Source organism: Petaurus breviceps, unplaced genomic scaffold, assembly GCF_028583685.1.
Source record: "Petaurus breviceps papuanus isolate PSGF00001 unplaced genomic scaffold, PetGlider_PUasm1.0 181, whole genome shotgun sequence".
Classification (NCBI taxonomy): Eukaryota; Metazoa; Chordata; class Mammalia; order Diprotodontia; family Petauridae; genus Petaurus; species Petaurus breviceps.
The window spans coordinates 6,884,844-7,029,022 of NW_027185784.1; the positions used below are offsets into that span (position 1 = coordinate 6,884,844).

At 36.1% G+C, this 144,179-nt stretch overlaps 1 protein-coding gene and 1 pseudogene across 4 annotated transcripts; one reads left to right on the top strand and one right to left on the bottom strand.

The window, feature by feature from the left end:
• Positions 1 to 5,091: 5,091 nt before the first annotated feature.
• On the bottom strand, positions 5,092 to 104,480 carry POT1 (protection of telomeres 1). 4 transcript variants are annotated; one of them, XM_069087132.1, is made up of 21 exons: positions 104,386 to 104,480; positions 102,360 to 102,533; positions 95,932 to 96,004; positions 92,429 to 92,520; positions 81,454 to 81,561; positions 79,037 to 79,084; positions 77,080 to 77,194; positions 58,721 to 58,851; positions 47,381 to 47,671; positions 43,753 to 43,908; positions 32,628 to 32,797; positions 28,720 to 28,805; positions 25,556 to 25,612; positions 23,760 to 23,916; positions 21,297 to 21,502; positions 18,324 to 18,459; positions 10,871 to 10,959; positions 10,342 to 10,395; positions 9,337 to 9,428; positions 7,578 to 7,683; positions 5,092 to 5,301 (listed from the first exon to the last, which is right to left on the bottom strand). In XM_069087132.1, exons 2-21 carry the CDS (start codon positions 102,480 to 102,482, stop codon positions 5,189 to 5,191), a joined length of 2,403 nt encoding a protein of 800 aa, XP_068943233.1. In that variant the 5' UTR covers positions 102,483 to 102,533; positions 104,386 to 104,480; the 3' UTR covers positions 5,092 to 5,188. The 4 variants fall into 4 exon arrangements, with proteins under 4 accessions (XP_068943233.1, XP_068943234.1, XP_068943235.1 ...); XM_069087133.1 differs by having other exon boundaries at positions 104,298 to 104,391; XM_069087134.1 differs by lacking the exon at positions 104,386 to 104,480 and adding an exon at positions 104,339 to 104,362.
• Positions 97,699 to 98,497, top strand: LOC138160354 (elongation factor 1-beta pseudogene; annotated as a pseudogene).
• Positions 104,481 to 144,179: the final 39,699 nt, after the last annotated feature.

Sequence of the window (144,179 nt, forward strand, 5' to 3'; positions counted from 1 at the left end):
AGGTGATGGGGGCCTGAATGAGTGGTGGCAGTGGCAGAGAAAAGGGAGTATATTTGAAAGATGTTACAAAGGTGAAATAGACAGGCCTTGGTACCACATTGGATATGGGGGTGTGGTAGTGATTGACAGTGAGGAATCCAGGATGACTTCTAGGTTGCGAGCCTCAGGGCCTGGAAAGATGGTGTTGCTTTCTATAGTAATAGGGAAAGTAGGAGTGGGGGAGAATTTAGGGGGAAGATAATGAGTTGTTTCGAACAAACTGAATTTAAGATGCCTATCGAACATCCAGTTTAAGATGTCTGAAAGACAGTAGGAGATGTGAGATTGGAGGCCAATACAGAATGGGGAAGGAAAGACAGATTCTCAGCCTAGAGGTTGTAGTGAAATCCATGGGAGCTGACAAGATCACCAAGCAAAGTAGTGTGGAGGAAGAAGAGACGAGGGCACAAGAAAGAACCCTGTGGGACACCTACAGTCACGCAGAAATGTGGCATGGTATGATGAATTCTGCATGGCTGATCTCAGAGTTATAAAGACCTGAGTTCAAACATTTCTCTTAATTAGTTCAAATAAACAAAACTTGACAAACTACACCCCAGGGCACTGAAAAAACTAATTGATTTGACTGCTGAGTTATCAGTGATCTCTGAAAGAATATAATCAGAAAGCACTACAGGATTAAGAAAGGGTAAACATCCTGAATTTAAAAAATGGAAAGGGAGTATCTTTCCAAAAATGGAATTGATTCCAGGTTGACTGTGCTGGATCTGACACTCTACTGGCACTGCCTTCATGAGTCCTGAGTCACCTCCATGCCATGAGGAGGCAGTGCAAAAAAAAACGTATCTCTATTTGAAAACAGTACTTGATTATCTGTAGTCATTTTATGGCTTGCTATTGATCAATGAAGTGTGCTAGGCATCTCTCTGCTTGGAAGGAAGTAACAGTTTTAGCTTTTTCTGATGTTTGCACTAGTTGAGTTCACCTGTTTTGATCTGGGGTCCTGTTACTGCCAAGCACCCTCTCCAATGCCTTGAGAGAAAAAGAAAAAACATTACAAAAAGAAATCATTTTCCACATCTCAAAAGTCTGCTATATTTTTTACTTGTGTAAATGAATGCAACTTTCGACATACCCTTATTTATAATTCAGTCATATAGAATTCTTTTTCAAAGATATCTTTGGAAGAACGAAAATGGATATTGAATCAGAGGATTTGTGTTTGAATCTCAGCTCCTGCCATTTAGTATTTGTCAAACCTTATCTTCAGTAAGACATAAACTCCCTGGGCCTCAATTTCTCAAAATGAGGCAGAGTAGATGAACTCTAAGATCCTTTCTGGCTCTAAATTTGTGATCCTCCAACTTATGATTTTAATATTTATCCAAAAGGGGGGACTTAGACCTCAGATGTATAGTTATATAGATTTTCATCTTTCTGTATTTCCTTGCTTAAAATGTCACTGACAACTTTATCTGACAGGTATTTTCTCTCAAAAGGGGTCACTTTTATTCAGTCCTCTACTACATGTTACTTAGCCTCTCTGAAACGATTTCCTCAGCTACAAAATGTGGTTAATAAAACCATCTACTTTTGCAATGCTATAAGGGCTGAATAAACTATAACATGTTAAATGTTTTGTAAACCATGTTAGCTGCTATTACGTAGATGCAGAAGGCAAAGTAGATTGTATTAAAGTCATGGTTGTACTTTTAAATAGTGGGTTCTCTAATGGGGGTTTATGGGGCACTCAGGAGGACTAGCACCTAGTGTGAGAGTTTGCTGGACCCTTTTCAGGGCTGCTTATTCACCTTTGGTGTCCCACTTGTTTCACCAATTCTTACTTGTGGTGCCAAGAAGCTACAGTATGCACAGTGGCCACACCAAACCATCTCAGTCGATAGGCTAAACCAGATAGATCAAGGGTAACTAACAGGCCTCAAATCCATTGGTGAGTTAGTTAGGGGGATGTCTACTCAAAGCATGTGAAGACTGAAATAGGCGCCGTGGAGTGCTTAGAGCTTGGTCAGACAAAGACACCAAGGTCATCCACTGCATCCTGGACCATTGTCTTGATTTTTTTTTCTTGCCATTGGACTTCAGTGACTCAGAAAGAGTGAGGCTGATAACTGTATAATTCTGCCTCAATTAAGTTCAATTAATGAGCAAGTCAAGATATCATCTTGTGATGTCATCGGTCCTCTTTGAAAATGAAGGACAAACAACAACCAAGTCCAAGGTACCATTCTTACTGAAAGCATGCCTAGCCTTAAGTTCTAGACTTAATCACCCTTCTTTCCAAACCCTCAGATCTAATCTGTTGTGTCACAGGCAACAGGTTAATTTAACTTAAATCATGACATGAGACTGTGGCTACTAGCCAAGACTCACCACAGCACATAAAAAGTGAGTATCAGATAAGATAATGAAGCAACTCAAGTGTGATGTCAGGGTGGAGTCTGCAAAGGTAGAGTCAGTTATTACCAATCTTTTTGCTGACAGGGTGTTTTTACCAGCTCGTTTTATCCAAGGCAGGAAAATCAATTACTTAGCATTCATATGCTGCCCACCCTGAAACTTCTTAAGCTCCAAGACTACTTCTTTATCTTTTTCTTGCTCTGATTCTCTTGTATCAGCTTAGGCATAAAATCACTAATGAAAACTGCACATGAATTTTGACTTTATTAGCAGTACACTTTACTATGTGAGTCACTAAAATAAAATGTGTATTTATTGCTCTTCACTTATATTCAATATTAATAGGTTTCCCTGGTTCTGGTAAATATTAGCAAGATGTCAACCATAATCACATTTTAGTCTTTAGTTCTAAGAAACATACATGGATGTACATTTGAATATGTGATGAAAAATACTTAGAAATAGAAGGTAAAATTTTATACAATTTTCCATCTTGGTATATTGACAATGTGATATCCACAGAGACTGCTATGAATATGCAGGTGTATTTCCAGGTTTAAATTGCAAGATATAACAGACTCTTTTCTGCAAAGACAAAAGCAAGATATTTATTCATATACCAGAAAGCCAAACCCACCATGGTAATAAAGAAGTTGGTACACATTACCAATGCAGGGAACACTGTCATCCCTAAAACTTCCCTCTATCAGGCCTCCCCATAAACAAGCTCCCTTAGGTAAAATACCCTTTTCTCACCCACCTAGTGGCTCTACCTCTCTCTGCCTCCTCTCTCTCTCTCCTACTTCCTGGTCCACCCATTCACCAAGCTCCTTCTACCACAGGCTCCAGGCAACTTAGGCTCAAAGCAGGTCACATAGGCCTATTAATGGGCAAGAAAGATCTTCCTATTCCATTATCAGATATGCCTAATGGTTGATTTGTCTGGAAACTGTTACTGAATTAATCACAAAATAAAACTACATAAAAGAGAAAAGAAGATATTAATTAGTTTCAAACTAAATCAATTTACTCTATTAAATAAAAAAAAAACTATGAAATCAACATATCCTCTTAAAATACCATAAGCAAAAAAAAAGCTCAAGGAATAAAATTCTGATCTAAAGTGAGAATTTGCCTTAAAACCAGCAACCATCAGTGCAGAGAAAAATGTAGAATCTTTCATAAAATGTAACTCTGAAAATTATGTTTGGGAATAGTTCATTTAAAGTAGCATGTTTTTTAAGCAGAAATTCTTTTATTTAGCTATTCCTCTACAAAGAAATCATCACTTACTGTTTACTCTGTACTGAGCTTACAACCTACCATTCAAAGGAACTTGAGTTAATCAAATTTTCTATTCTCACAGCTGTGTTAAAATCATTGACAATGTTGATACACAAATTAAAGCAAGAAATGAAGCACAACTTGGTGCAGCTTTATGAGAGAAGATCAATGACAGATAAATGGAAAGAGTGCAATCACCAAAGTAATTTTTTTTTAGCCCATGCTTCAAATAGCTTATCTGAGTATGACAAAGATAAAATGAAAATGCACTCCTTCCATTTTCTTACTCAGCATCTTTTAAAATTTGTCTTAGGAAGCTTCTATATCCTCAATTTTGACAGGTGGGTTTGCATTTTCAAGGAATAAACCCATTTTTAACAGTCAGACTCACAGGGAAAGTATTATACATAAATTGTTACTATAACTAATAGAAAACATGTAAAAACCATAGCAGTTAATGTGAAAATGTGGGATATCTTGTAAAAAAAAATTAATTAAAATTTCCTTATATTTTTGACTCAGGGACTCCAATGATAGTTGGATGAAAGAAATTATACATATATTTTTATACACCATAATATTAATATCTCATATACACCAAAATATTTATGATAGCACTTTTTCTAGCAGTGTGGCAGCACAGGTATTGCTGGACTTAGGAGTCAAAAAGTCTTGGGTTTGAATTCTGCCTCAGACACTTACTAGCTAGGTGACCCTAGGAAAGTCATTTAAACTCTATGAAATGAGGGAATGAAGGGGTTTGATTCACTGATCTTTAAAGCCCCCCTGCTCATTTTCTTATGATCCTATCATTGGGGAATGCCTGAACAAACTATGGTATGTGAATATAAAGGAATATTGCTGTGTTGAACTATAAATATGAAGAATAAAGAGAAGCATGGGAAGATTTGTATGATTAATGCAAAGTAAGTAGAGCCAGGAAAACAATATGCATCCTACAACAATGAAAATGAAAAAAAAAAACAACAACCCAACTTCAACACAACCTGAACAAATAATGACTGTGTAATTATAATGATCAAACTCTCATAAAGGAGAAAATGTGCCTAGCTCCCCTCTGTAGAGGCAAGAGACCATGGATGTGAAACCCTGCAGATACTGTCAAACTTAACTGATATATATATGGGAGTTTTACTGACCTGTTTTTTTTTTCTTTTTTCTTTTCAATTTTCTATTCTTTGTCATGAGGTCTGGATGAGTGTGATATACATTTCTGAAATATTTCTGAATCCAGGGGATCAGAGGATGCATTTATGCATCTTAGAGAAGGGTTGGCTCTCTGGAAAGGGGATGAGAAAGCAGTATGTTTGGAAATGATGTTAATGTAAAGACAAAAAATGTCAATAAAAACCTCAGAAAATCACTAAATATTTTAGAATATTTTATTATAATAATTACATGAAGTTAGTTATATCTCAGAGGCATATTACATTATTATAATTTATATTACATATATACTTAAATATTAGATTAAATCTTCTGCAACCATAGTATCAAAAATCCGATAGCAAATTTCCTGCTCCACTTTATTTCTGACATTATAAGATTTCACAAAACATTCCAACCAGGGGTATTCGCCTAGGAAAAAAAAAAAGTTTACCATTAAAACTAAGAACAAAAAAATCAAAATACAAAGCCAAATATAGTAAAAAACTGAAAAAACTAACATATAAAATCAGCTGGTCAAATAAGTTTTAAACTTTTTTAAAATTAGTTTTATTTATTCAAAATAATTTACTCAAAACAGTTGCTCAATACATGTAATGGTTTTGAAGACATCAAGTAATGTACTCATTTTTCTTTTTTATAAAAGAAAGATAGTTCTGCTAGAAGACTAAAACATTGCCACTAGGGAGCCAGTAGCCATTATCCAGATCTAATTGCCAGAAATTAACTTCTTATATCTTCAACTAGTATATTCTATCACTTTTATCATTACTTTTAGAATATAAGTTCTTCAAGGGTGGAGTCTTTCCACTTTTGTACTTGTATATCCAACATCTAGCACATAGTAGGCCACTTGTTGAATGATTCCTAATCAATAATATTGTATTGCTGTTCTCATAGCTCCATTATAGCCATCACCATTTTGACTGCCAATGGATACCTCTACTTCAGGCCAATCTAAACAAGTCTCCCTTCAGGTGGATCTAACACATGAATGAAGTCAGTATAGTAGTGCATGGTGGTATATCTAAGCCAGAGACATAAAAAACCATCCAGATAATTCCCATAAATAATAATGAAATTTTCAGATGCCAATAGCTGGTGAAAATTATTTTCAAGTTCTCGTTGTCAGTAAACTTTTCTCAAAAGTTGTGGGTTACTATTACTTTATTAACACTGTCACTCTCACCACTACATTTGACTTACTTTAAGAGACTGATAGACTGTGATAGAATATTGGACTTGGAGTCTAAAAGGGCTAGGTTCATATCCCTGCCTCAAACACTTGTTAGCTATGTGACTCTGGGAAGGCACTTTATCTCTGGGGGCTCAATTTCCTCAACTGTAAAATGAAGAGGTTGGACTTGATAACCTCAAAGCATTTTTGCAGCTCTAATTCTATGATCCCCAAAAATAAACATACATAATTTACAAGAAAGTCTTTAAGTATTCTTGGGAACCATGACTGGCACAGTGTGTGTTGATTACTGAACAACTGGCATATACAGCCCAAATTTATGTTTCACTGAAGATAAACTGAGCTGCATTCCTCCATGAAGTACTATTACTATTACATTTGCATATCACTTTGAAGTTCGCAAAGTACTTTATATACATTACAGGTTTCAAAATGCAATTCAGGTAACTTGTGTTTCCTATGAAATATATCTTCCATGATTTCAAAAAATTTATAAACTAACTACCAACTTTTGATCCACAGGTAGCTGCAAAAGCATGTTGAAGACATGTGATAACTGATAATAATTTTGTGTCAATGCCATTTGTGGATGATCATAAGCTTAGAGCTGGAAGAAACCTTAAAGGACATAAAAGTCAATTGCTTTGCTTCACAGATGAAGAAATCGAGGCCCAGAGAGGTTAAGAGATTTGCCCATGGTCACCCAGCTAGTGAATATCTGACGTAGGATTTGAACCCAGGTATTCCTGGCTCTAAGTCCACCATTCCATGAAAAATCGTACTATGATCCTTTAATAAAAAGCTTAAGGATTATTTTTAAAATTATAATAAAAAATTTATAAAGAATATCTTTCTCCCCCCATAAGACAGATTCATTCCATGATAGAACATAAGCTCTGAGAACTGGGTCTTTATATCTCTAGGGCCTAACATAGTACTTGAAACACAGGAGCCAGTAATTAATGTTTGCTATTTGATTGATATAAATAACACAGCTGTACTTTTTATTTTAGATCTTTCTGATAGAAGGGTTCACAGGAAAGAAAACTGACACAGCACTTGAGTCTTGCTCAAGTGTCAGTTCCTTCAGTTTTCTCCACTTGGGAGAAAGTCTTTCTTTCACTCCTTGGGGGGAAATGTTCTGAGGAGAGGGGTGGGCTCATATTCTGTCTCTGCTTCCCTAGAGGTTAGGATGGTGCCTGCACACAAGAGATGCTTGGTAAATGTTTGCTTGGTCGAACTTGGAAGTCCAAGATATTAGTTTCAGAGGTCAATGTTAACTCAGACTGAATTTAGAGTCTGGGACAGGCGTATTTGGGAGAGGAACTATTAAAACCCATCAAAATAATAATTGATTATACATTATAACACACCTTTATAAAATAAAGATGCAACTTTACAAAAAAGCAAGGAAAAATGACATGAGTTAACATTTTGTTCATTTTATTTTGAAAAGATAAGGTGAAATTCTGAAAATACGATTGCCTACCAATTTTTTTTCCTGGCGGACAAAGCATGTACATGATCATTTCCATATTTTTCTGAAGGTCATCACTGTTTAGAATCTCTGATGCAGGGATTTGAAAAAAATTTTCCTTAAGAGAGATGAGAAAGGTTTATACCAGAACATTAGGGAACAGTCATTTTATATTCACCTTCTGTAGTTAATGTAGACATTTTAACATTTCTAAATTGCCTGAAGCACTCTAGGGTTTATCATTTAAAAAATAATCTATACATTTAAAATTAATGACTGGACAAAATTCAAGCTCTGACTTACTACTTTAAAATATTACTATTAAACTTGTAACAATCTGAAACAGGACAACTGAATTTCTTTACAAATTCTGGGATTCAGAAACATTCATCTCAATTGAAAAACTTTAATATCTTCAAGTATTCTTTTTATAAGAAATATTCAACAATTATTAGAATTGTGTCATAAGCTATACTATTATATTATTGCGGTTACTGTTGCAGTATTAGAAAAAGGGAGCTCTTCCCTTTATTCTCCCTCCAGAATTCTCTCCTGGCACTCCTAAACTCTAGTCACTAGTAAAGTAGCATTTTTGCTCTCTAATTATTTTTCATCTGAACCTAAAACTTCATTGTAGAGGGCGGACATGAAACTCCTTCAACCAACGCAGGTGAGCTCCTGTTCTGCAATTTATAGAATTAAAAAAATTGTCTGGGTCATTAAAAGTTTAAGTAACTTGCCCAGGGTAACAAAGCCAGTAAGTGAAAAAGATGAATCTTGCACTCAAAGGCTCCATGCAGTCTCAGACACCAAACCAAAAAGACTCCTTACAACCAAAGTAAGTGAAATGCCAGCTACAGTGAATATGCAGTAGATTACAACCATTCTGCAGCTAGGTACTTGACTTATAGTTAGGGTGAATAGTTCCTATAGGAATACTTAAATCCTATGTAGTAGTTAAGAGAAGTGATGGTCATCCCTCATATCTTCCACACTCTTTCTCTTTCTGTAACATTTTCACTAATAGCTGACATTCACAAATTTTCATTAACCAATGCTTTCAAGCTTATTAATTTTATATAAGAATGAGAAAAACAGGTTTTTCCAGATCACATGAGGAACAAGATGGCAGATTAGACATGTCCTCTAATCCCCACCTCTCAAACCTCTCCAAGACAGAAATTATATGCCAAGGGTAAAGCAACTTCAACAGTGTTTATGGTTCAGTTTTTCTGGAATTCAATTAAAAAAAAAACCAAAAACAAACCAGACACTTTTTTTTTTTTTAAAGCAATCAGGGTTAAGTAACTTGCTCAAGGTTACATGGCCAGTTATTTCCGGGTGCGGTGCTAAGTATCTGAGCCTGGATTTGATCCCCAGGTCATCCCAACACTGGAGCCAGTGCTCTTACTCACTGAGCCACCTCGCCGCCCCAAACCAGACACTCTTAATGACCCAGTCATGTGGGTAACTGTGTAGCACTCCACCAAGCCTGAAGGAAGAAGTATAGCACCCAGCTGGTGCCAATTCTGATCATCCAAAAGTCATTTAGGGCAGAGACTTAGATGGTTAACCATGAAATGCCCAGTGTGGGAAGAAACTGAGATGCTTTGAGATTTAGTCCCTCTAAGAAAACCACAATCTGAGAGTAGAGTCAGGAAGTGAATTATAAGGAACATAAGGGGTGGGGGGAGAGAAGAGTGGGGAAAACACAGTCAATCTAAGTAAATATATTCTGATTAACTAAGAATTCACAAGGTCTGTTACTTACACAGTCCATTAGGTATACTTTCAGGGTTCCTGTTCCATCATCAAGAGTAAATGTCATAACAAATACATATTGGAGTGGTACAATGCCCAGTGCTAGTGAGGGGAAAAAATGATTAAGTTTTATGTATTCATTATTTACTGTTACAATCAAGGCTAATTTGTATATTGATATAAAAAAGTGAGTATACTTATCCTTACCTCATTAACGCTATTTTAAAGTTAGCACTTGCTTTTCAAGTAGTTTTAACTTGGAATAATCGCTATAAAACAGAATAGTGATGCCTGACACCCTGTGTAAGCAACTTGGCTAGCTTTCAGTGTAAACAGCTACATCATTTTCATTTAAAGTCCTCCTTCAATGCTTTTTTTCCTGACTTGGGGGTGACTTAGGTAACCTGGTTAGATCCTAGGTTACCTAAAGCAGCAGCAAAAGAACACAAGTTAGAAGGACTTCAAGTATGGGCTTTGCAATACAGTAACAGTATTTGTTACCTAGACCACTAAAGTTATGGTCAGAAAGACCCATCATTGTAGGGCTGGTCATCAGGATTAAATGTTTTTGGCCCCAGAAACTCGCAATTATGAAAATATGAATTCTTAAAGCACCTAAGTATTAATATTATTGTAAATTAACTTGGACATCAATTGTTAATTAAAAGGTACTAAGATGTTTTTATTTGTGAAATCTATCAAATTATCTTTGCCCTTTGCTGCATACCATGAGGAGTACAAACCTAAAATGTTCTACAAACTGTCCTGTGATGATTCTATAAAACCTGTAAATTTTCTTTGTTATCATATAGGCAAATGGGGTCATCAATGATTTGTTTAAAAGTCTAAGAATGGTAGATGGGTAAAAAAAGTCAAAAGCTAGGATGTTGGCATTTGGCAAGGTTAGAAAAAAAAATGACAGAACTTGTACTGATAAGGGTACCATAAATTATCATTAATACTTTATGTTCTTAGAAATAGGAGATTTATTCAGTAGAAGATACTTATTACTCACAACGAATGTTTATAGAATTAATGAACCTTGCATTTTTGGGGACTGCAGAAAAGCCTAAAAAAAAAATCAAATTTAAAGTAAATGAAAAATGGAGAGGAAAATTAGCATACTTAACAAATATTTATTTATTTCCCCTATGTACTGACAATGAGCAGGGGATTTTGCTAGGTTCTAGGAAGATTAATGTGAATTAGTGAAAAAATCCGTACCAAGGCTGCAGAAGACACAAAGTTGGCAGGGATGTTTCAAACAACTGTCTAAGAGGAAATTCAACGTCCCACACTTAGGTTTCCAAAAAATAAATTGACTAAAAATGTTTGAAAAATTTGTTTTCAATTGCTTTATGTATTCCAACTACAATCTTGATTACCCTACTGATTAACACTATGAAGAAAGAGTTCACCGAGCAAAGAGAACCTACACTCACCTTCCCCCAAATTACAAATAGTGAAGTCCTAACTAATCAAGTATTCTTAGTATTGCTGTACTTTGAAAGTTACAATTACAAGCTAAGAAAACACTACCTAACCTTGGGCAATGCAAACAGGTGTCCACGAGGCTTCTTTAACAAGAGAATTCAGATTCTGCATGGACTTCAATTTAGAACACTGCTTGCACCTGATATGGAAAATAAAATTCTGATTAGTATATATTCAAAATTTCAATATTGTTCACTCGCTATGAGCAATGTATTATGATAGGTACCAGGGGAGATACAAGATTATTACATAATCTACCCTCACAGACTTTGTAATTTGCAACAGGGATATGACAAATAACCGTATCTGGATTGAAACTCTATCCTGAGCTCCAGTCGTATATCATTAAATGCCTGCAGAATATCTATAGCTGGATATCCCACTGACACCCAAAATTCGACATGAACAAAACTGAATTCATTGTTTCTCTTCTTAAATCTATCCCTCCTCCAAACTTCTCTATTTCTGTTGAAGCTCTTTCCAGGCTATCAGTTTTACTATTAATAACTATATAGATTATGCTGTGACATTGGCTGTGAAGATGTATCTCTTTAATACTCTTTCACCCATACCACTTGTAGGACTGTAGAAAAGAACCAGAAACTCAGAGGATGCCTATCAATTTGTAAATGGTTGAACAAACTGGTGCTGTTTATCCTTCATTTTGAAGAGGACCAATGACATCACAGTTTCAGGCCTTGACTTGCACATGAATTGTACTTAAATGAGGCAGAACTGCACAAAGTCATCAGCCTCTCTCTTCTGGAGTCACGAAGGTTTAGTGGCAAGACAAAAGTCAAGACAACTGGCAAAGGCCCAGCATCCAGTGGATGACCAAGCACTAAGTGCTCCACAGCACCTGCTTCAGTCACTTTCACGGCCGCTGGAACAAATCATTCTCATCTGCCCATACAACTGAAGGAAGTCTTCATAGATGCAGGGAAGACATCCTCCAAATCCTCTCAAATCAACATGAGTTATACTCAACCCAGTTCATAGTCTGTCTGCTGACATGGTCTTAGTGTGGTGTGGCCAATATAAATGCTACTGCTTCTTGGAGCCACAGGTGAGAGTTGGTCGAATCAAATGGACACCAAAGATAGATAGATAAGCAGCCCTGAAAAAGGCTCAGCAAGCCATCCATCTCAGATTATGATACAATAAAAATTGTATGTAATAAAGGGCCAAGGAAGGACAGACTAAAAACTAATTGGAAACTAAATAATTTAATCCTAAAGAATGAATGGGTTAAACAAGACATTATAGAAACAATCAGTAACTTCATTCAAGAGAATGACAATAATGAGACTTGTGGGATGCAGCAAAGCAGTGCCTCTGAATGCATACATGAATAAAATAGAGAAAATGGAGGTCAATAAACTGGGCATGCAACTGAAAAAGCCAGAAAAAGAACAAATTGAAAATACCCAATTAGGGTGCAGAATCAAGATGGAGGAGTAGAAGTATGACCTCTGAGCGGCTCCAGCTTCCACCTTCCCCAATCAATGTAAAAAGGGGACTCTGAATAAACTTTGGAGCTGCAGAAGACACAAAATGACACACAGAAGCTAACCTCCCTCTGAGGACAGCCCGGCAGGCCGGCAGGAATAGTCCAGCGCAGCACTCTGGGAGCAGAGCCTGGGCCCACATGAGCCAGAAGTTTTAGCCCCAGGGCAGGCCTGAACAGCCACCGGCCGGAGGGACTCCAGATCAGCAGAATTATCAACACATAGATGCGAAGGACAAAGTGAGAGGTCAGTGCAGTCTGGACTTTGGGACCCAGTAAGTGGCAGTGTGTTGGATTTTGACCCCGGGGTGAGAAGCCGCTGAGATACCAGCACAGCCAGCCAGTGCCACATGGAAGCTTCAGCTCCTGGCTTGCAGAGCGTAGGGGGACCAAGCGACCAGTCTGAGGGGTAATTGCTCTTGCTTTAACCTGCTTGGATCTGGATTGCAGTCTAGGGTAGAGGTGCTGGGGCATGTGTCCAGCTTGCCAGAGCCTGTGGAGGCCTCAGAGAGGGCATCCATCTAATACCTCCAGCAGCTGAGAAAACCCCAGCTCCCTTGTCTGGTGACAGAGTCCTACTGTGGCAAAAAGCCCAGGGGTCAAGTGACTGAGGGGCGACATGATCAGGCAAAGGAAAAAAAAAAGACAGAAGATTCCAACATTAGACTCCTATTTTGGGGACAAAAAGGAGCAAAGAATGGAACAGGAGGAAGACAGTGAAGTCAGAACTCCTGCACCAAAAGCTTCAAAGGAAAATAGGAGCTGGTTACAGGCCATGGAGGACCTTAAGAAGTAGATAAGAGAAGTGGAGGAAAAACTGGGAAGAGAAAAGAGAACAATGCAAGAAAATTATGAAATGAGAGTCAACAGCCTGACTGAGGAAAATAACACCTTAAAAAACAGACTAACTCAAATGGCAAAAGAGACTCAAAACGGCAATGAGGAGAAGAATGCCTTTAAAAGCCGAATTTGCCAGATGGAAAAAGTATCTCAAAAGCTCAATGAGGAGAATCATTGCTTCAGAATTAGATTGGAGCAAATGACTTTATGAGAAATCAAGATGCTGTTAAACAGATCCAAACAAATGAAAGAATAGAAGGCAATGTGAAATATCTCATGGAAAAAACCACTTACCTGGAAAATAGATCCAGGAAAGATAATTTTAAAATTATTGAACTACATGAAAGCCATGATAAAAGTAAGAACCTAGAAATCATCCTCCAGGAAGTTCTCAAAGAAAACTGCCCCGATGTTTTAGAACCAGAGGGCAAAATAGAGGTTGAAAGAATCCACCGATCACCTCCTGAAAAAGATCCCAAAAAAGAAAACTCCTAGGAATATTATAGCCAGGTTCCAGAATTCCCTGATTAAGGGGAGAATATTACAAGCAGCAGGAAGAAACAATTTGAATATTGTGGAAACACAATCAGGATAACCCAGGATCTGGCACCTTCTACACTGAGGGATCAAAGGGCCTGGAATGTGATATTCCGGAGGTCAAAGGATCTGGGATTAAAACCAAGAATCACCTACCCAGCAAAACTGAGTATCATGTTCAGGGGAAAATATGGTCATTCAGTGGAATAGAGGACTTTCAAGCATTCTTGATGAAAAAACCAGAGTTGAATAGAAAATGTGACATTCAGATACAAGAAGCAAAAGAAGCATGAGAAGGTAAACAGGGAAAAGAAATCATAAGGAACTTATCAAAGTTGAACTGTTAACATTCCTACATGGAAAAACAATAATTGTAACTGATGAAACTTTTCTCAGTAGTTGAAGGGAATAGAAATATATATGTGTCTATATATGATGGTATATGGGCATATGAATACATATGTGAGTGTGTGTATATATGTTTACAGGTATACGTAGATAGAGGGCACAGGACCAATTTAACAGGAAGGGATGATACTTAAAAGGTGAAATTAAGAGGTGAGAGAGGAATATAATGAGAGGAGATGGGGAGAGAAAGAATGGGGTAAACTATCTCATATAGAAGAAGCAAGGGAAAATGGTTACAATGGAGGGGAAGAATAGGAAGGCAAAAGGGAATGGGTCAAACTTATTCCCATTGAATTTGGCTTGAGAGGGAATGACATACACACTAAATAGGGTATCTCACCCTCCAGGAGAGTAGTGGGGAAGGGAATGAGAGGGGGGATGATGAAAGGGAGGGCAAGTTCGGGGAGAGGGAGGTCAGAAGCATCCACTTTTGAAAAGGGACAGGATCAAGTAGAGAATAGAAAATATGGCAGGTGGTATAGGAGGGAGGGAAATATAGTCAGTCTTTTACAATATATCTACTATGATATTGTTTTGAATTAGCTACACATGTACAACCTATACTGAACTGCTTATCTTCCCAGTAAGGGTGGGTGACAAGGGAGGAAGGGTATGAATCCGGAAATCAAAGTTTTAAAATCAAATGTTTAAAAACATATATGTACTATTATTAATACTATTTTACATGTAATTGGGAAATAAGATATACAGGCACTGGGGCATAGAGATCCACCATGCCCTACTGGAAAAGTCAAAAGGGGTATGGGAGAAAATATGGGAGAGGGCAGATTGGAGGAGGGGATATCCTGTGGAACTGCTATTTTGGGGCAGTGGGTAGGGGAAAAACGGGGAGAAAATTTGTAACTCAAACTCTGGCGGAAATGAATGATGTAAATAAGAAGTTAATAAAGCATTTGAAAAATGGGAAAAAAAAAAGAAAATACCAAATTAAATAGTAAATTAGAAATACTGAAAACCAAAGGAGAGATTAATAAAATTGAAATTAAGAAAACTATTGAATCAATACATAAAACTAAGAGTTGGTCTTATGGAAAAAAAATTGATAGACCTTTAGACAAATGATAAAAATAAAAGAAGAAAACCAAATTACGAGTACCAACAATGAAAAGAGTGAATCTACCTCCAATGAAGAGGAAATTAAAACAATAATTAGGAATTATTTTGCCCAATTGTATGCACATAAATTTGACTATCTTAGTGAAATGGATGAATATTTACAAAAATATAAATTGCCCAAATTACCTGAAGAGGAAGTAAATTATTTAAATAATACCATCTCAGAAAAAGAAATTGAACAAGCCATCAATGAACTCCCTAGGAAAAAATCTCCTGGGCCAGATGGATTTGCTAGCGAACTCTATCAGACATTTAAAGAACAATTGATTCCAATACTTTACAAACTATTTGGGAAAACTGGAGGACAAGTCCCACCAAATTCTTTTTATGACACAAATATGGTACTGATACCTAAAATCAGGAAGAGACAAAATGGAGAAAGAATATTATAGACTAACTTCCCTCATGAATATAGATACAAAATTTTTAAATAAAATATTAGCGAAAAGAGTACAGCAACTTTTCCCGAGAAAGACACTTTGGTCAGGTAAGATTTATTCCAGGAATGCAAGGATGGCTCAATATTAGGAAAACCATTAGTATAATTGATCATGTAAACAACAAAACTAGTAGAAACCATATGATTATCTCAATAGATGCAGAAAAGGCTTTTGACAAAATACAACACCCATTCCTATTAAAAACAATAGAAAGAATAAGAATAAATGGAGTATTCCTTAAAATAATAAGCAGCATCTATATAAAACCATCAACAAGTATTATATGTAATGGGTATAAGCTAGAAGTATTTCCAATAAGATCAGGGGTGAAACAAGGATATCCACTATCACCCCTCTTATTCAATTTGGTACTAAAAATGTTAGCAGTAGCAGTAAGAGAAGAAAAAGAAATTGAAGGAATCAAATTAGGCCAAGAACAGACTAAGCTATCACTCTTTGCAGATGATATGATGATATACTTAAGAGAATCAAGTAAAAAACTACTTGAGATAAATAAATTTGGCAAAGTTGCAGGATATAAAATAAACCCACATACATCCTCAGCATTCCTATATATTTCTAATGAAAGCCAACAGCAAGAGACAGAAAGAAAAATCCCATTTAAAGTTACTGTAGACATTATAAAATATTTGGGAATCTACCTGCCATAACCCAGAATCTATATGGACACAATTATAAAACACTTTTCACACAAATGAAGTCAGATCTAAATAACTGGGAAAAACATAAGTTGCTCATGGCTAGGTCGAGCTAATATAATAAAAACAGTAATTTTACCTAAATTAATATACATATTTAGTGCCATACCAATCAATGTACCAAAAAATTACTTTATAGAGCTAGAAAAAATAGTAACAAAATTCATTTGGAAGAACAAAAGGTCCAGAATATGAAGGGAATTAATGAAATAAATGCTATGGAAGGTGGTCTAGTCATACCAGATGTTAATCTGTATTATAAAGCAGCAGTCATCAAAACTACTTGTTACTGGCTGAGCAATAGAGAAGTGGATCAATGGAATAGATTGGGTACACAAGACAGCAGTGAATGACTGTAGTAATCTACTGTTTGAAAAACCCAAGTTTTGGGGATAAGAACCCACTATTTGACAAAAACTGTTGGGAAAACTGGAACACAGTATGGCAGAAATTGGGCATAGACCAATATCTAACACTGTACACCAAAATAAAGTCAAAATGTGTGCATGATCTATGTATAAAGGCTGATACTGCAAGCAATCTGGGAGAGCAAGGAATAATTTACCTGTCAGATCCATGAAGAGGGGAAGATTTTATGATGAAACAGAGTTAGAGAGCACTATAAAATGCAAAATGGATAATTTTGATTACATCTAAATTGAAAAGTTTCTGTACAAATAAAGCCAATGTAAGCAAGATTAAGAGGGAAGAGGAAAATTGGGAAAGAATTTTTACAACCAGTGTGTCTGATAAAGGCCTTATTTCTAAAATATACAGAGAACTGAGTCAAATCTATAAGAATACAAGTCATTCCCCAATTGATAAATGGTCAAAGGATATGAACTGGTAGTCTTCAGAGAAGAAATTAAAGATATCTATAAGCATTTGAAAAAATGCTCTAAATCACTACTGATTAGCGAAATGCAAATCAAAACAATTCTGAGGTACCACATCTCACCAGTGAGATTGGCTAAGATGACAAAATAGGAAAATGATAAATGCTGGAGAGGATGTGGAAAAATTGGAATACTAATGCATTGTTGGTGGAGTTGTGAATTTATTCAACTATTCTGGAGAGCAATTGGGAACTATGCCCAAAGGGCTATAAATAAGTGCGTACCCTTTGAGCCAGCAATACCACTTCTAGAGTTGTATCCCAAAGACATCATAGAAGTGGGAAAAGAATCTGTATGTACAAAAAAATAGGAGCTCTTTTTGTGGTGGCAAATAATTGGAAATCAAGGGGATGCCCATCAGATGAGGAATGGCTAAACAAGCTGTGGTATATGAATGTAATGGAATACTATTTTGCTATAAGAAATGAGGAGCAGACAGACTTTTAATAACCTGGAGAGACTTAAATAAACTGATGCTGAGTGAGGAGAGCAGAACCAGGAGGACTTTGTACACAATTACAGACACATTGTATGTGTAACAGCTAACTTTGATAGACTGGGCTCCTCTAGGCTATGCAAGATTATAAGACTACTCCAAAAGACTCATGACGGAAAGGGATATCCACATCCAGAGAAAGAACTAGAGTCAGAATGTGGATTGAAGCAAACCACTTGCTCTCTCTCTTTTTTTGGTTTTATTTCTTCTTTCTCATTGTTCACTCCATTTGTTATAATCCTTCTTTACAACTTGACTAAAGTTTAATGTGAAGGTATTTGTAGATCCTATATTTGATTGCATGCTGTCATGGGGGGTAGGGGGGAGGAGAGAAAGGGGGAGAACATTTGAAACTCAAGGGACTAAGAAATTAAATTTTGTAAACTAAAAGTAAATAAATAAATTTAATTTAAAAAAAGGATAGGACCTTATTTTATGTGATAATAGAGACATGAGTTACTAAATGAAAAATGGTATTTATATGGCTTCTAATTACACACAATTTTAGAGTTTGTAAACATACCCATAGTGCCATGTTTTCCCTTGTATGAGGAATGGAACTGACAGATCGTGGATAATGAGGTCTTCTTGGCTGGATTTCACAGGAATAACACCTTTAAACTTTTTTGAGAGTTGATAAATTTCACTCAGTATTCCTCCTATTAAAAGGAAAAGTGATTTCTTAAGATAGTATTATAGCAGTATCTTGTTTTGTTTACCATGTAAGTTTTTCCCAGTTCTTTTCATCATTTTAGAATTAGTACCTATAATTAAATGTAAGACAGGAAAGATATTGAAATATATTAACTTAATACATGAATTAAGGTTAAAGAGCAAACAGGGCAATCAGGGAAGAAACACTAAGCCTTTCAGAATAATTTATTTTAGCAATCATATAAAACTTCAAATGAGTCATATGCATATGAAGTTTTATCATATTATGAACAATTCTAAAATTAATATAATTTGTCATAACAATAATCATTTTTATTAAATGACTAAATTACATGTTCTCTAAAAGCACCAGCCCCAGCGTCGGGAGACCCGGGATTGGTTCTGGCCTCAGATACTTGGCATCCACACAAAATAACTGGCCATGTAACCTTGAGCAAGTTACTTAAGCCCAATTGCTTTAAACAATAAATGATTTTTTTAAAAAATTACATGTTCTGTTACACACACACGAAAATGAAATTACATTTTTCTATGAGTAAATCATTAAGGTATAAGGAGTTACAAGTGGCACAAGGAATTTTTTAAATCTTAAATTTTTAAATCTTCAATAATATTAAAATTAATTTTAATAGATTAATATTTCTTCCACTCTTGTTCTTCTCACAAAGTAGCATAATGCTAGAGCTGGAATGAGGAAACATGGATTCAAATCCTACCTCTGTAACTTACTAGATGTTTGATATTGGGCAAGACACCTTTTCTGAGCTGCCATCTGCTCATCTGTAATTTGGGACAAATACTGATAGTAACTACTACTACAAAAATTCTCCCAATTTTTATTTAATCCTTTTCAAACCTAATTATCTAAATCTGTAATTTAGAGACTTAATCCTACAGCCATAACAGCTCATATTTAAAATTTTGTTTTGTTTTGTTTTTTTGGTCAGCCAATAGTTCTTCCCTTCAATTGAGAGCAACATTTTTTCCTTAATACTGCAAAGACCCATGTTTGTCCACTGTTTACTACTAGGGCTGTTATTGGCACTGTAACATTATTGACATTGTCAGCAGGATTCTATGGAACCCTGGGAAGCTAGCCATAACACTAGGAAACTGCTGTGCGTGCCACTCATCATTTTGTTCAGAATAAAGGCTCAGTGTTTGACAGTCAACTGGTACTATGGAGAAGGTGGGGTAGTTCAGGCTGGTAGTAGATACAATATAATCTTCAGTAGTATAAGATATGCAGAGAATCTTAACCTTCCCATTAGACAGTGAGAAATCTTCTATTTTTCATATTTTTATCTTAGTAGAAAAACCTATCTTATAGCACAAGTAATCTATGTTCAAGAGATGGAATAAGTTATATCACTGAAAAATTTATGATCATAACAAGGCGTGGAATGACAAGAGTGTAGGAAAACAGATAAACTGATCAATGCTTCCTAGTATAAAATGCTCAAAGTATAAAAAGACCCTAACCTTCAACATACTGAATGGATTTTCTATGAAATATATATGGAAAAATGTTGAAATGAAATATAACATAGCAAAGATCACTTCTTTTTCATTACAACAATGCCTACAGTAAATCAGCCCCTGCTGTCTAATGTGATTTTTCAAGAAATGCTACTAGAGACATCTACATTCCAAAAATACTTCTGGAACTGTATCTCCTGGACTACTATTAATCACAATAAAGAAAGGGGGCATCCTTTCTTTATATAGTGGTTTGAGATGGCCGTGGAGTAAGAAAGATCTGGCTTTATATTTTGCTTCTGAAACACACTAGCTATTATGACTGAGCACTGGGCCAATCAGTACCTTAGACCAGAGGGTTAATCTAAAACTCCCAAGTGTGGCTAAAATGTAACTGGGAAATGTTTAACAAAAGAAAAAATATATATATAAGAGCATAAATAATGTTAAAATGTATGGCTTTCCAAGTTAATATGTGGCTGCAGGGATTCATTTCTATTTGAGACTCCTGTCCTAGGTAATATTTTAAGCTACAAATGAATTGCTGATCTTATTGATGGAAGGAGTTTCTACTCATAAATTCTTTATATGGATATAGTTTGGGACTCGAGTTTTCCCATCTGTAAAATGAGAATAAAAATAGTACCTATATTACATGGTTGTTATCAGGATTAAATAAGATTAAATATTTAAAGTATTTGCAAACTTTAAAGTGCTATATAAATGATGATGTTATTATTGCTATTATTTGGTGAGCAAAATTTTGATTAGCAAGAAAAGAAATGACGTTCCCTTTAATTACAGGGCGTTTCATAAGAAAAACTTTAAATAACAATAAAATATACTTTTAAAATGTTCACTCAACTTTTATTTAAAGTAAACTGAAAAAGCAGGTTCAATATTCATTCTTGTTAAATTTAAGTTAACATTATTTCTTCCAGTCACCCCTTTCCCATTCAGATACCAAGAGACGTTACCCAGATGTGTTAAACAACAGTGACATCTAGAGGCCAAGTTAATAGCTGCTAGACATAAACCAAGAGCCATCTTATTATCCAAGTTCAGTTTTCACACTTTACTTAGACAAAACCAAATAAACTGTCAGGTGTAACCCTAAAAGTAAGCCAAAACTTAGATTCAGATACAAATACTCAAGGTATTAGGTAAAAACAAAAACAAAAAACTTAAGACATTTTTACTACTATCAATTGAATCAGTATGTCAGGGATATCACCCAAGTTTTATGCAAAATTGGTTAATACTTTAACGGAGTAAAAACAAGAGGAACAACCTAGTGGCCAAGGTTCTTCTTATAACAAAAAAGAAATTAAAAACTACATACCTTCTATCATGATCAAAGTATCTCCTGGAATCTGGAGAATTCCATCATTTTTTACAAAATGAACAACTATTTTTCTTTCCCTCTGGTTTTGGGTAGTAAATATTTCTGAATTATACAATGATGTATTTTGTAGTTTGGGATTTGGATGTTCTGTTGCAACCTCTTGCAAAACTAACTCAAGGTCACTTTCATGTGGAACTTCTTGCCTAAAACCATTTTAAAATATATAATGTAAGCAAATGATTTATAAAGTTGCTTGAAAGACTAAAACAGTGAAGGCTAACAAACCATTATCAGTAAAGCATAGCTTTTAAGTTTTTTATTATACTTACTAAGTTCTTTATTATGAAGATAATTACATTTAGACAGCTAAGTGGTTCTTATACACTATAAGACATTTAGCAATGTTATGAAAAGCAGCTGATAAGATGTTCAAACCATAATTTTACATATACCAGTAAGCTCAAACTCTGGATTTAAAATGTCAAGACTGTCTCTAATAATCTCCAGGAATGGTATAAAAACCTTAGAAAAAATGATTTCCTAAAAATTGGAATAAGTTGCTATACAGCATTTTTAATCACAAAATTAAGACAATTGTTTTAGTAAGAATTCCAAAAAGGATGAAAATTAATGAAAGAGAGCAAAGATTCTCAGTCCATTTTAAATGTCATAGACCCCTTTGGCATTACAGTGAAACCTATGGAATACTTCACAGAATATTTTTCAATGCATAAAAAGTATGGAATTACAAAGGAACCAGTAAATTGAAATCAGTTATAAAAATATAAAAAAAGTTCACAGAGAACAGGTTAAGAAGCCCCAATTAGAACAAGTCAAAGCCTTGTAGATCTCCCTCATGAATGGCTCCTAACACCAAAACATATATAATATAGCATTTAATGAGAAACAAGGAAAATGCTACTCCAAAAGGTTTGCAAGGCACTATATGAACTATATGTGCAATTATGCTCCCCCAAGCATAACTACTATAATAAAAGTGTAATAAGACAGAATTATGAAGCATGTGTTCATCATGAACCCCAATATAAACATTAAAAAGCACATATTTGATGTACATGAACTTCACAAAACTCTAAAACCCTGATGTGTGATTTGCGACCTATCATAATTCTTATAAGGCAGGTCCATTTAAGTCCTAATTTAGGGTTTTGTTACTGATGATAACTAATTAGTTTTTGTTACTAAATTTCCTATTTAAGGCGGGACCAGAACATGATTCCTGAAGTACAGCAGTACAGCGAAACATCAAGATTGTATATGTATACATACATCAACATATGTATAAACATGACTACAAATTATAAAAAATTAATTAACTGGTATCCAAATAAGTAGAACCATCAGTGCCTACTACAGTATCTTGCACATAAGTACTCAATAAATACTTATCGAACTGACTCAAAACATCAACTATTTTTGATGCATGTTATATGTTTAGGATAAAGAAACAAAATGAATTAAAATTATCTCACTAACAGACTCAGGCAAAAACAGAAACTTTCATGGATGTGTACTTGTGTCAGTATGTTATATACTTTATTCAGTATATTATACACTTTATTCAGTATATTACATACTTTATATACATACACATACCCCTGCAGTGCTTTATAGTTAAGAACTGATGCTTGGGATAATGAATTTGTTGTCCTGCAGAATCATTAATCATCAAAGGAATATTAAATTATGCACATTATTGGTACTTGTGAAAACAGGATACTAAGGATTTCAGTATGACTTCCAAAAAGTTAAAAAAAGTCATCAATTACTAGAAATTGTAATTCACCAACCAGATTATTCTATTTCTTCAATGTAGAGAGAAAGGAAGGAAAAAGGGAAGGAAGAATTAAGTGCCTACTACATGCCAGGCACTGTACAAAAATTATCTCATTTGTTCCTCACAACAACTCTGGGAGCTAGATACTATCATTATCCATCTTTTATGGTTAAGGAAACTGAAGGGAAAAGAAGTTAAGCGACTTGCCCAGAGTCAGTCACACAGCTATTAAGTGTACGAATATGGATTTGAACTCAGCTCTTTCTGACTCAGTCCAATGATCTATCCACTAAATCAAGGTTTTTACTCTAATGCCTTTCTTGGGAACAACACCTCCCTTACCCTTGCAAAAAAAAAAGGCAAATGATAAAATACAGCTGAGAATTTTGAAAAAATAAGAGAAATTAATTGTTAAATGATGATTCTTCACAGGTATTTTTACCAGGGCTACCAGACTGAATCAACAGAGATTAAAGAATAGTGAATATTATTACTGAAATTAATAAGAAAGGTGTAAACTAGGATTATAGTCTCAAAATCCATCACATAAAATCTAAATATATTTGCTCAGTCACTCTAAGACTTAAAACTCAATGATATACTACACAATACACAGAGATAATCTGAAGAAAATGATCTTTTTGAGTAGATGAAATACTTACAGTGAATGGCATTTAGGACAATGAAGTTTAACGGACTGATAGAGTTTCTGGGGTTCATAGCTCCTCAGTTTTGCTCTGATGCGATACTGCTGAGGGGCATCATGTTTCAAAATAGCACTCAATGGAGTTGTCTCCAAATACTGGTGATCTGTAAGTACTATAAAGGAGTGTTTTCTGGATGAATACAGCATTCCATGAATCCCTCTGAACCAAGTATTTATGATAAAGTCCAATTAATTTAGATGACTTTAATTCAGAATTTGTAACAATCTGGACAAAGGGTTGGCAGAAATTAACCTTACATCATCTACAAAGAAAGGATTTTCTAGGAGTTCTATGTAACAAGAGTACTAGGGGAATGCTTATTATATTCAAAATAACCTGTTTTTAATATACTTTGGGACATGCTTTTAGATATAATATACCAATTAAAATTTCTCTTGTATGAACAATTCAAATTTGCTTTAATAAACACATTAAAGCAAATACTTTTAAGAAACCTATATGAGGAAACATTTTGACAATGCAGTTCCAATTACTGTATGTACTTGAAATTAATACAAGGTAGTTCTCTGAAAATCCTCTATCACTCAAACATCTCTAATTAAGAACTATACAGCTAATTAGTCCAAACTGATTAAGTTTTACTACACTACCATTAAAATTCCTAAACTGGCTTTCTATTTTCTTCCAGTAAGACTGAAACTCATTCTCTTCATTTCTAAGATAAGTAGCTTGGACTAAATAATATCTAAGACCCCATTCAAACATCAAACCTACTACAAAAATTATCTCATTTGTTCCTCACAACAAATGTTTCATGTTCTACTACCATGATGATTCTACACTATTACTTCTGGAACCAAACTGGGAGGAAGATGAGGACAATGCAAGAGAGGGCTAACTGGGGAATAGCCTATAAAAATAAAACATTTTAGATTATCTCAGAAAAGAAGCTTGAAACAATACTAGACACTATTCTTGAAATTAGGCAGGGATGGGTCCCTGCCTGGTGATCTAGAAACAACTTTTCCTACCCTAGCTAAACAGTATCCAACAGTTTGACTGTGGCACAAAATTCTATGGGCCTCTATGGTACTTTCTCTTTCCTTCTTCTTTCTCTCTATATGGCTGTTCGCTTAGCACTCAGTTTTATTCTAATCTCTACAAGGTTATGTCCATCTACAAAGATTCAAAAGCTAATAGTTTAAGGGAAGATTATTTTAAAAATGATTTTTTGAACTCCCATTAGTAAAGATGATCACCTTAATTAATTGCAGGAACTTATGGCCTTGGGGAATTGTCATACTCTAGTTTTAAATAAAAAGGTCAGCAGTAGAGCTCTTTAAACATTTTGAGAATGTTTCCTCTTGAACCACTATAAATGAACAGAGAACCAAAACATAAAGCATGATCATTATTAAGGTTATTCAAGTTATATAATTAGATGGTCACATTTTTATTAAGGTGAATATACAGCATATGTAAACTTATTAAATTTTGAATTCAGGGCAGCCCTCAGTATCAATGATACAGTAGACACCTTTTCAATATAGTATTAAAAACTGGGTTAAGTATCAAAATATATATCTTTAGAAGTTCAATTTACCTGATGACAAAATGGAATAAAGTAACAAGGCAAGGGAGAAGGAATTAAATATGACTATGTTCTACCTTCATAGGCATATAGCACAACTTTTAAAATTGAACAGATCAGCTAGTAAATGCTTTCAGGAAATATTCAGGCACCTTCTTTACTACAAAAAAAAAATATTTGGAGTGGCTGTGTGTCTTACCTGTGGCAGATAGCTGTTGACATCTTTCTAGATCACATGGTGACACAAAGTCTTGGGCTACATGAAAGAAAAAATAACCACCACATTACAATTTTGAAGCAAGGAAAGGCAAGTGTAGTAAAGTCAAAATTTTGTTAATTTTAATAGGATGATTTAAAAATATAAAGTAGTGTCTATCTTTTATCAAAGTAACAAATACAATAAAAGAAATTGCAAATTTCAAAATTACTCTTAAAGAGAAACTTCAATTTTGAGAAGAGAAAAAAAATCCCTAATATTTCTGATGGTATTTCAGCTTACAACCTCTTTCTGCCCCTTTAAAAATGTTTTATTAATATTCTTTTCTTATATAACTGTCACTTCCCAATGGATTCTCCTCCCTGTCCCCAAAAAGAACTCTCGTCTTTAGAACAAAAGTACAGTCAAGAAAAAGAAATCATCACTATAGCTCTTGTGTACTTTTTTTTTTTTAAATTAAAGACTCCATCTCCCAATCTTGCCTGTGCTAGAAGAGCAGGGACTATTCCAGGGCCAGATTTCACGACTGATCTGTATAAGAGCTTTGACCTACTCTGTTTCTAACTTGGGCTCGTATTGGTGTGGTGGTTCTCTGCTCCCAGGGGCTTACTACACTGATGATAAACTTAGTGCAGACACTCAATCTACACAGTGTTCAACAGATGTCTTCCACATAGCTGGGATTACAGGTGTGCACTATCATGCCCAGCCCTATTATATTTAAAAATAATGAATATATACAGATTCTTCCTTATGGGCATTTATACTGATTTTTTATAATCCTACTGTAACATCAATTGTAAATGTTGGGAGATACTCAGGTGTGTGCTGGAGCAAGACCATACTGGCTCTGAGAACTGATTGCTTAATGTTTATTGCATGCATTTACACTTTGAAATCAACAAATGCTAAAAATCAGGGCTAGGTTTATTGTTTTATTGACTATCTAGCTTAAGATATGGAGAAACATTCATACAGATTAAACTTAAAAGTTGGTTGTGTATACATTTTTTCCCAGGGAGCTAGCTGGTTAAAGATTTACCAGCATATTTCTGGAGACAATTCTAGCTAGATTATTAGAAATTCTTCCCCTTTTTCTCACAATATCAATTTTCATTTTGGTCTAATATTTGTGAGTTCAGTACAAATTTTACTTTTTCCATTGATTTATTTAAGCAAAATACTATTTTATGAGAGACTGTAAGCTTCTTTTTTTTATTATTTTTATATATTTTTTTTAAGCAATCGGGGTTAAGTAACTTGCTCAAGGTTACACGGCCAGTTATTTCTGGGTGTGGTGCTGAGTATCTGAACCCGGATTTGAACCAGGTCATCCCGACACTGGAGCCGGTGCTCTAACTCGCTGTGCTACCTGGCCGCCCCTGAGACTGTAAGCTTCTTGAGGGCAAGATCTATTTAATTTTTATTTGTATTCTCAGCACCTAGCACACAGTAGGCCCATTTAAAATGTTTTTTGACTGAGTATGCTTATTATAATCTCATTAGTGAATTCATCTCAGGAAAGGTGAACTTTTAGCTAAGAAGAAGATTCTCTTTCTGAATTTATTAGGTTTTGCTCTTGGCTCTATCACTAACTTAGTGTGAAACTGAGCAAATTTTCTAACCTCTCTGGGCCTCGTTTTACTCATCTACAATATAAAATGATAGGGTGGGACTAATGAACTCTAAATTTTCTTCCGGGTCTGTTATAGTAATATATTAAAAAGTAGACAAGAAAAAAGACATTACTAGTCTCAAAAATACTTGTAAACTACCCTTCTTATTCTTATGTGGATGCCAACTTAACTGTGATTCAATTAAAGAATAGAGCAGGATAAAAGGCTATAAACGTAGTCATGGCAAATCTAGAGAGCAAGAAGCCAGGAAAAAGTGGGCACTAGTTTAAAAAGGTCTGCTACAAATGGCTTTTGGATCTATATAGGTGGAGATAAACAGCATCAAAAAAGTGCAGGCAGCAGAATGGCCTGCAAACTAGGAAGAGTGAAGTGGAAAAGAATCCTGGGCCTTAGGGTTAGGAAGTCCTGAGTTCAAATTAAGCCTCAGACACTCGCTGTGTGACCCTGGGCAAGTCATTTAACCTGTTTCCACATCTGCAAAATGGGAATAATAAAAACATCTTCTTTCCAGGGGTGTTGTGAGGATCGAATGGGATAATATTAGTAAAGTACTTAGCACAGTGCCTGGCACATAATAGGGGCTATACAAATTCTAGCTATCATTATTATTATTTCTATTATTGAAGTGATACAAAGAAAACCCATGAGTTTCAGAGTTTTGTAATTCAAATTCAAATATTCACTTCAAACCTAACAATTTTATAACTTATTGATCTCTGTATATAACATAGGGGCTTGAGAATTTTTCTCCATTAGAAGAATTTTAGGGGCGGCCAGGTAGCACAGTGAGTAAGAGCACAGGCCCCAGTGTCAGGATGACCTGGGGATTGAATCCGGGCTCAGATTCTTAGCACCCACGCAGAAATAACTGGCCATGTAACCTTGAGCAAGTTACTTAACCCCAATTGCTTAAAAAAAAAAAAAAGACTTTTATATTTGAGACTGTATTTCCAGAGTGGAGAGGATCTGCATATTATGCTAGAAAGACAAAATATTTGTATTTTGTAATGTACTTTCTGTGGTATAGCTAAAGTGTACTCTGTACTGCATTACTGCACACTAGCAATTGACTATTTGTACTGTATTGGACCTGCAGTGTGATTGTTTCACCACTGGATGGTGATCTTATATCTCTGGTACTTAATGGAGCAGGAGTCAGGCTCACTTAAGCAACCGAATAGAGATATTCAAAGAGACCAAATAAATGAAGCTCAAGACAACAGTTTTCCTCACATCCTGTTACCCTTATTTAAATCACTCAGGCTGCATTCCTTTTTCCTTTGACAAGGTTATCTAAAATACACAAAATAATTCTACACAAATAATTAGGGTAGAAAATGCTCTGAAGAAATAAACTAAAACTTAACTAGTTAAAACTTTCCACAAAAATGAACTTAGTCATCTTAATTAGTACTATGAAGAATTTTCATGTGTCTAGACATCAAAAAGATGCAACATATGTATGGAGCATTTATGTAACAAAAAAGAATCATTTTGAAGACTTCTTACAGGAAAAACTGTTTGAGATGTTGTATTCCAAATTACAGATATTCTTCAACTGCTGATGCTCAGCTAGATCCACAGAATTTAAAAACCTATAATACAAAGAATACAGTATTTTCAAAATTCATGCTACTATATTATGTATCACAAAGCAAAATTACCATAGCCAACTCAGATTAGCCCAGGTTCTCTGGAAGGATACGGTCAACAAATACCTGCTGGAATAACAGGAGATCAAATGATGATCTAGCAGTTTAGTAGTAGATGGTTGCTGGTGTTGTTGAGTCATTTCAATTGTGTCCAACTCATTGTCACCCCATTTGGGGTTTTCTTGGCAAGATGCTGAAGTGGTCTGCCATTTCCTCCAGCTCACTTTACAGCAGAGGAAACTGGGGTAAACGGGGTTAAGTGACTTGCCCAGGGTGACACAGTAAGTGTCTGAAGCCACATTTGAACGCAGAAATATGAGTCTTCCTGACTCCGGGCCCATCACTCCACTGTACCAGTTAGCTGCCCTGCCGTGGATGGTACTTTGAGCATAAAGTAAAAAGCAATTCCTCATAGTATAGCACAAAAAATATTGGGACTGTAGTTAGGGATCCTGGATTCAAAATCCACACCTGATGACTCCATCTGGTATTATTGTCATGAGCCAGTCACTTAACCTCTCTCTGTCTGTTTTCTTATTTAGAAAATGATCTTCTATAAAATGAAGAGTTTAGACTATACATGGTCTTGGGCGCCTTCCAGTTCTAGGTCTATTTTAACCCCAAAAAGTAAAATAATATGCTACCACTTATCAGGTCGCTGGGATGATGCTTCTTCACAGCTTCTATCTACTGCTCTATTGGCAGCCAGGGATCTGCTTTCCACTTCTTGCTCTGAGAGATATAATCGATACTACTCCTAGCCTCTTAAAAGATTGTTTGAATCAACTGTTATATTGTTCCACTGTAACTTCCTAAACAAAAACATTCTTTCTTGGCCTATTCTTTTATTAGTATTGTCCCCTAATAGAAGGTAAGCTTTAGGAGCAGCTAGGTGGCACAGTGAATATGGCACTGGCCCTGGAGTCAGGAGGACCTGAGCTCTAATCCAGCCTCAGACATTTAACACTTACTAGCCATGTGACCTTGGGCAAGTCACTTCAGATCACCAGTAGCTCTGGCGGTTTCCAGAATTATCAACACATAGATGCTGAAGAAAAGTGAGAGGTCAGTGGAGTGTGGCTTTTGGGACCTGGGAATTAGGGAGTGTCGTCGGCCTTTGCTCCCAAGGCAAGAAGAGGCTGAGGCACCTCTGCCGTGCAGCAGCCAACACGCGGCAGCTTTAGCTCCTGGCCTGCAGATTGTAGGGAGACCAAGCAACCAGTCTGAGGGGTAATCGCTCTTGCTTTAACCTGCTTGGATCTGGATTGCTGTCTAAGTTGTAGGTCCTGGGGTGAGCGACCACCTTGCCAGAGCGTGTAGAGGCTTCAGAGAGGGCACCCAACTATTACTTTGGCAGCTGAGAAAATCCCAACAATCGGGATAAAGCTCTCTTCTCTGGAAGCAGAGTTCTAATGTGGCGAAAATCTCAAAAGTCAAGTAACTGAGTGGCAACATGAGCAAGCAAAGCAAATTCAGCAATCCGACTTTAGATTCCTATTTTGGGGACAAAAAGGATCAAAGCATGGAACAGGAGGAAGACAATGAAATCAGAACTCCTGTACCAAAAGCTTCCAAGAAAAATGTGAACTGGTTACAGGCCATAGAGGATCTTAAGAAGGATTTTGAAAACCAAGTAAGAGAAGTGGAGGAAAAATTGGGAAGAGAAATGAGAATGATGCAAGAAAATCATGAAAAGAGAGTCAACAACCTGACTGAAGAAAATAACACCTTAAAAAATAGACTAACTCAAATGGCAAAAGAGGCCCAAAAAGCCAATGAGGAGAAGAATTCCTTAAAAAGCTGATTTTGCCAGATGGAGAAAGAATCTCAAAAGCCCACTGAAGAGAATCATTCCTTCAGAATTAGACTGGAGCAAATGGAAGTTAGTAACTTTATGAGAATTCAAGATACTATTAAACAGATCCAAACAAACGAAAAAAATTGAAGGCAATGTGAAGCATCTCATTAGGAAAACCACTGACCTGGAAAATAGATACAGTAGAGATAATTTAAAAATTATTGGATTACCTGAAAGCCATGATCAAAAAGAAGAACCCAGAAATTATCCTCCAAGAAATTCTCAAGGAAAACTGCCCTGATATTTTAGAACCAGAGAGCAAAACAGAGGTTGAAAGAATCCACTGATCACCTCCTGAAAAAGATCCCAAAAAGAAAACTCCTAGGAATATTATAGCCACGTTCCAGAATTCCCAGATAAAGGAGAAAATGTTAAAGCAGCCAGGAAGAAACAATTTGAATATTGTGGAAACACAATCAGGATAACACAGGATCTGGCAGCTTCTACATTAAGAGATCAAAGGGCTTGGAATATGATATTCCAGAGGTCAAAGGAGCTAGGATTAAAACCAAGAATCACCATCTGAGTATCATGTTTCAGGGGCAAATGTGGTCATTCAGTGGAATAGAGAACTTTCAAGCATTCTTGATGAAAAAAAAACAGAGTTGAATAGAAAATTTCACATTCAGATGCAAGAAGCATGAGAAAGTAAATAGGGAAAAGAAATCATAAGGAACTTATCAAAGTTGAACTATTTACATCCCTACATGGAAAAATGATAATTGTAACTGATGAAACTTTTCTCAGCATGAGAATAGTTGAAGGGAATAGAAAAAAAAAACATATATATATACACATATATATATGTGTGTGTGTATACATATATGTCTATATAGGAGGGTATATGGGCATATGAATACATATGTGAATGTTTGCATATATGTGTACAGGTATACATAGACAGAGGACACAGGACCAATTTAATAGGAAGGGATGATACTTAAAAGGTGAAATTAAGAGGTGAGAGAGGAATATAATGAGAGGAGATGGGGAGAGGAAGAATGGGGTAAACTACCTCATATAGAAGAGGCAAGGGAAAATGGTTACAATGGAGGGGAAGAACAGGAAGGCAAAAGAGAATGGGTCAAACTTATTCTCATTGAATTTGGCTTAGGGAGGGAATGACATACACACTAAACAGGTTATCTCACCCTACAGGAGAGTAGGGGGGAAGGAGATGAGGGGGGGATGATGGAAGGAGGGCAGACTGGAGGGGAAAGAAATTGGAAGCACCCACTTTTGAAAAGGGACAGGATCAAAGTAGAGAATAGAAAAAATGGCAGGTGGGATAGGAGGGAGGGAAATATAGTCAGTATTTTACAATATATCCACTATGGAAATGTTTTGCATAGGTACACATATACAACTTATTCTGAATTGCTTATCTTCCCAGTAAGGGTAGGTGATAAGGGAGGAAGGGAATGAATCTGGAGTTCAAAGTTTTAAAATCAAACATTTAAAAGAATATATATATATATATATATATATATATACACACACTCTTATTAATATTATTTTACATGTAACTGGGAAATAAGATATACAGGCACTGGGGCATAGAGATCCACCATGCCCTACTGTAAAGTCAGAGGGGGTATGGGAGAAGATTTGGGTGAGAGTAGAATGGAGGAGGGGATAACCAGTGGAATTGCTATTTTGGGGTGGTGGGTAGGGAAAAAATGGGGAGAAAATCTGTAACTCAAAATCTTGCAAAAATGAATGATGTAAACTAGAAGTTAATAAAGTGTTTGATTAAAAAAAATGGAAATTACAGTTATTCTAAAAGTCACAGGCTCTACTCTCATCTGGTTTGACACCCCAGCCCTGATAAAAAGTAGACAGATAGTCATAACTTTATTATTTCTTTTATATTCCTATGTGTCTACACACATATTTAATACTCTTACCTTTTCAGTTCTTCAACGTCACTGTTATTTTCCGGCAAGACCTTGATTCCTCGACCATAGCTGGTACCTCCATGAAGATGAAATTCTAGATGTGTAATATCTGACAGCTCCTTAGCAGCTGCTGGCTGAAATTTTACGTGTAAACTATAAATCCTGAGAAAGGTTCCAACCTAAAATTAAAGTTACATTTTAAGTATAAAACTATTGCCTTCTTTTAAGAATTTTCAATCATCTCATTTTCCTATTACTTTCTATTTCCTAAATTGAGGCATTTTATTTCAATTATCATTTCTTTGGCCCTGTCATTAAGAAATCTTGCTAAATCTGAAGCTAAACTCAAATGATACCTTTGAAAGCTTTTTTGTGTGCAATACATTAGTGGGGGAAAAAATGAAGAATATAATTCAAGATTCAGTACTTTCTAGGCATAATAGATCTTTTCAAAATTAGTAGTTGGCCGTGTGGGAGGAGCCTATTACCAAAATGAATTTAAAAAACACCTCCTCAATACTGAATATCCTAGGCCTACTTCCCCTTGGTCAATGAATGGAATGGACAAGTAATTGGTAATCTGCTTTTATCTCTGAATGTTAGATACTTAAGGATCTTGAAAGGTCACAGATGAAACTAACATTACTTACAAATATACTAGTTGACATTCATGTAACTAATAAGGTTATTCAGCTCATTGTAACCAGTTATCCTTTTTGCACGATTAGACTTTTAGCCAAAATTTCTGCCTGAATGGATGTTGACCATCCAGCTTCCAACTTACTCCAGCAACACCCTAAGTGAGGTTTGCACCACACTGAATAATGATCAAGCAGTCCAATGAGAAATCACATCACGCGACTTATTTCACCCCAAAACTTCATGAAAAGTTGGCCAGAAAGTCACATGCAGTAAGAAAAGTCTTTAAGGCTCTGTCTAAAAGCAGCTATTCCTTCCCCTTATTACCCCCTCCCCACCTCCTCAACTCAACACATGCACACACACTATACTCCTGAATGCCCTAGGAAGATTAGAAAGCCCCAGGGTAGGGAACCTGGAAGTCAACGGTAAGCTGCAGGGTCCAATGCAGGTATGACAGCACAAATACTGAAGACAGAACAGGTATCCAAATGGTCTGAGGTCCTTTGCAAATGTCCTGATATGCCACAGAGAGCCCTGAAGATTCAGCACTCTAAGCCTCAATGATACAGGACAGCATAATTTTGGGAAGTGGAGGTCAGCACAAGAAACCAGAGGAACCAGGTCAAGACCAAGCAGAGTCAACCACTCCACCCAAAAACGCAGTAAGAGGTACAGCTTGGCTGTGGAACAAACTCTCAATTCAGGAACTAAAGCTAGAGATAGGAATAAATAAAAAAAAACACAGACAGGTATCAAAAATTATTGTGGTTCTAGAGACGCTCCAAAAGAAAGAAGGAGTAACTCTAACAACTTCAAGAAGAAATTTAAAAAACAAAACTTCCACAAGATCACCTAAATACCTAGAAAGTAATAAAAATGACATAAAAATCTCTGGAGGAAAAAAAATCGAAGAATAAAAAGTTTAGAAGATAAAGTGGTAAACATTTTCCAAGGAACATAGTCTCTGACAACCACAAAAGACCAGAAATGAATGCCTTTAAAAGACAATAAGAATTGTTAGAATAAAATCAAAAGACTGAAATATAAAGATACGTGATACAAAAAGTTACCTGGAAAATGGGTCAAGGAAAGACAACTAAAGAATCATTGAACTTCTTGAAAACCATGTTTTAAAAAAAAAAGTCTACATACTCTATTTCAGTAAATTATAAATGATAACTGCCCAATTCTATTAGAATGAAAGAGCAAAATGAGAATAAAAGAATCCACCAATCAATTCCTGAGAGTTCAAAAGAGTGTTCCAAGAATGTCATTATCAAAATACAGAGCTCCCATTTCAAAGGAGAAAGTACTGCAAGAATCCAGAAGGAAGCAGTTTAATTGCCAAGGAACCACAGTCAGGAATATGTACCTTCTAATACAGTTATAAGCAAACAAAGATCATATACAGAAGACACATAAGGAATTGATTTAAATTTAGAAGAAAAAGAGCCATTTCCAAAAAAATAAGTGTTCGATGGATATGAACAGTTTTATGAATATGCAAAGTTTTCAAAGGAAGAAATCCAAGTTATCAATAAGCATACAAAAATATTCGATTAGAAAAATGCAAATTAAAGCAACTCTGAGGTTTACCTCATACCTATCATACCAACAAAAAACTAAAATGATAATTTTCTATTTGGAAGGGTTATGGGAAAATAGACACATTATGTACTAGTGGTTGAGCTGTGATTAGTCTAGCCATTCTGGAAAATTTTTTGGAACTTTGACCAAGAAATCATTAATCTTTGACCCATCAAAACTACTACATGACCTATACTCTAAAAAGATCAAAGAAAAGGAAAAAAAGATCAGTATGTACAAAGATATTTAAAATTGTTTGTGTGTGTTTGTGTGTTTAGCAAAATACTGGAAACTAAGGGAGTAAAGAATGTGGGAATGGCTAAATAAATTGTGACATACAAATATAATATTTTTATACCATATGAAATGATGAAATGGTTGATTTCAGAGAAAACTGAGATCTGTATGAACTGATACAAAGCCAACGGAACAAGAACTATTTATAAAGTAAAAACATTACATAGAAAACAACATTTAAAGTCCTAAAAATTCTGAATAAAAAGATAAATCATGATTCTAGAGGACCAAGAGCTGATGGATACAAGAAATTTTTCGCTTGACTATCCATATCAATAACAATGGTTTTACTTTTGTTGTTGTGGTTGTTCAATTATAGGAAAGAGGAGGTGTTGAGAGGAAGAGAAAATAAATGCTTTCTAATAGAAAAAAATAAACTAAATATACAAAAAACAAGGAAGTGTTAGGATTGAACATCAGAAGAACCTCACTCTTAACTGAAACAGACTAAAGAGGATTGAATATATACATACATGCACACACACACACACACATACATATTTTGGTGTAGAAAGATATCAAATTTAACAGGGAAGCAGGTGGAGACAAAAGAGGATGATAAGGGCACAAACAAAAATTTCTTGATCTTGAAGGAGGACTTAAAGGGAAAAAGAAAAGTAACTAAAATTTAAAGAGGTGTTCATTAACTAGACAATGGATGATCAAACCATGATAAGTTATTGTGCAATAAGAAATGATCAAAGACACAATTGCTGAGAACTCTGGATAGCATAAACTACTGCAGAGTAAAGGGGCAGAACCAAGAAAAGAATTAATAATAAATACAGTAAAGACACACAACTTTTAAAATTAAGATTTAAGAACTCTGATCAATGCAACAATCAACAATTAATACTATCTGCAGATGACCGATGATGAAGCATGTTACCTTTCTCCAAAGAGGTGGTGGAAGAAAGCAACACGAGGTCAGTAACTGTTTTTTCTAAGTTAACCTAAGTAGTTGTTTTTACAACCTGTTTTGCTGCTACATATTAAGGACGATAGAACCTCTTTATCCAACTCACTATTAAAGCATTCCATGTGTATTGTCTTCCCCATTAGAATGTGAGTTCCTCAAGAGAAGGGACAGTTTTACTCTTCCATTTGTTTCCTAGTGCTTAGCAGTTTGTATATAACAAGAACATAACAAATGCTTCATTCATTTAATCCTCATTTTCTTTTTGTTTTTGTTTTTGCTTTTTTTGGAGGGGCAATTGGGGTTAAGTGACTTGCCCAAGGTCACATGGCTAGTAAGTGTTAAGTGTCTGAGGTCGCATTTGAACTCAGGTCCTCCTGACTCCAGGGCTGGTGCTCTATTCACTGAGCCACCTAGCTGCCCCTATCCTCATTTTCTTGATGAACGTTTTGTAAGGTTCTGTCCTTAGCTTCTCATTTTCTAATATCTTTTAGAAAGTTTATTCACTAACAGCTTTGAATATTATATAGACTAAGATGACTACCATTTGTAGTTTTTTCCCCAAATGCTTATTTTATTTTATTTTTTTTATTTTTGGCTTTTTGGAGGACAATTGGGGTTAAGTGACTTGCCCAAAGTCACATGGAAAATAAGTGTGTCAGATGTCTGAGGCCCAATTTGAACTCGGGTCCTCCTGACTCCAGGGCCCGTGCGCTATTCACTGCACCACCCAGCTGCCCCCAAATGCTTATTTTATAGATGAAGAAATAAAGGCCAGGAGAAGTTAAGAGATTTGCTCAAGGTCACACAGGTGACAGAGCCAAGATTAAAAAAAAAAGACCCTCTAACTCCAAATTCAATGTTTTTTTCCTACCATATTCCATTGCCTCCTCAAAAATAACAAATTTTAAAATTCCCTCTATTAATGCTAATGAGCACATTTTCTGCAACTTAAGAGTCACAGAAAGTTGCCTAGAAAGCTGAGAAGTTAAGAGATCTGCCCAGGGTCATGCATTCAGTATATGTCTGAGGCATGGTCCTCCTGGCTTTAAGGCCAGCAATCTATCCACTAAGCTCTACTATCCCAAAGATACCAACAAATATTTTTTTTCAAAAGATCTCTATTTCGAGTAGCATTTTTCCTCATTTGTTCATTCACTAATTTGTCCTTTTCTTCTTTTGTTGTGGATTTGTGATTTCATCAGGCTAGGTAGGAACCTTGATTTGTAGAGACTCACTCTACTTCTGCAGAATGTAATTCAAAGGTTTAAAGGGCTGTGTGAAACTCTGAGAGAAGGGTAAGTAACTTGTCTATGCTTATACAGCTGATATATGGCAGAAGTAGGGACTGAATCCACATTTTCCCAACTCTAGGCCACTGCCTTTCATTTCCATTTATATTCAGTTTTAAATATTCAGTAAACTGAATAAATAAGAATCAATGAGAAAGCATGCACACTAAGATTTTCTTATACTGACATCAAAATAGAAATCAGAGTAAGAATAACAAGCTGTCATTATCATACATTCCTTCTGGTGGCAGTATTGTATTTTAGCTCAATTTTTAGTAAGAGGCCTGATGAAACAAAGCATATGTAATATCATAACAGAGTAGGTCAAACAGCAAATCAGTATGCTGACAAGATTCCAAATAGTTTAAATTTTTAATGGTGAAACACTATCAGAAAGAAAAAGAAACTGGATATGAATTAAAATATTTAAGAAAAATGAACTAGAAAGAAATCATAAGGTTTAATTTTCAAAAAGCACTAAAGAAATAAACAGTACTTCTAATCATTTATTTACTAAAAGATCTGCATAAAATTTAAATAGTGTCTTCCTCCACAGTACTTTAAATAAGCATTCTAAATGAAAATAAGAATTCTGGCAATTTTAAGTTAAGTATTTTTAGTAATATCAAAATGAAATATATGGAAAAATGCCAGAGAATACAAAGACTTTATAGATCCACACAATGGCACATTTGTCTAGTTGGACCTCACTTTACACATTACATATATTTATTATAGGAAAATAAATTTAAAATAAACTGAGAGTTGGATTAAACAATTTGGGATGTCCTTTTGTATCCAAAATTCTAATAAATATTTCCCAAAAAGAAAAAAAATCCTCTTAAAACAAATAATTATCCTTCCTCTAAAGTACTACCCTGATACATAATTGTGGCATAAAAGCACCCCTTAATTCTGGTTGTATATAGCACTGGGTTCAGGTACAGGAAGTTCAACTAATAGGGAAAATAAATATGGGAAAAAATAAGTTCAGGACTGTCAATGCAGCAAATATTGCCCCAGTTTTCCAAGTACCAGACTAATTTGAGAGAGATTCATGAAGAGATTATAGGGTAATGGTGTATTTTGTTTTCTCCACAAAACTATAAAACATTCGACCAAGGCAATTCTATCAGCATGGCAGAGAAGGAGTAAAGAACTATTAAACTGATAAAATCACACTTGTCAAAAGCCAAGTATAATCAAGATTTTTCATATAGTAGAGGCAAAATGGTAGAGACAGAAACAGTATTGGAATTGGAGTCAGAAATTATTCAGAATCAAATTATCAATCCTTGTGTATTATAGCAGAAAGAATACAAGTTTTAGGTTCAAAGGACCTGTCTCTGGTACTACCCATGTGTCTTCTGTCAAATCACTTGATTTCTCTGGACTTCAGTCCCCATGGGGCAGGAGTCAACTTATTTATATATTTATAATTTATAAATTTAATTAACCACTTTGGACAGCAGTTTCATTTTCTGCAACATGGGAATAATACTTGCACTCTATACCTTACAAAATTGCTATGGGCAAAGTGTTTAGTTTACCTTAAAGTACTATATATATATATATGTTATCATTATATCATCATCATCATTTTTATTACTCATAATAATAATGAAGAGGAGGAAGATACACAGAATGTCTTAGAGTCAGCCAATTTATGAGGGATCAATTCACTAAGTATCTAAAAAGGGGAGGATGAGAGAAAGAGAGCAAGAAAGTGAGAGAATCACAACTAACAAATATGCCTATCTTCCCATTTCAATAAAAATTTTAAAGGGACACACACACACACACACACAAGAGGGCATCCAGGCCTGGTTATGGGTTCTGTTGATTTGCTGGGTATAGCTGTGCCTCTGTCGATTTGTGGGAGGAAATGAATTATATAGATAAGATGCAATTTGCTTCATTGTGAGAAATGTCTTTATAGTTGAAATCTCAGATTCATTGAAATATCTAAGAATTACTATAAAGATAATTATTCCATTGTTTGAAAAAAAGCACCTAAACACTTAAAAGCAATAAGTGCTATGTTAATGCAAAATGTTACTAGAAGAATTATTCTTTACAATCCTTCAACAACAAAATCTTAACTATTCTGTAGCAGATAATGCCCAAGGCACAACACTGAAACTGTGCACAGTATGGTTACATACATACAATGTCAATATAATTACAGGGAAAAAAAAGTGGATCAGACCAGGTGTTCAATATCATCAAGAGTATATAAAGGTACTAGACCTGGAAGTAATGCCCCAATTTGGCACCCCCAAGTCTCCATGCAAAAGGTTCTAGACACAAATGAGCAAATTTCAAACATTAATGATGAAAATTGTAGAGATAAAAGTCAAAGACTGAAAGATTACATAAAATTTCTGCGACCAGATGGAGAGATGTGATTTGTTTACAGTATTTATAAAAGGAAAGTGACTTGTCCAAGGTCACACAGCTAGTTTTTGTGTTAAGTGTCTGAGGCCGGATTTGAACTCAGGTCCTCCTGACTGCAGGGCCAGTGCTCTATTCACTGCGCCACCTAGCCGCCCCAGATTATAGAACTTCTTAATAGCCAAATATGAGACCTGAAACTTTTGAGACCTGAGACACATAAGGTTATGGTGGAGTAACAGAAGAAGCACAGAGTGTTAAGTCAATGTTATCCTATAGCCAGGCTTGATGCTGTCATTGGTGTTGCAGTATTTGTTTTAAGGTGGTGGAATTTTACAAGCACTGCCAGCAGAGTAATGTTTTATCAATATATTCACAAGCCAAAGCAAGAAGGGATCAACCTATGTGCTTAGGAATAGGGCAGAGGCTTATCAACTTGGGGAGCAAAGAAAGTATTCCATGAGGCAAAAATTGTCTCCCAGAAGAGTTGAAGCTAAATCCCATCAACACCAGGAAGATATACAGAACAAGATCAAAGGGACATGAGTTTCTGAGTTTCTTGGGCACAAAGCTTGACTCATTTCCAGCTACTTAAGTCTCCTGCTTTTGAGATGCCCCAAAGTGTCATTAGATATAACTCCCCACTCAGCTGATGAGACACAGCAGGCAGTTAATTATCTGTACATAAAAACACGCTAATATTGTGGATCAATCCCTTAATTATGCTTTGCTTTTTAACTGTACATCTTACATATTTACTTGCTCCTAGTTCCCCTGTACTAAAACTTCTTGTACCTCTCTTGTTGAAAAATCCTACGCTCCTTTCTCCTGCCCCCTGCTTTTCCCTGAAATCTATCTCCTTGGTCTGACAACTTCCAATGAAACCTGGTCCTGGCTGACAAACTAAGGCAAACAAGGTAAAGTGACTTACCCAGGTCAACAGCTGTGTGCAGAACACAGGTCTGAGTTCAGGTTTGAACTTAGGAATAAGAGTTTTCCTAACTCTAGGCCCAAAGCTCTATCCACTGTGCCACCGAGGTGCTCTAAATCTGTCTCTTACTAGCTTCCATCTGATTCTATGTTTTACAGCCAAAGAGAACAAGTGCAGTATCACTCTACATCACAAGACCTTTAAATACCTGAAGACAGCTATCATATACAACCTGAGTGTTTTCTAGTCTGATTCCTTCCACTGATCCCCTTCACCATTCTGGTTATCATCCTGTGGGAACTCTTCAGCTTCCTATATTATGGTTCCCCAAACTGGACACAATACTTGATATATTATCTGACTGGGCCAGAGTACAGAAGGAATATTGCTCTTCATTCCTAGAAACTATGCCTCCTTTAACAGAACTCCTACCTGCATTAGCTCTTTTGACTACTATATCACACTGTTAATTTGCATTCAGTGGATACACTTTGAAGTCCATTCAGATCTTTTCTAATACAACTACTAACCACACCTTCCCCATCTTATGAAGTAGGTGCTCTGGACTGTCAAGTTCCTTTTCAACCCTAAATATGTCATCCACTGCATTAGGTATCTATTCCATGTTTCTGTCATCTATAATTTGATGATTTTGTCATCTATGCCTTTATATAAGTCAGTGATAAAATGTTAAACAACGTATTGTCAAACACTGATTCTGTGAGACACTCAACTGGAAACATTCTCCTACAAGGACAATTAACAATTAAAAATAAAAATGAATATTCTATTTTTCTACCTTGCAATCAAGAGCTTAACATTTTAATCCTATATACTGAAGTGTTTTAGCAGAAAGAAAAACTCTGTTAAATACAAATAGGAAGTTACTATTTTCTTTGAACCTGGTACATTGGGTAAGTACATAAATATGTACTTTTTTGCTCTGAAAAGCAAAAAAGATGGAGCCTATGACCATTTCAAGGTTGGGAATATTATATATTATGCAAAATCACAAAGCTTTATGGCTTATGTAAAGAATTTTATTTCATTTTAACATTGTACTATAAAATAAATAGCATGATCTTTTTGAAAAGCCAGAAACAAACGAAATGACACAGCTTAAAACAAATTCTATTTGCTCATGTCACCCTCTAGTGGATAAACCTTAAAAAAAGAGGAAAAGAAAAAGAAAAAAGGCAAGGCAGGAAGAAAAGAGAGGAAAGGAAAAGAGAAAACACAAAGAAAATTACCCCATTTGCTTATTCTACAGATCTTTACTAAATTCTTACTAAGTGAAAGTGCCATGCTATGTGTTGAGTTACATGAAATATGTAAAATAGCATAAATAGGGTAAAGACATATGTTTATAGATCCTAATCCATAAAATCTTAGGACTGGAAGGAACATCTAGTCTAATTTCAGATTACAAGTAAGGAAACTTAGAACCAGAAAGGTAATGAAGGTCAAGAGAACCAGGTGAAAGGAATGAAACTGGGAATGTACATTAAGAAAATGTAGACATTGTAAGAAAAACATAAATCTTATTTTCATTGATATGAATGTAACATGTAGAAACAATCTAGCCCCACCAAAAAAAAAAAGCTTTAGAAAACTCTCTTTTTAAATGAACAAGGAATCAAAACCCTTTAGAAGAAAGTCATCAAGCATCCCAAAAGTTGAAGAGTAGCAACTAATTACCTCTGATCTGGCACTGGTATATAAAATATGTTAAATAGTAAAAGGTGAAAAAGATCTGTTACTCCCATCACTAGCTCTAGTTTACTTCTATCATATAAATTTAACATAGCAGTTCACAGATCATTCAAAATACAATAAGAAAGTTAACTATTTCTATCTGAATAGATAAGTATACCCGATAGTTATACATCAAAAATACATGACATCACATTTTATTTGTTTCAGGAAACTCAAATCAAACATTCTTATTTCACTGTTGAAGAATAATTCTTTTTTTTATTAATTTGTTTGTTTCCTTTTAGTTGAAGAATAATACTTTCAATAAACTATCATAAAAATGAAAACTAAAACACAGTCTTCAAAACAATTCCGATTGTTTAGGAGTATACCGGATGCTTTACTTTTTTCCTTACCTATCTAAAAGTAAACAACATTTCTGAATGAAAAATACAAAGTTGTGAAGAATAATACCAAACTAGAGCACAGGCCCTGGAGTGAAGAGGACATGAGTTCGAATCCAGCCTCAGACACCTGACACAATTACTAGCCATGTGACTTTGAGCAAGTCACTTAACCCCAATTGCCCTCCAAAAACCAAAAAAAAGAAAAAAAACACCAAACCAAATAACAAAACTCAACATTAAGACAGTATTTTAGACTTAAAACATCTTAAAGGAACAAGAATTGATATTACCTTCCACACCATTTTTGAGGAAATATGCTACAGAAATGATCTTGCAATTTTTTTATTCCCTTTATGAAAAGTTATCTAATTAGAAGTTTTTCTTCCAAGGGATTCCATGTACTATGGCTTTTGTTTATTTTTTTTGTTTTTGCTTTTTGGAGGGGGAGGGGAGGGCAACTGGGGTTAAGTGACTTGCCCAAGATCACACAGCTAGTTTTTGTGTGTGTATGTCAAGTGTCTGAGGTCATATCCGAACCCAGGTCCTCCTGACTCCAGGGCTGGTGCTCTACTCACTGTGCAAACTAGACGCCCCTACTATGGCTTTTAATAAATATTTTAAAATAATTATATAGGGAGTGGCTAGATGGCACAGTGAATAGAGCACCAGCCCCAGAGCCAGGAGGACCTGAGTTCAAATCCAGCCACAGAAAATTAACACTTACTAGCTGTGTGACCTTGGGCAAGTCACTTAACCCTAATTGCCCTGCCTTCCCCCCTCCAAAAAAGCAAATAAATAAATTACATAGCACTAAATAATGCCAAGGCACTGACAGAATACAATTCAGATCTGCAAGTAATCATTTGTGGACCTGACATGAAGTCTAAAATATAAATGGCACATACATACATGTATATGAGTGTGTGTGTCTGTGTGTGTGTAAATTGTTAAGCTTGTCTGTTTTCTATCTCACCTTTAGAGATTTGGCCAATGCAACATGGTTATCATAAACCAAGATGTCTACTGTCAGATTCTGTAACTGAGTAATACGATCTGCATCCCCTTCAAGAGTACCATCTTCAAATAAGACCTTCCAGGATGGAAATGGTAGTTTTGTACCATCCCACACCTATAATGCAGGGAAAACAAAGTCCAGTGAAAATTTTGCACAAATGTTTATGTTAAAAAAGACATTCTATGGTTCTAGGACATGTGGTTGACTTTCTAAAATATAAGTCTGATTTACAGAAGTTGGACACTGGCCAGAAGCAGGGGGCAGAGTAAAGGGGTTAATCATGGTTGAATTCTGCAAGCTTTTAGTGAGCATGGACACTCTTCTTGGCACTGGGTTAGCCCCTTGAGATAAAGACAAAAATGAAGAAATCTCTCCCCAAAGGGAGTTTACATTTTACTAAAGGGTTACAATATATATTTGATAAATACTAGTTAAGAATGGAGGGAACAAGTGGGGAGATCAAGAATATACTTGCTTTTCAAAAAGACAGCACCAATACTGAGCTCAAAGGAAGCTAAGAATCCTAAGGGATGGGGGAAAGAATGAGTGTAATCCAGGCATGGGGGACAGCCTGTGAGAGGGAACAGATAAAGGAGACAAAATGTCAAAATAATATGAGTTTGCGGAATAGCTAGTAGTACAGTGAATCTGAAATTTAGAATGAATGAACAAGTAAATGAAATATGGCTGGTAAATTAGCCTAGAAGGAGACAGTGAAGGAGTTTAAATGCAAAGTTTTTTTTTTTTACAGGTGAGTTAAATGGTTAAATATGTTTTAGAAAGATTATTTTGGTAGTTGTATTTCTAGAAAGTTGGGTCAAAATGAATAATCAATGTAATGACCAACCAGGATTCCAGAAGACTAAGGATGGGGCATCCTATTATCTCCTAGCAGAGAAGGGACATCAAAATACAGAATAAAACATACAATTTTGGACATATTCAATGCAATAATTTGTTTTACTCAACTATACACATTTATTGCAAAAATTTTTTTTCCTCTTTCATTTTTTCAAGTAGAGACGGGAAAGAAAATAAATGCTTGTTTAATTGAAAAGAAAAAAAGAAAAGAAAGGAAGTACTGAAATACCTCCTATGTATTAAAAGGTAATATATTGGGGGAGGGAAGGAAGGAGGCTTTATAACCTACCCTCCCTTCTGCCCCCAGTAAGAGTGCCAGCTCCTTGTAAGCAATGACGATTTCATTATTGTCTTTATTTCCCTACTATTTTATGCGGTACCTAGTAAACAGTAAGCACTTAGTAAATGCTTATGGAACTGAATTCTGGATGTCATATTTAAGGAAGGCCACTAGTGAATATTTAGAGAAACTGAACCAGGCAGGTGAAAGGCCTTATGATCTTGCTATTTGAGATTTGTTAAAAAAAAAAAAATAACTAGGGATATTTGACCTGAAGAACATGCATGTGTGTGCGCATGCACATGTGTGTGTATGTATGTGAATGTGTGTATTAGATTACAGATTACAAGTTAGAAGGGGAGACCAGATAGCCTAAACCCTTCAATTTATATAAGAGATCAAGGTCTAGGGAGGTTAAAGGACTTGCTACACAATTAGTAAAGGGCAAAGACAGATTCAAGTTTGGGTACTATGAGTTTGTTACTGAGGATAGAATTAAGAGTAATGGGTGGAAGTAATAAACAGGTAAAATGGGGGGGGCATAAGATCTGTACTTAAGAGGGAGAAGTAAAGAGATCAAGCATCTGTTAAGTTCCCATTATGGGCAGGGTACTTTTCTAAGTGATTTACAAATATTATCTCATTTGATTCTCAAAACAGTCCTGTGAAGTAGGTGCTATTAGGATCTTCATTTTACAGTTGAGGAAACTGAGGCAGAAAGCAGCTAAGTGACTTACTGAGGATCACACATAAGAGTCTGAGGCAAAGTCTGAACTCAGATATTCCAAGCCCAATGCTCTCTCCATTGCACCATCTAGCTGCCTCCATTTATCTACTGCTAAAGATAAATCTTAATTATATGTCTTATTCTCCTCCCTCACTCTCACAGCAGAATATGAAGTACTTTTAGGTAAGGAACTATAACTTATCCAAAACATGTCAAATCATCAATTTAGTCTGGAAGGTACCTTTGAATTGATCTAGTTTGACTCCTTCATTTTACAGATGAGTAAACTGAGGCCCAGAAAAATGAAGGGTCTTGCCCAAAATTACACAAGCAGTAGAGAACTGACTGACCCTAGACTCTCTGACTCCAATTCAATGCCCTTTCTGTTGCTTCCTCTTTCCTAGTATTTTATACATAGTACATATTTAACAAAGCTCTTTCTAAATGAATTTGCTTAATTTTCTCCCTTCATTTGGACAGACGGTGAGCATTTCATTACCACATTAAGAATATAAAAAATATTATTTAAAGGCCAGGTACAATATTCTGAAAGTAAGAAAATTTTTCTTAAAAACCAGAACACATATTAGTCATGTGCAATTCTGACAAACACCATAAAATGCTTGCTCAAGACCAATCTATTTTCTTTGGATCAATAAATCACAAAATTATATATCATTAGTTAAAATATCAGGCAAAGATATAACTGAGAATAACATCACAATACCAAAAAGTACCACCAATAATAGTTATAAAAAGTCAGTCTTCGACACAAAGCATCTCTTGAAGCTCATGAAGCCATCACAAACCTTGGTTATAAATGATCATTTCAGACTATCAGTTAATAATGAGTTTAAAATGTAGGAAAAAGATAGGGGCGTCCAGGTGGCTCAGCGAGTAAGAGCACTGGCTCCAGTGTTGGGATGACCTGGAGATCGAATCCTGGGCTCAGACACTCAGCACCACACCCAGAAATAACTGGCCATGTAACCTTGAGCAAGTTACTTAACCCTGATTGCTTAAAAAAAAAAATGTAGGAAAAAGAGAAAATGACAGACTATATCAATTCAAGGATCATTTCTATTTGCTGACTGATTATATTCCTTAAATACATTTAGTATTTTATTACAAAATTACTGGTCATTGAATGACTAGATGTAATGCAGGATAGTGAATAAGAAAGCTTCAAGTCCCAACTTCGACTTTACTAGCTTTGTGACTCACTAACCTGTCAGTGCTCTAGGCAACTATAAGAATATAAATCATAGAGACTTATAGCTGACTTATATTGCTAAAAAGTTTCCTCATCTGGCAGTTCCCTAAAACAGTGAAATCACAGGTCTAGTCCTATCAGTATCATTATGAAAAGCTTATCACCAAAAGGGGAAAAAAAGCCCTTAAGGACATAGTATTCTTAGAAAATCTACTTTTAATCCATCAAATATTTATGTTAATTCAAGTAATAAACAACAGTATTTCCACTTACACAGAAGTGCTAGACTAATACTACAATGGCTAGGGCTTAACATCCATCCTACATGGATTTATCTGAATTCAAAGCTTGATTTTTTTTTTAAAGTTCCCAGTTACTTAACATCAAAATGTGATAAAAACAGCAAGCAGGTGTATTTCACCAGAACCAAAATGAGCTCGGAAAAATTAGGAACCTTTCTTAGACTCATCATAACCTTAACTATTTATAACTTTTTGACACCTACCTTTAGAAGAACTGAAGATCCATCTACTTTTGCTTTCCCTACAAGTTCACAAGTCAAGTCAAAATACTTTATCCCCTTTACATCGGACAATTTTATTAATGCCCCAGAGGAGGAAATACGGTTAGCTGCCCAGATACGCAATGCCTCTACTATTTTTTGATCATCTGTTGTGAAGGTATATATTTTGCTTGAAGTACGAGGAATTACTGAAGTTCCCAAAGTTCCCTCAAATGTAAGAGATGAGAATCCAACAGTAGTAACACCTTGAATTTCATTTTTATATTGCTGTATCTGAAAGAAGGGAAAAACGGCTTAGTTGGACAGAGAATCATTTATGTAGAAAGGATTTTAGAGATAAGGTTCTTTAGATGGTTTAAACAAGTGAAAGATTATGAATAAAATAAAAACATCTTATGTTTATACAGTGCTTTAAGGTTTTGAAAGCACCAATCCAATAAACATTTAAGCAACTACTATGTGCCAAGCACTATGCTAGGTACTGGGGATACAGTTAATAAAAATACACACACACACACATAATTTCATTTAGTCTATACAACAGCCCTATGAGGTAGGTAATATAGGTTTTATTATGCACTTTTAAGATAAAGAAACTGAGACTCAAAGAAATCACCTTGAACATAATCACAGAGTGAGATCTGATACACTCCAAACACAGCACTCCTTTATTACAACATGGTATCTTTCATGATAATGTTTTAAATAACCACACCCTTATGCAGACATTCCCCTTCCCCCCAATCATTAGTCCTTTCATTTTTAGTGTTCAAAACAAAACACTAAATCCTGCATACCCATTGGCCCAATGATGCCTATACTAGGTACAAACACAATGAAACCAAAGAAAGAAGAAAAGGACTCTTACAAATGAAAATATGTTAAGTAACTCTTTTTGTAATGGCACTGAACTGGAAACTAAGGGAGCAAAGGGCAATATCAGTTGGTTAATGTCTAAACAATCTCTAATACATGAACATAATGAAATGCTATTGTGCTGTAAAAAAAAAAATGTTTATGATGGTTTCAAAGAAGACTGGAAAGACTTGTATGAATGGATGCATAGAGAAGTAAGGAAATCTAGGAGAACAACTTATATCATAACAAGACTGTAAAGGCAAAGAAACTTTTTTAAAACTTAAGAACTATGATCAATGAAATAACTAAAAATAATTCCAGAGAACCAATGATGAAATATGCTACCCTCTTCCTGACAGAGAGGTGATGGATACATGATACAGATAAGACATATGAAAATGTTTTACTTGATTATACACATTTGTTACACGAGTTTTGTTTTCCTTTTCTTTCTTCAACTGAGGTGGGAGATCAGAGAAAATAAATGTTTATTAACAATATGAAAAAATTACTCTATTTCAAGGTTAAATGAACAAAGTTGGTATTCATTGATTAGAAGATGGTTGAAAGAATTGTGTCATATGGATTTATTTCATCCCAAGAATATGACAAATATGAAGAATTCAGGGAAAGGAATAATTAAGATAACTTGTTAACAGATAGAGAACAATATAAGGGGAAATGGGTACAACATGCACAATAACTACCACATAAATTAAAAAAAAAAAACAGTAAAGGCTCACAACTTAGATTAATTGAAACGATCAATGGTTCATGAAAAACAGATGATGAATTGTACTCTCCTGCACTCTTTACAAAGGTGAAGGATTAAAGGCACAGAATAGTTCACCCATAAGCATTTGTAGTCAAAGGACCAGCCCAAAGAACTTCAGAGGGATTCATCACCAAAAGGCTGGTCACCAAGGAATTAATTTTTTTCCAATAACTGCAATTCACTGAAACAATGCAAAGAAGGTTTATGATTTGTTTGGGTGGAGGCAAGATCCATACCAATAAAATCACAGATCCTTGGAGTATGAAATTAAGCATGTCATAATTAAGATAATACAATGATACTAGTGCCAACCTTTGCTTCAGAGTTCTAAAAAAGACCTATTAACTATGATTCTTCTTCATATCAGAGAAAGGGTGAATGCTCTCTACCCCTTCTCAAAATATCCTTGGTGTGTGTGTGTGCCTTAAATTTTGTATCCCTCCCAGTAGAAAGTAAGCTCTCTAACAGCAGGGACTATTTTATGTTTTGTCTGTGTATCCCCAATGCCCGGCATGGTGACCTGAACACAACAGTGCTTAATAATAGTATGCTGGATTGAACTTCTTCTCTGGAGAGGCTTTATACAGAAATACAATTTATAGTCACTTCATGCCTATTCTTTTCTCTCACTGCTAACATGACTGGATATCTTTTCCTCAGATTTTACCTTTCTATTCACCTGGCATCTTCTTAAATATGCAAAGTGAAATCTTTTTCAAAGCTATCATGCTTATACACTGATGTCATGATACCAACTTTTAGAGTTCCTTAATATGAAATGGCCTTTATCATCAGATTATATCTCACCCACAGAGGCCAGTTTCATTCTTTCATAACCATATGCTTTGGTTCAAATAATGGAATTACCCCCCCTTAATTACCCACTACGTATAGCTCTGAATTACTTTTGGCTATTTTTATTTATATATGTGTGTAATGTGAATGTGTGTATTTTTTTAAATAATATTTCCCAATTAAATTTAAAAACAAATTTAACATTCACTTTTAAAAAGTGACTTCCAAATTCTCTTCCTCCCTCACATTCTCCATCCCCCTTGAGAAGGCAAGAACTATGATACAGATTATGTATGTGAAGTCATGCAAAACATGTTTGCAAAACAAAACACACACAAATATAGAAAGTGAAAAAAATATGTTTCAATCTGCACTCAAAGTTCATTTGTTCTCTCTCTGGTGGAGGACAACATTTTTCATGATGAGATTTTCAGAACTGTCTTGGATCATTGTTTTGATCACAGTAGCTAAGTCTTTCACAGTTGATCATCATTACAATATAGCTGTTACTGCATACAATGTTCTCTTGATTCTGCTCATTTCATTTTGTATCAGTATACATGAGATTTCCCAGGTTTTTCTGAAACCATTCTGCTTGTTAATTCTTATAGCACAACAATATTCTATCACAATCATATATCATAACTTGTTCATTGGTTATTTTCAAAAATCAAATCCACCACCCCCAACCCCCAAAAAGGGTAATTTGCCACCACTGAAAAGTATGCACTGTGAGTTCTGAAGGGAATTACAATAGGACCCATTAGGACCACAGACTTTTAAGTATCTAGAAGGCTCACTTTGTTTTGAGGCTTCAAGGGACTTGAACCCCGATTGCTTAAAAAAAAAGAGTTGAGTTACCCTAAATTCCAACAGAGGACTACAATGACAAAGCCTTAATGCTTTGGGGCTGGAATTCACTTAGGTTAGATTCTGTTTACATTGTAAACAGAAGTAAGGTCTCCTAGTTGTGTGAGGTCTCACCCAAGATAGGGGAGAAGGTTCACAGAGGATATGGACAATCACATCAATCAGCCATGCCCTTCAGAGACTAAATGGTCTATAGGGGTTAGTCCCTGAATGAGGAAATAAACAGAAAAAGCCTTAATCCTAATTTAATAACTTCTCTCAGTGGTTTGCCATTTCCTTCTCCAGTGGATTAAAGCAAACCTAGGTCAAGTGACTTGTCCAAGGTTACACAGCTATCCAATGACCTGATGTAAATTGATTTAAACTCCAAGTCCAGAGCTCTATCCCTTGAGCCATCTAGCTGTCCTAGGAAAAATTTCTTATTAGAATTAAATCTTTAATCTTTTGTTCAGTATTCTTCTTTTCCCCAATTCTCTAAGACCACTGAGAGATAAATAGAGGAGAGAAAGGAATGAAATTTACATCCTATACCTTGTTTGAATGTTCATGTGCTACTACTTACTACTTGATACAGCTAATGAATTAAAACACTGGCATTAGAGTGATTTAGCCTATTCCTATATGTGCATCATTTAAGACTGAGAGGGAAGCTATACTATGGGAGAAAATATTTTCCATTTAGACCCAGTGGGGGACAAGTCAATTACCAAAACTATTTCAGTAATTTTGATAATTACTGAGCATATTCTAGAATGTATCTCCTAATCTACCTTTAAACAAAAAAATAAATTGAGATGAGGCAATATAAGAGAAGATTGGCTATTAGGATGATTGTCACCGAATTCACCTGAGTGACATGTGTACCACACAACTACATCCTACAAAACCATAATAAACAAGAAAAAAAGTAAAGAGTCAGAAGGAATGTCCAGGACAAATAGAAAACTTTATGGAGCCAAGTTTGGAGAATACTGCTTTAAAGAGTAACTGAACCAAACAGAATTTGGTTCTATACCTGGCTCTGCTTACGTTATATTCTTGGTTAACTAATTTACCCTTCCTAACCTATTTTTTTTTTTCATTTTTAAATGGGGATATTACCAGCTGACCAGTTGACTGATTGAAAGCACAATGTAAATGTCAATTATTTTGGTGTTGTTACAATTGATAATAACTATGCTAACATTTTTTCAAGTAGCTTAAAAACCAAGGTGATTCTAATCTATTCAAAAAAGCAAAGGTTAAATAAGAACTAGAAAGGCTTTTGGGGATAGAAAAATGAAATGCCATTTACCAGAGAATTTGCCACAAGGAAATTCATTACTTAGTTTGCCTTTTTCTCAGCCCTCTGCCACTTTGAGTTCTTGTGGAGTCTAAAATTACTGAAAAGTCTTTCCCCATCTTTTTATCTGCTTTTTGTGAGGATTATAGGATGCTCTTCTGGAGCTATCTTCCTGATCATTCAATATCTGTTTCCTTCACTAGTTTATAGAATGTTGCATGAGACACGTGAGTGTCTCCTTTACAACACTAGACGTAGATTAACAGGGAGCCATCTGGGACTTTGCTATAATAGGAAGTAATGAGTTCACTGAGAGAATTTAGAAAAAGTATAGAGAATGGAGAAGAGTCAAGAACAGAGCTTCATGGGGTAGACATTGAGCCTGGGAAGAAGAGAACAGCAAGGCAGAAGAAGGAAAAGAGAGTGGTGTCATGAAAAACCAGAGGGAAGAGATTAATTCAGCAAGAGAGGGTCGTCAGCAGTGCATCAAATGCTGTAGAGATGTCAAGGATAAAAGCTTAGAAAAGGCCACTGAATTTGGCAATTAAGAAATCATTAGTAACTTTGGAGAGAGCACTTTTATCTTCTGCTATTTAGCTTAAAAGAAACAACTCAGTTTTTCTAGGCCTACTTTAATCAGTAAACTGGAGATAAACTAAAAGAAACCTAAAACCTTATGAGCGTTCTTTATTTTTTTCCCCAGAATTTATTTTTAGTTTTAACATCCATTTCCACAAGATTTTGACTTTCAGATTTTCTCCCCATCTTTCCCCTACCCCACATTCCAAGATGGCAAGCATAACGATTACCCCTTTCCCCAGTCTTTCCTCTCTTCTATCGCCCCATAACCCGTTTTCCCCTCACTTTCTTGTAGGGGAAGATGGATTTCTATAACCCAATGCTTGTATATCTTATTTCTCAGGTGCCTGTATCAATCAATGATTTTTTAACATTTGTTTTTAAAATTTTGAGTTCCAGATTCTCTCCCTTCTTCCCTCTTCACCCACCCACCACTGGGAAGAAAAGCAATTGAATATAAGTTATACGTGTGTAGTTATGCAGAACATTTCCATAGTTGTCATATAAAGAAAGACTAACTATATTTCCCTCCATCCTATCCCGCCCCATATTTATTCTATTTTCTCCTTTGATCCTATCCCTTTTCAAAAGTATTTGCTTCTGACTACCCCCACCCCAATCTGTCCTTCCTTCTATCATCCCCCCTCTTATCCCCTTCCTCCCTACTTTCCTGTAGGGTAAGATAACCAGTTGAGTGTGTATGTTATTCCCTCCTTAAGCCAAATCCAATGAGAATAAGCTTGACTCATTCCCTTTCACCTCCCTGTTCTTCCCCTCCATTGTAATAGCTTTCTCTTGCCTCTTTTATGTGAAATAATTTACCCTAATCTATCTCTCTCTTTCTCCTCCCAATGTATTCCTCTCTCACCTCTTAATTTTATTTTTTAAATATCATCCCTTCACATTCAACTCACCCTGTGCCCTCTATGTATACATACACATACATATATACATACATGAACCCATACATACATATATTCCCTTCAACTATCTTCATCCTGAGAAAAGTCTCATGAGTTATAAATATCATCTTTCCATGTAGGGATGTAAACAGTTCAACTTTAATGAGTCTCTTATGATTTTTCTTTCCTGTTTACCTTTTTTATGCTTCTTATATTTGAAAGTCAAATTTTCTGTCAAGCTCTAGTCTTTACATCAAGAATGGCTGAAAGTCCTCTATTTCATTGAATACCCATATTTTTCCCTGAAGAATTATACTCAGTTTTGCTGGGTAGGTGATTCTTGGTTTTAATACTAGCTCCTTTGACCTCCAGAATCATATTCCAAATCCTTTGATCCCTTAATGTAGAAGCTGCTAGATCTTGTGTTATCCTGATTGTGTTTCCACAAACTTAAATTGTTTCTTCCTGACTGCTTGTAATATATTCTCCTTAACCTGAGAACTCTGGAATTTGGCTATAATATTCCTGGGAATTTTCTTTTGGGGATCTTTTTCAAGAGGCAATTGGAGGGGGTGGCCAGGTAGCACAGTGAGTAAGAGCACCGGACCCAGAGTCAGGATGACCTGGGATCGAATCCGGGCTCAGATACTTAGCACCACACCCAGAAATAACTGGCCGTGTAACCTTGATCAAGTTACTTAACCCCAACTGCTTAAAAAAAAAAAAAAGAGGCAATTGGTGAATTCTTTCAATTTATATATTTGCCTCTGGTTCTAGAATATCAGGGGAGTTTTCCTTGATAATTTCTTGAAAGATGATGTCTAGGCTCTTTTCTTTATCATGGCTTTCAGGTAGTCCAATAATTTTTAAATTATCACTAACAGATCTATTTTCCATGTCAGTGATTTTTCCAGTGAGATATTTCACATTCCCTTCTATTTTTTCATTCTTTTAGATCTTTTTTTTTTAATATCTTAATTTCTCATAAAGTCTTTAGCTTCCACTTGCTCCAATCTAATTTTGAAGGAATTATTTTCTTCAGTGAACTTTTGACCTTCCTTTTCCATCTGGCCAATTCTGTTTTTAAGGCATTCTTCTCCTCATTAGCTTTTTGACCTCTTTTGCCATTTGTGAGTTAGTCTATTTTTTAAGGTCTTAAGAATAATGACTCATTTCTCATGATATTCCTGTATCATTCTCATTTCTCTTCCCAATTTTTCTTCTACTTCTCTTACTTGATTTTCAAAATCCTTCTTGAGGTCCTCCATGGTCTGTAACCAGTTCATATTTTTCTTGAAGGCTTTTTGATGCAGGGGTTTTGACTTTACTATCTTCTTCTGGTTCTATGTTTTGATCTTCTTTGCTGCCAAAGAACGATTCTATGGTCTGATTTCTCTTACTGTTTGCTCATCTTGCCAGCCAATTACTTGACTTCTGAGCTCTCTGCCACAGTAGAACTCTGCTTCCAGAGTGGAGAATGCTTGAGTCCCAAATTTCTGGGTTTTTGCTCAACTGTTGTCAGAGCCTTTTCTAGGCACCTGCCTCAAAACTGTGAGGACTGCCACTCCACAGCCTCAAAAAGTTCTGCCACACTGGCACTTCTCCTCACCCCAGGACCACCACCCAAGAATGCAATCCAGATCCAAGCAGGGCAAAGCAAGAGAATCCTGTCTCGGCACCAACAAAGAGATTCCTGCAGTTGCCCTCTGGTCAGCTGCTTGGTCCCCCCAGGAGCCTGGAGCTCCAGAAGCAGCTGCTGTCACAGTCACCATCACTTCTGCTGCCCCGGGGGAAGAGGCTGGACCATGTTCTTTTCCCACCCAGGTCCAACAGAGTTTCCCCACTGACCTTTTACTTTCTCTTTGGCATTTAGGGGTTGAGAAGTCTGGAAACCACCACAGCTGCCAATGATTCAGTCTGCTGAGGTCTGCTCAGGCCAGTCTGTGCCACCAATCTGTGCTGGCACAGCCCATGCGGGACCGTGTTCCACTCCCAGCCCCGTGTGACAGACCATTCCTGTCGACCTGCCAGGCTGCCTTTAGCGGGAGATGCATTTCACTGTGATTTTGTGGGTTCTGTAGCTCTAAAATTTGTTTGAGTCATTTTTTATGGGTGTTGGGGGTAACTGGGGATAAGGTCAAGTTAGTTCCTGCTTGGCTCTGCCCTGAATGCTCTTTATTTTTACATAAATGATTATTCAACTATTTCTACTCCCACTGATATGACCTTAGTACAGACCCTCATTATTATGTGCTAAGAGTACTATACTACCTTTTTACCTGGTCTTACTGCCTACAATTTCTGTTCTCTAGAATACAAAACAATATCCTTTATCCAAAGAGAAGAGTATGTAAATACTCTGCTCAAAACTCTCCCAAGATGTACCTATTGTTGACAAAATTATAGAATAAACTCTTTAGCTTTAAAAGTCTCTTGCAATCTAATGTAAGCCTGCATTTTCTAGTCTTACTTTTTATTACTCACCTGCATTGCCTTATTGCATGGTCTAAAAAGACCTACATATTATAGAACTAGACTATTTGCTAATAATTGTACTCCAGAAATATTCCATTTCTCAGCTCTGAGTCTTTGTTTACACCATTTCCACCTGGAATGCCTTTTCTCCTTCTCTCTAGTGACACCAAAACTCATCTTATAAGTCCCAAATCAAATGTTAGTACCTCAGTAAATAACGCAATCAAGAATGACATCTTCTCAGGGGCGGCCAGGTAGCACAGCGAGTAAGAGCACCAGCTCCAGTGTTGGAATGACCTGGAGATCAAATCCCAGGCTCAGACACTTAGAACCTACCCAGAAACACCTGGCCATGTAACCTTGAGCAAGTTAACCCCAATTGCTTAGGGGCGGCCAAGTGGCTCAGCAAGTAAGAGCACCGGCACCAGTGCTGGGATGACCTGGATCAAATCCGGGCTCAGATACTCAGCACCACACCCAGAAATAACTGGCCGTATAACCTTGAGCAAGTTACTTAACCCCTATTGCTTTAAAAAAAAAAAAAAAAGAATGACATCTTCTACCCCAGACCTCAAAGAACACCATGTTACTTGTATTCTATACTTTTATTCCAGTTTTACTTAAAATTACTTAAGTCTTTTATGTTTTTTGAACTGTTGAAGAAATGGTTACGAAAGAGGTTATTATGTTGTAAGTTCCTTAAAAGCAGTGAAAATTTTCCACCTAAACAAAATTATAGCTCCTGTAACAAACTAAACGACCTTTCTCAAGGAGTTTAGCATCTGACTTAGCATGTTCTTCTACTCAACTCCTGTTCTTAATAGGGCAGGAATTGAGAAAAGCACTTAAAGTACAAGGGCATTTTAATATTCAAGTAGATGTTTTCTTAAACTTCCTAAACTCCCATTTCCTCAACCTCCTTAAGTGTTATGAGCTCTTCTTTTTCTCCTACCGTAGGCACACATAGGGTTAGTCACATACTAAGTCACCATTATCCACAAGTGTTCTACTATCTGACTCTCTCTTATAATTCCACTAATTCCACCTCTACTTATGTTTCCATCCCTCCTATACTTGTTCATCTTCATTGAGACCTCTGATCTCTCCACCCTTCAGTACCTTCTCGGACATTAACCCTGCTCTGACTTCAATTTCCACTATATCCAATCAACATGATAGTTAGGTTTCAACTCTATAGCTTTCATTTCAACTCTACACTTTCCTCTGCTCTTGAATCATTTTTCTCTTTGCTGAATCACTGCTTATCTCTTGCTAATCTTTAGCCCTAGATTAATCTCACCATCTGCCTCCTCTGCGCCTATTCATGAGCTGAATACAATTGGAGAATGTCTCATAATCAAGCTGCATGGGTACATTACAAGTCCATGCTATCCAACCTGAATAAGGTTATCATTGTGACAAGACAATCCATTAATTCCTCCCTAATTCCTTATCTGCTCAAAGAAACTATTCTAAGAGTTAGGGGTTTTAAGGCTAAAGGAAAAGTGGAATTAAAAAAAATTATGATTGAGTTAAATGAATTTCAGAGGAGGAAAATAATGAATTCAATTTAAGACATGTTGGCATGTTGTAGATATGTTGGGGACATCCAGTTTGAATTACACAACAGGCAACTGTTGATTCAGTACTGAGGTTGGGGAGAGACAAATATATTGAATATATTAATCTGGAAGTTATGTGCATAAAGATGATAGTTATATCCATAAGAGCTGATGAAGCACATAGCAGGCACTTAATAAATGTTTGTTGACTTTACTTGACTTTCCCTCTAAATTCTCCTCTTCCAAATTTCTCTATTATTCTTGAAGACATCACAATACTTTCAGTATTTCAGGTTCATAAACTTAGTAACATACTGGACTTTTTAATGCCATCAATTCAAAAATCTTACCATTTCTACCTGCACAATATCTCCTGCATCTGACTCACTCTCTACAAACGTTACAACTTCAGTTAAGGCTCTCCTTACCTACATTATTGCAACAACCTCCTAAGTGGTCTTCCTGACTCAAGTATGTCCCCACTCTAGTCCATCCCACCCTGCTGCCAAAGTAATTTTCCTTAACAGTAGATCTGATTAGGTGACTCGCCTACCCAACCAACTACACTGCCTTCCTATTGCCTCTAGGATAAAATATTAATTTCTCTGTTTAGCATCTAAAGTCCTATACAATCTGGCCCCAACTAAATTTTTGAGCCTCAATGGACATTTTTCTCCTCACATCTTACAATCTGGTCAAGATGACCTTCGCTTTGTTCCTTATTCATAACATTCTATACTATCACTGGATGGCTTTCATACCTGGAATCCATTCCATCTTTACCTCTGTCTCACAGAGGGCCTTTCTTCATTTAATATGCAGCTCAGTTACCATCTTCTACATGAAATCTTTCTTGATCTCCCCAGTTTGTGAGGCCTCTCTCCCAAATTATCTTCTATTTAATTACTTTGTATAGACAGACTGATGCATTTATTAAGTTTATGCTATATATATTTTATAGGTACTTATCTCCTCCATTAGAATCTAAGTTGTGAACAGAGATTGGTTCATCTTTTTACATGTATCCTCAGCATGTAGCACAGTCTGTGGCACACTGCAGCAATACTTGTTGACTGATTGATTCTATTTCTTTAATATTTCTTCTAGATCATTTATTCCAGTTTTCAGTACACATTAAAGCATATAATTAGCATTTACTGGGTTTGGCAAACAATAGATAAATATCTGTAATAGTTATTATGCATCATGAAGTAAAAATTGTACCTTGAGTCTATGAAAACGAACAATGTCTCCAATTTTGTAGATTAATGGAAGTGTTTCAAGATTTACACTAAAAAGCATACAGGTTAACTTGGCGTTGGACTGGTCCATAATACTTACAACTGAGCAATAATCTGAAAAATACAAATTTACAAAATTAACACAATTTGACTTTTGTTATCATAGAGAGCTTTAAAAATGAAAGTGCATAAACCCAAAGACCCCAGACTTTGGGAAAAGAACTATTTAACAAAGACTGTTGGGAAAACTGGAAAACAATAGGGCACAAACTAAGCGTAGACCAACATTTCACACCATATATCAAGACAAAGTCAAAACATGTACATGATTCAGACATAAAGGGTGACGCCATAAGTGAATTAGAAGAGCATTACTTTTCAGATCTATGGAGAAAGGAAGAAACTATGATCAAACAAGAGATTGTTAACATTATAAATGTAAACTAGCTAATTTTTGATTATATTAAATTAAAAAGGTTTTGCACAAACAAAATCAATGCAAAAACAGTAAAAGGAAAGTAGAAATCTGGGAAACAATCTTTCTACCAAGTGTCTCTGATAAAGAGATCATTTCTCATATATAGAGAACTGAATCAAATTTATAAGAATACAAGTCATTCCCCAATTGATAAATGGTTAAAGGATATGAATAGGCAGGTTTCTGATGAAGAAAGCAAAGCTATCTATAGGCATAAAAAGAAGTGCTCTAAATAACTTTTGGTTAGAGAAATGCAAATTTAAAAAATTCTGAAATATCACTTCACACCAATCAGATTGGCTAACATGACAAAAAAAAAAATAACAAATGTTGGGGAGGATATGGGAAGATTGGGAAATTAAGGCAATGTTGGTGAAGTTGTGAACTGATTCAACCATTGAGGAGAACAATTTGGAACTATGCCCAAAGGTCAACTAAACTGTGCATACCCTCTGATCCAATAATACCACTACTAGGTCTATTTCCCAAATAGATCATAAAAAGAGGAAAAGAATCTATATATTCAAAAATATTTATAGCAGCCTTTTCATGGTGGCAAAATATTAGAAACTGAGGGGACGTCCATCAATTGGGAATTGGCTGAAAAAGCTGTGAATGGAATGGAATACTACTATGAAATAAGAAATAATGAACAGGTAGATTTCAGAAAAACCTGGGAAAATGTGTATGCACTGATACAAATTGAAATAAGCAGAACCAAGAAAACATTGTACATAGTATCTGCAACATTGTGTGAGGATCAATTATGAATGACTAGCTCTTCGCAGCAACACCATGATCCGAGACAAGTCCATATCCAGATAAAGAACTGATAGATTCTGAAGACGGATCTCGAAACATACTTTTTTCACTTACTTTATTCTTGTTTTTTTTTTCCTTTTTGACCTGTTTCTTCTTGCACAGCTGTGACTAATATAGAAATGTTTCATATGTATAAGCTATATTAAACTGCCTACCATCTTAGGAAGAAGGGAGGGAAGAGAAGGAGAAAAAAAACTCAAAATCTTGTAAAAATGAATGCTAAAAATTGTTTTGACATGTGATTAGGGAAAAAAATAAAATATTTTAAAAATTAAAAGTACAATCACTCAACTAGCAGTTACTATGCACTTATTGTATCTAAGCACTGCACTAGTTGCCTAGGATACAAATACAAAATGAAATATTCCCTGTCCCCAAGAAGCTTACATGTTATCAGGAAGAAAACAGTAAGGATTAGCTTTAGCAAAAATTAAAATGTTTCAACAAGTAAACAAATATCTATTAAGTTCCTGCCATGTGCCAAGAACTGTTAGGAGCTAGATACAAAGAATAAATCAATTCCTTCTCTTAAGGAGCTCACATTATAAGGTTTGAAAGCAATTCATCAGAGATTTGAAATTGAAAGAAATACAATGATGCCATATAATTCTGCATAACATGTAAGCTATGAGGTTCCCCTTTTTAATATAATGGCATTTTTAATTAACTTCAGGTGAAGAGTTTTCATATAGAGCAGACACTAATCAACAGCTGCTGAAAGAATGAAGACAGTACCAAAGTCAGGAGACATTAAAGCTAATTAATAAAGGAGGCTCCTGTACTTCTTGCAGAGTCACTCATTTTGACTCTTTTTTGGACCGTCCTTCACTAGAAATATTACTTGACTCAGCCTGTTCATGGGAGCCAATAAAATTCATTAGTAATTAGAACCACACATGAAACTAGCTTTTTTACCTTAAATATAACTACAGTATTACATATATAAGACTTGCTTAATTTTGTAAATGTCTCGGTTGAACTTTAAGAGTAATTCTGTTTCTTCCTTAGACTGATATTTTCCTTTTTCTACCTAGATTATACACATACCATTGTTTCTCCAAGACAATTTTCTGTCTCCCCAGGAAGTAATTCGTTAATTCTTTATTTAGCAAGTAATTTCTCCTGCCTTAATTCCCTTTGTCTTTCCTCAATCTTTTTAACTTTCTCAATTATTTTTGAAAAATCTCCCCTTAGTTATACTTCAATATTTCAATTCAGATCATAACCTATTCATGCCTTTTTAGCTTTTGTAAATCTTGGCCATATTTTTTTCATAGATCTTCCACAGGGAATCTATACAACATGCTAGAAATTTTCCTCTCACTTTAGAGGGCCAAAACCATACACCAATTAACTGGACAATGGATAAAAAATCAACATATTTGCAATATCAGCAAATAAGTAAATGTTTGTAGATGGTTTATAAAGTTACATGTATTCCTAGCACCCTCTGTTCCCTTTCTGGGGAGATGGGGGTGGGGGCAAATAAATTTGCAAAGGTTATTTAAGATCTTTCATTATCTAGAGGCCTAGGAGAGATCTGCTTATTTGGTATTGCTACAAAAATTACAAAAATGGTCACCCTTCTCTTGTTAGTACAGCTGTTGCTGATCTCACTGAAAAGAGGAACATGATGGGAGGGGTTTAAATTTTCTCACCAGGGTATTATTCAGCAACCTTTCCAGTTGAGAAAGTAGAGACTTAGAGATATTTGCCCAGACAGGGAAGTATGATAAAACTTAAGGACTAAAATGAATATTTGACCTTAAGTTAGATCACCACTGAACTGAGAAACTCAACAAAGTCTCTTTCTTCCAAAAGCAAAACCACAGTCATGGCTAATGTATAACCTATTAAATGTTTCACAAAAATGAAGCATACTGAAGTTTCCCTGTGTTTGGGGCATTTTTTTTTTTTGAGAAATAATTTATAGGTGACACTACTTAACAATGAATTTTTCCAAGAGATCTGTAACTAAACTTCCCTGAATTCATGAGGAACTAGGATTATAGGCTAATTTTTGAATAACAAAAGATATTATAGAAATGGTACAGTGACACCAGGTTTGATTTGGGGTACTTCTAAAAAGGCCGACATCACAAGCACTGTAGTGGGGTAAAGTGTACACTGGAAAGAATACAGACTAATCAGAGGATCTACATTCAAATTATATCTCTAATACTGACTCCAAGTCCTTGGATTTATTTCCTCAACTTCAAAATGAGTGGATTGGGTTAGATGGCCTCTAAGATAACTTCTAGATCTCAAATCTATGATCCCATATTGACAGAAGAATGTTCTATCACTTTTAATATGTCAAAATGCAATCTGCATTTTTAAATTAAAAAGAAGCATATATAAATAAAGTGATATTCTTATGCTTTATTAGTTAACTGACGTGGAAATATTTTTCAAAGTTCAACTTATGTATTTGATTACATTTCAAAGGACAATAGTTTTCTTTACTAGCTCAATGTGTCATAAATTTTTTGGGACTGATTTTAGCTATGTAGTTTGCTCACTTATCACTAATAACTGATATCTCTAGACTTTCTTTAGGTCCTATACTTATTAAAGATTTGATGTCTTTTACATAGATTGAGGCTGAAAGTATAATTTATGCATAATATGTTAATAATAACATTTCTTATCCCACTCACAAAATAAAGCCAATCTGATAGGATTAGAATAATATTTATCAAGGAGCTTTCAAGGCCAATGTCTTACCCACAATAGAGAAGTCTAGCCATTCTGGAAAAGGCATGTACCTATACAAGCAGGTCAAGAAAGCATCAGATTTTAATTATATCTTCAATCTCTTCCTATCTAGTTGTTGCTTTCTTTCTGCCTAAAAATATGTCTATGTTTTCCCTTACTTAAAAAATCCTCACTTGATGTGACTATCCTCATTAGCTATCATTCTTTATCTTTCCTCCCTTTAGTGGCTAAACTCCTTGAAAAAGCCATCTACAATCAGTGCCTCCACCTTTCTACTCACTCTCTCTTAAGTCCTTCCCAGTCTAACTTCAGACTTCCATCAAACAACTGAAACTGCTCTCTCCAAAGTTACCAGTGACCCCTTAATTGACAAATGTCTTAATTGACAAATGTAATGGTCTCTTCTCCATACTCATCCTTCTTGACCTTTCTGAAGCATTTAACATTACTGACCACCTTCCTCTCTTCTCCAGGTTTTCAGGACAGTGGTCTCTCCTGGTTCTCCTATTTTCTCTGGCATTCACTTAGTCCCCTTTGCTGGATCTTCATCAATGTCATGCCCACTAACAGCAGATATCCCCCAAAGGTCTATCCTAGCTTCTCCTTTACTCTATATCCTTTCATTTGGTGATCTCATCAACTTTCCAGTCATTCAGTTTTACAACTTAGGAGATATCTTCAATTCTTCACTCTCCTTCATCTCTCATACCCCATTAGTTGCCAAGTCCTTTAGATTCTTATATCATACATTTCTCTCATCTTCCATCTTATATCCACCCACACAGCTACTACAAGCATTCACTACCTCACGACTAGATTACCTCGATGGTCTCTTGGTTTCCTTGCTTCCTTTCACTGTTTTCTCTAACATTCCCTAACAGAAAGACTAAACAATCTTTTGTATGTTAGCACAGGTCTGAGCATATCACTACTCAACTCAAGAATATTTAGTATCTCCTTATTCTCCCTAAGATAAAATATACACTCTTCCATTTGGCACAACACCTCTTACAATGCCTTTCTAGGCTTATTTTTACATCATTCTTCTTAGTAATATATTCTATGTTTCAGATCAAGCAGTCTGCTTTCTGTCCCTACAATTTAATATTCTCTCTCCTGCCTCCCCAGCCTTCTTAGAATATGCTTCCTCCTCACTTTACCATTCAGAATCCTTTCCAGACGCATTATAATTACTTCATTTTATTGGACCACTGGTTTCTTTCTAGGAAGGCTAGTGGAACCATAAGATGTTTAAAAGATCTGGACTATTCACATAATCTGATTTCCAACCATGCACTGGATCATTTCAGTTTTTGTTAGATACATATAAAGTTCTAGCCTTTACATATAAACTTTACAGCACTATATTCAGTATACAACACTGATTCCAATCCCCTAACTACACTATACTAACTTACCTAACTAGGTTAAGTAGGCATATAACTTTAACTAGTTCTTAATATTATAAGAATAAATTGCCTTGCCAGATTATTAGCTCAGTAAAGACAGAGTCTAATTCATTTTCTGACTTCTCAGCACTGAACACAAGGGACAGAGCAGACATTTCATAAATGGCTTTTCAACGTACTGTCTCAGCACTCATATGAAGAAACAAAAAATTAGCTGCAATCAGACATCCTCTCTCTCTGCTTCCCTCATTTTTTCATAGTTATCATTCTTAAAGAGAATTTATAGTTCCTGTAGAGGATGAATCTAAGTTCCCAACTTTATCTGTATTTCTTCTAGATACTTTTTTTTTACTAGACAGAAAAACAAGTGGGAGTTTATTTTAATTGAGACTACTTGCTCTCCTCTAATAACTATTTCTCATTAAAACCTGGCCTCTAGCTATTCATGCTTGTTCAACTATGAGAGCTAACTTGCTGATCTGAGCTTTCCCCAAGATTTTTTTTTCTGATATAAGATGCAGTAAAATCCCAGTTTTGGTATATATGATTCTACCTGGAATTTCTTATATTGTCTAGGTCACTGGTGTTTTAGCTTTTCAGGATTCAGAGTCTCAGAGGGTCCCTATAGCCACAGCTATTTTGGCTCTAAAAAGCTGAGAAGTAAGAAGACTTCTACAATTATTCTATCTTTCTGGGATTCTGATCATTCTCCTGAAGGCACCAAGTCCTGAATTAGATGCTTATTTTAACACCTTAATCCCTTACTTAAAAACAAAATAATAATTAAAAAAAATATTTTATTAAAGAACAATGTTGTATATGCAGTGATTCTGACATCTCTAATCCTTCAACTTTTCCCTCCTAGTTAGAACAGAAAAAAATTATGAAAATCCCACAAGGCCTTATTTTTCCTTTGGACTGACCTACCTCAAAGGTACTTTCTTGCAACAAGTTTTTCTCTCTAGGTAGAAAGCTGCTTTTATATGGTGCCAGAAAATGTTGGTATTATTCTATTTTTATTTCCAACAGGTAATATATATTTGACAATACTTTCTTTAAACATCACATTTTTGCCAAGATTCTAACCTCATCTTACTGAGTATCTCTGCTTTTTTTCTCTTCTATTTTCTTTTCTTTCCAGGAGTCAAATCTCTTTCAAACAATTTTGAACTTTACATCACAAGTTTTTAAGTAGTACAATTTTATTCAAATTATTTTCTGAAGTGTGAAAAACTCATTTATAAAGGGAAAATTGGGACCAACCATTGAAACCATCATTTTATCACCATTTAATTTGATACTGAAATCAAGACACACAAAATCCTTTATGAGAAAGAAAATCAAAAGCTGAGGATAGAAAAGTATGATCCCCAAACTGTACTATGGTAAACATCTTATTTATTCAAGCTAAGAATTTTTAAAAATAGAATATGAACAATACTTGACACAGCAAAATTCTTTAAATTTGATACTTTTTACTAATCAGATAGCTCCATAAAAGCTGGCATTTCTGAAACCTTCCTATGACCAGTGTCTTTACTTAGTTAGATAGCAGAGTGGAGAGAGTGAAGTACTTGGACGTTTATTAGCTATGTAGATGTGCATGTCACTCAGCCTCATCTATAAAATGAGGATAATAACAGTACCTTAATTTATAATGTTATTGTGAGAATCAAATGAAATAATATATGAAATGCTAAAGTACCATGTAAATGTTAGATATTATGCTATTATTACTAGATATGGATTTCAAAAGTTGATACACATAAAGCTTTTACTAGATACCACACTCGAATATTTGGTAAGCTGAAACTCAACATTGTATACTAAGTGCCTAGGTTACTGACTTGGCTTCCAAAGGACTGCATAATTTAAAGCACAAAGCACAACACAACTGTACTCTTTCTATTGGGCGGAAGAGGCAAGAAAAAAAAAAAGCAATTACTGGTCACTAATTACCTCCTTTAGAAGGATGAAGTAAAATTCTGAACAAAATTTAAATAAACCCAAAAGCCTACGTATCATTTTGTATGTTTCTCACTAATCTCTAATTACTATCAATCAGCACTAAATTTGGTCCTAATCCTCCTCAAGAGTTGAGCAGAAATAATTGTTCAAGTAATAATAAATTCCTTTTTATAATGCCAGTTTGGGGTGGTACCCAGCTGAGTTTGTCTCAAAAGTCCTTGCAGATAGTTTTTCAGTGAGTATTTGTTCTCTTCTTAGTTTTTTCTTACCTTTTGCTATCTTTAAGCAAATAAGAGGGATAATCTTATTCATACTTGCTAGTACTCCTTACTAGTCAGCCTCTAACACTTTTGCTACTGAGGGTGTTGCATTTTTGCATACCTTCTAAAAAAGCTGAAAGAGATAATGAGTAACAGGATGCCACTGCTCAAAATAAACACATTAGGACAGTCAGTTTCCAATTAGTACGTTCTTAGCTAGCATTTAAGGTTATCTTTTCTATTTGAGGACATGTTGGTCCCTCCTGCCCTTCTCCCTGATCATACCATCAAAAGATTCAGAGCTAGATAGGACCTTAGGTATAATCTAATCCAAACTCCTCATTGTAGATGAGGGAATATGGCTTCATACGAAAGGTTTTTACCAAACTTAGATGAATGGTAAACTGCAGTACTAGGATTCTAAATATAAATCTGGTAGTCTAGCACACAACCAAACTAGATAATGCATCCAAAGGAAATTATATGTTATATATATAAAATGTATGCAAACTGCAAACCTTAAAGTAAATCAATTCAAGTTCTTATCAACAGGCTTATATAATCAATTCTCTTTTGGTTTATTGAGGAGCAGTAGTCCAGGTCAACAGGAACTAGAGAAGAGGGTATAGGGAGATATAACTACATCTCTTGGTTCAATAAATATTCTTTACATGCACACAGACAGATCCTGCTAACATGCTTTAAATTGGTATATTCTGATTAGGAAAATAAGCAGAGACCCTAAAATCTTGTTTAAACTACTATCACTACTACTGCTGCCATTGTTATACATTTTTCTAATATTGGCCCCTCTTTTCAGATAAATAGTACAAAGTCAAACCTTTATTTCAGGTCAGATCACATGATCACAAATTCCAAGAGAATTTTTTAATGTACCTAATTGAAAAGTGAAGTACAGTTTTAGACAGTATCAATAGGAACAACATTTCACAATTACTAAAATAGTGTAGAAGCTACAACTTTTAAAGATTTAAGAATTCTGACAAATGCTAATTCCAGTCATGACCTCAGAAGACTGAAAATGAAGCATGCTTCCAACCTCTTCATTGACAGATAAGTGTAGAGTAAGAAATAAATTTTTGAACATGAAGAATGTAGTAATTTATTTTGATGGACTATGCATATTTATTACAAGCATTTTAATTTTCTTTCTTTTATTAATAGGGAGAAAAGAGGGAGGGAAACTATATTAATAAATAAATAATTTTTTAAATTACACAGTATATAAAGTGGTTGAGTGTTATATAAAGTTGTGTTTTTCTGTTCTTACAGTGAAAAGTACATGTTAATTTTATTAAGTTCAAAACAAAAAAGAAAGTTAGAAATAAAGTAATATATACTGGTGAGAAAAAATTTTTATTTAGATACCATTCATTAATTTTTCCATCCACAAAATGAATGTCCTTCTAAAGGCCTTCTCAAATTTTAGTGATTTAAGTCTAAAGTAGTATGAAATCTCCGCAAAATCAATGAAAGTTTCAAAGGCAGAAAAAACAGCAAATGATCTATTGGCAAAATTTAATTTTCCTCATTTTGTCAAGCTACAAGTTTTGTTTTTAAATTGTGGAAAGAAAGTTGTATCCCAATACAACCACTTATGATGAATGGCATAATATTATTTCTTTTTTTTTATCTTTAGCTTAACAACTTTTTTTTCTAATTAAAAGAACTGGATACACTTAAATTATTTAAAAATAACTTCAGAAGCCAAGAGATTAACAGAAATAAAAGACTAGTAACGCTATATCTTTTTTATTCTCCTAAATCTATTCCTAAAATTCAGCAGTAAGAAATACAACTGTACTGAGGTAATATCTTTACAGAATATTATTCTTTCAAGAATTAATTTCTTTCATCAAAGTAACAGCAATATGTATGCAAAGTGCCTTGTATTAAAGTGGCATTATTTAAATGATTTACAAGATATATAGAACTTAGTGAACACTCTGAAAGGATTCCATAAGAGATAAAAGCCACAAAGATTTAAGCTACTGATGTTCACTGCAGTTTAACAGTAATTTCTAATAAGGAAATGAATTTAAGAGACACAAACATTCAAGAACTAGTAGCATATGTTTAAGCAGATGCTTGAATGTACTATATGTTGATTGTATATCACTAAGTACCATGGGATTTCTTGTTATTAACTATTTATTTGTTTTATTTACAAGTTTTCTACTTTGGGGCTTTATTTACCATTAAAAATATACTAAGATATTCCAAATCAAAACCATAAAATTCTAGGTACTGGAAAAAACTTGCTAATATTTCTGCCGTGTTGAGAAGAACAGCCAAATTCCCCCTAACACAACTCCTCCAAGAAAAAGCACCAGACCAAGTTCTAATCATTAGTCTCTGGACAGAAGGGATTGGTTTTTGTCAGGCTCTAAAGAAGAAGAATGAATCAAAAGAAGATCGAGTTGTTCAACAGAGCAAGAAGAGATCCAAGAAGCATAAAGGGGATCCCAACAGCGTGCAGAATGCATTAATGGGCATCAGGTGGAAGCTATGCCTTATGCTACCATGCCCCAAGTCACCTCCATCCTGGAGGTCTAAGAGTGGGTCTCCAGGATGCGGAGCAGTTTCAGGGCTTAATCTGTATAGAGCAGGTAACAAGTTCAAGAGCAAACGGTAAATAGTTATATGGCTGTGATCCCAGAAATGAAATGAAGTCACATTTGCAGCCTCTAGCCCAGTCTGAAGGCTACAGTGGAATATCCAGGGCAGGAATTCAAGACCAAAGTGTGGCTTGCTCTGAACCTAGAGAGCATTCTATCTGGCTGATAGTCTAGTGGAACTTCTAATCAGTGGTAAATCAACAGGAATGTTACACTACTCCAATCCAGAGTTGCAGATCTCAGACAAGAGTAGCAGAAATCAGATTTTGCCCTGGATCAAGATCACTATGGGAGCACTGCAAATCTGCAGCTCCCTAACCTGAGCTGGAAACTGGAAAAAACATAATTCTCAATACCCCACTCCCAGGAAAACACCTGAAAGATCTGAGAGGCCAAAAGCTCAGCCCAGATAGAAACTTCTCAGCTTGGTATTTTTAAAGCCCTCCACAATCTGGTTCCCACTTAACTTTCTAAGGAATACATATAATTGGGAAATGATTCATTTTTTAAAACTGGGTTAAAATTCATTAAATCTTTTTAAATCAAGTGTTTTTTTTTCATCATCTAACTGACCTAACAAAATTCATAAGATTGTGTTTCTTAATTTTACACATACACATATACACACGTTTCTCAACTTTTCCCTCTAATTTTATTTCCTTTAAAAATTCCTCCAAAGGGGATTACTTTAAGATAGAAGTAAAATTCATCATTCAGAGAAAGAGGGAAAAAAAATTCTTGACTCACAAGAGTCATTTAAATTGTGAAAATGAGTTGAGTCACCCATGAAATCTATCTTGAGTGATCAATAGTACCCTCATCAAAGCTGCAAGAAAAAAAATTTATTGGATTAGAAATAATAGTACTCTGGCTTTTATTTGCATTTACTATATTTAAAGTTTTCGAAAAATTTAATGTTAATCAAGTAAGCCACAGAAGATCCAAGCGAGGTGGGCAAATATTATGATTTCTATTTAACTATGAAGGAACCCTATGACTGATTAAGGAAAGCTAAGTGGCACAATGGATAGGGTACTGGGACTTCAGTCAGGAAGACTCTTCTTCCATCTGACCTCAGATACTTACTAGCTCTAGGAGCCTGGGCAAGTCACTTAATCCTGTTTGCCTCAGTTTTCTCATCTGTAAAATGAGCTGGAGAAGGAAATTTTTGCTAAGAAAACAGTAAATGGGGTCCTGTAAAGTTAAGACACAACTGAAATGATGCAACAACAACACACTGGTTAAATAATTTACACAGTCACATTGCCAGAGTCTGAAGAAAGCATGGCTTTATTCTAAAAAAGAATTTTTTTTTCCATTTTGTGAAATTATTAAAAGTTCTAGGGGCAGCTAAGTGGAGCAGTGAATAGAGCACTGGCCCTGGAGTCAGGAGGACCTGAGTTCAAGTCTGGCTTCAGACACTTAACACAGCAAAAAACTAGCCTTGTGACCTTGGGAAAGTCACTTAACTCTAATTGCCCTAACCTCCCCATTCAAAAAACAACAAAAAAAGAAATTATTAAAAGTTCTAGAGAGACAGCTAGTTATAAGCATAGTAACACAAATAAAGGGAAGGGATTAGGAATTCAAAGCATTAAATTTATAGACTAGATAGAAGATAATCAGCAAAATTTTCATTTTATTAGACGTAAAACAGTAGCCCTAATCTTAAACATTCTACTATCTCATTCTTTTCATAAACTTATGACATACACCTGAATCAGGAAGAGACTAACATCTTACACCATAGCTAGATGGTTAAAATACAGATGTACAAAATGTACATCTTGTACATCTATATGTACTTGTCTATCCATTTATACATAGAGAAATATATAGCTATCTATATCTATTTACACATCTTGTACATCTATATCTATTTCTCCTATAGACAGAGAGATATGTAGCTATCCATATCTATCTGTACATCCTATATATCAATGTGTATATCTCTATATAGATAGACAGATATGTAGTTATCTATATCAGTCTATCTCTCTATATAACTGATTCCTAGCTAAGGCAGCTAGATGATGTAGTGGAAAAGTTGCCAGGACTGGATTCAGTTAGACCTGAGTTCAAATACAGCCTCAGACACTTACTAGCTTGCGTGATCCTGGGCAAGTCACTTAAGCCCTATTTACCTCTGTTTCCTCATCTATAAAATAGAGATGATAATAATAACACCTACTTGCCAGGGTCACTGTAAGGATCAAATGAGATTACATTTGTAAAGTGATTACCACAGTGGCTGGCACATAATAAGCACTACATAAAAGTTAGCTGCTGCTGTTTTCATTATTATTTCAAATTTATAAGAATAAAAAATCGTTCTCCAATTTACAAACAGTCAAAAGATAAGAACAGCAGTTTTCTAAGGAAAAAAAATTCAAGCTACCAACAGCCACATGAAGCCAGATTGCAAGGGACTGAAAAGCACATGATGGTACAGAACTAGAGGCAGTATGTACAGGAGATTCTTTTTTTTTCTCTTTTTTTTTTTTATTAAGCAATCGGGGTTAAGTAACTTGCTCAAGGTTACAAGGCCAGTTATTATTTCTGGGTGTGGTGCTGAGTATCTGAGCCCAGATTTGATCAAGGTCATCCCTACACTGGAGCCGGTGCTCTTACTCGCTGAGCCACCTGGCTGCCCCTAAGCAATTGGAGTTAAGTAACTTGCTCAAGGTTACACGGCCGGGTGTTTCTGGGTGGGTGCTAAGTGTCTGAGCCCGGGATTCGATCTCCAGGTCTTCTCAACACTGGAGCCGGTGCTCTTACTCGCTGTGCTACCTGGCCGCCCCATGTACAGGAGACTCTTAACAGAAACCTGGCAGTAAAAGCTGGGAGAGATAAAGGATGATAGCTTGAGCAAATGATGGGAGCAAGTGGAAGTTTGTTTTTTTTTTAAAGTGAGGGAGACTGTCTGGGAAATACATTTGAGAAGTCACTAATGCAAATTAAAGAGAAATACAAATTAAAACAACTCAAGGTTCCACCTCACACCCATCAGATTGGCAAAACTGACAAAAAAAGAAAAGTGACATGTTGGAGGAAAAGTGGGAAAACTGATATACCAGAGCATCAGTAAAGATAGTATTGTACTGATGAATGCACAAAATCTCCCTCAACACTTAAATTATGCCACAATTGGCAAAAGTGCTTCAAGTTCTAATTAACAACATCTAAACAAGTATCTCTGATGGAACATCTAATTAATATACTGATTATATTAATTACCAATATATTAATGACAACATAATAATGTACCATATGCCTTACAAATTAGTTATAATTGTAAGTAAAATAACGTGTTATTCTTAAAAGTGTAAAAGTTTCACCTATCTTCAATATTTATTACTGTGACAAAATGAGATCTTCCAGGCGGTTCAAATAAGCATTTTAATGATAAAAACCACAACCTCCCACCAAGAAATAAGGTATCATAAGTTTAAAAGAAATATTAAAAGGTGAAATCTTTCATTTTGATGACACCACAGTAGAGTGAAAATTAAAGTGGCACACAATTAACTTTCAACAAATCAATAAATGAATCATCTACAATTCAGATCATCACTCCATGGTCCCAGGTCCCTTTCCCCATTTCTGTAGACTGTGTGGTATATACTGAAAAGAATAGACTATAAAAATTAAGAAATGAGTTCTAGAACTGTCAAGTGGCTCCACAATTCCTATGTATTCCATATGTCAATTTTGAATAAATGAATGAAATGAATGAAAAGGCACTTACTATATGCCAAGTACTATGCTAAGCACTAATGATACAGATAGAAAAAGTTAAATAGTCCCTACTCTCAAGAAGCCCAAAATTTAACTGAAGAAGACAAAACTAAAAAGCTCAACTGTAAGGCACATGGAAAAGTTTGGAGGTTCTAAGGATGGGGAGAGGGAGAGGATGGCAAGGGCCAGAGGTCCTTAGGGTACATAAATTGTCAAGATGACAGTGTGGAGAGACTTCAGGAAATAGAGATAGGGCAGATAGTAAGGCCTGAAGGATTCTAGGAAGCTGTGATAGAGAGACAGTAATGCCCAGTAGTCCTGTATGTCATCAGAATGTTAACTTCCATCTCATTCAAACCCTGTAAGTAGTCAAGCAACTCATGCAAGGAAGTGGCGCATTACTTGTAGTCTTTTTTTCTTGTCTGTCCATATCAGAAGGATCTTCCAGTAGTAAGCAGTAAATAAGAAGTACTCATCATTAGGAAAATAGAAAGCTACTGATCCTAGAGTTAACTAAGAAGTTAGTTTAACAAGTGATTTCCCAGTCCCCACTACCTCCTGGGCAGACAAGCACCAAGAAGAAAGGCAGACTTTTAAAAGGATTTTTCTCACCTAGAAGTTGTAGGAATGGGCATTTGGAGTGAGGAGAAACCCAGCAGGATATCAAAATATTAAATATTCAGTAAAATGCAATGTTGTTTAATCAAGCTCCTTTCCTAAAAGCTAGTGCTAAGGGTGGGAGTTTTCATAAGACAAAGGAAGATGTTGAAATAATGTTGGCATGTGGGGCACTGCAGGATGGCAGCAGCAGATTTGTGAAGGTTGTGACAAGTGTGCATGGAGGATGGGGGAGAGCAGGGTAAAGGAGGAAGGAAGATATATAGCCAAAGTCAAACCTGAAAGGATTCAATTCCTTGACAAGAGAATACAAAGATGACTAGGTAAATGAGAAGAGTATAAATCTATGAGGCATCAAAATACACTTCATCTAATTATAAATGTCTAGTTAGGAGATATTTCATAAACTGACAGGATTATTGTTTTACTCTTTTTTAACTGTTTTAACTGGAGAGGTTATAAAGACATTAGGAAAAATATTGTGGTGTGCAAAAGGCATCAATAATTTTTTTTTAATTCTCATTAGTATTGACTCTGTCCACTTTATTAGAATCCAAAGGAGCTGAATTTTAATTCTTTTCAGATGCTAATTCCCTAGACCTCTTTGCATGGTCTGGATGGAATGGTGAGAACAGAAAAGGTAAGCCAAAAAGTTGTACTTAGGCAGAAACCAAATGTGAACTACAAACAGAAGCCCCTTGGCAATCTCATTCCTTACATAGCTATACAGAAACCACTGTAAGGACAGAGAAATAATTTTTCTTCTTAAAAAGTAGAAATATAATCTATAAATTTTTGGCTAACTGGAAACATAAACTGCATGCAAAAAAATGAGTAATGAAAGACAACATGATAAATGGTGTTTATCTACGGAAACTGACTGTATATCTAGGCCTAGATTTCTATATCACACATGTATATGGTCGGTACCAAGCACAAGAGGGTTGGAAAACTCGTAACAAATGTTCACTGCTACTGTAACAACTGAGAAGTGTTGAAAGAGATATTTTTATATGAATAACAGCATATTAGATGCACTAAATCCATTGTTCAATCACAAAATCTTTTTTGTTGATGATAAACTCTTTTAACAAACATTATTTACATATGTCCTTGATTCTTATGAAATCTTTTACCAACTTTTTGAGAATGCTATCCCCAAATGATGTCGTTTATGGTAAATAAGTCACCTTTAACTGTAATAGACAGCCTCGCCATGGAAAGGAATAAAGGCTCCATTTGTCACAATGATGAATTTTTAAATGCAAGTTAAAACTTAAGAAATTATGAAAACCCACCAAAAAAGAATACAGATAATATATTTGTCATTACTAGTTGGTATGGGATGAAAGATACCAAGATTAATTAGTTTAAAAAGTTAAATTACACAAAACTACTTTCATATGTCACATCCCTAATGTATGCATTTTATAAAATAAATTTCAATGAAAAAAATCTTAGAAATACCTTTTTCTTCCTCAATCTGCATTAGACTTTTTAAAGAACTTTTCCCTCATTCGTACATCTGGATATGATCTAAAATGTAGCTGGATACATAGGAAATAAAGTTTCTTTGCATAATATGAAATAGGCACAGCTGCAGTTTGTTCCTGTACATTTATTCTGGTACTTCTCTATGGTAGCTCTAATGAAGTTGGTACTTTCCTAAAAACAAAAATCAGTGCTATTTGTTTTACTTTCCTGTAGTATTCACTCCTGGTAAAGCATGACTTCCTTCAACACAAAGAAAAAATGACCAATAAAACCCGAAAATTGATAGTTTAGAAACTCTTGCTAGAGTTTCAAGATATATTTTTGGCGTTATCAATGAATATGTTCAAATGAAATTGATGATATTCATTTAAATATGGATCACAAGAGAAAAAAAAAAACATAGTTAAACATATGTCCTAATCTCTGTAATAGCAGATGGTCTATTACTAGCTCTTAATTCCTCCAGCTGATTTTATATATCTGAACATATCTGGTACACACATTTTAATTCTTTGTGGCTCATATTTTCTCTAAATCCTTTTTTGTGTAACTGTCCAGAGAAAATGTGGTTATGTACTCCAATAATTCAAACCTAAATCTAATAATTTCCTTGCAAATGTTTAGGAAGTAACTGAGTCAATTTTTACATAACTTTAAAATTGATGCTTCTTTGGAAATTTTAAAAACAAAACCCCAAATATTTCCAATTGTAATTTTTACTCATCACTTCTTAATATTTACATACAATAATAGAAAATTTATATGAATTGATTCAAAGTAAAGCAGATTCAAGAAAACAAAATGTGCAATGATCACCACAATGTAAATGAGAAACGAAAACTGAACACCTTATAATCAGAATGACCAACTGGTATTAAGAAGGGCAAATGTGCCTTCCTTTCTCCCTTCTTTGCAGAGGTGAGGTCATTATGGGTACAGAATATTGCATAAATTATCAGATTCAACAGATGTTGGTTAGTTTTGTTGAACTGATTTTTGTCTTTTATTTTTCTTACTCTTTTTTATGGTAGCTAGGTCTTTAGGTTTGGGATAGGTATATATAGAAATGAAGGTGACAGAAAAAATAAAAGAACGATAATTTTTTCCTAAAATCATATACAATGCAAATGAGTATTAAGTTATATCTGCTACTTGACCACCAAAGATTTCTTGATCCTAAGGTCATATATTCATCAGTTCATCACCAAGTTTTGAGGCAGACCTCTAACAAAACAATCATATATCAAAACATAATAGATCTAAGGCTGGAAGGGACCTCAGAGGCCATTTACATAACTGTTTATTTTACTTTCAAAAAATCCAATGCAAAAAGCATGAGAAGACTTATATAAACCGATGCAAAGCAAAGTAAGCAGGTCAGAAAAATGAAAGGCAGGATGACTACAATAATATAAATGAAAGGAATAACAAAAACAAAATTGAAACTGAATGACATAATGATATAAATGAATGATATAAAATTATTATTATGAAGCTTGATGAAGAGATAAGAAAAAAACATCTCTCTATTCCCTTCTTTCTTCTCTGCCTCCTTCCTAACCCCCTCCCCCCTACCTCCAACCAACTCTTTAAAGAAACAGAGGCTATGGTATAAAGAACTCTGCATATTATATCATTTGAAAACACGGAAATAAAATTCTTCCTACAGTCAAAGAAGTAAATGCCTAGATTATCCCACAAGATAAAAATGAACACTTATGTACTATAAACATGTTTTTGGCTTTTGTAGCATGGATATTTTCAACCTTGTACAACATTTTCATTTTTGTTTTTCCTTTTGTCTATCTGTTCATTTTAACACCCTTCACTATAATGAATTGCTTCAAAGAACAGAGATAGTTAATACCTAATCCACTGGCAGCACACAGAATAAGTAGGACTGTGAACATGTCAGTATTTCAAAAAAGTTGAGTAACCTTTACTTTCCAATTCATTAATTTATTCTCATTTAATTTATTCTTTTTTAGACTCTCTAAATTCTATATATCTATTTCTAACAAATTCTGGTTAATAAGATTAGCCACCCAAAAAAGTCACTGCAACACTGGGATCATAATTTACAAATCTGGCTTCTGGTCTAGTATTTAAAATTAAGAGAAACACCTATGTAACCAAAAAGCAATAAAAGAGACTGACATAAAAAACTTAAAACACAAATATACTTTTTAAATACTAACCGGTTCCTCTGCTTTGATAAGGGGGCTTGAAGAATTTCACAGCACCATATACATTGACTATAGACCCATGCTTAAGTTGATTCAGAGGTGTATATGTATACTTGGGTGTCACAGTCTACAGAAATAGAAATACAAAGCTTGTTTTCATATACCATTTAGTAATACAATCTTTTTTTGTCAATGTGTCAGAGTTGGGAAATGAGACATAAAGATATTTTACAGATAAATTAAGTTTAACTATTTAACTTTCTTAACTTTTAAAACTTTATTTTAACAATTTTAAAAAAATGAAATCTTTCCAATATGCATACAGCAGTCTCTATTCTAGCTCATTCCATCTTCTGCCTTCATACTTTGCTCAGGCAGTCTCTCTCCTTACCTATGTCTCAAAGAACTTCCTATTGCATCATCAAAGAACAACTTAAGTGTGGCCTTTCCTGTCCCCCTAGTAATAAATACTCTATCCTGCTGGAAATTACTTTTTATTAGTATGTATATTTTTTTATTTACTTAGATGGGTACATATATCTAGAGAAGCATATAAGCTCCTGGAGGGCAAGGATTGTTTTGTTATCTTCATATGTCTAGAACCCTATCACAGTGGTTTGAACTTAGAGACATATGTATCATTACCATCTATTGTGGTAATGATCTCCTTCCCCCTCTACACTTTTCAACCCTATTAACCTCTACCCCAAACGGGCTATCTTCAATCTCCATTCTCAGAATGAATCTAGGGAAGGACTGAAGATCAGTTAAGTGTAACCAGTTAACAAGTATTATGTATATAGTTAAATCAAATAGACTGTCTGAGGCAAAAAAGGTGATTTCAAGTCTTTCTTATGGAATAAGGTAGACACTTTAATCTGGCTCAGAAACTTCTTTATTTACTTCTAAATTACTCCCAAGTTTCTGGTCTTTGGATAGCAGACAGCCAGATAAATGGGTATTACAGAACAATTTTAAACATATGCCAACTTGGAGAAACCACTAACGTCAAAGACAACACAGAATAATATTTTTTTCTTTCACTTCAAAATACTTTTACTGATTACACTTTTCCCTGGTCAAAATTATTCTATTTATCAATACTTTTCTTTTGTAAACTGAAAGTTAGATAACAGAAATAGAAACAAAGAACTGGAAGGGACTTTAGAGATTATTAAATTCAACTTGTTTGATGGTCTAGGAAACTGAATCCCACAGGTCACAAAGCAGGTTAAAGGGAAAGCCTGATTCTCTCCTCTCAATTTGACTAAGGCATAAGAGACTCCTCCAAAGAAACTATCACCTTTATCTTTTGTATTAGATTATTAAGCAAACTTAAATGAAATGAAAAAAAAAACCTGGAATATTATAGAATTTATTCCTGGAAGGGCTTAAAGAGATAACGTTAGTCCAACTTTGTCACTTTACAGATGGGGAAACTGAAGTCCTAAGGAGCTAAGTCATATGCCCAAGGGCACACAGCCTGTCAGCAACAGGAGGAGGACTTGAAACCAGGTGCTTAGCTTCCAAATTCAATGCTCTTTTAAGTAAACCAAACATATTTCCACTAACTTCATTGACAAAGAGATAATGATCAAAACTTATTTAAAGTATATAGAAAAATGTAAGTATATGGAGAGTGTACATAAAATATCCAACAATTTACTATTTAGAAAAAAAAATTATCTTGGTATTAAATATAATGTGAAATCTAATCGTAAGAATAACTTGATTTTTAAATTTTTTGCTTTACAGAGATAAAATAAATGTATAAAATATCATAAGCAGAACAAAACTAAACCGGTCTTAATAAACAAACCACATATTATTATTTTTTTATTCATCCATAAAAATAAATGGAAGAATCTGTTTCCTAATTTTAGTGAAAAAATTTCAAAATCAAACTATGTATTACATTTGAAGGAAATATTCATAAGAATTAAACTGCCAAAGTTGAATTCAAACTTACCAAACATACAGGTTCCTCAGAAATAACTGTGTCATATTTAACATAAACCTGAAAAATGAATAGATTTACCTATAGATATATTTTAACATAAGGTGCTATCAATACTATAAATATTTAAAATATAGTGAGCAAGTTTATACAATGTAAACCAAAGGAAAAATTTTTATGTAAACTTTTTTTTTCTAAACTGAGTTAAGAAGCATTAAAATTATAGAGTAAAAAGATTTAATAGTCTAAGTTTGAATGTTACTAATGTTTCTTTTTATCAGCTGATGTCCACTTCAGTTGTAAGGAAGTAGAGGATGAATGAAAGGATTCAAGTCTTTTAGGAAACCTCAGATATCTCCTTTTTTAACACCTGGCTGAATTCATTTGGACTTCCTGGATTTCTTCATTCAATAATGTTAATTATTTACATTCTTATATGAGAAGATGATACATGTAACTCCCCAGAACTTAATCATTACTAGGGTAGTTAGAAGGAGTCTACATAAACAGAGGACACGAGATGTAAGTCAATTATGCTGAGAAGATCTCCCCAAAAAAATGGAGTGAGAAAGAGGGAGAAGGAGGACGAGAGAAGTAGGATGTAGAAATTTTCCTCACATAAAAGAGGCATGCAAAGAAGAGCTTTTATAGTGAAGAGGAAGATGAGAAGAGGGCACGGGAAATGGTTCAAAGAGGGTAGAATAATATATACACACTCAATTGGGTATAAAATCTATTTTACCCAATAAGGAAATAGAAGCAGAAGGGGATAAGAGATATAAGCTAAGGAGGAATGATAAAAAGGGAAAGAAGATTAAGAGAGGGAGTAGTCAGAAGCAAAAAAAGGCTTTTAAGGAGGGAAAGGGGAGAGAGAGAGACGAAGGGGGGAAGGAAGAAAAGGGAGAAGTGGGGGGCAGAAAGGGAGAGAGGGAAAGAGAAAGAGAGGGAGAGAGGAGGATAAACAGAAAACAGGATGGAGAAAAATACACAGTAACTATGAATATGAATGGGATAACCTCATTCATAAGACAGAAGTGGAAGGAAGAATGGAATTAGAAATCAGAATCCAACAATATGCTGTTTACAAGAGACACACTTGAAACAGGCACACAGAGTTAAAGTAAGGGGTTGGAACAGAATCTATTATGGTTCAACAGAAGTGAAAATGGCAGGGCATATTACATATGCTATTTAAGTAAATGTTACAGATTTACTAATGTTCTTCACCACCCCTATGGGAGCTGACAGTTGAGTAGGCTATAAAGTACCTGGATTTAGCATTTCATTATTAAAACATATATATATATATATATATATATATATGTCATAAAAATTTTTGTACATGTGAGTCCTTTTCCCATTTGTATGATTTCTTGGGGTTAAAGACCTAGAAGAGGGATTGCTGGGTCAAAGGGTATGCACATTTTTTATAGCCCTTTGGGCACAGTTCCAAATTGCTCTCCAGAATGGTTGGATCAGTTCACAACTCCACCAACAATGCATTATTGTTCCAATTTTCCCACATCTTCTCCAGAATTTATAATTTTCCTATTTTGTCATGTTAGCCAATGTGACAGGTGTGATGTGGTGCCTCAGAGTTATTTTGATTTTCATCTCTCTAATCAATACTGATTTAGAGCATTTTTATGAGTATAGATAACTTTAATTTCTTCTTCTTAAAACTGACTGTTCATATCCTTTTGACCATTTTATCAATTGGGGAATAACTTATGTTTTTATAAATATGACTCAGTTCTCTATGTATTTTAGAAATGAGACCTTTATCAAAGACATTGGTTGTAAAAATTCTTTCCCAGTCTTCTGCTTCCCTCCTAATCTTGGTTGCATTGGCTTTGCTTGTGCAAAATCTTTTCAGTTTAATGTAATCAAAATTATCCATTTTGCATTTCATAATGTTCTCTGTCTCTTGTTTGGTCATAAATTATTCCCTTCTCCATAAATCTGACAGGTAAACTTTTCTTTGCTCTCCCAATTTATCTAAATAGTATACCGGTTCTGACTTTATTTTGGTATACAGTATAGGATGTTGGTCTATGCCTAGTTTCTGCCATACCATTTTCCAGTTTTCCCAGCAGTTTTTGTCAAATAGTGAGTTTATACCAAAAGGTGGAGCTTTTGGGTTTATCAAACAGTAGATTAAATACAGTCACGCTGACAATCTCATTATAAATAAAACTGGAAGATAACAAAATTGCAGTTAAACAGAAGGGCAGCTACCATAAAGTTTTAAATTTACTATGGTCTTCTCATCACTAAACATTTTTAAGTTTCCATAATGAAGGCAAGAAAAATATTTCTCAAAAGCTTAGAACATATGACTTGGAGATGTGGCAATTCTATTTCTATTCAATGCTGTTTTGTTAATTACTAAATATAACACAAGCAAAGCAGATAATTTGTATACTCACATAAGCAGTAGATTCGTTTGGAGACATTTTCAATTGCAAGCAGTTCTTATCATGTTCACTTGAAGAGGAAGTCTCCTCCAAAACAAATCCAGTCACTACAATAGTGTCCTATTGATGGAATATAAAGTAGGGAATAAAAGTGATTTCTAAAAAAGAAATACACACACCCCTCCAAAAAACCTAAAAAACCCAAAAAACAAAACAAAGCCCTATCTTTAGGATGACTCATTGTGATTCTATTCAAACTCTACTTGAAAACAAGACCAAAAATACAAAGACAAAAACAAACAGCATTCACCTGTACTAGTCACTTTTATAAAAAAATAAATGATTTTTTCATGTGTTTTATTTAATGACTTATGATTAATAAATAAAAATTTTTCTTGGTGACAAAAGAGGAAAGAATTGGGGCAGCTAGGAGGTGCGGTGAATAGAGCACCAACCTTGGAGTCAGGAGTACCGGAGTTCAAATCCAGCCTCAGACACTTAACACACACACACACACACACACACACACACACACCTAGCCATGTGCCCTTGGACAAGTCATTGAACCCCAATTGCCCTCCAAAAAAAAGCAAAAAAAAAAAAAAGGAAAGAATATAAAAATAAACCTTGGGGAAATAATGTTTTCAATATAAAATATCAAGTGAAAAGGAATCCTGGTATAGCTGAAAGAATACTGAATTTGGAGTCTGAAGACCTGGGCCCAAATTTCAGCTCTTTAGGTGTGGTCTATGTCATTTTGGTCAAGTCATTTAATTTGCTCAACAGACGTGTTCTCAATTCATCTTTAAAATAAAGGTTTACTTTATTTTGAGATGACTTCTCAACTTCAGTTGAGATGTACATGACTACTTTATGAGATGACTTCTAAGGTGTCATCTAGCTTTAAATTTTATGATTCTGAGGAACATAAGGTGTCATTGTCATTATCATTGTTAGCATAACAGCCTGAGATTTAATACTAGTTACCAACTTCCTTATCTAAGGGTTTTAAATTCTCTATTCATAACTAAATTTGTTAATTAGCTATCTTGTATTGTTTTAAGAAAATGTTAAAAATTCATTAAATTACAAGAAAACTCGGGAAAATTTTACTTATACTATAGAAATGGGAAAGAGTGGAGAATAGGAAAAGGTAAAAAAAAATGTCTTATAACAGCTTTGAATGAGAACAAAATGAACTAGTAGATGATTAGATTATAAAACACTATTAAGAATTTCATATAACATTTAAATTAAAGACAAACTTTCCCTTGAAAAAGGCAAAAGAAATATGTTAGTGAATCAAAACTATTGTGTGGGGAGTGAAAACTTGTCAGGATGGTTGACTTCCCTCTTCACCCCCTTCACTTCTGCTGTCAATCAGCAGCAAGCCCTTACAGGAGTCTTTTGACCTCCATCCTTATTGGCCACACCCTTATCAGCATTAGGCCTTTTAGGGTTTTTCAACCTCCAACCTAGTAGGCTACTTTAGTCCCTCCCTTCTTCACTTTGGCTTTAACCAAATAAAATTTGAACTGGCTATCTCCCATTTCCCTGTTCTTTGTAAGCAGGTGTCCCAGCCAGGGAGGAATAGTGGTGGGCTTGTTATTTGCCACTGGGGAAGATTTTTGTGTGGAGACTTGAGTCCACCTCTCGGCCAATGGGAAGAAGGGACAGCTGGGGGAGGGTGTTTGACTGCCTTAGGGTATAAATTCTTGCTCTGCCTTTTGTAACTCTCCTCCTCTTCAAGATCAGTCATGGGGAGGACCACCCTCTTCTCTGGGGGGAGGGGGGGTGGGAAGGAGGGAAGAGAATAAAATTTCCTGTTCTTATCCTGAGAAATCTCCCTGTTCTGGATTAAATTTTGAATGGGGTTTTTCATCCCAAACACTATTATAAAATTTACTATCAAGAATTAAAACCAAAACATTAGGAAATATAAAAGTCAGAATTCACATGTGAACACCAAGGCTTAAACATCTTTTTTTTTTTATCTCATAAACTCAATAGAATTTTAGAACTAGGAGAGACCTTAAGGGTCATATTAATTCAATCCCTTATTTTATAGATGACAAAATTAAATTTCAGAGATATACAATAACTCCCCATGAAACAAATGGCCAGTTAAAGCCAGAAATGGAATTATAAATTAAATTTCTCCTCAATCTTCAGTCTGGTAATCTTTTTATGACACGGAGACTACTTTCCTACATACCAAAACTTTTGGGTTATAACAAAAGTAGCTGGGATAAAGGAGGAGAGAGGAACAGGTAGAAGGAGGGGGAGAGGGAGACAAAGAGAGAGAGAGGGAAAGAGAAGGAGAGATGATTTGAGATTATCTTAAAGGAGAAAACTAACAAACTTTAAACCTCCAATTAAACATCTAAAAAGAAAATACATATATATTTATAGCGCTGCTTTTTGCTGTAACAAAGAATTGTAAAGAAAATGGGTACCTACCAACAAGAAAACAGCTAAACAAATTATGATATATGACTGTAATGGAATATTATCACATCATATGAAATGATGAAAGGGAAAAGTTCAGAGAAACCTGGGAAGGCTAGAATAAACTGACACAGAGTGCAGTTAACAGATTCAGGAGAAGAAAATATATAACATTGTAATAGGAAACTACTTTGAAAGTTAAGAAAAAGGATAAATGAAATTATCTATTACAACTCCAAATGACTGATAAGGAAGTATGTTACACACATTCTGACTGCAGGGTGATGGATTCAAGGTGTCAAATGAAACATATTTTTGGAGTGACAAATGGGTAGATTTGTTTTCTTTGATTAAACTTGTTATGAAGATTGTGATTTTGGTTTTGGGGGCTTTTTGTTTTGTTTTGTTTTGCCTTTTTGGATTGGAGGCGATTTAGGTAGGAGTAAAGGGCAACCTGGTAGTGCTGCCTCCCAAAAAAGAAGAAAAAAGTAAAGACATTTAATGAAGTTTGTTTTAATATTAAGAATAGCAGAAAGCTCAGAAGGAAACAGTCAAGCAGAACAGCTCTGAAAGGAATATATTGAATACTTTTTTTTCAAAAGCAAGCTTATATAATAAAGAATCACATTCATATGTAATCTTTTTCTACTCTACACATGGAGTTCAATTCTTTGATGTTTGTCAAGTTCAAAATAAAAAAAAATTAAACATTTAAATACAGTAATCAATCAAACATAAACCAAAAAAATTACTTTTGTTAAAGTTTTGCCTTTGGCTTCTGATTCTAAAAGTTTCAAATATAAATCTAAATATAGTGGTCCCGGGAACATGTGTGCATACGCGTGCGCGTGTGTGTGTGTGTGTGTGTGTGTGTTTGTATTCGTGTATATATTTCTAGTTTAAATTTTCTCCTCTTTGAGGACAGCTAGGTTGCAAAGGGGATAAAGTGTCAGACCTAGAATCAGGAAGACTCATCTTCCTGAGTTCAAATCTAGTCTCAGATACTATAAATCACTTAACCCCATTTGCCTAGTTTCCTCATCTGGAAAATGAGCTGGAGAAAGAAATGGCAAAGTATTCCAGTATCTCTGCCAGGAAAATCCCAAATGTGATCACAAAGAGTTGGATACAATTGAAACTACTAAACCATGACACCTCATTGTGGAAAACTCATTGAGGGGCTATAAAGAAGCTAGATTCCTTAAAATTTCCAATAATACAATTTATACTGAATAACCTAATAAGATTCTAATTCAACACTAAGTCAGTTTAATCCAGAATAAAGACAAAATAAATTGTGCCTTTTATTCCCCTTGCCTGTTCATCCCATTCCTATTACACACAAAAAAAAGCTAGGGGGGTGCTAAGGTTTGATTTGCCACTATTGTCACCCTTGGTTTTCTGACAAGTACTAATTAACTGGTACACTTCCATTCTATTTTAATGAGTACCTGTTTAAAGTCTATTTAAATATAAGAACATTTTTAACATGGCATTTTTAGGTGAAATGTTAATGTGAAGTATCTTACAGTTGTTTTACTGATTTTATAAATTCCCTACAATCATAGTTTATTGCTTTTTTGGGCGACATCCAAAATGAAAGAAAGTGAGGGAGATTAATTACAAATTCAACTGAATGAATCTCTTTATTTAGTACTTATAACATCTTTAAGACTCTCTTTTTCTAATCTTTGCAACCATCATAGTAATTTCAAGAATCTCTAAAAGACAGCCTTTCAAATAAATCCCCAAACACTGCAAAAGATACTCAATCTTAAAAGTTCAGAGAATGAATGGGATGAAAAAAGTTAAAAGTGAAAGCTACTCAGGTAAGAGTGAAAAGCATATTTTTCAGTTCAAAATCAGGAGGTTTAAAATTTTTTTAATTTAAAATTTAGCAAATAGCAAACAAAATGAGCATTTCCATTTTATATATACCTTATATACCAGAAGGTCTACAGATAGAGCTCTGTTACTTAGAACTTGCTTTTCTTGTTTTCTAAGGGTTTTTTAAAAATGCTTTATTTTCTTAATTATTAAAATTTCCTCCAACTCCTCCCAGACAATCAAGCAGAAAACATTTTAAAGAAAAAAAATTAACTATTTCATGAACATATCAAAAGTCTGAAAATATATGCAACGTACTACTTTCATCGACCATCCATCTCTGCAAAATGTGGAGTGGGGACATTCTTTCATATTTCTTCTTTCCAGCAGAGCTTATCTATAATTTTGAAACATTCTTTATTTTTTTTGCTTATTCAATTTATATTGCTGCAGTCAATGAATATTGTTTTCTTGGTTCTGGTTACTTCTCTCACTATAACTTCCTATAGACCTTTCCATGCTTTGAATTATCGTGTTCATTATTTCTTATGTCACATATGGAGATTTTCTCCTTATCAATGGCCTCCTTGGCATATAACCCTAGTAGTAAAATCTGTGAGTCAAACAGTATGGACGTTTCAGTCAATTTATTTGCATAATGCCAAACTGCTTTCCCAAAGGGTCATATTGATTCACTACCAACTTTACCAGCAATGCTAGCACACCTCTCCTCCACAACCCCTCTTCTATTTTTCTCATGTCCTCAGTTTGGTTAGTTTGTGTGCTTTGCTGTGTAGGTTCTAATAATTCTTTTGATGTCTTCTGATTTTGTTGTGATTTTACCTTACTTTGTTATTTTGTTGATTATATTCTCTGCCTTATACAAATTGGCTAATGGCTTATGAGTTTTATTAATCTTTTCAACCAACTTTGAGTTTCGTCTATCATTCTGATAGTCTCTTTTTTAGTTTCCTAATTTGTTTACTTTTCCTCTAATATCCAATACTTCCTCTTTTGTGCTTTTTTTAAATTTCTCCTTTTTGTGGGAGAATGTAGGGCAATTGGGGTTAAGTGACTTGCCCAAGGTCACATGGCTAGTTTTTGTGTTAAGTGTCTGAGGCCACATTTGAACTCAGGTCCTCCTGACTCCAGGGCTGGTGCTCTATTCACTGAGCCGCCAGCTGCCCCTTCTGTGCTTATTTTATGTGTATGTTGGTCTTCTAATTTTTAAAGTGTATATTTAGTTCATTAATTCCCTAATTAACTTGAAGTATGTAAAGGATATTTTTTTCTATTTCTGTCCTGTTATATTTGTTTACAATATCTCTGTGACTTCATACATGGTCAGTTAGAGTTCCATATGGTAGTAAGGAACAAATATTCTATAAGAGTCTTATTCCAATAATGTCTAAGTCTTTTAGCTCTACTTATTTTCAGCAATTTGTTCAATTCTGCATCGTCCCTTTTATTTATATACTTATTTAAAACTGAGAGACACTGAAACCTCCTACCATTACTATACCTCTTTCTATGTCTTCTTATAATTCAGTAAACATTTCCATCATGGCTTTAGATGCTAAAGGATTGGTTTGTTGTCTATGGTTCCTTTCAGCATGATGTAGTTTCCTTGTTCATCTCTTTTTATGTTGTGAATGTTTGTTATTGCTTTGTCTGGTAGCAATATTATAACTCCTGCTTTTTTTGTATTTACCTTTGGTATATGTTCCCCCAACCATGTGGGAAAGCCCTAGTATTTTTCCTTCCTTTGGCCCCAGCTTCCCTTGACTCACCTTCCTGGTCTAGGGGAAAAGAAGTAGGAGGACCTAAGCAAATAAAAAACAGGATCAAACAAAACCTAAATATTTTCTACTGAAATGCACTCAGCCTGGTCTGAACAACACCCTGATTTGTAAAGTAAGATTGGAAGAATGATTAAACAAAAAAGGGCACTAATGATAAAAGGTTATTATGGAGCCCTGGATGCCCAAAACACAAACACATAAGAGTATAATTGCACAAAATTCATAAGGAAAGCCTCAAAAAGAAATACAGCCCTAAGATCACTTAGAATTCCTTAAAAGAAATGAAGCAAGAGTCTAAAAAAAATCAAATCATAAATTAAAAGAGATCTACAGAAAGAATTGAAAAAGACATCAAAGTGCTAGAGAAGAGACTTTAGAACAAGAATTAGCATTCTAGTACAAGAAAAAAAAATTAAGTTAAAACAGAAAAAATTGAACATAAAGTTACCTGGAAAACAAATCAAGAGGGAAAAAAAATCCAGGAATCACTGGCCTACCTAAAATCTATGTCCAAAATAAAAGCCTGAATACTAGAAAAAAATAGCACTTACTTGGTGCTTTAACATGTATAAAGTGCTTTACAAATGTAAAAATGAATGTGCTAATTCCCAAAATTTGCTTGAGCTCCTCAATTATCCAAATAAAGGAGGGGAGTGGTATGGGACTAACTTGACCAATCAGGATACAGAATGGCTTGACAAGAGTAAACCCATCTGGGAAGCACAGAATTAGTGACCCTGAAACAAGCTTGGCTCAAACCAGATGAGGCTATCAGCTGGCCTTGGACTCGTGGAGACATCCTTTTAACTTGTCTGTACTGAAGCCTTGGACTCTCTACTGTTCAATGTACCAAAGTCAGTTTCCCCTCATGCCTGCCATCCCTCTCACCCTATTTCCTCCCCGGTTAACCCCTTTTCCCCCTTTTTTTTTTTTTTTTTGCTTTTTGAAGGGGGGAAGGCAGGGCAATATTGGGGTTAAGTGACTTGCCCAAGGTCACACGGCTAGTAAGTGTTGTGTCTGAGGCCAGATTTGAACTCAGGTCCTCCTGATTCCAGGGCCGGATGAAACAAGCTGTCAAATGGGGGAAAAAAATCTTTGCATCAATTTTCTCTGATGAGAGATGAGTATTCAAAACATGGAAACAATGTAAATGTAGATATATATATATATGTACCTGTACATGAAAATGTAAATATTAATATAGAGATAGATATAAAACCAAAAGCCATTCCCTGAAAACTGGTCAATGGATATGAAGAAACTTCTGAAAATGAGAAATACAAACTTATCACAATCATATGAAATAATGTTTCAAATAACTAATAAAAAAAATACAAGTTAAAAAAACCTTGATATTTCACCTTATACTCTGTAAAATGGCAAAGATTACAAAACACAGACAACATTAGATTGTAGAAAGATAGGAATGCTGATGTACTGTTGGTGGAACTGTGAATTTGTACAATCATTCTGCAAAGCAACTGGAATTTTTCAAATAAAGTAGCTAAAATTACACAACTTCTTTGACTCAGAGGTTATACTGAAAGGTATATACCCTAAGCTGGTCACTGACAAAAAGAAAGGTTCTTTATACATGAAAATATTAATAGCAGCACTTTTTATGGAAATAAAGAACTGGAGACAAAGTAGATATTCCTCAAAAAGAAAGTACAAATTGTGGTACATGGGAAGACATATGAACTGATTCAAAGTGAAATGAGCAAAACAAGAAAAAGGTACATGACCGCAGTAATATAAATTGAAAAACAGCAAAAAAAAAGTCAAAATTGAATGCTCCAAATTTATAATGACCAATCGTGGTTCTTAAAGAAAGAGATGAGAAGGCACCCTGCCTGGCTTCTTTGGAGAGACTAGGGATGTGGTTCGCTGCAGATGTCAAACTATTAAAATATGTTGATTAGTTTTGTTGAAGGGTTTCTAAAAGTCCTCTTTATTCTTTGTTATGAAAACCATAGGTTCATAGTTCTATAGATCATAGCTCTAAAGCTGGAAGGGAAATCCTTTAAGGCCAGCTTGTTTAACTCTCTTATGTGACATGTAAGGAAACTGAGAGCCAGGGAGGTGAAGGGACTTTCCCAAGGTCACAATGGTACCAAAGATATCAAAGATGGGATCATAACTCAGGTCCTGTGACTCATGGGTCAGTGTTCTTTTGTGGCACAGTGAATAGAGTGGGCCTTGAGTGAAAAAGTCTCGAGTTCCAATTCCACCTCAGACACTTACTAGACACATAATGATTCTGGCAAGTTACTTGGCCTCTGCTTCAGTTTCCCCATCTGTAAAATGGGGATAAAAATAAAAGCTTTTACTTCCCAGGGTTTTTGTGAAAATCAAATGAGATAGCATTTATAAAGTGCTTAACACAATGCCTGCAACACAGCAGGCACAAAATCAAACCTCTCACTCGCCTTCCTTCCCTAAAAAATTTTTTTTATTGTACTAAAGGCATGAGGCTACACTGAAAAACGGAAGTGATATGAAAACAAAAGATAGTAATCAAATTTTATCATAAAATAATAAGGGAAATTGTCTACACTTGTGCTGAGACTCATATAATTAAGGCAAAAACCTAAGCAATAAATCTCTAGCTTTGTAAAGAAAGAGAATTTAGACTGTTCCAACACTCTTCCTCTTCCCACAGCGTAATTCTAATCTTGAGATAAAGACTTAAAGCAATGGGGTGGCTAGGTGGCGCAGTGAATAGAGCACCAGGCCTGGAGTCAAGAGGACCTGAGTTCAAATTCGGCCTTAGACACTTAACACAAAAAACTAGCCATGTGACCATGGACAAGTCACTTAACCCCAACTGCCCTGTCTTCCCCCCTACAAAAAAGCAAAAAAAAAAAAAAAAAGTTAAAGCACTGAATACAATGAGTCTGATAACTTATATGTACCCTCTATCTCTCAATATTAGTAAAATACCAGAAGAGACTATACCAAAATGTTTTTGACATGAATGAGTAATTACTCTGTTTTTCTATACCACCTATCAACATCACATGATTTCCAAGAAATATGGTATGACAGAATGTGGAAAATCTGCTGGTCACCTCACACAATAAAACTCTAAACAACCTGGAAGAAATGTATGACATCTTTAAGAATCTTTTAGAATATTAAGAACTGAGAAAAGAAAAAATAGTAATGAAACCCAATTTTCTCCTACTAATACAGACTCTAATTCACTGAAAGCAGAATCATTTTGAATGAGGAAGTTCTTCTTTTCTAATATCTTTGTTGCCTTTTAAGAGTAAGTGATAAGCCTTAAACATGTTGCTGAAAAAAATAAATCATCATAAATCTAACAACAAATCTATTTCTATATATTTAATCATACCTAAGAGTTGTTACCCCACTCCTTCATCAATCAATCTTCAAAATTGAAAAATAATTCATATAGAATGGTGTAATAGAGTTCTCAAACTTTTTGGTCTCAAGACCCCTTTACACTCTTAAAAACTGAGGAGACCCCCTAAAAAATTTTTGCTTATGTTATGCATTGTGTTACGTTATTACTATCAATATTTACCATATTAAAAATTTTAATGTCTTAGTATTATCATGAAACTAGTTTTGAACTTTTTGACCCCTGGAAAAGGGCTCAGGGACCTCGACGAGTTGAGAGGCCACACTCTGAAAACCACTGATAGTAGAGAGAAAACAGCAATCAAGAACACATGGATTCAAATACCCTGCTCTACCACAAGGTAGCTGTATCACTTTTTCTCTCAGGGTCCCAAGCAATTCTTAAGACAATAAATTAAAGAGAAAGTGTTCATATGCAGTCATAGATAAAGTTCCCCACCAGGTATTCCCTACACCAATGAAATAATAAGTCATATAAAAAGTATTTTAAGAAATCACTGAAGGGGGATGGAGTCAAGATGGCAGAGTAGAAAGAGGACTCCCACCCGGCTCTGGCTTCCACCTCCTCCAATTCATGTAAAAAATGACTCTAGACAAACTTTGGAGCTATAGAACCCACAAAATGACAGAGAGAAGCTAACCTCCCGCTGAAGACAGCCCAGCAGGCTGGCAGGAAGGGGCCAGCACAGCACTCTGGGAGCCCAGCCCAGCCCCACTCAAGCCCAAGGTTTTAGCCCCAGGGTAGCCTCAGCTGTGGCGGTTTCCAGAATTATCAACCCATAGATGCCAAATACAAAGTGAGAGGGCAGTGTAGACTTTGCAGGAACAGTGAATTTGGGAATGAGATCTGGCCTTTGCTCCAAGGGTGAGAAGCAATTGAGGCTCCACAGGTGTGCAGCCACTGGCCCTGTGGCTGCTTCAGAGCCTCAGGACTGCAGATTGCAGGGGGACCAAGCAACCAGTCTGAGGGATAAGCGCTCTTGCTTTAACCCGCTTGGATCTGGATTGCAGTCTAGGGTGGAGGTCCTGAGGTGCGTGACCAGTTTGCCAAGAGAGTGTGTGGAGGCTTCAGAGAGGGCACCCAACTAATAGCTCTAGCAGTTGAGAAAATCCCAGCAATTGAGATAAAGCCACCCTTCCTGGTAGCAGAGTTCTACTGTAGCAAAAAGCTCAAAAGTCAAGTAATTGAGCGGCAACATGAGCAAGCAAAGGAAACAAAGCAAACAGAGGAATCTGACATTAGACTCCTATTTTGGAGACAAAAAGGATCAAAGCATGGAATAGGAGGAAGACAGCAAAGTCAGAACTCCTGTACCAAAAGCTTCCAAGAAAAATATGACCTGGTTACAGGCCACAGAGGAGCTTAAAAAGGATTTTGAAGAAATCACTGGAGCAGAAAAATTATTAAAATAATTAACTAACCTCACTGGCAAGCACACAAAGCTACCCTACCCACCCACCAAAAAAGATAAGCCCTAGGGCTAAATAAAACTACTTCTAGGTTAAAAATAAAAACCCCTTACCCCTTGATGCACAATTCTTGCACACTCTTCAGCTAAATTTCCAAAGAATAATATATTGATTGTGTTAATTTCCGGATGAAATTTCTCTCTCTCTGTGAGAAAAATAGGATAAAAAACACATATTGCCATAAAACGTTTTTTACACACAAGAAAAATTATAAAAAGGAAAATCATACCAAATCCTATTTTATTTTTATATCGAAATAAAATCATGAATTGCAATTAAAATGGTTATTTTATAATATTTAAAGCATTGCAAAAATAACATGGAATATTACTTATTATCATGCTGTAAAAATAATAATGTCTTACTAATCATTGAAAATGAAATCATCTCCAATTTCAATTTAAATAGTCATTTACCTAATTTTCTAAAGGAAAAAAAACTAAGTACCATACCTTAATAACTGTTCCTAGTATTTTTTTTCTTTCAAATTCTCTTCCATAGATATTTCATACACTATAAGTTTCCTTTAAGCAAAGTATTGCTGCTCAATTTGGACTTCTACAATGTTTCATGCTAAAAAAAATCATCTTTATCAAATACTAATCAAAATATTCTTATATTTATTCAATATAGTTTTGTCTTTGCTTTCCATGTCCTGAATACAAAACAAATGTGTTTTGCCAAAAATTTTCAATGTCAAAGTCTGACATTGCTAATGTGATAGAATCACTCAACTCTTTTCTTTTGACTTAATTTATAAAAGATAATTCTGCTTGTCTAAGTAAAAAGAAATGAAAATAATTAACCTCAACAAAAATTTCACTAACAACTTTCAAAAGGCATAAGTAAATTTTATTTTATATACATATATAATATATATACACAATATACATATACAAAATATATATACACAATATGCATATACATACACACACACATATATATATTCTCCTACTTAAATATAATGCACAGCTGAAGTCACATTTCCATTCCCTTCAATGTATATCTATCCTCTTTCAAAACAGGTCAAAATCAACTTCTTCCAAGAACCCTTCCCTGATAAACTACAACTAAACTGTAATCACTCAAATACTGACAGTACTTAATATTTTGCTTGGATTACATTAGCTTACATTTACTCATACATTACTTTGTAAGTATTCAAACTGTAATTAGATTCTAGATTCTCTGATTATAATAGTTCTTTTAAATAGCACTTTAAGGTTTGTAACTCATGCTACATAAATTATTTAATTCTTATGACAATCCAGTGACACAGATGCTATTACTCCCATTTTACAAACAAGGACTTCCAAACTGGGTGAGATTAAGTAACTCACCCAGGTCACAGGGCTAAGTATCGCAGCATGCAGGTGTACCTAAGTCCAGTTTTATCCATTATGGCATTGAACTACCTAGTAATTCATAATCTGTTTCATATTTTAATATGTTTCCCACAGCATCGGGCACAATGATGTTGGATTGCTCAATGAATATTTATTAAATGAATAAATACTCTGACTCCACTATGAGTTTAGATTCTTTGAAGACCGTAAATGTATCTTGGCAGCTGAGAGAAGAATGTACTGAAATTGGGTGAAACTTGAGGATGAAGGAACAGTTAGAATTCTATTGCAAGAGAATGGTGAGAGGTGATGAGAGACTAAAACAGGGTTGCAGCTGTGTGAGTGAAGAGGTGACATAGAAAAGACATACTATGAGGGCAGAAATGACAAGATTTGGTATAAGTAAAAGTGAGCACACCTAAGTCATACCCAATTTGCAGATAAAAGAAATGCCCACTGTAACACATCTAACAAGTGGTCATTCATAGTCTGCATAGAACTTCTAAGGAGAATTTTCTACTTCCCAAAGTAGTCCATTCCACTTTTGGACAATCCTCCATTTGTTGGGACACTTTTCCTGACATCAAGCACAAATATACCTCCTTTTTGACTTCTACCCCTTGCCCTATTTCTGCCCTGTGAAGACAAAAAGAACAAATCTAATCCCTCTTCTATAGAATTGTCTAAGCAGTAACTGAGTACAGTCAGCTAGCCTGTCCTGCTTGAGTCTTGTGTTATACAAGGTAAACATCTCTAATTCCTTCAGTTTCATATGATGTGATCATTATAACATGGACTCAAAGGCCCTGTACCATCATGATTAACCTTGTTTATCAAAGTCTGTTTTTCTTTGCTTATTTTTGGAGGGTTTTTTTTTTCATTCCCAAAGCACTTCAAATATTATCTTATCTGATTCTCACAACATCCATGTCTGTTAGGTGATATTATTACTTCAATTTTACTGAGCAAAGTTAAGCAGCTCACTCAGGGCCAGACAATATTTGTCCTTCTGACTCCAGGCCCAGAGCTCTATTTATTGTTCCACTTATATACAATAGTAGCTGAAATTTCAAGGATTATCTTCTTTTTCAGTTCTACTGTCTATAAGGAGGTGCTCATTTTAGTTGGTGTTTGTTACGTTCAGAGTATTTTTTTTTAATTTAAAATAAGGCCAAGTGGAATTATAAACTATGAAGAAAGTAAAAATAATACCTTTTGTCCAGTCAATATCTTTTTTGTTCAATATTCTCTAAGAACCTATATTTATAAGCAGAAGGACATAATTTACCACAGGTAAATAAATGTCTGGTACTTTCTGGATCAAATGACTTCAGAAACTTAAAAAATAGTGTTATCAAAAAAAACTGATGTCTTTCTCATTTAAAAAAAAAACAATTCTCTATTGTATAACACTATATTTTAATGCTGGTATTTCCTCACCCTGGAAAATCAAAAAATGTTTAATGAGTGTACACTGAGGAAGAATAGAAAAAAATATATAACATAGTTTCTGCTCACATGTGGTTTACAATATAGCTGGGGAGATAAGGCACTCACAGGGACACATGCATACACTCAAAGATGACTAATATTATAAATGAAGAAAAATATGAAAAATATCAGTACATACAAGAAGACATACAAAGTGATACATATGCCATCAACTGTGGTGTTTTTGCTAAACTATTTCAGAAGAACATACTTTGCTTTGGGTTTACTAGTTTTTTCATGTGCTTGTTTATGTTTGCTGAGTGAAAAGAAAATTACCAATTTAACAGTACAAGGCAACATGAGAAACTGAAATGTGTGATACAAATACTTAAGTGCTGGACAGGATTCAGAGGAGGGAGAAATCACTTCAGGATATTGTGAATGGCTAGGGAAAGTAAAATTTAGAAGTAGGAGGTAAGACAGTCCTTGGAAAATAGGTGGGATTTGTAAAGAAGAAAGGGAAGGCAGTCCAGGTAGAAAGAACAGGGTGAGCAAAAGCACAAAAATTAGAATGCACAAAGTATGCTTCAGGTACAAATCATATCAGTCTGACTGGAGCAAATAGTGTTGTGGGTGAGCAGCAGAAAAAACGTTGAAACCGTTTTGTGTAGGATCAGATTGTATACAGTGCTGAACAATGGGGTGAGGAATTTTAATATAAGACTACATAGCAAGTGGATGAATGCTATAGGTGAACTTCTGTTCCTTATATTAAATACCTTGCATTATTATCTTCAAAAAGGCTGTTCCATCTCCAAGCTGCGTTAAAGAGTAGATAACTGAAACTGTACCCTGAAATTTTAAAAACAAAAGAAAAGGGAAAAAAATTAAACAATATTTGAAAGGCACTGTAAAAACTGATTCCAATTTCAACAAAGATCTCCTATGGGTAGAGCACTATGCTGTGGGTTATCAGACCTTACACAGAATTCTACTTCCACTAATCATGTTTAATTTTGTGTAGTTGTTGGTATATGGTTATTTGAATGCATACAGAGAGCAAGTGTAGTATAATGGAAACAGTGCTGGGCCTGGCATCACAAAACCTGTGTTTGAATTCTGCTTCAAATCATGCGCTGCTCATTTCATTTCACAAATTTCAATGAATTACTATGAGGAAAGCACTTTGCAAAACTTAAAGTGCTATATGTCAGTTATTATTATTATTATTATTATTATTATTATTTGTCATTTCCCTCTACCGTACATATACCTCCATGAGGGAACGGACTATCTTATTTTGTGCCTTAACCAAAAGCTAGTAATAGTGTAATACACCCAAAGACTGATTTAAAAATGTTTTTTGAATTGAAATGGCTAGAATAGCATAATTTTTTTTAATTAGCCTCCTTTTTACTCCTATTTATAGGACTAAAAGAAACACATAATATACAAAGATTCCCAGTTGGAACTTTGTTTTAATGACAACTACACAGAATTCAAAATATATTTTCACATTATTATAAATGCTGATTAGGTTCCCAATGTAACACACAATACCCTATTAGCCTATATTGTGGCTCCAAAACAGGGCATTTACAATGAAAAATTGTAAAAAATAACATGAAAACTAAACAAAACAATCACCCTAAAAATCGAGTGTAAGTAGAATGTACACATGTATGCTTAACCTAGCATTTGAGGAACAGTAGGATTAACTAAGCAAGAATAAAGAGAGAGATGGAAATCTGCATGAAAATCCTGAAGGGAATTTTGGGTACTCTGTAAAATTTTTGAAAATGATAGTAGTATTTCTTCAACATAGTCACCTACTTTAACTTTAAAATTTGTGTTTTTCTTTTTCTTGGCATATGACTAGTGTACTTCACATACTTGTCAAGATTAGTCATTTACTTGACTCACAAATGGAAACAAAAGGAAACCTTCCTAAAATATCGGAAAAGCATTAAAGAGTATAAAAAAGGAGAGGTGTGTGTGTGTGTGTGTGTGTGTGTGTGTGTGTGTGAGACAGAGAGAGAGAGAGAGAGAGACTGCTTGGAAAGAAAAATTTATAAAAGCATTCTCATGTTGGGTCAGAGAGCTCACTATGCCAAATATTGGTATACCACCTCACATTGTAAACTGTCAATCAAAAGTTTCAAGATTTGATGGAAGGAGATGAGGAATAAGGGGTGGTGATAGCCAAACATTTGTGTGAATAAGTTACTCATATGCTACTTTTTGTAAATCAAGAAGTGTCTATTTAAATGCCAATTTTGAACATGTTGATATAGTTTTTAGTTAAATACAGTTCTGTTCAGATGAATTGCTATGGCATGGAGTTAGTTGGTCCTGGGTTTCTAGAGGATAAGCCAGGACTGCACAAACTGAGAATATCATACCAAATTACATAAAGACTTCAAGTATAATCCTGATGATAGATTATATTCCCCTTGTAGAAAGACTAGTCTAGAAAAAAGTTCAAAAAAACTTTATCAAAAAAACATCATTAAGTTGGCTGCAAAGTGACTTTTTCAGTCTTAGCAATGATAGAAGACAATCTACTAAGTTATCAGATGGTTGTGAATGAAGGAAAATACCTACATTAAAAAAAAAAACATGCATCTTCAAAGTAATGAAATGCTCAATAAAGTTATTCTAAAAAATTATTTTTGGCCTTTTTTCATTTGGCGATCAGCCACTAGCTGTTTCCCTACCTCAGGCTCAGTCCCTCCATCATCACTGCAACTGCTGCTCCCTCCTCTTCTCAGTCTCTCCCACCACAATCACCATAAGCTTTGGAGATCTCAACACACCCTCAGGCCTGCAGAACCTCAATGACTTCCTGGCAGACAAGAGCTATGTGGAGGGGTTTGTGCCATCCCAGGCTGACACTGCAGTATCTGAAGTCATCTCAGGTGCACCACCTGTAGACCTATATGATGCTCTCTCCTGATATAACCACATTAAGTCCTATGAGAAGCAAAAGGCAAGCTTTCCAGGAATAAAGGCTTTGGGCAAGTACAGGCCTGCTGATGTAGAATATACCACCGGAAGTGGAGCTACAGTAGATAGCAAAGATGGTGATGGCATTGATCTGTTTGGGTCTGATGAGGAAAGTGAAGAAGCAAAGAAGCTAAGAGAACACCTTGCTCGGTATGAATCAAAGAAATCAAAAAACCCTGTAATTGTTGCCAAGTCTTCCATCTTACTTACTTCCATCTTCTAAACTAGTTCCAGTGGGATACGGCATCAAGAAGCTTTAGATACAGTATGTGGTTGAAGACAACAAAGTTGGGACAGATAGCTAGAGGAAAGGATAACTCCTTTGAAGACTATATATAACCCATGGATGCTACTGCCTTCAATAAGATCTAAAACTTACTATCCTCAAAAATTACACTTAAATAAAAACATTTACAAGCAAAAAAAAAATAATTTTGAAAAAAGAATATTAGCTTTTCACTTTCTGAAACTTGCTATATTTGAAGTTATGGCTATTTTCCCCATCAACCACTAATTTTTAAAACTTCCCACAAATCTAAAGTAAAATTAACCTTTTTCTCATTTATGCAAAACTAATTATGGGGTATCCAGGAGTCAATTAAGACCTGAGTTCAAATCCAGTCTCGGATACTTACTAGGCTGTGTACTGTGGGCAAGTCACTTAACTCTGTTTCAGTTTCCTCATATGGAAAATGAGCTGGTGAGGGGTAAACTATTCTAGTACCTTTGCCAAGAAAATCCCAAATTGGGTCACGAAGAGTGAGAGACAACTAAAACAACTGAATGAAAACAAAGCTAATTTATCCTAGAACTGCCCTGAAATAAGACACTTAATGTTTGACCCCACAAAAACTAAAATCTTTTATTTAATAAGTGCAAATGCTAATTTTATTATATATTTTTTTAATTTTTTGCTTTTTTGGAGGGCAATTGGAGTTAAGTGACTTGCCTAAGGTAACACAGATAGTAAGTGTGTCAAGTGTCTGAGGCCAGATTTGAACGTAGGTCCTCCTGACTCCAGGGTTGGTGCTCTATTCGCTATGCCACCTAGCTGCCCCTATGCTAATTTTATTATAGATGCCAAAAACTTCACTCAGTAAACATTAATGTTAACAGTATTATAAATTCCATAGACCTTAAGTAGAGAAGAAATCCAAAATGGTAAAAGAAAAATATTTCAAAATATGAATATTTCTAAAAGGCATTTATGACCTATAAAATTAAACTTACTTTTAACAGTACATTCCTAAAATGCAGCTATGATTCAGAAAATGAACTGATCTACTTAAGATTAAGTCACAGTAATAATCTTTTTGAACTTTTTCCAATGTAATGTTTTACTAGAAGCCAAGTACATCATTGAATTATGTTACTAATTAGCCACATCATCAATTAGTAGATTTATGGAGCTTTAAAATAAATTTAAAAACAAACACAAGAGTAAAAGGTGTGTACTAGGATTAAAAATACAAGACAAAGATTATGATTTAACATCAGACTTGCTAGGTTTGTTTTTTATTTGCTTTGACAAGTATATCTTAATCTTCAAAATGTAGCATAATAGTTCAGAAGGTATCACTAAATGTGAAGCAATATATTTTGAAAGACTAATTATGCCTTAATCAAATCTTCCACAGAAATGCTATACTATAAATCTTTGCTGAGAAGTAGAAATGAAGCCAACACATTTCTTGTGAAAATTACAGGTGTTTTTGAAGAAAAGATTAAAATATTCTACTGCATATGATCAACAACAATTCTCACCTAACTTTATGCCCAAATGAAAGGAGCATATGTTATAAAATTAAGTAGGGGAAAAGAGTGACTAAAACCCTGTTGGTGGAGCTGTGAATTGGTTGAACCACTATGGAAAACAATTTGGAGTTATAGTAATAAAATTACTATCTCTGATTCAGAAAGGACATTTATTACTATGTCATACCTCAATGAGTACAAAAACAGTATATTCACTATTGCAGCAGCAACCACACTGGCATACACAGGATGGCTGCTAGCACCGGTTCTTAGATCTGCTTTACTAGGAAAGATTGCTGTTTAAGGGGTCAACAGTCTTTTTGAACTATATTCACTAGTTCAGGGGAAAAGTCAGCACCCTGAACTTCAGAGAAAATATAAGTAGAGAAAAAAAGACCAATAGACAGGGTTTCTAACTGAGAATCTAGCACAGATCAACAGACATATCCAAGTGTCTGACCCAGGCAATACATACATACTTACTGGATATAGAAGTATGAACATCTGGGGTTTTTCAAAGCTGGGCACTCCTTAAGGGCTAACCAGAATCTCATCTGGTGAAATCAGAATACTATTACAATGAGTGAGCCCCAAAGCTAAATGCTAATAAGAGGGAGAGTAAGAGGGATGCAGAGGCAGAGGGTTTAGAGGGAGAGGGTTTAAAGGGAGAGTTTAGAGGGAGAGGGTGTAATTCAGCGCTCAAAGCCTTCCAATGAGCAAGCTTCCCTTAATGGGCTCTACTTGAGGGCTAGAGAAAATCTTGTATGCCATTAACATCACAACTACTATGCATATGTAGTGAGGTCAAATACTGGGAAATACATTTTTTAAAGAGCAAACAACTGAAAGAAAGTTGGTGCCTATAAAATTAGGGAATCAAAACATGACAAATATAAAGAATTCAGAGAAACTTGGGAAGAGTGGTATGAACACAGAACAACAGAATAATTCAAAACCAAGAGAATAATTCATAGAATAATCACAATAATATAAAGGGAAAAAACATCATCAATACATCTACCTTCCTATGGGTATTATTTATTTTTTTGAAGATACCATACATAACCAAAAATTAAAATATCTAGAGACCTGGTCAAAATGTGATAGCTGAGGCTGTTGAAGATATTAAATATCCAGAGGTTTTATAAGACAAGCATTAAGGACAAATGACTAACCAGGTTAGGATTTGAAGAATAAGAAAAAAAGCAGTTAAGATTCAAAGAGCAAAGTCCTATAGTCATGTAACTATTAAGATGACTGAAACCCTCAGATTCTTTCAGCCCTTCGTTCAGAGCATCCAATGAGATCCATTAAAAATTTGCCAAATGCAATTAAGCAACACAGAAATATTTTCAAAATCTTTCAGGTTATATGTGTACAAGTCTAAAGCAAAATTCTAAGAGGACGTTCCGACAGTCCTTCCCAAACTTTTCAGTTCCCTTTTGTGTGCTGTCTTCTTCCTCCTTTAGTAAGTCAATAAGCATTTATTAAACATCTATCATGTTCCAGGCACCGTAGTAAGCATTTGAGGATACAAAGAAAGGCAGGGAGCCCTCAAAAAGCTCACAATCTAACGGGGGAAACAAGAGACATGTCTCGTTCATGGAACGGCAAGGAGTCCGATATCACTGCACTGAAAAGTATGTGTACTATGTGGAAAGAGGGGAGGAGGACTGAAAGAGTAAGACGACTAGAAAGGTTGCAGGCCAGGACTGGTTATGAAGGGCCAACCAGGGGATTTTATGTTCAATCCTGGAGGTAGTAGGATCAAAGACAGTAGATGAGGAAGTGATCCAAGTCCGAGGCATGGCAGGATGCAACTGTTGATATAAGGGAGTGAGGGACTCAAGAAGAAAACAAGGTAAAGGTGAACTGGTTCACCAAAGGGTTAAGTTGGAGGAAAAAAAAAGCACAAGGAATAGTTAAGAGGTGATGAAGACCTGGGAGAGAATGGAAGGGTCCAGGGATTAAATGCCACAGTGTGGACAAAGAGTAGGGTTTGGTGCTGGAAGGCAAAGGGTAAGGTAGAAAAGCCCAGATTATGGTTAGAAAAAGGGATTTCAGAATTATAATGCTGTTCCTTATGGGCAGCGCCTGTTAAGTCTTTCCTTCTGCTTGTATGTATATCTCCTATGTCTGGAATATAGTAAGTGTTTAATTCTAGTTGCTGGCCTGTATGAATTTACCATTTACTTTGATAGCAAAAGCAAATAATCAAGAGATTATGAATAGACATCAGATAATAAGGAAAACCAGTGAGACCTCCGAATATTAAATATTATCTGCTATTGGGTATATTCTTCAAACAAGTAACAGTATAGATATATACATATATGCATGTCTGTAAGTATTGTGTATATATGTGCATGTATGTATCTAAATATATATGCATATATTGACATGATTTTTTAAGGAAAAGGAATTGTGAATTATTAAAACTCCTTACCTGAATAAATTTGTTAGTATAATCACAACCAAGTTGTAGAGTTCTGAAACTGACTTCTTCTAAGTAGCTTGGTAATTGAACTTCAGGAACTCCATTGACTTCCTTTACTAGGTGAACCGGCATATTTGCACTTAAAACCAATTCCAATTAGATTACTTGATTGACAGTATTCATCTGAGGGCACAAAAACCACCATATGACTGAACTAAACCACCATTATTCCCAAGTTTAGTAACTATTATAAATTAATGAAGGACAGAACTACAAATTGGGATTCTAACAGATTTTCCTGAGCAATTTGCTCAGTCCCATTCCCTTTCCAGACACTTATGTTCCTTAGCACTTCCTGTGGCTGTCACATACATTGTTTAGCATCATACTATGGCATATACTTTTCATTTATTTTTTTTAAGTGACAGGCCCCTTGAATACAAGAGATATAACAAGCTTCTTCATAATAACAACTTATTTTTCAAATAGGACTTTTTGAGGTTTACAAAGGTTTACATAAACTCATTTGAAACTCACAACACTGAAAGGCAAATTCTGTTTCACTTTACAGTTGAGGAAACTATGTTACTAAAAGGTTAAATCATTTACACATCTGTGGTTACAGGGATAGTAAGTGCTAGGGGCAAGAATTGAAATAAGATGTCTCCCCATTCAATACTAAACACTACTACACCATACTATCTCAACCGTGGCAATACTACACAGAGTAGGTAGTCAATAAATTTACAGGCTCTCCAACTGTATATCTGGAATAGATTTTGGAGGTCATCTAGTCAAACACTTCCATTTCATAAGAGAATGAAAATGAGAAAGGATAAGTGCCTCATCCAAGCTAAACTAGAACTGGGATTGGAACTTAGTTCTTCTGGACCCCAGTTCAGAATGCTTTCCACTACTTCAGGAGTAAGTGCTCTATAAATGGTAGCTAGTAGTAATAGTAGCAGCAGTGGCAGTAGTAGGAGGAGTGTTAGGAATAGTAGTAGAAATAGCAAAATGGGGATAATAATAGCACCTTCTTCCCAGAGTAGTTGCTAGGATAAAACCAGATATGAGATATATCTAATTTTGCTATAGTGCCTCCATCGCTTATTTCCTTCGTGACCTTAGGGAAGTCATTTAACCAGCCTCTGGGTCTAATTTTTCTCATCTGTAACTTGGGAGAGGGAGAGAGGTTAGGCTAGATGGCCTGAGGCCCCTTACAGCATCCTGAATATAAAATCCTGTTTAGCTTTTAAAGTCCTTCATAAACTGGGCCCTTCCAATCTTCCCGCACTGTGCTCCACTACAAGTACTAGGTAATCCAGGGACACGAACCTCTTGGGGGCCCCACCCCCACAGGGCATTCCAAGCGTTTTCATTGGCCGTCCCCCATGCCTGTCCCTGTTCTATTTCTCCTCATCTCCAGCTCCAGGCTTCTTTTAAGTCCCACCTTTTGTAAGAAGATCCATCCTAGTGCCTTCCCTCTGACGCTGCCCCCACCTCCAATTTTACCCTTGTTTGTAAAGAGCTGCTGGCATTTTGGAATGTGAGCTCCCTGTGGGCAGGACCTGGCACATAGTATAGGCTTAATAAACGCTGGCAGACTATTTGACAAAAACGAAAACCTGTGGCGCTAAGACCTTAGCTGTGTGGCCCTGGGTCATTCAACTTTGCCTCTGAGCCATTATTCTACTCATCTGTAAAGTGGGTAGAAGCACCGGCTTCTATAGGGAGGAAGGCACTTTTTAAAACATAAATCTCCGCTGAAATGTGCAGGGTTATCAGGAACGACAATGTCTGGGCAGGATAGATGCCAATCCTATCAACTGTAATGGATAACTTCCTCCAGCAAAGTCGGCACCAAAACAATCCAGATGCAAAGGCAACGCTTTTTTTAGGAGACAACTAGCCCCTGTCCCACTTATCCTCCCCCCTGCAGAATCCCACCTGAGACCAACCCCTCCCGCCGCCGCGCCCCGCTCCCTCACTCAGTGCAGGAGCTTCCAATCTGCTAAGGCGCAAAAAGTCAACTCACCCCTGCAGAGGCCCACAAACCCGGAAGTGCGAAGGACGCAACGCTACGTCGGTAAATTAGTTTGGCGCGTGCGCCGCCCCCCGCGCTTGCGCGCTGACGGATATGATGCTACTTCCTGGTTTTCTATTTCGGGCAAATCCTCACTCTTGGAAGTTTTCTGTTTACCGTTTCCCACCCTGATGAAATAAAAGCGAGGTTCGCTTAAAGGAGGTTTGGTTTGCTGTGTACATCGCTTCTCTGGAGGAATGCTTGGAGATCACTTACTCTAACCCACTCCCCTTATTTTACAGAGAAGTAAACTGAGGGCCAGAAGGTGGCATATTCCACCACACACCCCTTCCTTTACAGGTAACTATCATCCATAAGAGTTAAGTGAGGTCAATCAATCCACACCTTTTATTTTGTTGTTGTTCTTTAATCGTTTCAGGAGTCAGAAAGACGTGAGTTCAAATCCACCCTCAGACACTTATTAACTGTGTGACTCTGCTGCAGACACTTGACCCCCAACCGCCTCAGTTTCCTCATCTGTAAAATGAGGATAATATCAGCACCTGCTTCGCAGGGTTGTTGTGAAGCCCAAATGAGATGATAGTAAAGAGCTTCACAAACCTTAAAGGCTACAGATATAATAGTAACAAGGCTAGGATTGTTAACATGACAAATCACTCATAAAATCTGACCAGGTGTGTTGGTGTGACGAGTTCCTGCTTTATATTGTTCTCTGTCTAGTCATTGGCCCCATAGATAAGGAATCACCGCCAAATCCCATCCCTAAAATCAGTGGCACATCTGACTGTCCGCTGGATCGTAAAGCAATGTAGAAAGACGCGCTGTGACAGAAAAGTGATAGAAACATGTGAATGAAAGAACATGAACACTAATGAGATACGTATGTGGTAACGAGGACCCGGGCACTTTGAATATACAATAGCTTGTTTACAGATCTTAAAGCTTGCCTTTCAGTGTTTTTCAGCCAGTATGATTCTTTGTGACCACATTTGGGGTTTTCTTGGCAGAGATACTGGAGTGGTTTGCCATTTCCCTATAGATGAAGGAACTGAGGGAAACAGGATTAAGTGACTTGCCCAAGGTCAGACAGCTAATATCTGAGGATGGATTTGAACTCAGGTCTTCCTGACTCTAGGCCACTGCACCACTTAGCTACCCTTTACCTTTCTATAGAGTTCATCAAAACCCTATTAGGTAGGTAAAGTATTAGCCTTCTTTTTCTATAGATGAGAAAGTTGAATTTCAGAGGGAAACTGCCCACTCTCACACAATAAGTAGTGGAGCAGGAATTTCATAATTCTCACCCAAATTCCAGCTTTTCTACTCCAGCTCCTTATCTCTCCAATAATGTTGATCTATTAATTAGGTGTTTTGTGAAAAACCCCTTTTTCTACATAAGCAAAATGACACTAAAAAGTCATCTGTCTCTTTAGTCTTCCAAAAGGCATTCTGAAAGAGCTACTTGAGCTTTTCAAGAATTGCTTTTATTTTGAGAGGAGTAAAGAAAGATTGGTGGCATCTTTAGCACTCAAGAATAACCAGTTTACAGTGTCCAGTGCCCTGCCTAAGGAGTGAGCTCAAGACTTCTTTTTTGTTCATGCCCGGAGAGGTTAACTTTTGCCCTAACCGGTAAAGTACCTGAATGATTAAAAAAGGATGCTGGGCCTATTGAGACTAAGAGGGATTAGTTGGGGTACAGAGTGCCATAGGGGATATTGCAAATCCTGAGGGATGATCTAAACAATAACCAAGGGATGGGATAGACTGGGAGGGAGCCAAAGAAAAATCCTAGAAAAACCTTTCTTTTTGTTTTGTTTTGAAAGGGATGGCTAGTAATTAGCTTGAATTGAATTATAAAATTAATGGCTGAGAAAACATGATGTTACTAGAAATATAATGAATCCTTAACAATTATTTCCCAAATCTCCCTTAAAATCAATTGAAATGGACTTATTAATGAAGATTTGTATGGACTGAAAGCTAGCTGATGCAGCAAGGAAACTATGAAATATTGTTTTATATCAAGTTGGAAGGAAAGGATGTTTTCCGGATTGATAGTAAGATATATTTACTGCCTTTACTAGCACTTTGAAAAAATAGATAAACCTTTCATCATTTTTAAAGATCAAAATTATGAACAACATTGAGCACAAAGATAACCGATAACTTGTCCAACATAAATTTAGCTGATAGACAAGTAGGCAACAAAAGCAGTGTGGTAGGAGAGCCCTGAACTGGGACTCTATAAAAAAACATCGAATTAGATAACCAAAGTTTCCTTACAGTTTTAGATCTATGATTCTAGTAGACAATGTATAAATGTATTCAAAGGAAAAATAGATTGTAATACTTATGTATATGTCAGTGCTGTATCTTTAGTATTAATGAATGAATTGAATGAAAAAATGTGTATTGCTTATTATATGATAAGAAGGGCAGGTAAGTGACACAGTAAATTGAGCACAGCATGGTCATGGAGTCAATGAGACCTGAGTTCAAATTTGAACTCAGACACTAGCTGTGTGACCCTGGGCAAGTCATTCTTTGCCTTAAATGGCAAACCATTCCCATCTTTGCCAAGAAAACCCCAAATGGGTTCATGAAGAGTTAAGAGAACTGAACCACAACAATGTGCTCTGCACTAGAGACAGGAATATGAAAGGCAAATAGGTTTTGCCCTCATTAAATGTGCATTTTAATAGAAAATGTCACACTGAAAGAGGCATAGTAGCCTAGGAGGGGCTTTTGAGTTTGGGAAGTCTGGAAGATGTTAAGTGTAGGCATCAAGGAGTGCATTGACACATCTCTTCCAAAAGCAGTGGCAGTATTGATTATTGTGCATATGATGTTAATTCTTCAACAAAGAAAGCCTATGTAGTCAAAACGGTGAGATCTCTTACTCTTGTGTCACAGTTTTAAAGTATATTAGCTGTTGGCATGAACTCAGAAATTTTAAATTCCATTATCAATTTCTGTTTGTATTGCTCTCAATGCATTGTACATGGGCACTAAATAAATGTTTGAAAATAAATGATGAGTTTTGTATTATAGTTCATAGAGTTTTGTGTGTTTTAATTCTTCCCTTTCATTGGTCAGCTATAAATTAGCTCATGAGCATCACCAGGTAGGAAATCATTGTGGCAAATACCAGTGTGATCTTTTAGGAACAATTTATAAAATTTTATTGAAAGTATGTTTAAAACATAGGCAGTCCCATCAACTTCAGCAGCTTAGGGTCAGAAGTTAGAGATATGTAAGTTTGTATCCATGTTTTCTTCTCCTGTATGAGTGTTAGTTTGCTGAGAAGCAGAGATAATGGTGTTTGCCTTACTGTGAGTCTGGCTTTGGCCTCTTTCATCAATAAGTACACCTCCACATTCATATCTTCCTCAATCATAGCAATTTCCTGAGTGAGCTGAAATCTTTGTAGACACCTTTTTTTTTTTTAATTTAAAGGCAATTCCTCAAGTGACTATTCTTAAACTTGATTTCATGCTGGAGCTTAAGGTATCCTGCTTTTATGAAGTGCTGTGTTACTAACCTACCTGTTTAATATTATAATAGGAATTATAGAGGGATCAAAAAATATGTTAATCCCCACTCAAAAGAAAATTACAGTCTGAATGGGTAGACAAGTAAAAATACAAAACAACATGAGAATGGTAATAGCATTTGCAACTCTCTTTACACATCCGGTCCTTTACATTTGTTTTTCACAAAGACCTTTGGAGGTAGAGGCTCTTATTACCTCCAATTTATACAGGAGGGAGCTGAGGCTTAGAGAGTAAGTGGCTTGCACAAAAAGCATCTGATGTAGGACTTCAAGTGAGGTCTTCCCAACTCCAGTGCTTCACCTATCACACGTGGTTTAATATTATCAAACCTGGGTTTAAAATCACCCAGCTTCCTGTTGTAATAAACTACTAAATGTGAAATGTTCATATTAAGTTTAGGGAAAGACAGACATCAGTATAATCTGAATTTACATTTTTGCCATATAAATATAAGTAAAGCAGTTCAAATTACTGAGTACTCCCTTTTTCTAAAGCATTGTTAGGTATTACATGGGAGAAATACCCTTTGCAATAATTATTAAACATTGAACAACTGAGGTATAGAAAATTATTTTTTACTACTTAGCTTAGTTGGCTAAAGAAGCCACAGTCACAGTTCAGTCATTGTATAAATAAGTTAACTTGATCACAGACTGCCAGCTGTCACAAAGGGGAGTGGGCAAGACTGTAGTTAGATCAGTGCAAACCTGTTACCATTGATGGAAAAAAGAACTCAGCCTTGTGCTATTTAACATTTTTATCAATGCCTTGAGTGAAGGGATAGATGACATGCTTATCAAATTTGTAGATGACACAAAGCTGGCAAGAATAGCTAACACATTGGATGACAGCATCTATTTAGAAATGACAGACTAGAATGTTGAGCCAAATAAAAGAAGATGAAACTTAATGCAGATAAATGTTAAGTCTTAGACATGTTCAGAATTCAACTTTATAAGTTCAAATGAGGGAAGCACAGTTAGCAAGCAGATTATCAGAAAAAAAATTGATATGGGAATATTGGGTGGACTACAAGATCTATATAACAATTGTAATAGGGCCATGTACTATGGCTAACAAATTTAACTTCAGTGCAATTATTCTACATTAAGAAAGGTATACTGGGGAGGCTAGGTGGCACAATGAATAGAGAACCGGCCCTAGAGTCAGGAGGACCTGAGTTCAAATTCAACCTCAGACACTTAACACAAAAAAAAAACTTAGCAGTGTGACCTTGGGCAAGTCACTTAACCCCAATTGCCCTACCTCCCCCCCCCCCAAAAAAAAAAAGGCATACTGTCTAGGACTAGTCCTTGTACTATGCTCTGGTCAGCCTATGTCTGAAATACTTTCTTCACTTTGCGTACCACATTTCTAGACTGAAAGTAAGCTCTATGATGAAGAATCTCAAAATCATGTCATTTGTAGATTGACTAAAAGAATCTGGGACGGTTAATTAGGAGATGAAAAGACTTGAGGGAACTGAAAGCTATCTTCAAATATTTAAAGGCCTCTCAGTGTAAAACAGATTAGACTAGTTATTGGTCCTAGAGAGCAAAGGTAGAAACAATGGATAACTAGCAAAAAGGCAGATTTAGGCTTGATGTAAAGAAAAACCTCCAAATAGTAGATACATGTATAGGCAGAATAGGTTTCTCTCTCCCTATAGGTCTTCAGGCAAAGACCAGATGACAATTTTTCAAATATGATCTGAAGGAGATTCTTGTTCAAGTATTGGTTGGATTTGCCCCCTGAAATTTCTCCTGATTTTGTGATTCTGAATTAAAAAAAAAAAAACAACAATCTATAGATGAAGGGTCAATAATGCTATCTTCATCTAGGAAGGAAAATATACTTACTGTATGAAAAAGTCAATTTTGATTGAATTAATTTATTTTAGGGTTGTTCCTGCCTCTAACCTCCTACAATACTCACAACTTTGTGTCTCTCTGACTTTAGAGTGTACAACATAAGCAGGCAAAATAATACTGCAGTTTTAGATTTCTAATTAATTGTCCTGAGGGAAAGGAATATTTTCATGTCCTCGAATCACCCTTCTCTCTCTCTGTATGCTTTCAAGAATACGTAAGGTCCTTGAGGACAGGAACTGTTAAATTGTCCTCTTGATGTTCCCTATCTTGCATAGAGTGGGTGCTTAATAAATGTTGGCTTGAACTGGAAACAGTAGTTATGAAAAGTAAAAATAGTGTATGCCATCAGTTTTAACTACTGAAGTAGGGACCAGTGATGGTAAGAACCTTAAATCTACATTCTTTGCTTGCAAGGCATGTCTTCTGTATTACAAACAACCAACTCTAGCATAGGACATATAGATCATGAACTGTCCACTGGCAACCCTCGTTTTACATCATTTATGTTATCAATGTAGGCTCTCTTACACTTTCAAGCAAATGTTAGAATCACAGAACATTAGAACAAGTGCCTTAGAGATCATGTGATTCACCTCCTTTTTTTTATAGATGAGCAAGCCAAGGCCTTGAGAATGATTTTTCTAACATAACACAGTTAGTTAGTGGCATACATGGAATTTGAGTTTCCTGACTCTCAACCCAATTTTCATTCCATATTGCTACTTAAGTTTTTTTTTTTAAGCATCTCAACAAAACCTTCCTGGCATCCATCTAGGATATTCTTTAGAACACTAACATTGGTTTGGTGGAAGTTCTTTTCCAATGGACTTCAGAGGACAAAGAGACAGACACTTAAAACTAAGTGACCTCAGTTCAAGTTCTTTGACCCAGCCTAGCAGAGAGTAAATCAGCAAGCCTTTTTTGAGCACCACGGGCCCAGCACTGTGATAATAACTAGGGATGCAAAGAAAGGCAAAAACACATTGTTTACCCTCAAGGATGTTGTATTCTAGTAGGGGACATTCAGAGCAGAGGCACAAAATGACTAGAGAGGCAGAGTTGTTGAGAGTTTGTAATGCCAAGCAAAGGCAACTTCCAAAGGTTCGAAATACCAGCATAGTTGCTCTCCATTTTATTCAGTGACAAATTCAGAGAAAATCAAAATACAGCATAATTCAAAATACAGCATTCACCAAGATTCAAAATACCAGCATAGACACTCTCCATTTTATTCAGTGACAAATTAAGAACAGAGCAAATCAAAATACAGCATTCACCAAGTGTAATTCAGTAATTTCCAAGCACTACTCCACCCCTGGAAAGTTCATTCATTTAGTCAATCCCAAAGACCCTCTTCTCAAATGGAGATTAGTTTCCAATCATAAACAAAGTACATTCATTTGATCAGTCACAGCACAAAAAAGTCAAAAGTTTCCCACACCTGGATCACAACTGAATTACAATTATCATCAGTTAATAATGCCAAGCACCTTCTCAAAATTGGCAGTAGAGAGCACAAAGGCCATCTACCCCTGAGTTACAAGGATAATATATCATCACAGCATTTAATACCCAAAGAGAGGTCTTTTCTTCATCTTTACCCAAGGCAAGTTCTTAGCAATCTCTGTTCCTGGGGAGACAAAGCTTAACAATGCCACAAGATACATTGACAGTGTCCTCATTAATTCATCCTCTGCCTGCAGAACAGTCCTAGGACCCCTGAACACATCAGCAAGACCCTCTTCCAGGATTTCTGTAAACATAATACAACAAGAAAAATCCTTCTTCAGGGCTTGTGAACCAACAGCAAGGTTCCAGAACCTCTGCAACAACAGCACTATCCTTCACCAGTGGAAGCAATTCACTCTCTGTCTGCAGAACAGTCTCCAAACCCCTGAACCAACAGCAAAGTTCCAGAACCTCTGCAGCAACAGTACTGTCCTTCACCAGTGGACGAATCTGGCAAAACAATATCAAAACAGACAAAGTACTGGTATCACAGCCATGTCTCCTCAATCCTTGGCAGCTCCAGGTGGCAGCTCTCAAAAGTCCTGGGCTGCTTGAACTGGCCCTCAACAATCCTTTCTCTCTCTCTGCCTACACGATGCTGCTTTCAAAAATTCTTCTGCCTCTCTTCCTCTGCTTGTGCCTCTCCAAATCCACAGCACCAGCTCCTCCCAGTTTAGCCCTCTCTTTTCATGTCAACAAGTCCATCCCACAAGTGGGATTCACAAGCTCTAGGTTTTAATACTCAACCCAAAAACCAAGCCAATACAGGAGGATCTTTAAATTCCATTACTATTACAGAAATTGGGAGAGGAGAGGGTTTTTTTGTTGTTGTTTATTTCTTTGTTTTTTCTGGATTCCAGCTTCAAGAAAAGGCAGATGAAGTTCCAGGCTCTCTTCAAAGAAAAGTTATGAAGAGAAAAAGATACTAGGAAGAAGTGGACAAGTAGGGAAAAGGACCCACATGTACAAAAATATTTCTAGCACCTCTCTTTTGTAGTAGCAAAGAATTGGAAATTGAAGGGATGCTCATCAATTGGGGAATGGCTGGAAAAGATGTGGTATGTGAATGTACATGGAATGCTCTTGTTCCATAAGAAATGATGAGCAGGTGGATTTCAGCAAAACCTGGAAAGAATCAGTTCACATAACAAACTGATGCCGAGTAAAGTGAGCAGAAGAACCAAGAGATCATTGTACACAGAAACAGCAACATTGTGCAATGACCAACCTTGATATACTTAGCTCTTCTCAGCAATGCAATTTTCTGTCGCTCCAATGTGATATTCACAGCATTTATTATGACTATGAAGATGTCAGCATAATTCTGAATCACAAAATATAACAGATTCTCCACATGGAAGACAGAACCAAAATATTTTTTCAAACACAAGAAAGTTGAATCCATCATAGCACCAAAGAAATCTATACACAATAGCAATGCAAGGGTCACTGCCATCCCCAGATCTTCGCCCTGCTAAAGCCTTCTGAGAAACAAACACTGACAGCTCACTCCCTGCTTCCTCTCTCTCTCTCCCTCAGTTCTAACTGCTTTGACCAACTTCCTCTGCTCTCTGTCTGCTCCACCCCTTCTGCTCCACCTGCTTGGCAAGCTCTTCCCACCATAGACTCATGTGACTCAGGCTTCCATGTAACTCAAGCAGATCATATGGGTCTATTAATGGATGGGAAAGATCTTCCCATTTACATTACCATTACATGATCTAGGACAATTCCAAAAAACTAAAGATGGAAAATTCTACCCACATGCAGGGAATGAATTATGGAGTCGGAATATATAAATACGGAAGCATATTATTTTCTTTCTTTCTCTTTTTAAATTTTTTTTCTTTCTTGTGGTTTTTCCTTTGATTCTGATTCTTCTTTATAGCATGACTCATATGGAAATATGTTTAATATGATTGTACATATATAGCCTACGTCAAATGATATGCCGTCTTGGGGAGGGGAGAAAGGAAGGAGAGGGAAAATTTTAGAACTCAAAATATTACAGAAGTAAATGTTGAAAACTAAAAATAATTTTTAAAAAAAAGAATAGAGGAAAAGAGAGAGAGAAAAAAGTAGATATGTAAAGGAGTCTATTTCCAGATTGCTTTACTAAAAGACTTTGAAGAATTTCTCCTTGGGTGAGATCTGCAACTTTCTGGTTGAACTGAACTTTCTCAGTCCCAGTGGTAGAGCTCATTCACTCTGCATATTTCCTGGCATGTTTTATTCTGTATCATTTCACTGATACCTGTTTGCTTTTGACTTGGATAAAAGGGTTTGTACCCTATTCATTACTGTGATGGTCTTTGGTAGCTAGCATTTGGTCAGAAGGGAGACAAGCCTTCAGAAATAACTTGCTTATCCCTCTATTCTCCTCCCACCCCTTATTAAGAGATAGTGATCAGCAAAGTGGCTTAAAGCTAAAACTTATTTCCCATATAATAATAATATTCCCGTAGGATAATAATAACTTTAATAATATAATTAATTAATTAATAATAATAAAATAGATATCATTCTAGTCCAATATCCTCGGAAGAGAGCAGAGAAGGCAACCTTATGGCTCCAAAGTCCTTTCCCTCTCCTGGCAGGAATAAAAAGATTTTAGAGATGTCTGTTGATACCTCCTCGAAAGTTATATTTAGACAAGCCCATTTGGACATATATATAACGTACATGAACAATACTCATGCTACATTAAATTTAAAATGATACTTTATTGGGTATAATTTCAAAATTACTCACTGAATTTACTTTTAAATGGCTCAATAAAGCCACTGAACTTTATGGAATACAGCGTTGTTTAATCTTGGTCAGTTAATGAGAATCAGAAAAAAAAAGCATGAGAATAAAAGTTCATAGCATTGAAGTTAGTATGAACCAGATTCATAATTTCACTTACATTTCCTTAAATATTTTTTCACGAAGGCAGGAAGATATCCACCAACCTCTATGCTAGCAGTTCTCAAACTTTTACACCCTTAAAAATCATTGAGGATTCCCCAAGAGCTATTGTTTATGCAGGTTTTATATACATATATATATTTAGCATATTAAAATTAAAAATTTTTAGTATTATTAGGAAAATGCTTTTGACCTTGAAATTTCCCTGAAAGAGTCTTGGGAACCTGGGATCTTTGGACCAGACCTTGAGATCCACTACTATAAACAATAAGTGTGTAAGAAGATAGGGAGCCTACAAGAAAAGAAGACACTTGACTGTGTATGTTGTTTTTCTTTCTTTCTCAGTAAGGAGAGGGAAGAGAATGATGTGGGGAAGTGTGGTGGGAAGGAAAGAAGGCAGATTTTCCTTGCCATCCCCACTCATTCATATTCCATTTCTCCCTGTTTGCTGGTTCATTTCCTACTGTCAGGAGACATGCCAGTGTCTCCCCCATCCTGAAAAACCCCTCATTTGATCCTTTCTCAAAGTGAGAACCTGAAAAGTTCATAGCCTAAAAGGGCCAGAGTCTCCCATTGCATTCTGGGTCATCTCCAATGGTCCTGATGAATATCTGGCCACTAGACCCAGATGGCTCTGGAGGAGAAACTAAGGCTGGTGACCTTTCATAGCTCTCCCTCCCTCAAATCAAAGTCAACTGCAAGTCATGACATCATTTCCCTGATGTCATGGCCCTCTTTGAAAATGAAGGACAAACACAACCTGTGAGTAGTCTGAGCTGACTAAATGGGGACCCAGTCAGGTGGATAAACTCAGCTCATTTTCTCCCTCTCCCTCTTCTTCTCCTCTCCAAACGAAGGTAAATTTTGATGGCCAGGAGCTGCCTAGTTAACTTGGAGTTTACTGGCTAGATTTCTCTTTCTTTCTTTCTTAAAACCTTACCCATTTCACTCTGAAGTTCAAAGACTGTACACAGGAGGTCCCTGGCCAAGCTCCATTTACTGGCTATATTTTGGGCCCTCCTGGCTTAAAGAGTAAAGGTTGATGATAACTGTTTCTCTTTGGAACTGCAACTTTGAGGGTCTTCCCCTCCCAGCTTGATTTTTTTTCTTTTTTTCTCATTCTCATTAAAGGGGCCATCCCTTGACTTACTTCTTTAAAAAGAAACCTATTGACTGAATGAGTGTTACCTCACTCTAAGTGAGAACCTGAAAAGGCCTTAGCATAAAAGGGCCAGAGACTCCTGTTATATCCTGTGCCACCTCTAGTCCTCCTGAGGAATATCTGGCCACTGGACCTAGAAGGCTCTGGAGGAGAAAGTGAGGCTGGTGTAGCTAAACTCCTTGAAAAGGTCAATAATAAGTATCTCTTTCTCTCCTCAGTCTTTTTTTTAACCCCTTACAATCTGGTTTCTTACTTTATCATTCCACCAAAACTACTCTCTCCAAAGTTACTAACAATACCTAAATTGCCAAATCCAGTTGACTTTTCTATATGCTCATTTTCCTTGACCTCTTTGCAGCCTTTGACACTTGATACATCCTCTCCTCCTTGATACTTTCTTCTCTGTAGGTTTTCAAGACGCCACTCTCCTGGTTCTCATCCTACATATCTGACCATTCCTTCTCTTTCACTTTTCCTTGATTTTCTTCCAGATCATGACCTCTAACTAACCAGGGGTATCCTTCAAAAGTCTGTCTTGGGTCTTCTTCTCTTCTCCCTCTATACTGCTTCATTTGGTATTCTCATCAGCTCCCATTGATTTAATTACCATCTATATACTCATGATTCTCAAATCTACCTTTCTTGCCCCAAACTCTCTATTGAACCTCCCCTTCACACACACACACACACACACACACACACACACACACAGTGTTTAGCAAAGTACCTTGTTGCTTGCTTGATTAAAGAAATAACATTTTAGGTAAAAAAAGAAAAATCACTGACTTTTCCTCTCTTTCCTTGAGAAAATAGCAGTGCCCCCACTTGCCACTATCTTCCTTGGATATATAAATAATCTTGCTCTTGCATTTGAGAATTATATTGTACTGTTTGTCTTGAATGCATAAAAGTTGTAATAAATTGATACTATAGATTGCTATACATTTTAAAATAGCCTATTTCATAGTTTTAAGAAGTTATTTTGGAATGGTAAAGGCCACATAAAAACATGTGAACATCTTAGATTAGACATTTTATTCACCACATGAACAAGAGTAATAACCCAGATGTTCACATATTCTAATAAATTTTTGTAAGGCAGAGCGAAAAGGAGGAAAAAGAGGAATTTTTCCCATTTTTAAAATTCTGAACTTAACAAACACCCACTGAAATAAGCCTTTCATATTCACAGTAGAACAGAGTTGCACATGAACCTATCAATCTCAGCTATTATAGTTTGCTTTCCTTTTAATTATATAATTAATTCATCATATTCCTTTCAACAAACTATCCTGCTTGTCTGTGATTCCTTCTGTTCTCCTATATGCGTTTCAAAAATATGTTTCAGTGACCCCTTTTTCTTTTTCTCTGTCTTTGTATATGGGGGAGTGGTCAGGGAGGGGAAGTAAAAACTCTCTAGTTCCTTTATCCCTTCATGCTTCCCTCTCTATATACATTCCTCCCCTCCAAAATAAATTTAAAAAAATTTAATTTATATGAAACAAAACAAATCACCACATTGAATTTGTCCAAAAATGTATGTCTCATTCTATATCTTGAATCCATCATTTCTCTTTGGGGAGATGGATGGTATGCTTTATCACCAGTTCTTTGGAATTGTGGTTCATCAATAGTTGGATCACAGTTTTCAAATCCAAGAGACAAGTTTTATTTTTTTCCCTCTCTCTGTAAACCAGTTTTCACCAGAGCTGCATGCTGCTATATATGCAGAGGGAGACATGACTCTTGATTGTCAGAGAGAATAGTGACTGGGATGATGGTGTAACTACATAAATGATGTACTGAGTTGATGCCAGGGAGTAGAGAGAGATTTTGGAACCAAAAAACATACAGAGGAACCCAGTTCCATCATAAATTAACTTGCTTAAAATTTTAGAGGCTGTGAGAATGGGCTTCCTTTTGGTGAAATTTTTTTCCCTCTCCTGATGTGAACTGAGAATTTAGCTTGCTCTGGGATAAAGAACTAATTTATCTTGTGTGTGTGTGTGTGTGTGTGTGTGTGTGTGTGTGTGTGTGTGTGTTTTGGTATAACCTAATCTGTGTAGCTTTTCTAATTCTGTTTGCTCTTTGCTTGGAGGAATGGATTTTCTTGCTCTTCACCATTTGCAATTGTTTTTTGTGTGATCAGCTTTTCATGGAAGGAACTAAACTGGTGAGTGTAGCTTTCCTTTGGGACCAACAATTGTACCCCTAGACCAGAGTTATTTCAAAAGTGGCAGATAATAGAATTCTATCCTGATATCCCTATCAGTGGAGATCCTGGGACCGGCCATATCTCTCCTCCTTCCCTCCAAACCCCCAGTATTCTGCAGCATAGGCATTATTCAAGGCTCTCCTCTCCTGTACACAGAGGCAGACCAGACCTCAGATATATCTATCTCTATCACTCATTAGCCACATCTGTATATTTAGCCAACCTATAAGGGTACATTATATCACAATTGTTCCCCCCAAACCTTCATATATGTGGTTATACACATCCAGAATTTCCCTAGAGTGAATTTAAATACCTTTGATTGACACTAAAGCTCCACAAGGGCAGTGAGGTGGCACAGTGGATGGAGTTCCACATCTGAAGTCAGGAAGACTCTTCTTTCTAATTTCAAACCTGGTCTCAGAAACTTACTAGCTGTGTGACCCTGGACAAGTCACTTAACCCTGTTTGCCTCAGTTTCCACATCTGTTAAATGTGCTAAAGAAGAAAGTAGGAAACCAACTCCAGTATTTTTTCCAAAAAAAAAATAACAAATGGGGTCACAAAGAGTCGGACACAACCAAAACAACTGACCACCACCACCACCACCAACAAAGCTTTACTACATTCTTCCTAACCAGTCAAGATTCCTAGGCCCAATGTCAACTAGGCAAGTTCAGAAATGGCCATCAAAACCATATGTCTACAACACTGGAGGGAAGCATAGAGATTATTTAGTCTAATCTCATTTTAAAGATGAGAAACTGAGGCTCAAAGAGGTTAAGTTTTTTGCCCAAAGTAAGGTCTTCAAACCAAGGTCTCCTGATTCTCAGTGGAGTGTTTTTCTCCTGCCTATACCTTTGAAGTTATTTGGAACCCAGATTTGCCTCTGAAGTAAAAGACAAATAATTGTTTGCCTTACTGATTTCTAGTGAGAATAGGATTTCTTTCATCTTTCTGTACTTGCACAGTTATCTCTAGAGCCCTCATTACTTCTTTCTAACTCTAAGTAACTTCCTGTCCTTGTTCCTTTTTCTGCACAATTTTGTCACCTATCTCTAACTCCTTACTCATTTTTTGAGTTTACCCCCACTTTCTCTCTTTTCTTATTTTCTTTCTTGGCCTCTAGGGATCAGTATAGATGTCAGGAGGGGAAAATGCAATGGCAATTAGGCACATTATAGATGTGTTAGTTTGAGGCCACTGGCCTCTTAGCTTCCCAGGCTTCCCTCAGGATTCAGCTCAAATTCCACCTTCTTCAGGAGATATTTCCCCTTCTTCCCAACTGCTAGTGCCTTCCCCTCTGAGAATTCTATCCATTTGTTCTGTAGATGTCTTGGATATACCTAGTTATTTACATGCTGACTTCCCCAAAAGAATGTGAGCTCCTCAAGGCTCAAGGACTATGTTTGCCTGACAGGCACATAGTAGTATTTAATAAATGCTTGTTGACTGACTGATTAAAGGGGCTATTTCTCCCATTTCTGTATTTGTCCAAAACCCTAATCTGTCTATCTCTTACCAGCATAATTAGTAAAATTTCACAAATAATTGAACATTTATTTTATCATAACTATGTACCTATTCTAGTCACTTTTGTCCTTATGCTCATATACTTTATCAATAACACTATCACTATGTCCTGAATTTTCAGCTAGCATTTTTTGGTAAATTCCAGAATTATGTCAGCTTTTAAAAGTTTATTCTGATTAAAAACATTCCCACGCATCTTTTTTTAAAATAAAAATTAGAAATTAACAGTACAGACACACTGATTTTTTTAATCCTTCCTTAAGAGACACCTAAAAGCATTTTAATCCCTTGGATTTATTAACAAAACAAATTGTGATTTATGCCAGCAGGGGAATTTTGCATCAGCAATGAATAATGATATATAAATGAAAGGAAGCAAGTTTAACAGAAATACATAAGACAGGAAGAATTTTTTTAAAAAAGAAATGAACCAAGTAGGTAAGACAAAAAAAAGTCAAACCAATGCCAAAACAATTCACTATTATTTTCTATGCCTCTTAAGCAGCATGAAAAAGCTGCACCAAAGCTGGTAATTATTGTGATAAGTGTACTAAGTTAAATTTTTTTTTAAACTGAGGGAAGGCAGTCTCTGTATAAAACTTTAAATGCGAAATGTTCAGCTATTAATAATTTTCTTGCTATTAGTAGTAGACTTCATAAACTTGAATAGTTGTTGCTACTAGGATCATGAATCTAGCAATATAAAGGGACCTTAGAAGCTGTCTAGTATGATCTTGTCATTTTATTTAATACCAGAAAAAAAGATAGATTAATCATATAAAAATCATGAAGGACAGTGGGCTCTGTGTTTTATTGGTGTCCATACAGCCTTAAAACAATGCAAGGAAAGTCCTGGTAAAATTCCTCCCCTTTCTCCACTACCCTACCATGGCAAATTTATGGGGAAACATGGTCAGGAGGCACAAAGAATGAGAAGACATTGAAGAGTTGTGATATGCATTATCTGCATCTGGGGGCGTCTGCCCTCACTGACAATAATGATAGCTACCATTTCTTATTATTATTGTTATTATATTTATTACTTATATGTACTTTAAGATTTATAAAGAGCAATATATATATATATATATATATATATATATATATATTCTCTCATTTGATCTTCACAACAGATAAGGAAACTGAGACTGAACAAGGTTTAGTGATTTGCCTACGGTTACACAATTATCAAGTATCTTAGGTGGGGTTTGAACTTAGATCTTCCTGACTCCAAGTCCAATGCTTTTAGTCAGTATACCACCTAGCTGTCTGTCTCCATTGAGGGGATGATCGATTCATTGGAATACTGGAGTATTGGAGAATACATAAATGTAAGATTCATTAAGTGCATATTTATCATTAGAGAATTAAACATGTAAGAGCCAAGTTAATCTGCATATTTTTCAGTTTCCTCCCTCACTCTTTAGCATTTTCCACTCACACTTTTCAGACTTACATCACAGAGTATGAAATCTTAATATAATTAACATGATGGACAAAGAAGAGCTTTAGTAGTATCTCTGCCCGATTCTTGATGCCTTTCATTAAGTAAATACACAATCAGGTTTGCCTGGGTGTAGCTAACAAGCCCCCAGACACAACCACTAAGACCTCATACTATCAATGAATAGAAGTTCTGCTTATTGACAATAATAACCTGATTGCTACCAGGAATCCAGAGAGGGTTTATCAGTTTCACCTAGAAGAGCTAAGATTGAGAGTGTCTCAAAGAAGCTGTTTCTCCATTTCATTAGGGAGTGACATGAGCAAAGCAGTGTTGTATGAAATTTAATCAAGTAGTGGTGTATAACATGGACTGAAGCAGAAAAAGGTTGAAGTAAGGAAGACTAACTCTAGAATTAAAACAGGTCTGCACAACCTGAAGCCTGCCAAAGGATTTCAGACAAACGAATAGATCCACCAAATGGGCCACCCAAAATCCTTTGGTGTGCCACAGGTTGTATGGGCCTGAATTAAAAGACTGACATGCTGAGGTCTCAAAGTAGTCTAATGGCTATAGAAATAGGAAGCATGGACTAGACAGCAGGAGTTGGCAAAACTTCCAACTGATTCAATTCATAGGCAGCTCAAAATTTTTCACTTTAAAAGAGTATGAGGACAGATCTGACAAGAGCTGCTTTGATTTAATATACACGTTCCTCATCCCTTAAATGTCAGTTGTTACTGCGAAGTGTAAAGTTGGGTGGTTCAATCTTAACAGGTAACTATTCTGGCCTGCTTGTCCAATACAAGTGTCACAGGTACCAAGGCTCCTTAAGAGTCTACCCATTATGGTGAGCCTTTAATAAACTTTGCTTTACTTTGGCTGAGAAAAGACGAGTTGAATTCATTTGGCAGAACCTGGTGTGTTGTATTTTGGGGTCTCAAGCACTGTTCCCTTAACTTAATAAATACATATTCTCTTATAATAATTTTTTTCTGTTTTTTTTATTGTTGTTTTCTGTTTCTTTGCTGTTACTCTGTGAAGCGAGACCATAATTTATTAAGTTCTACAAGAAATTACATATAACACCTCTGAGATTTTCTTAGTTTGAGTAGAAACCCCTCTAAATTTATAAATGTTTTGATTTACTCCTTGTGAGAATGTTCAATGGAAGGGCCTCCAGTAGTCCACACATAAGAAATCTTCCTATCTGTGGTATAAGGAAGAATTCTGAATAATGGAAAATTGGTAAGCAGTCTTCACTCTTCTTAAAGTTTTTTTTTTTTACTTTGTCTTTTGGAAATATTTGTTCTAAGTTAGATATTTATTTTTTGAGGAACTATTTCCTAAATCTACCTAAACTTACACCTAGTAATGAATTACTATGCAATTTGGATATGCATAGTGTGGTCACAGATCTTAACATATAGTAAGCACTTGAAAAATTCTTTTTCATCCTATTCTATCTCTACACAATAAACACACACACACAGAGGCAGTACTCCATTTTTATGCAGTAAAGATCAAAATAAGAGGCATATTCCTTCTGCTTACTTTGTTTGAAATCTTATAAGAAAAGAAATTCCTCTGGTTCAATAAAAGAGGATATAGATTATAATTGATCAGATTATATATTTATTTCTATTAATTTATTAGCAAATATCAGGACATACTCCTTCATTACCATCAACTCAGGAATCAAGTAAGGAATTCAATGGCAGGCTGACAATCCAGTGCAGGTTTAATGTGGTCATCAGCTTGATATAGTGTATCACTTAACATCTCCACAGGCTACAGAGAGGCATGATCATTATTACAATACAACTATAGTCAAATACTAAGAATCATGGAATATGTCATGGCAGAATCATGAGGCAGAACTCAGAGCCAACGCATAATCATGGCTCAATCAGGATCAGACAATTCTAGTATTAACTTCTACTCTAGTCTCTTTAACTATTAAGAGTCTTTGAAGGGGAAAATGCCAAATCTCAAATGCAGGCCAAGACAGGAGACCATTGAAATCTAGAACAAGTACCAGGCTAAAACAACTGGGCAAGATCCATATTAGCATCAAAATATTTTACCAATATAAAATTTGTCCAACTCAGTTTATCAGTGAGTGAGTATAAAATAATCTACTTGTTATTGTTCAGTTATGTCTAACTCCTCATGACCCCCTTTGGGGTTTTCCTGGCAAAAATACTACAGTGGTTTGTAATTTCCTTGAGGCCAGATTTGAACTCAGGAAGATGAATCTTCCTCACTCTAGACCCAGCACTGTCTTCACTGAACCACCTACCTGCCAGATAAGAAGTAGCTCAGTATGAGAGAAGTTAAGAGGACTACTCTTTTCAACTCTCAGGTACCACCTCTTCCCATCAGATTGACTAAGATGACATGAAAAAAAGGAAAATGACAATTACTATAGGGCCATGGAAAAACTGGTACCCTAGTGCACTTTTGGTAGAGCTGTAAATTGGTCCAGGCCTTCTTGAAAGCAATTGAAGCTATGCCTAAAAGATTATTAAACTATACATACCCTTTGACCCAGAAATACCACTGCTAGGCCCATGTCTCAAGAAGATCAAAGAAGAAGGACAATATAGGTATAACAATATTTATAGTAGCTCCTTTTGTAGTGGCAAAGAATTAGAAACTTGAGGGGGATGCCCATTAATTGTAGAATGGCTGAACAAATTATTGTATGTGAATGTGATGGAATATGACTTTGCTATAGAAATGATGAACAGGACAGTTTCATAAAAACTTGGGAAAACTTGTATAAACTGATGCAAAGTGAAGTGAGTAAAACAATTTATATAATAACAAAAATATTGTAAAGTTAATGAACTTATATAGACTTAGTAACTCTGATCAACACAATGACCCATCACAGTTCCAAAGAACTTGTGACAAAATATACTACTCACCACCAGTTACAGAACTAAGGGACTCAGAGTATAAATTGAAATATATTTTCCTCCCCTTTCTGTGCTGCTCCAAAGAGGGTTCCATATGGCGTTGTTCTAGGTTTCCATTGTAACTTTAAAGGGAAACTTTCACGATGTCCGGAGCCCTAGATGTCCTGCAGATGAAGTAGGAGGATGTCCTCAAGTTCCTGACTGCAGGAACCCATTTGGGCGGCACCAATTTGGACTTCCAGATGGAACAGTATATCTACAAAAGAAAGAGTGATGGCATCTCCATCATTAATTTGAAGAGAACTTGGGAAAAACTTCTGCTGTTAGCTCGTGCCATTGTTGCTATTGAAACCCAGCCGATGTTAGTGTCATCTCATCCAGGAACACTGGCCAGCGAGCTGTTCTGAAATGTGCTGCTGCCACTGGCGCCACACCTATTGCTACACGTTTCACACCAAGCACCTTCACTAACCAGATCCAGGCAGCTTTCAGGGAGCTTTGCCTCTTGGTGGTCACTGATCCTCGGGCAGATCACCAGCCTCTGACTGAAGAATCATATGTTAACCTCCCAACCATTGCCCTGTGCAACACAGACTCACCACTTTGCTATGTGGACATTGTCAATCCATGCAAAGACAAGGGAGCTCACTCCGTGGATCTGATGTGGTGGATGCTGGCCCATGAAGTCCTGTGGATGTGTAGTACCATCTCCCAGGAACACCCATGGGAGGTTATGCCTGATCTTTACCTCTACAGGCATCCAGAGGAGATTGAAAAGGAAGAGTAGGCTGCAACTGAGAAGGAAGTGACAAAGGAGGAGTTTCAGGGTGAATGGACTGCACCTGCCCCAGAATTCACTGCTACTCAACCAGAGGTGGCTGATTGGTCTGAGGCATCTGTGCCCATTCAGCAGTTCCCCACCAAAGATTGGAGTGCTCAGCCAGCTACTGAGGACTGGTCTGTGTATCCTACTGCTCAGGCCACTGGGTGGGTAGGAACTACCACAGAGTGGTCTTAAAACCCAGATGCTCTAAATAATGTTGGGAAAATGCTGATTGAAAATAAACACTGGTTTCTTAAAAAAAAAGAAATATATTTTCTTTTCTTTCTTTTTTTTGGACATAGTTAATATGGTAAATTTTCTTTTGCATGACTATACATATTTGTAATAGGTTTGGTTTTTCTTGCCTTCACAATAGATTGAAAGAGATGAGGAGGGTGGGAGAGAATTCAGAACTGAAAATGAAATAAAATTTAATTTTTTAAAAGAATTCAATCAGTTGACTAGCATTTATTAAGAGCCTACCATATGCCAGTCACTGCAATTTTCAGTAGTCTTTTACATGTCTTAGTATTAGGGGTCTTTGGACTTTATCTAGTTTAAGGTCTCAACTAATACAGGAATATTTCTGCAACATTCTTGACAAACTCCTCCTTAAACACTTCTAGAGAAAGGAAGCTCAACAAAGCAACACATGCCATTGTTGGATGGCTCTAATAGTTAGAAAATACTTCCTTATTCCTAGCTTATAAATTGGCTTCTCTGTACTTCCATTCCTTAGTTCTAAGATACCTACTTACCCAATTATAATGGGAAGCACAGTAGTTCACATCTTGTTTCAGCTATTGAATTAACACCTTGTTTCAGTTCAAGTTTATTTTTTTTTTGCTTTTTGGAGGTTAAGTGACTTACCCAGCTAGTAAGTGTGTCAAGGGTCTGAGGCCGGATTTAAACTTAGGTCCTCCTGACTCCAGGGCCAATGCTCTATTCATTGCACCACTAGCTGCCCCTCAGTTCAAGTTTCTTTTGAGCCTTGCATCAAGTCTGTTAAGAAACAGAACTATGAGCCCCACAACTGGTGAACCCTAGCACTCATGAACTCCTGAAACAGGAAGGGGAAGAGCTAATGACCATAGATAAGGAGAGGCCCAGGCTAGAGACAGAAGAACTGAGAAGATGATTCTTGTGGTGGCAGAGTTAAGAAGGAGAAAACTTGGGGTATCTTGGAATTCTGTTTGTCTGCTCTGTCTGTCTTGATGTTTGTTTGTTATACTTTGTACAGAAGCCCTGGGACCTTACTGGAAGCCCAGAAGGAGGATTTTCTGGTTGTATGTTTACAGAAGTCCTGGAGAAGGGTTTTGGAGGCCCTATGACTTTACTGATGATTTGTGCTGACCTCTTGGGCCTTGTTTGTGGGTCTGTGTTTACTTCTATGTTGCTGATTTGTGTTGAGTTCTCAGACCTTGTTGGTAGGTCTGAGTTGATTTTACAGACAGATAGTGAATTGATGATAGTGCTGGCAATGTGTATGAATATTATTGTGACTCTGTCAAGCTTTGTCTTCCCAGAAACAGGAACTGTGAAGGACTTGAGGTGGACTGGACATTGTGAGCTTCATGAAATGGAAACTTGACAAAGAACTGGACAAGGAGCTGGACAAGGAACTGGGAGCTGCTTGTCTTTGAACCCAGGTGACGGTTGGAGCTGGGACCATGGAAGAGGAACCATGAAAGCTGAGAGCCAGCCTTGAGTCAAGCTGAAAGAAGATTTTACTTGGATACTGTGCACTGACTGAGAAGATTATGATGTACTTTGACCTAGGGGTGGAGAACTTTGACTTTTGTACTCTGTGATTGAATTAAGGATTTTGTGATTGACTAAATGAATGTACTTTGTTTAAAACTATGTGACCACTTTGGTGAAAACTATGTGGCCATTTTAGTGATAAGTTGTTGAGTTGTGACATGGTGAATGCTATATTTTGATTTTCTGTGATAAGGTGTAACATTGTGATTGCTGTATTTTTATTTTCTATGAATGTTTTGCTCTTATTTGTTATTGAATAAGTAGAGAGCTCACTATACTATGTAATCAGAATCTCGAAAGTTGTTCACAGCAGCAGCCCTCTGGAAAGCTGCTCATGCATAACTTTACATTATGATGTAGTCGGCAGGATTACAAAGCATAGTGACTCTATTTGTTTCAGGATCCATGGCCATTAAGATTGAGACTGTAAGACCAAGGATCCTGGAGGGGTAGAATGTAATGTTAATGGAATCTGAAGATCTTCCATGCCCCTTTGTAAAGGCAAATAAGCAGGTACTTAGCACCTTGTTTCAAGTTAACACTTTGTTTAAGCTATTTAATTAACACAGAAGTAGTTAACACTTTGTGAGAAAGTTGCTGATGTAACAGGAAGGGGCAGAACACAAGCTGGACAGACAGAATTTCCTGGGGTAAGCATCCTGGAGTCAGGGCACCTGCTATTGGACTGAAGACTGAACTGAGAATTGAGAAGAACTGAGAAGAGGAATGAGAATTGAGAACTGAGACAGAATTTCTTAGAGTAAACCACGGAGGCTGGATAAAGTGATTTTGATTTTGAGAACAGAGCTTATGGTGCTGAAGACTGAGGAAGCATGACCATGGTGCTGGTACTTTGTACAAATGTTGTTGTGACTTTGTTAATGTGCATGAATGTCTTGTGGCTTTGTTAAACCTTGTCTCCCCAGGAACAAAGACTGTGAAGGATGTGAGATGAACTGGACACTGTGAGCTCCAATGTAGAGCAGGAACTGCATGGAGAGCTGGACAAGGAACTGGCAGCTGTCTGCCTTTAAACTCAGGTGGCAATTGGTTAGATTCAGGCAGGAGCTGGGACCATGGTAGAGGAACCATGAAAGTTGAAAGCCTTCCCCAAGTCAGGATGAAAAGACCTCTCCATGGGTACTGAGTAGTGACTGATGAAATTGACTGAGTAGTGACTGATGAAATTGACTGAGTAGTGACTGATGAAATAGGATACTAAAAAGTGACTGATGAAATTGTAATTTGCTTGTGACCTAGGGGTGGATGGCTTTTGTATTTTCCACTACCGTTTAAGAGGGTACTGAGTAGTGACTGTTGAAGTTGCAACCCATGGGTGGGGAACTTTTGACTTTTGTACTTTTGAGTTACTAAATGATTGTACTTTGTTGAAAACTATGTGACCACTTTGTTGAAAACTATGTGGCCATTTTATTGATAAGTTGTTGAGTTGTGACGTGGTGAATGCTATATTTTGATTTTCTATGAATATTTTGCTCTGATTTGTTACTGAATAAATGGAAAACTCACTATACTATGTAATCAGAACCTTGAAAGCTGTGCACAGCAGCAGCCCTCTGGAAAGCTGCTCATGCATGGCTTTATAACAATATGGAGTAACCTTAATTTTTCTTTCATGTGATAGCCCCTCAAATATTTGAGGACAACCAAGTCTTCCCTTTTCTAGGCTAAACAGTACCATCTTCTTCAATTACTCCTCACATGAAATGATTTCTAGTCTTTTTACGCTTTAGATTGCCTTCCTTAAGACAAGTTCTGGTTTTTATTGTCTCCCTTAAAATTTGGCTCTGAAAGCCAAATATAGTACTCAAGATGCAAGATATAGTTAAGCTAAAGAATATACATAGGTCAACTCTAAAAAAGTATCAGGTTTTTATTATTTGTGGTAATGATTTTCATTTATATGACCTTTTATGATTTATAGAGAACTTCCACATATAGTTGCCACCCTGGCAACTATAAGCCCATTTTACAAATAAAGCAGTCAAGGCTAAGAGAATTAACTTGCCTGTGACTACTCATCTAATCAGCAGCAAAGCCTTAACTTGAATCCAGGTTCAAAGGAAGTCCTCCTTATACTAGGTTTGAGATTACTGTCAATTAAAACTCTTAAGTCTTGATGACATGATATCCTATAGTGCGTTTCCATGCCTTCTTCATCTTCTCATAGCCCAGGTGATTTAAAAAAATTACATAGAACTTTACACTTATCCTTATTAAATTTCATCATATTCTTTTGAGTCTGTTAACAATATATACAAAAGTTTTCTTCAATTTGGATATTATCAATCAACATGTTAACTGTCTCTCCTCCCTTCATGCTATTTATAAATTCAAGAGTTATGCTTGCTAAATCATCAGCCCAGTCAAATGAAAGCCTTTGTTTAAAATTTTTCTACAATTAAATACTTTTATAGGACTGGATTGGAAGACAGCATATAATATAAATGAGAATTGTGTAAAACTGATCAATAAATAAATTACATGATATTGAAAAATCATTCTTGTTGCACATGCCCTAGCATAGTGTAAGTGCATTAACATAAACAAATTTAAACATTATTGTTATGAATAATGCTCAGAGAAACATAATAAAAATGCTTTCCATAGTCATATGCAGAAATTTATTTTAGAAGTGAATCCCATTAGTTCTGCAGGAACAAATTTGTTTGTATACTGGAAGTCCTACATCAGATAGACATTGAGAAATGAAATGTGGCTTAATTAAGTTTCTATAACTGGAGCTGATCATTTTTGTTTTGTTCTCAAATGGTAAGCACTTAAATAGTTCAACCCACTTTGAAGTTAACACTTTATTAAGATGAATAGGGGAAATTCACACCTCTCTTAGTGTTAAATTGTTCCAGGCTGTCTGGCTTCCCAGCAGTTTATAAGACAGCCTGCATTGATTTATAGCAGTAAGACTATCTTGGCAACCAGAAGGGCTAGATATTTTATTATTTGTTAACTGAAATCTTAGATTCTGCAGAACACAGCAAAATCTGTGATGAAAAGAGCCTTCCTTCATATTCTCTTGTCCTCATATACATAGTTCATGTGAAGGCTTAAGTAAATGATCTAATAAAAAAAGATGTCCTTAAAGTAGATGAGGTCAGTGGTGTCTGATTGTCTGACATCAGTCACTGAGCTCCAAGGCACTCCTGCTTATGGCAGCATGTGTTGTTGGTATATATCAACATCACAGAAATGGTTCCATAGTTATTATATTACAGAAAATTTCTAGCAAATTATAAATCCTTTGGGAAATTTTATTAAAAATATTACCCTTGTTTTATTCAGTTATGTTGCTTTTCAAAAGTGTGAAATAAAGATTGTTTTAGGATATGTTTTGCTTCTAAATTCCAGATAGGAGGCAGAAAAGGAAGGGAGGAGGGAAGCAGGAAAAGAGGGAAGGAGAGAGAGAATCAGCTCCAGCACCATCTTCTGTGACAGGCTTCCTCTGCTCCCCTCAGATTTCTTGTGTTTGTATCCTCAGCTTCTGGTATTGTGCTAAGGCAGGAGTGGGAAACCTCCTCCCTCAAGGCCACATGTGGCCTTCTAGGTCCTTAGGTGTGGCCTTTTGACTGAGGCCAAGTTTTACAGAACAAATCATTTTATTAAGGGGATTTGTTCTGTGAAGTTTGGATTCAGTCACAGGACCTAACTTGAGCACCTAAAGAGCCACATGTGGTCTAGAGGCAGAAGGTTCCCCACCCCTGGCCATAGAGCTTAGTAGGCACTTAATATCTGCATGTTGACTGATCATAAGTCTTCATCTTAGATGTAGATGTGATGTGCCAAAAGTTCATTGTAAGTCAATTGTGTGCAACTCCTAAAAAAATAATGTGTTGTCTGTATATGGTTATTAACTTCCTAGACTTGTCTCAGAATGGTTTAACCCTGTATGGTTAAGAAGCTGTTAACAGTAAGTACTTCACGGAATTGCTCTTTCCTTTAAGCCAGACTTTCAAAGACCATGCCTGGAAGGAGCTAAACCCTTTCACTAGGCATTGCCTCAGAAAATGCAGCCACATCTTTACTTTGGCCATTCTCCACCCCAAGGCAGGACGCATAGCTCATTCTCAGGCTTTGCCCTCTTCCCTATTTTCATCTCTTGTGAGAATTGTATTGCAATCTACATGATATAGTTACCTCTGGAAATGGCCATGTCACTTGGCTGCCCTGTTATTCCTCTCACCAGCTCTGTGACTTCCCAGACCATAACTCCTTTCCCTTGCTCCTACTCTACTATAAGTGTTAACTTTCTTATTAGAATATAGGTTTCTTGAGGGAAGGAACTGTTTTGCTATCATATTTATATGCCCAGTGATTATCACCTTGCTGGGTACATTAGGGAAGGGATATGTACCAATCACTATGCCAAGGCTTTACAAATATCTCATTTGACCTTCACAACAACCCTGCAAGGTAGGTGCTATTGTTCTCATTTTACAGTTGAGGAAACTGAGGCATACAGGTTAAATGACTTACCCAGGGTCACAAAGCTAGTAAGTGATGCTGAATTTGAACTCAGGTCTTCCTGGCCCCAGACCCAGTGTTCCTAGATAGTCACCTAGCTGACCATAGCTTTCATGTAGTAAACATTTTTTCATTTATTCATTCATACTTAAATTCAATTAAAATATTTATTATACATGCATTATGTGTAGTGTACTACTCTTATTGCTGGGTGAGAGCACACCATAGTACTATCAAAGCCAATAGTGGTAATGATAATATTTCAGCTAAAGGTCTCTATAGGAAAACACCTTTTATGCTTATTTAAAAAATGCTTTTATTCGCATCTCTACCATCTTTGAATTTCTGAAAATTCTAAAGCCTGGAAATAGTCAAATAGAAATAGTGAATACTTTTCTTGTTACTTATGCATGTATGATTCTCAAATGGTTTAAAACTAGATCCTGTCCCCTTTCCTTGAACAAACTCCCCTTTAATCCTTGAAATCCCTGCTTAAAAGTTTAGAACACAATTCTTTTACAAGGCTTCCAAGCATTGATTTTTTTCAAACCCTCACTGCCCCCCTGCCTTTGCTCTTGAGCTTTCATCTGGCACATTGTACACATTTGAGGTAGACTTGAAACCCCCCAGGAGCTTTGTCTTTTATTTGCTTGTAAAGTGTCATGTACACCTACGACTACTTATAAATAAATCATCGTCATCATCTTGGGATGAAAATAAAAACATTCGAATGTCAACCTTTTGAACCAGCTCTCTTTCTCTGAATATGCCTCAGAGATTTATTCATATAAAATTTTAAGAAAATCTCTCAACAATTATTTTATTCAAACAAATAAATTAAACTAATATATCCCCTTGAATTTGTGCAATTTTTCCCCTAAGAAATATAAATACACTCATCTCATTTTTGGAGTAGTCTATACGTGAGTGTATGTGTTTCAGCCAAATATTTTTAAATGGATAAGCACTCATAAATTTCATTAATTAGAGTCCTGTTAATCTTGTTCTTGTCAAGAATAATCTCTGCTCTGATTGGAAGTATAATAAAATAATAATAGCTCATATTGTATAGTGTTTTGTGGTTAACAAAATCCTCTCCCTATAAAGTCTGATGTAGGTAGTACATGTATTATCCTCATTTTATAGATGAGAAAACTGAGGGAGAGAGAGTTTAATCAGCTTACTCATAGTCACTCAATAAGTAAATGCCATATCTGGGATTCAAATCCAGGTCTTCTTATTCTAAGTGAGTATTCTTTCCACTACATCTTTCTGCCTCTGAGAGGAAACAAATTGACCAAGCATGATTCACTGCTGCCAGTTCCAAGATCTATGGAAATTCAAATACATATTATTCATTGATAGGCAATACTCACTGAAAGGAAGCCCAAGAACTTCAATCCAAATGAATGATTAACACTAATCAGAAGTGAAAATAGGACCTTGAGGAGCTGTTTGGTTGGTCTTCCTGCCTCAGGTCTCTCCCTACTCCAATCCATCCTCCATTAAGCTGTCCAATCTATCTTCCTAAAGTCCAGGCCAGATCCTAGCACCCTCACTCCCCCATTCTGTAAATTCCAATGGCTGATTGCCTCCAGGAACAAAAAGAAAGTCGTTTGTCTGACTTATTATTCTTTCTTTCTTTTTATTTTGCTTTTTGGAGGGGGGAAGGTAGGGCAATTGGGGTTAAGTTACTTGCCCACATGGCTAGTTTTTTGTGTTGTGTCTGAGATCAGATTTGAACTCAGGTCCTCCTGACTCTAGGGCCTGTGCTCTATTCACTGTACCACCCAGCCACCTCTTGTCTGATTTATAAAGCCCTTTATAACCTGGCTATTTCTTATCTTTCCATTCTTCTTATACTTTATTCCCCTCCTCATACTCTGCAATTTAGTGACCCTGACCCCCCTTGCTGTCCCTTGCATGTGACACTACCCCTAATTTATCCCATATATATCTTGTTTATATGTAGTTGTTTGCATGTTGTCTCCCCCATTAGATGGTGAGCTCCTTGAGTGCAAGAATTGTTTTTCACTTTTCTTAGCAAAGTGAAAGCGCTTAGCACAGTGCCTGGTACACAGTAGGTGTTTAATAAATGCTCATGGACTGACTGAACCAATTTGCCCACTCATATTATCTGTTGTAGATGTCATCCTGATTACTATCGGGCTATAACGAATTTGTTATTTGTATGTATGCATATATAAACACATTACCATTACTGTATACTTATGATCTAATAGCACACTCATCATAATTTTCCCTTTAAATGACATAGAGGATCAGAAATATTTCCTCCTCCTTCTTTACTGCTTCCACCTTTGCTATTGCCGGGAAAAAGAAGAGCCTTTTGCTCAATTAGATGACATCTCTACAACCAAACTGGAACCACATGGACTCTGCTACTGAAATGGACAAAGGAAATGCACATGACAGCTAAGCCAATTATAATTTGACAGGAGTGTTTATTAACCACGGTGACTGCCTCCCCAATGAGGAAGACAACCACGAGTCTCCTGAAAGATGCATTTTTATAGTGTAATATGTTGCTAACAACAAAATGTGGTTCCAAGGGGGTGTAATGCCATTTCTAGTGAAGCCACTGTTAGTGCTGTTTCTAGTGAAGCCTTAAACAAAAACAAACCTGTATCTGGGGCAGGTTTACAGGTGAAAAGTTCCTTCACTATTGTGGCATATTAGGTGATTTCTAGGGACCCTGGTAGGGGCCCCTTCTGGCAGGTTTAGGGGGTTTTGGTGTATAATTTCTAATGGGCACTTCACTTACCCCATTTTTCTTGTTCATAGTTGAAACTTGGACTCAACTGAGTCCAGGGGACTGTTCTCTTGCACTAGGGCTGTGGTACCCACTGCTGATGATCCTGCCATACCAAGACCATCTAGGATAGGGACTAAAATGTGGGTTGCCAGCAAAAAGGTATTCTTACATACAAGCAATCAGAAGTTAAGCTCATGTCCGAGGAACTTGGGGTCTACCAGAGTGCTGCCCAAGTCTGCAGGGGTGATGGTAATGGGTGAAACAGGGGGCCATCCTGGGTTCGATCGCCACCAGGAGATGGGTTGAGGACTGGGTTGGGACCGGTGGGAGTAAGAACCCTTGGCACTGGAATGCATTGAACAAGACTCCAGGGTCCCTTCCTGTGACATAAAATCTGATTCCCCAAGGTGCCCCAGTTTTCCAATCCTGTTTGGTCCAATCCAAAACACTGATGATAACTGGGTTATACAACTTAAGGGTATTACAATGAAATGAAATGTTGTGGAGACCCAGTCAACAATGGTTACACAATCCCAATTGGCACAATGATATTTCCCTCTCCCCCACAATCAGGAGACCCATTCTCAGGGCAGAAATATGACTGGGTTGACCAAAGGCTGCTTTTCTGCCCATGTCTCCACAAGCACCACCATTGGTCCCCACAGAATACATGCCTGTATAGGGAAACAATATGAATCTGGGGCACAGTGATCAAAGAAAAAGGGTGGGCTGGCCATGAGTCACATTTTTTAAATTAGAGTCCCATCAATTGTCTTAGTAAGAGTCCAAGAGTACAAGGTGGGAGCATAGGAGTTGGAACCGGCCAAAGGCAGGAATGCCAGGAACAGGAGCGTCAGGACAGTCTCTTAATCTTTAGTTGTAAGTCACCGGCTGGCTCTGTTACCCACAGGTCTGGTGTGTCGGGAGGAGCCGTCACCTCCATGTGTGAGGGGTGGATCCAGGCTTTCCTTCTGGCCACCTTAACAGTGGAATGGTCTGGTACACGGCTGGGACTGTGTCCTGGATGTTTCAGAGAGCTTGGAGGGATTTGAGAAGTAAATCATTAACAGTCATACATAACAGCATTCATCACCCAAAATATAATAGAAGGTGGGGTGCCAAACAGAATTTCAAAAAGGGGATGAATTTTTACACATGTGCATTCAGTTACAAATGTTAACACTTGCTTAGATGATAGAATAACTATAAATTCAGATTAAAACAGCAAGTTCTTTTCTGCTGTACAATTTGTTACATCAATTAAGCAAGAAACATGTCTTGCAAATGGAGGTTTCAGTGGGTCTCTTGGAATCACACTAGAGATTTTAAAAATTTCTTCTAAAAGTATTTTCCTTCTTCAAAACAGTTTCAAGATTTCAAGATTTCTAAATAATCACTAAACTTTTACAAAGGAAATAAAAGACTTTTAAATGATCTTAAGCAATTTGCATTACTTTCTGTACATGTTTTAATTCTAGATGAAAAAATAATATTAGATTTTCCAATAAGTTAACATGAAAGAGCTCATATCTTTTGCTGATTGCTTGCTCTGAGCATAGAGACCTGTTATAGAGGGAAAAAAGCAGGGACATGTGACATTCCCATTGTGCCAGGAGAAAACATCCTTGGCTCTGTGTAAATTCAGGTACAGTTACAGATATTCCATCTCATGCAGCCATCTGTTCCATCTCATAGCTAGACTCAGGAATAGGTGGGAAACATCCCTTTTCAAAGGAACCTCATGGGTAAACTGAGCTAGGAGGGATCCCATCCCAGACAGAGGCTAACATTTTCCCTTCAGCCATTACCAAATGTAGACTTCCACCTGTTGACAGTACAGGATCACATTTCCTCTGAGTAGCTAGTGGCATTTTCCTCTCAGACATTGATTCAATGCAGACAACTATACCCAAATTCAGACTCAAAGTAAAATTTAGTTATGGTCCCAAGTGCTTTTTACCTTAAACAACAAGTTTCACCAATCACAGCTCAAAGCCAGTTATAATTATTTCTATTCTCGTGGGGCTGCAATAAATAACAAAGATGTATCAGCTCTTGTAATGTAAGGAATTCCATTTACCATCCTTCTAAAATATAAAAGCTAATTTATAAAAATTCCTTTTACTAAAACAATTCTGCCTTTCTCAGGCAGAATGACCTTGCCTGGAGATAGTTTCTAGGGGATTTGACAGTTTTTCAACATAAGGAAAATTTATATGAATTGTAAGCAGGAGAGACTGCTCTGAATGGGCAGAACTAGTCAGACAAGTTTTCATTCAGTTAGTTTCCTCCTTTTCCACATACAATAATCAATTAACAGTTTTAGATTTTAGCATTAAAATAGTAGCCCAAAATAGCTTAGTTAATAGTTTTACAAGTTTTTCTAAATAGTAAATATACATATTTAAAGTAACACTACTGGTCTTACACAATTTTCTCCTCACTCAGATTTTACAATATACAGTGTAGAAATACAACAATAGTATAAACTGTGAGATGACATTAATTGCATTTCCAAATTACATATAAGATAACATTAATTGCATTTCCAAATTACATATAAGAATGACTGATCTTACCAAATAAAGAGGCTAATTGACTTCTGATCTAATTTTCTCCTCTCTCTTTCTCATCTCCCCACTTTACGGATGAATTGAGACTCAGGGTTAAATGATTTATTCTAGGTCACACAACCAGTCAGTGCAGAGTTTGGAACACACTGTTTCTCACTGACAAGATTTTTCTCACTTTTCTGATTTTCTCTCTTTCATCTTTCTCTTAGCTGTACCTCTCTTGTTTTTCTCTTTTTGCTCTATATTCTGGAGTGTTTTCTCCCTGCTCCATTGTTTTCCAGGAGTCCTTAGCAACCTTCTTTAATTCCTTGGCACTGGAACAAGCAAAGTGATTATTTGCAGCAAGGGAGAAACCTCTTAGATGGTACTGAATTTGGGGCTTCATGTTTACAGAGTGAACTCTGTATTTCAGGCAAAAACCCTCCGTTTTTCCAAACTCATCACATTCAAAGCACATTATCAGTCTATGCTCTACCAAATAAACCTCTATAAATGCTTCCTAGTATCAGACCCTGGTTATGGAGTGGTTGATTTGGGAGAAAAAGGGCACTGCTCAATGAGGGTGGGGGGATGCCAGGAGATTGTAGCCTGGAGCATTGAGGAGAGGGTTTGGGGAACTTGAAGTAGAAACTTCAGGTTCTGCTAGTGGGAGCTAGGCCAAGTAACCTTTTACTAAACTATTTAGGCTGTGGAAAGAATATAATTTTAGGCTGAATAGCTCAGATCTAGCACACACTTAGTAGCTCAGATGTATTCCAGGCTTAGTATATGGGATAATGATTAACTTGTATTTGTACCGTTGTTTCACAAGCTTCTTTTCCCTTGTCTAACTGTTCCCATGTCATTCAGAAAAATGCTCTATTCCAGGGATTTAACCTTTCAGGTAGGAAGATGACAAGCCTGTGTAGCTCCAATGTAAACTTCTGTACCTTCCCCCCTTTTTCTTTTTGGAGGAAGTTAACTCAAATTAACTTCATTGTAACCCTAGCTCAGTTATAGCCAGGACAACAGGGAGAAAAAAATCTTAATGGTTCAAACCTCTTACTGTCTCCTCAGCTCCATCAGAGCTGGATGACAGGGGAGGGCTCTGTAGCCCTAGCTAAAAAGAACTGGGACCACAGGGAAGAGAATCTTAGCAGTTGTAACTTGTCACTGTGGCACTAGTCTGGTCAGAGTTGGATCACAGTGAGAAGGCACCGTAGTTTAGCCTTGTCAGAGGTAGGACTGTGGGGAGGAGAATCTTAATGGACTTTTCTCTTTGACCTTTTGCTCAAGTAAACTTTTCTTAGGTGTTCATTCCTTTAAAATTTCAGATCTACTTCAAGACTTTAAGAGAAACTGCTTCTGATACAACATAGATAATACAACTGTTTACCAGTAACAATCATGGTCTTAATTTTGAACTTTGAAATAAAAACAATTGAATAACCAATCTGGTGACCTTAAACTTCAGCTTTTGTAGTGCCAAATAGTAACCAGAATGAATTCAATTACCTGGATCTATATTCCCAATGATGTTGCACAGTTCTCTTTCTGTGACCCAGGAAAGGGTTAAGTGTTAGTCCTATTCCAAAGTGCAGCTTGGAAACCTACTTCTCTTTGATCACTGAAGTGATACCTTTTCCCTTAGATAGATTTTAGGGGAGAAATTTCCCATTCTTTCTCTGTCCATTTGTCTTTCTACTTTGAGAACTTTGGCTGGAGTTCAAGGAGTAGAAGGAGAAATGGTTTTCTGCCAACAGCCATTCCTTAAGACATTATTAATCTTCCTAGTGCAGGTACAGCATTTCTTACCACTTGGGTACTTTTGGCTGCCTTTTTTTTTTAATCTTACAAGGTGGCAGATTTAGAAATTTCTTTACACAATCCCATAGACAGGATTATTATTATTAAAGTTATAGAGACCAAAAGAAATGCAGGCAGAGACAAAACAAAAATTACAGACAGACAGAATATATGCAAAACAACACAACACACAGAATACACTCTGGTGGCGTTTTTGTCTCTCCAGTGGCCCCTTGCACTGAGATTTTTGGATTTCGAAAGTTCACTTCCTCCCTTTGAGGATCCCAGGTGGAGCAACGGAGCAACTGGAGCAACTGTTGGCAGTTATCCCAGGTAGGCTGGTCAGATCCCAGGGTGGAGGGGGAAGAGCCCTGATGGGGTGGTTGAGTCAGGGGATGGGGAGCTGGCAGGAGCAATGGCTCCCTGGGCTGAGACTCAGGGCCAAGCAATTTATCTTCCCGACTTGGCCAGCGATGGAGACAAAAAGTTAAAGTTACAGCAATGCCTAGTAACAGACACACAGGACACATAAAGAAAGGGTTAAAGTTACAGAAACAATTAAAGTTACAGCAACACAGTAAAAAAAAAAAACAGGTAAAGACAAAAGTTAAGGTTACAGCGACATCTAGTAACAAACACACAGAATACCTAAACCTAAAGAAAAACAGGTAATTAAAGTATTCAATTAAAATTAATACATAAAGAAAAGGCACTTGGTCAGTGTCCCGACCTTGGAGGCCAGTAGGGGCTACAACGCTACATTCAGCTTAGCCTCCTACTCTACTTGGGGCTGAGAAACATCTTTTGGTGATCACCCCCTAGGCACTTTTACACTTCATGAATACTCACCTAAAAGAACATTCTTGGATCAAATTGAAAGAATTTGGGAAGGACTCAGGTTTCTGGTCCGCTCAGGAAAGCAATACCAGCCCAGGGGTAAGGAACATCTCTCAGTGGCCACACCCCTAGGGCAAATTGCTTTCCTGGCCCTCCAGGGAGCCTGGTCCAGCTGTCAATACAAAGTCAATGGCTGTCTCAGTGGGGCCTCCAAGTGAAATGGACAAATGAAATGCACATGAGAGCCAAGCCAATTATAATTTGATAGGAGTGTTTATTAACCACGGTGACTGCCTCCCCAGTAGGAAAGATAGCCTCCAGTCTCCTGAAAGATGCATTTTTATAGTGTGATATGTTGCTAACAGCAAAATGTGGTTCCAAGGGAGTTTAATGCCATTTCTAGTGAAGCCACCATTAGTGCTGTTTCTAGTGAAGCCTTAAACAAAAACAAAAACAAACCTGTATCTGGGGCAGGTTTACAAGTGAAAAGTTCCTTCACTATTGTGGCATATTAGGTGATTTCTAGGGACCCTGGTGGGGTCCCCTTCTGGCAGGTTTAGGGGGCTTTGGTGAATAATTTCTGATGGGCACTTCACTACTGTCTGAACTATTCCTGACAGGAAATTATTTCCTTTGACATTTGATAAATTATGAAATATAAGCTTTCTCACACAATCTGACATTGTCATCTATTACATTGTTATGTATTTGTTGCAAATGATTCTCTGTTTCATCTGATTTTGTATCTCCAGGACTTAGCATAGTACTTTGCACATAGTAGGTACATTTTTTTGGGTTTGGTTTTAGGCCATATTATAATGGTACTTCTCAGAGATACTATTTTCTGTAGATTATGTCAATTAGATTAAAGGACCAATGAAAAGTATACTTATAAATGACCAAGAAACTATTACAGTATATACAATCATAGGATTTTAAACTTGGAAGGGACATTGGAGATCATAATTTTTTTTCAAGATGAGGACAGGCCCATAGCTGTCAAGTAATGTGTCCCAAGTCACACTGCTAGTAAATCAATTAAGCTGTAACACTTACCCAGGTCCTCTGGAGCCGAGTTGGTACCCAGTGAGAGATACTAGATGGAAGAAAGACTGTGAGGAATCACTTTGCAAAGTTTTGTTTAGTGACCCAGAAGTTAAATATCTGAGACCTCTAGAAATTGCTTTTCTGGGTTATAATAATGTTGAAATAGATGGAGCTACAGCTATAGCTGCTAGCAGCTAGGAGGCACCATAGTGCATAGAGTGTCAGGTTTGGCTTCTGGAAGACTCATCTTCCTGAGTTCAAATTTAACCCCAGACACTTACTAGCTGTGTGACCCTGGCCAAGTCACTTAACCCTGTTGCCCTCAGTTTTCTCATCTATAAAATGAGCTGGAAAATAAAATGACAAACCATTCCAGTATCTTTGCCCAGAAAACCTCAGGTGGGGGTCACAAATTGTTGGACATAACTAAGGAATACCAAACAATAACTATAGTCTAGTGTTTGGCACCCTCGCTAAGTTGTGCAAACATGGCTTTATCCAAGATAAAATAGGAATTAGAGATGCTATTTTGACTATAATTTTATTTATGTTAGGGCTACTTTTTAAATTTGTTCAATATTATGTTTTATAAATGGAAGAAGTAAAAGATTCACTTAGAGATTACCAATTGTTTTTCAGTTATGCCAAAAAAAAAAACCCAAAATCCCTCAGCAGAACATTCTGGTTCCAATGAGATATCTTGGTTTCTTCATTTAATGCACTAATTATTCCCCATTTGCAGTATAGTGTTAAGCTAATTAGCTCAATGCTATCATCCAGTTGTCAAATCAGCAAGTAGTTCAATTAATCTTATCTTTGCCACCCAATACCCTTCCACAAAAGTGAACAATGGCTGGGTGTTTCATTTCATCAATCTTGTGTCACAGTGACTGCTCTACACTAAACTGTTTCTGAGTTTGGAGGATGCAGAATTCTGTTTTTAAAAATTTCTTTGCTGACCAAAACCAATCATGACCACATGTATTTCTCTAATTAATGAATTGTACTTACTGGGTGGAAATGTGGATACTTATATTAATTTTCAGTATCCCAGAAGATAAGTCATATTATTTTTTGCATATTTCAATTAAAGAGAAATAATAACAATTTCCTGCAAGACTTGGAATTAAATTCTGGACATTTGCACAGTATAATTAAAATGCTTCATGCTGTTTTGAAATTACAAAGGATCATAACTTTAAGATCTGAAAGTGACTATAGAAGTCATTGAGTTTAACTCTCATTTTGCAAAATAGAAAACTGAAGCCCAGAGAGTTGTGGCTCACCCAGGGTCACCCAGCTATATGAAGGAGAATTATAAATTCAGGTCTTCATGACTCTAAGGCCAGTGCCCTCTCCCCTGGTTTTGTGACATAGATGCATCTAGGAAAAGATGGACTAGGAATCTGGAGACCCAGATTCTACTTTCAGCTGTCTTACTAATTAGTTGAGGGAACTTGTAATAAGCTCTTGGGACCTCAGAAAATCTGGATTCAAATTCAGCTCTCCTACTTTCAAACACTGTATATACCATCAAGTCAATCAATTTCTCTGATTCTCTTTTCTCATCTGTGAAATAGTCATGATATTTCTATTACACATCCCTGAGAGTTATGAAATTCAAATGGAATAATTCTGTGTTCTCTGTTCAAGAGGAAGGGAAAGAAGGAACAAGCATCTCTTAAATGCCCACTATGAACTAGGCACTGTGCCTATATTACAAATATTAACTCATTATAAAGGACTATATAAATGTATGTAGTTATTCCCAGTATAATCATTAACATTATTATTGCTACTATTATTCAAATAAGAAACTTTGGGGTTGGATGATCTCCAAGGTCCCTTCCAACCCTAACATTCTATGAATTGTGAGCATTTTATTTACCAATTAAAATTAGAAAGGTACTTAGAAGCTATAAGACATTGAAGAAATACAGTTCTGATTTTTCCTGGGGGCATTAAGAACCGAAATTACATTTATTAGAATTATTTTATTTTACCTTTACTTCCTGTATTCAGTAGAATATATTTGTTTAACTATGCTGATATCAAAGATGCAAGTACTATTACATATCACAAATAATTAGAGCTGAAGCTTATGATAATGCTTTAAAGTTTAGAAGATATTTTACAAATATTATGCCATTTAATCCTTACAGTTACAGATATTATTATTGCCATTTTACAGATAAGGGTTAGATTCAGAGAAGTTGAGTGACTTGCTTGTTACTGAGGATTTTTTAGTAATGTCTGACTCCTTGTGATCCCATTGGGGTTTTTTTTGGCAGAGATACTGGAGTGGTTCTTGATGTCTCATAGAGTCATTAGTTTCCACTTGCTCAATTCTAACTTTTAAGGTATGGTTTTCCTGGATTAACTTTTGTACTTTCTTTTCCATTTGGTCAATTATACTCTTTAAGAAGCTGTTTTCTTCAAGGGATATTTTGTATCTCCTTTTCCATTTGTCCTATTGTACTTTAAAAAAAAAAACCAGTTTTCTAGGCAGTTAACTATTTTTTTTCATAATTTTTATGCATCACTTTCATTTCTTTCCCCAATTTTTCTTCTACCTCTCTTATGTGATTTTTAAGTTCCTTTTTGAGTTCTTTCATGAGATCTTTCTGGGCTTGAGACCACTTTCCATTTTTCTTTGGGGCTTTGCAGTTAGATGTTTTGACATTGTTGTCCTATTCTGAGTTTGTATCTTGGTCTTCCCTGTCACCACAATTACTATCTTTGGTCAGATTTTTTTGGCTGCTTTCTGCCAATCCCCTCCCCACCCCCTTTTTTGGGGCCTTCTTCCTTTTTTAAAAAATTTGAGTTCCACTCCCAAGGTGGAGGGGGCACTGTCTCAGGTTTCTTGTGCAGTGACTGCAGGCCCTGGCTGTATACCTGGTGCAGCAATAATGTTTCCCTGAGGCCCCAGGGGTTTATCATGTCTGGTGCTGCACTGTGGGGTGAGTTGGGGGTTGACTGGAGCTGCTGGAGGACATAGGTATCTGACACCTTACTTGAGCTGGAGTCCTAGTGGTTTTGTCTGGTGTGTGCTGAGGCCTTATGGGGTGCTTTTGCATTTCCTAGTGACTACACTAAAGCTCATGAGGTCTGGCCTCTGGAGGCTACCTATTTGCCCAGGGCTGCACTGAAGCATGTCGTGATTCTCAGAGCTGGAGTCTGCCAGTTTTTCTCTGGCTTTGCTAAGGCACATAGGGGTCCTGATGTTGAGCATGCTCCACCACACTGGGGCTCAGGACCTCCTGCTGGTTTGCTGAGGTGGGCTTGCAGGGATGCTTCTCATCCTGGACTGTGCTCTCCTTTCACCTGACTGAGATAGACCTTTTTCTGCTAATCTTCTAAGCTTCTTGGTCTAAACAATTATTTCACTCCATTTTCTTGCTGGTTCTTCTGTGCTAGGATTTGTTTGGGGGCTCTATTTTATGGTTGTTTGGAAATGAGTATGGGAGAGTTGCAATGATTTACTGCTTACTCCACCATCTTGGCTCCCAGAAGTTGTAATCTCATATACTAATTGTAAAGTGTTTAGCATGGTACCTGACATATAGTAGGTGCTATATAAATTTTAGTTATTATGTCTTAAGCCCTTGACTTGGGATAAAGATACTTTCCAAAAGGGCAAGTAGAGATGATTCCTAAAGATTCTGTGGTATTCACTACTTATTAGTCAGCATTTGCCATGGAGAAGAGTAAGTATTCCAAACTCAACAGTGGGGTTAGATGCATATGATACAGAATCAAAACACAGTCATGTGCCGAACACTGGGGTATGAACCATGTGTAAGTCCTCTTTCAGAGATGTTGGTGCCCAGATAGGGAAAGACTACTGGCTGAGTGAATGTGTGCACCACAGGAAAGTCTCAAATCTTTAGACTTGGAGTTAAGCTAGAAAGAGACTGGCACCTAGAAGGCATGAAGCTAAGAGAAAGAGAAGTAGGAATCCCAGTTCCATGTTGGCTAGCAGTCCCTTTTTTCCAGAATACATAAGTGAGAATTGGATTAATGGCTAGTTGTCCTTCTTTATCTGATGATCAGCAGAGGACAACAGAGACAAGAATATTGGAATCAGAAATGATGTGCTGTTTCTATGCAAGCAAAATGCATGTGGACCAGGCATAGTCACCGGTTCAGAGTGTAGACTGGGTCACAACAGTAGATGTATGTTTGGTAATATGACTGGTATCCAGTTGATAGCCCATTTGTTGACTTATTCTGTCTTCCTTGGAGCACAGCCTGAGGACAACCATTCTCTGTCTGATTATTTCATTTCCCTTTTTGTTTCAAAGTCATGGCCATTAACTATTATTTTTTTTTGTCCAAAGCAATAAGTGAGTAGTTTGAGATTGATGGTGGAATCCAATCCAAATTTGTTTTTCCCAGTTAAGACCATTTTGTGGGGTGACAAGCTGTTGAGAAAGAGAACGGCAATTTTAGTGATATTCACTCAACAATTCCCTTGCTATTGCTGAAGTCTGTGCCAGCATACACATCCCAGCCCCTGCTCCAATTCTACTATTCTGAGTCAATAAGCAGGAGAACT

Excerpts from the sequence above, each read along its gene's own strand:
- POT1 (XM_069087132.1), bottom strand. The coding sequence starts at position 102,482 with ATGCCGGTTCACCTAGTAAAGGAAGTCAATGGAGTTCCTGAAGTTCAA. Across the intron at positions 43,909-47,380 it reads GATCTTCAGTTCTTCTAAAG|GTGTGGGATGGTACAAAACT; the intron begins GTAGGTGTCAAA and ends CCTGCATTATAG. Across the intron at positions 7,684-9,336 it reads AAGTATACCTAATGGACTGT|GAAAATTTTTTTCAAATCCC; the intron begins GTAAGTAACAGA and ends ATCTCTCTTAAG.